General features: G+C 35.5%; 1 long non-coding RNA gene across 2 annotated transcripts; it reads left to right on the top strand.

Moving 5' to 3' along the window:
- Nucleotides 1-47,222: 47,222 nt before the first annotated feature.
- LOC110362874 (uncharacterized) lies at nucleotides 47,223-138,685 on the top strand. 2 transcript variants are annotated; one of them, XR_010475689.1, is made up of 4 exons: nucleotides 47,223-48,152; nucleotides 66,316-66,426; nucleotides 126,812-126,922; nucleotides 138,357-138,685. It is a non-coding gene; the product is annotated as an uncharacterized LOC110362874 (long non-coding RNA). The 2 variants fall into 2 exon arrangements; XR_010475690.1 differs by lacking the exons at nucleotides 126,812-126,922; nucleotides 138,357-138,685 and adding an exon at nucleotides 84,172-85,442.
- Nucleotides 138,686-144,179: the final 5,494 nt, after the last annotated feature.

Raw genomic sequence — 144,179 nt, 5'->3', positions numbered from 1 at the left:
TTAAGTCTTACCAATGATTAGACATATTCTTTTTGTCATTGGTAGGAGCAATCCTGTTGATTACAGCTTCTATTCTTATGCAAACTTGCAAAGTTGGTACCACGTGCATAGTCCTACTAGACATTAATCTTCCTTAGCGCTATATTTTTGCTTGCTACAATGAATTAATTTCTTAACTGTAGAATCTGTTTCTCTGAACAAGATGAAGTAACTTACACAATTGATTTCATAGTAGTGTGGTACCTGCCTATGGAAAATGGAAGATATTCAGGAGCAGGAGCTTTTTCTGTAGTCTTGACATAAACCAACATAAAAAGCCATAGAATGAAGTAGAGAATTAGCATTTAGATTGTTTATTTACTTTTTTATTAGCAGACATATTTACATTTAATGACTGACTAAAAGAACATGAACTTCTTTTGAACATACATCTAACAGGCCAAGAAGACACAGCTTTGGAGTGGATATGCTTGAAGGTACATGGTTTGTACCTTTCATATTTCTTTGTTTAAAAAAAGTTAATATTTTCTTCTTGAACTTTAGCCAAGGGTTACCATCTATATCACAGCAAAAGTGTGATGTCAAGTAGAAAAGCCGACAAAAAGGTAAATTGGTGAACTGGGTGAAACTGGAAACCAGTAAGAGTCCTGCATGTGTTTAACTTTACTGTTCAGGTCTGTAGCTGATCTATTCCTGTGCATTTTATATAAGCTGTTTGTAATAACCTGGCCTCAATTAATCAGTGGAAATTTAGAGAAGCCTTGAAGATAGAGACCTGCTTCTACAAATGGAGCTGCACTAGTGTGGATTGTCCATGGCTTTAGGATTACATTCTCCTTCTCTTTTAGGCAGATGTTTCTCTGAACCAAGCAGGATCATCCTACTGCTGTTTCAAGCTTTCCTTCTCTCTGATGTGGGTTTTTTTGAAGTTTATGTTTTAACAGTGAGTTACAAATTGACTTACACTTATACTGCACCGCAAAAAAAATATTAGCCTTGCATTGTAATGGCACAGTTATGAAAGCTGCTGTTGGAATTAAAATGCATAGTATTCAATGCTTTTGAGCACTAAGAATTTTTTAGATTAATTCTGTTTATCTGATAAATACCTCTGAATTTCAGAGGGAATTATATCTTCATCTAAGTTTGTCTGAAATACTGAAACTTTATGAACGTCACAATAGATAATTAATGTGAAGAGTCAGCAAGCCATTCATTGTTTTCTTACTAGTTGAAAGCTTAGCTTTACTGGTTGCTACTTCAGCACACTTGTGCAAATATTTAAAGTTCTTTCGTTTTTTGTTTCATTTTATTTTTTTCTGAAAGATGCATTTTTTGATTACACTAATCTTGTGGTATGTTATCAAATCCTCTGCTACTTGTGTGATGATTATTAGCAGTAGGATTTCTTCTGTGTATCAGACAGATTCAAATGTGTGACTTTTTAGGTAGCAGACAATGGTTTTCTGGCTGCCTCATGTTGCTATGTATTAACTTCAAGTTTTAAAATCAAGAACCTGAGGAAGGCTGGCCTTACATAAACTAATGGCTGATGAAGCTACCATTGATTAACTGTTGGGCTTTCATTGATTGCAGTGTTCCAATTCCACAGGAAGATTACAAACTTTATTTGCGTAGTGTTTCTAAAATGTAAAAGAGTATTTTGTATATTGTATGCATTATGGCATGATTGCCAGGTATAAATCAGGAAGAGGGAAGAAATTTGTTTCCCTTGAAATGCCAAGAACCTTTATATGGTTTATTACTGATTTGCTAAAATAGAGGTTTCTTATGCTATTCTCTTCAAAAGAAAGGTAGGTTTTCCACCATTATAAACGGAAGTGGATGGTGCTGCTATGATTCTATTCCATAAATAACTCTAAATTCTGCTGTAAGTAACAGTAAACTAATAACATTTTCCATCTGAGGATCTCAAAACAAGTAATCATATACTTATTTAAAGCTTAGAAATAAGAGAATGAATCACAGTGAGGTTTGGCCACAGGAGGAAATGTTTTGCTGTGGAAACGGAAGAGCAGCCCACTTCCCACTGCTGCTACTGATGCATTTAATAGAGCTCCCAGCCAGCTCCCAGCTGCTGTCTGGAAGGCAGCTAAGAGGAGATGCAAATATGTGCAGAGGAGTATCTGAAGATACATCCTTTTTAGGTGAAGTTCTCCTCTCCTCTGCTGTCCCTCCTGCAAAAAGCAGTTTTTCTGAGTCTCTCACTGTCCATGATGATTTATCTCATGGATGCCAGTGCACCTTTTTGAAAACCTTAGCGTTGCAGAACTGCAGTATTGCTGTATTGAGAACAAGCAGGTGACCTTTCATATCATTACTTCTGCAATTATCTAATCAAGATTAAGCTAAGGGTTTGCAAACCTCTTTCTTCTCCCCTTTTCTTTGGCTCATACCTCCCACATCTAGGGTACAGCCTGTTTTATCTGCACTTCTGAGTCCTGGACATTATTTTTCGTGGATATTTGATCCAGCTAATTATTTTGCAGCCTCCTAGCTATATCCTTGGCTCTTTGTGAACTCATGCTCCAACAGAATGCCAAGATTTTTCTTTTCAGATGAGCAAAATGGTGTGTCACTGGTGTATGCAGGATACATGCTAGCTACTAACGTGCCCATAGGGAATGGGGTCTAGTATCCCATCTTCAACTTGCAAAACTGAACTTAGTTCCTGCTGCTTGATTTACTTTTCTTTTTTACTTGCATTACAAAAATTCTACTGGGTTTTTGAGGGGAATATTCCCGTCCTTTGACTTGTGGGATTAAGCAGAACTCTCCAGTATGCATGTTACTTGGAATTAGATGTTACAGACCGCCACATTAGTGCTCTTTCCTAAGGGGACTCAAACATTTCAAGCTCTGTTCTGTTTTAAACACTGTTCTGTTCTGATCCTGTTCTGCTTTGACAAGTGAGCCTTAAAGCTAGTGTAGCCGTACTGACTGCTTGACTTCTAGCCCTTCACTTCCACAGGCTGCAACACCTTCTTTTTCAGTATTAGTTGTGTCAGACCTTTCACGGCTTAGACTGAACTACTATACAAACTGCCCAGAGAACTGCAGCTGAACTGGGATGCAAGGGGTTTGACAGCAGCCTCCTGAAAATACAGGGTGCTCTCTCCCGCTTCTCCAAATTTTTGTGTCATCTTATCCTTGTCCTAATAATGTCTTTAATAAAGTTTCACTAGTGGAGTCTCATGTACCACCGTCTACACATGGTACAGTAAATACATATATATATATATATATATATATATATATATATATATATATTTATGTGCTTTGCCTCTTTGCTTTTGCATTTCAAAAGGTGGCCTATTCTCAGATAGTGCAGCCACAGAGAACCCTCAGCTGGACGCACGCATATTCCTGAATATAATGGAAAAGATAATTTGACAATTTGAATGCGGGGATATACTGCAGATGTATTTCTGAATTTCAGAAAAAGTAGCTTTGATCAATATTCAATCACATTTCTGCTATTTGTAGATTGTATTCCACCATGGAATACTTTGGTGTATGGTTTTTGTTCTTCCTGTCTGGCAGGGACATATAACCAGTTGACATAAAAGCAGTTGATTAAACAAATGAAAACTCTATGTAATAAACAACATCATGGTATGGATATTTGAGATCACATTTAATTTATTTGGGGATTTCAGATATATTATTTCAGTGGTGATAGTTAGACTATTATGTGATGATTACCTGCGTTCATAACTGGTAATGAAATGCAGTAATACAGGCAGATTCATAGCAGCGAATAGTGTAATATACAGGAGTGAGAAGATACAGCTTCTTCTAGGAAAAGAAAGATAAACAGTGAGGTTACAAAGAAACAAATCCAGGTGTTGGTTTGTGGAAGCTAAATAAATAATGAGCAGCTCTCAGCTGCATGGATTTTATTATTGAAATAAGAGATTTACTATTATTGAGTTGACTTAAACCCTTTTATTTCATAATTTATGATAAAACTTCATAGTTAACACTTTTATAAAGAAGAGAGTGGCAGAGGTTTATGGCTTTCAAAAACATTTAAATTATTTTGGCAAATAGTGTGGAGCAACTATCATTTCAAATAATGAAGATACTTAAATAAGATAACAGATTATTCCTGTTATAATTTTAATGCCTATATTTTGCCCAGTAAAGTTGATATGAAATGAAAATTTTACCATAATCTTCTTCACAAAATTTTAGTGCTGTAATTTGTTGCATGGCTATAAACTTGTGACTGAGATAGAAAATAGATGGTAGTATTTTTTGCCTGGAAGAAACTTTTAAAATCAAATAGAAGTGAGCCTGTTTATATGCATATAATTATAATCACATTTTACAATCTTTGCTTCATATGAACATATTGGTTTTGGCAGATTGTTAATTTTGCTTTTAGGGTGTGCAATCAAATTTAAAGAAAATATTTTTATCAAAGCTATTAAAATCTGAATGTGTTATATGGGGCTAGTGGCTTACTTCTTTTCTCCTCAGAGTAGTTAAAGTCCAGATCTGAATTATTAAATAATGCAAGAAATTTCTAAATAGGCTAATCTTTTCATTATTGAAATATATGTGGGAGAAAGCTTAAAATGGAGAGACTACACCTTGCCATATGCACTTACAGAAGACAGACATTAATATCTCTCATGAACTGCCTTTAATTTCTTGGATTTAGCAGCTTTGAAACACAGCTACAACATAAGCAGTTAAAAATTGTTAGACTCTTAAAATATGTGAGTGGGTAAAGGAGAAATTGGACAAAAATATATAGAGAGACCATTGTCTTGAATGACTGAATCCTTTGTTTCACTTATTTCAGCGTGTATTTGTGCTGTAGTCTGCAGTCTGTAACAAGTGTACAGAGAAAGCATATGGAATTAAAGACTATTGTATACTTCATATACATGAAGGAAAATATTTATGCTAAGAAATGAAACCATTAATGTTATATTCTGAATTATGAATGCTTAACCAAGTAACCTGCTTGTATGTAATGATGCAGAAGTATTTAACATATATATTCTTATAACTCAGTCTACATAGATTTCTTAAGCATTCTACAGTACTTAGTGAAGGCAGTTTTGAAGTGATGTCTATTAAAAATAAATGTTAATGTTTCAGGAAAGTGTAGTGGTTTAAAGGTGATTCATGGTTCCTTTCTTTTAAATAATGAGAATTGTGTACTGCAGGACAAGTTCAGGGAGTATGAAAGCACTTTACAAAAGAAAGAGATTGAGTATGGTGTAAAATATTAAAGCTTTATACTGACAGATCTGTTTTTATTTAAATTTTTATTGAATTTTTTCTTTGAAGTAACAACAAGAGACACATACTGTTGGCAGATAAACGATGCTGTGCTGAATGAGTGGCTACTTAACCCTAGAACTGTCAGACACCATTATTTTCAATGTCAAGGATCTGGAGAGCTTTATTCAATGTATTCTGTTCTTCAAATTAAAATGGTCCAATTTCTGTTCTTTTATACATTTCTATGCCACAGCTACTTGTGATATCTAGACTAACTCAGCAGGGAAGGCTGAATTTGGCTCTAGACCTGCATACAACATGAAACTAAATTATGCTTCAGGTTATCTTGAAAGCTCAAGCAGCAGCGCCTGAAGCACTGATGTTGTTCTTCTTTTGCTCTGCGTTTTAAAATATACTAATGTCTGAAGCAGACATGTAATTGTCCTGTTTAATAAATATAACAATTTAAATATCTCTCAAGAGCACACTGTGTAGTTCTATGAAGGCAAGAATTTCCAGTATGTTAAATTCTACTTCCATAGTTGATATTAACCTTTGAGTTGAGGACATATTAGTATTTTAAATTAGGGACAGCCATTACACATATCTCTGATGAACTTGCTATCATGAAAAGCTTTTGCATTTCTCTTGCTACTATTCTCATGTTTGACCAGAGAATGTAGGTTGCCAGATACCTGATGGCTAACCCACAGAAAGCCTGGATGGGACAGTACCTTTGAGTGATTATAGTGTATACTGTTTCTAAAAAAACCACCCATTTTATTTTATTTGATCAAAGTGTGAATCAGCACCTATGATAAAGAGAAGTCAGGACTTTTTATGCATTAGGAGCATGGACTCAGAGGGGCCTCAGGTCACTTGGTTCAACCTCCTGCTCTAAACAGGGTCAGCTATGAGCTCAGGACTTTATCCAGTCTGTTCTTGGAAACCTTCCACAACCTCTCTAAGCAGCCTCAAGCAGCCATTGCTTGAGTGTGCAGTGTGTGTATGGTCTAGAACTTGGTGAGCAATGCCTGCAAAGAAGTTCTGAAGCTGCTGAGTGGAGGGTCCTGCAGGAAGTCAGTCCCTTCCCATTCTCTGTAGCTGATTCACTCTTTCTTAATACACTAACAAAAGTAGTGTGTGTGTGGGGGGGAATAATGAGTAATGGTTGTTTCAGCCATTTTATTAGTTTACTTGAGGTAAGGAAAGGATTTTTTTTGCTATGTTTTTGAAAGATAGCTCTGATTTACTCTGTAAAGTGGTGAAATGCTCTGCCAATACTGCAAACGCAGAGTTGTGGTAGTTGTGTGTTGTGCCTGAACAGCAGGAAAGGAGAAAACAGGTGCTAAACAGCAACAATTAGCATACGTATACCAGCTGATGAGGTGTTAAACATAACCTCATGCAGAGGTGTCAAAACCCCAGCCAAAGGATCTGTTATAACCTGTTATGTGCAATAATACAGATGATATAAACCACAATGGAATGTAAAGGGCTTCAAATACTAACTTCCAATTAATTACATTTCTGAAAATACAGTGAGGTGGGCTAGTTGCACTGTGCTGTATTACATGGAGGCTGTGTGATTTAACCGTTATGTCTCATGTGAAAAAGAAAACTGAAGAAAAAGCAGGAAAGTTATTATGCTACTTTTCTACAATAGCTTATTTCCTTTCTTTTAAAATAAATCAGTCGTTTATTGATTCTGACAGTCCCTGAAGCACTGTAAAGGGAGGGATTTTCAAAAAGCAGATAATAATTTTGTCCTGCACTAAGTTCCTTTTTTTACTTTTCTTTGTCTAGATTGAAAATAAATAATGGGACTACAGATCAGGGTTAACACTTTTCCAACACGGTGTTGAAACCTGTGTTATGAGACAGAGCTGGGTTTTTGGAAAGGGAAAGGCCATGCACCAGATGGCATTCATTAATGTCCACTCAGATAATAGCAGAAGCATTCGTTGCCAGTAGGCCCTGAGACAGGAATAATAACTCTTTCCTGTTACAGTGTAATTAACTGTTAAAATGTTGAGTTTCATTGGATATTTTAGATGAGATTTAGAATATTGGTAAGAGAGATAGTATGTTTTCTATTAGTTACTGCATGAAATCTTCACTGTTGGATGACCGCACAAGCAACAGCAAAGTCAAGATTTGCAGCACCTGACACAGGGTGTTGCAAAGGATTAACTAAAGGTAGTAGCCTCCACTGTGCTATCGGGATTCTTTCCTATAGAGTGAGTAGTTGTGAAGTCCTAAAACCCACTTGTAAGGGAAATTGTCAGTAAGAGCTCCTGTAGCACAGCTTCTTTTCTGTATCAGTACAAGGTTTAATATCTAATTTTTCCAATAATAGGTCATTCTGTTCCTACACATGTTAACCACAAAGTTCATTTTCTCTTTTTTGATTGTGTTAGGGACACAAGGCAAACTTCCTAACAAACGTAACTGACTACTGTTTAAAATCTGGTGTGAGGGCGTTGAATTTTCATAGCTTAATTAGCGTCAGCAGGTTGCCAATTAATTAATGAAATTCTTTTGTGCTATCTCCAGCTGTATTTAATTAGACTGGTTTTAGAAAAGAGAAAGCTATTGTCTAAATGTAACTAGGTGATGAAGCTTTTTTTCAAAAATTGTGCTTTGCACCTTGTTAAAGTATTTTTTTTTCAAATTCTGATTTCTTCACATTCTGCAAATAAGTACAATGTGTTCTGTCAGCGAATAAGTAGTTAGCAAGGTTATTAGCTTTATGATATGACATGGAAATATTTCTGGATTACAGTGTTTTAGATAAACTGTTCATCAGGGAAAAAAAAAGCAGTGTGATTAATTAAAAATGTATTTGTAAAGATCCAAATTAGATGCTGATAAAATCCAACCTAATGATATGGCATTTTAGAAGAGGACTGTATTAAATTACAATTGGGAAGACCAGATCTTTATTTCTTGTACTAATGTAAAAGGCTTCAAAATGTATAATCTAAAAGTGATGAGCTAAGAGTTAAATTTTTGCAGAAGCCAATACTTCTTAGAAACCCTAGAATATTAATGTTGTTGGATTTTTAGTAACAAAACTTGTATCTTACAATAAAGTAAACTTTTAGTATCTCTCCATAGTTCATAGTTGGCTTTCCAGTTACATCACACCCGTATTAAAAACAGTTGTAATAAAAGTAACAGTTGTAGGTGATCAGGATCATATTTTCCTAACTTGGTAACTCACGTACAAGTACAAAAAACTATTATCTGCATTTTACTCTTCCCCTCATACTTAATTATCCTTTATGGTTATTCTATACTAACTGACCATAAATGGAAGGGCCCAGAGCACGTCAACGGAGAAAAGACCTCAAACATTATGAATGTTAATGAGAGGAATTGTGTCCAAATTTAGTACTTTGGAATCATTTGGAAGTGCAAGATTATTATACTCTGCTTTATTGAAAAGCAATAAAGAAAATAGCTGTGAGTAAAAATACAACTATTTACAGGAAGTTAAACTTAAGGTGTATCTTTAATTATTTCCTTTCCCAGGATTGACTGTGTGTCACCACCCTCTAAACTGTGAACTAGGAATGGAGGTATTTATCCAGCTGACTGCCTCCAGAAGCAAAACTGAGCTTTTAATATGACAATCATGACAAACAGTTTCAGACCAGGATTCAGAAATTACATATAGATTGTCTGGGCACAAGTTTGCCTGTGCCTAGTTACATGTGCATGGAGAGATATCAAAATTCTGTTTTCATGAAAACAGAATGGCTCTAAATGGTTTTGCTAAATTGTTTAATTTGTATTTAGGAAGAAACGACATTCCATTGTAGAATGTGCTGTTACATATTTATCTATAGGTGTTAATCTCTTTAGGATTATGTCAAAACATTATTGTTTAAAAAGTATGTGCACAGGTGGGAGCAACTATTTACTTTTTGTGCATTATTTGATAATCTTGTCAGTTCATCATAGTGTTCCTTGGACATCTCCATCCAGGTGCACTCAAATTGCAGTCATTGCCAATTATATACTTACCCTGGCAGAGCCTCCTTCCCTGTGTACCAGTGTAACAGCTCCAGCTAACTAGAAAATTCACTCCACTGATTTTTTTTTATAATTGTACAATACAAGCATTTAAGATATTATTAATATCACTTAGCAGGGAACAGTACTGGAAGGAACAGCCTGCTTGATTGAATCCAGTTTCCCACTAGGGCAGTCAGGCATAGGAAAGGGATTGGAAAATGAATTGATCAAGCTACATCTCAAAAGCAGTTAGAATCTTTATGTTGACTCTGCTGCTTCAGAATGCAGGAATGCTGCTCCAGAACATCACATCCCAAGGAACTTTAATTTCATTTCAATTTATTCATATATCCATTGACCTTCATTTATCTTTCTGCATCCAACAGGATCATTCTAGTTCCTACTTTATGGTATCCCACACACCTGCTTCTCATCTATAAACTTCGTTTTTAAGCCTCTTTAATATTTCTGTCAAGTTATTTCCTTCTGTGTTGAAAAGTGTGACAAAGCAATGTGCATAATGACTGAAATTGAAAGGCATGTTTTAATTCCTCATGCTATAAGCTAACATAATTGCTGTCAGTCACATAGCCCCTAAAATCCACTGTTTTCAATTAGGTAATGAAATAATTACTTTCGGACTTAATTCCAGAGCCATGTATATGTAAAGGAAAAAAACAAACAAAAAAACCGCTTTCAAATAATCATTTTATCTATCTATTTATCTATCACTATTTATACAACAGTTCTTGACAGTTCTTCATTTGCAAATTGTGTTGTGATCACAGGTAAGCTGGTGGTACATCTCTGCTGACTCCAACAGAATTGATTTTGCTTAGCCCAGCATTTAATTTGGCTTATCTGCTGCAACGGTATATGAACAGAGTAGTGTGCTATAATGTATCCACTAAATCTATTCTTTATAGTTCAGTGGGGAGGTAGTTGACTATTTTATTGTGGGAAAGACTTACATTTAAAAGTTAAAGGGGCAGTGATAGCTTTTAGGCCTAACAATAAAGTTGACTTAGTAAAATTCACCTCTTGACATTTATTTTTTTTATGCTATAACTTTGTAAGAAATAGAAATAAAGGCTTTTTAATACCTATCTAGATATACACATACATATATAGAAAGAGAGGGGGTGGTGACTAATCCAGGTACACATTTTGTTTTCATTTTAAGATAGAGTCAAATTAGGAAAGCTGTATGACTTTTTAGAAACCTTGGGTTATTTCAGAAAGTTTTAGAGCAGAACTACTCAGTGTTATCTGTGCCTGACTCTGCCTTTGTTGCAGTCACTGTGAGATTATGTTTTTGGGTCTTGGTAAAGATTATGGTGGTTGCTTTATCTTATTTAATATGTCCTTGAGTGCTATGTAAGTTCCTGTGTCTGGGAATCATGCAGAAAAACTTTGCGAATTGTGGGGAGCCAAAGTAGAGTTTTCTGGTTAAAAAAGACCTTTTTTTTCCAATCTGAAGGAGGAACAGAAAACTGTAAAGGTAAAAACCTGTTCTTTCTACTGTTGTGGAGGGCTGCCTGGATTTACAAGCAGACTGAATGTCTTTCGGGATGATCAGTGCTTTCCTCAGCTATTTGCATGTTTTACTTTAATTTCCCTACCTAGACTGGTGAAATAAGAGTGTGGAAAGGCCCGAGAAAGGTCCGAGACCGACATAATAAGCAACTAGCTAAAGTACTACAGCTCACAAAATCTAAACACCATAGGAATTCACTTATGAGTTATGTATCAGGAGAAGGCTAGCTCTTTGGTTTGAATTTTGATATGTACACCACAGATTATTTTTTTTTCCTTTGCAATGCTGTCTGCTGGCTTAGACAGTATATATAATACATGGTCGTAAACTGAGGGTTGCTTCCCTAGTCACAACACTTGGTGTATCACGACAGATAGCTCAATATCAACTGTCTAAGGCATGATCTGAATTAAACGTATTGGTCTTTACATTCCTACGAGATTAAGCATGTTAATTCAGATTTTTCTTCTCAGTATGAGATTTACTTTTGTGCACAGTCATAATTGAAGTACTAGGGTTCATTATCATATCCCACTTTATATTTCTAAACTTTGGTATTTTATCTTCATCATTACCATTAAATGGCAACGTATACTAATATCAATTCGAACAGGTTATCAATTGTGTTCTTAAAGAGATCTTATGAAATTTTGTCAGACAAACTAATTCAACTCAAAATGCTAATAGGATTAAAGTTGTGTTTAATATATGGAAATGCAAATTCAAGAACTTGCATTTTAAAAATTAATAAAAATCTTCCATTACTGTTAGAAACTGCTCAGAAGTTAGATTAAACTGATGATGCATGTACAAGGTCTACTATGTGTTATAACTATATTACAGGTGGTAGAATTTCAAACTGAAAAAGGAAGCAAATGGTCCTTTTCTTTACAGTTTTCATAGGTATTGGTGACAGCCATGTGATAAATCAGACTTTTTCATGGTAAAGTTTGTTGTTTCCTCCTGAATTCTTCCTCTGCAAGACTATGATATACAAAACTCCTAAGTGCTGCTGAATAACTTCTTCTGATTTTGATTCTTCTTCCGATTGCTTGATTTATGAATCTTTTTCTTCCTCCAAAATATAAAATCCCATTCCCAAATGTCACACAAATAGATTGTTCTGTCTTTCAGGTCCAGACCTTTCATATTTCCATTTTCCTCTAGCTGATGAGATTCAAGCTGTCAGAGCTTGCAAATATACTTAACCAAATGAAAAAATAAACCATGTAGAAAGACTCCCTGTTGTTTCTTCAATCATAATCACGAGAATCACACCTTTAATCTGTTTAAAAAACCCACACAAGAGGCATTTTACAGTAAGGAACTGAACTGTTTAAAACTACAGAATGTTGCAGTTCTATCATCTACATTGTAATAATATGAGAAAAATAACAGTAAATGTGCTCTACCCCATTTCTAAAACGCTGTTTGACAAACAGTGCTATCCCAGCTAGTGGAAGTAAAGCTGCTGAGATATGTCATTTCCCTCATTTTCTTAGCCCAGCTGGTTCACCCATTCTCAGTCCACTGTTCAGTTTCTCTGTGGAGGAGAAATGGGGGATGATGATTCTGTGATTACTCACAGGCAGGAAGAACTCAACAAGAACAGCACCTTTATCTGCTATTCTAGGCTTGTTTCTGGTCAAGGTGTTACCCAACATCTTTCATTTTTTCGCAGTCCCCTATATTGCTTAGATCAGCTTGTCAGCATTACTGCGGTTCTTGTGGCATGTGGGGATTTTCAACGATGTATTTTCATGTGTAGGTGTTTGGAGTGATAGTTCTATTCTTTCAGCGGCTTGTGAATAGAGACTCCTGACTTTCAATGGTTGCTTTAGCAAGTTTTGGCTGGTAATAACGTTAAAAGATGGAAGAATTGCTTCTGAGCTCTAGTAAACAGGTACCTTATACCTTTTTGGCATCTACTCATTCAGCTTGAAGCCACAGTGCTGCAGACCCACCTGTTTGGAAAAAGGGAATATGAAGTGATGTAATAAATAGGACGATGCTCAATGTAACCATAAGTTTTAGGATTTTTATACAGATTAGCACTAACCTGCGTTTCATGAGTCAATAATATCTCACTTCTGAAGACCTGCTCATGGGACTTTATTTACTATATATATGTATATATATGTATGCCCCTGAATCTTGTAAGGAAGAAAAGGTTCATATATTGTAACTAATTTAGAATCATCTGAGGAGGCACAGATATGTTTTTGTGCACAGACTCCAACTTGCAATACTGGAGTGGAGGGGTGAAAAATTCAGGGGCTGCACCTTTGTGAGCATTTGCTTTTGGTTTCTTTAATAAGCCTTTTTGACTTACAAGACAAGTTGCAAAGGTGATTGAAACAAAATGGTGGTCCTTATTTGTGGCTGCTGACTACATAGATTTCCATCTGTGTACTGAAGTTTCCATTAGTGTCAGATTTTTAAATTTAAATTTTATAGCATGCATATTTGCTCCTGGGAATTGCAGTCAGTTCATTGTAACAAATAAAATCACAGCAAAATAACTTTGCTTTTTCACAGATTATTGAATTGATGCTTTAACATGGAAATTTAGCATTTAAGATGTATGTTATTACTGTCATTTTTGCTCTAAAGAAGCTTCTCAAAAAGTATTTTCACTTTAAAACTGCCTAAGTGCCCTACACTACACAGAAAAAGACAAATATAACTTTGCACTATTGAACAGTAGGACAAAAGCTGCCTGTTAATAGACTAAGGATGACTGGGAGAAAAATGGAATAGCTGAGTTTAGAGAAACTTGTGCTTTTTTCTTAATGAGCGGGTTAACTGCCAATTGATCAGTCGTTTAGCATTACAGTAAATGGTCAATGAAATATATAATGATGCAAGACTGCACTTTAACAAGACCGAATCTTGCAGCAATCAGGAATGCTTAAGGACAGAAAAAATAAATACAGAGCAAATTTCTCTCTGTGCTTACTTCTCAAAAAAGGCCAAAAGAGCAATAACAAACATTCAGGCAGCTGATCAATGCCATGCTTCATTGTGTGTGGTGACACACTTGCTCATGAATTTCCATTTTGTGCTTTTGTCTCTTGTTTGTTTGTTTAATGCTACAGGATTTTTTTACTGTTGGATTTCAGCCAAATCTGACTGCTAGAGAATGGTTGCATTATTAAGGTCTTGAGCTCACAAATCTTCATGTACTTGCTTAATTTTATACACGTGAGCTCAAGGCAGTTATCCAAATGGATGAAACTGAGAATATTGATATGTGTTGCGGTACTAATTCCTACATTAACACTTAAGTAGGTTAAGAGTCAATGCAGGGAAGAATTTCTATTTTTATAAATTTAGATTTATAAAGATTTTAGTTTTCAGAAGCAAATCTTAGATTCTATTCAAGTAAAAATCAGAACACATCACTTTCTTGCTTCTCAACAAAAACATGTATCAAACAGTCCTTTGACTAGTGACATTTGCTAGTGTGAATGAGAAATACTGGTAAAACAAACAGGTTTTTTTTCTTCTTTTCTTTACATGGGGTGTGAAATGTGCAGCTGTCAGTGTGAACGGGTTAACATTTACCTAATTTATAATGTGTGAAAATAGACACCTACTAGCAGAACTGGAATGGAAAGAGAACAGTCTCAAAAGAGCACAGTTCACATAACGTTTACCCCTCTTCCCTGACTCAGGTCCTCTGGAACTGAATACACTGTTTGGAGGGTTGTTAAATATTTGACTTTTACACTGTGACCTCCGCTTTCAAGTGTGAAGGGAAATAGAAAGGCTCAGTGTGACATCTCTCAAGAGATCAGGTGGAGTAGTGGGTAGCACTTCCCTTTTTTGATCTCCAAGTTAAAGAAGAAACTTTCCTAATAATGTGTGGTGAATGAAATTGCTATTCTCCACAATGTGACCTAATGATCCTGGGAGGCTAAGAGAAAATCATAGCATACATATAAAAGTAGCTTTTGACAGGACACAGCTGAGTGACTCTGATGCAACTTCCATTGACAATTTCATGTTCAGAAATGCTCAGATTTCTGGGTACGATCTACTCATTTCTGAGCAAACTTCTCTATGGGTTTGGAAGGATTAGAGAATCCTTGTATCTCTATAGCCTCATGTATGTGTACTGTACATGAACAACTCAACTTTGTCTTGCAGCAGGTGCAAATAATGAATTCAATATTCAAGTAGTCTGCAAAAGGTACAGGGGAGTTTGGCAATTGCAGTATTAAACAAACTAATTACGATAGCATTAACAACACACTCCTGCATGCACAGCTTTAATTAAATTTGATTCTGTAACTAGCAGAACTGTCTCTGGGCTTTGGGAAGAGTAGTAGTTCTGTTATTGATTAAGAGTGATAATGATTAATATTAATTATTGATTGAACTTCCCCATATCTTCATATATCATCAAAGAGAAATCTATTGATGAAGTCTGAAAGGTCATCAAACTGCAGTTATGTTGTAATTCCTTCTGACTACATCTTTAGTGGAGCATTCACAAGTCATCTTTATGAACGTGGAAACTGAGCATAAAGTCCATCTCCTAAATGTTACCAGTTCAAGCACTTTAAATATTATTGAAATAATCTGTCTTTAATGAAACATAATTTTGTATTGGAGGGTTTTGTTTGGAATTTTCTTTTTTAGAGGTAAGAGAGGAGGGAAATGAAGCAATGTAGACACTGGATTGGGACACTTACCTGAGATACAGGAAAGGGAGTTCATTCCTGACTATACGTCCAGAAAACAAAATCCTGCAGCATTTCAGGCCATCTTGTGGTTCTCTGTTAGTAACTGGCCTTAAGAATGTCCTCTCTTGTTTCTTTAACACCTTCCTCCAAACATAAAGCACTGGAAAATGCTGTGTCTTTGACAAAACATCACATTGCAGGAAAATCATTTAGAATTACTGAATTAATAAATAACACTTGAGTGAGGAAAACACTATAACATTGATCTTCAGGACCCTTGGGAATTGGAGTGATTGTTACATTGGATTGTTAATTAATGGAAGTCTGTTGCAGAATTCTGTCTTCAAATAAATTGACACCACTTGTAATTTTTCAGGGGAAGTTAAACAGCCATTTAAGACCTTCTTAGATTAATTGATCTTTTTATTTATCAACTATCCCATGTGTCCAGTAAATATTCAAATGATGTCTTGTGAACTAAACAAAGAATAATAGTTCTGTTAAACAAAGGATGATGCAACAGTGAGATAATGTTATTTTAGAACTGCAGACACCTTGCTCCAGATGAGAACTACAAATCCTAAAAAGAGGGTATGGACAATGTTAACACAGTAGCTCAGGGAGAAAGAAACATCAATTTCCTGACTGTGTCCTGCTACCTATACTGGTTAGGTAATTTTGGACTCGTATTCATGAGTCTTCCTATGCTTTGTGTTGGGAACTAATTATCTGAATTGCTGAAACTCCAAAAGGTGAATAGGTACAAAATACAAAATGGGAACAAGCCTACAACAAGGAATTTTTGACTGTTTTCCAAATGTGTTAATTTTTCACCCTTTAGAAGGAGGAAAAAAAAAAAAAAATCTTAGTGATTTTTGAGGTTGGTTGTTTGTTTTTTTTCTTCTGAAAAGCCATAGAGATGGAAAAGAAAAAAACAAAACAACAAAATGATAGCATCATATCAAGCAGGATGGTTATAATTTTTCAAAGTGTCGAGATAATGAAAAACTTATTTGGGAGCAAGTGTACCAGCATGGGCAAAACACTATGTACTTGTTAACACCAAGGAAGGTCACCATACTCTTGGTAATGCTGAGTTTTGGTATTATTTTAGTTGGGCTTTGCCCACTGATCTGCGTGTTCAATTTGCAAAGATGCCAGAGAACATATAGCTTTGACATTAAAACAAACCCCCTACTCAGCATAATTAAAGCTGGGATTGATCCCAGTGTAGATGCAAAATTTTTTAACAGTTCATGGACAAATGCAGTTGGACACTTGGCACGGAATATTTGCAACCAATAATACTTCTGCTTAAAGTACACAGGGAAAAATTAAACGTGCAGGCATGTGTGATTTAGACAAACTGGGTCATTGAGCAAAATGATATAAAAGTACAAAATGGAGGCATTCAGAATGTGAATTATTTGTGCACTGTATTTTCTCCTGTCTTTCGACCCTGTTCCATATAAAGTGATTGATCTGCAGAACTGATGTGAAAGAAGACAAATGTTTGCCTTTTATTGGGATTCATATTTTGGAAATTGAATAACAACCCCAGTTTCACTTCTCCATATCCACATCAGCTGAGGCTGTAGAGGATTCCTTCCTCCAGGTATCTTTCTCTGTAGCACAATTAAATTTCTATCTCGTGCTCTTGATTTTCTGTTTTTTTTGGATCACCTTGAGTTGTTCCCGAAGTAAATGTTAAGCAGGTCAGTTGTAGAGCTTGTTAGAAACAGTCAGGTAAAAAGTTTGTTTATGAATCTGATGTCTGTAACATCAAGGGCAAGATTTGCAGATAGATTTCTTTTTAGCAGAATTTGTGTTGTGTTTTTTGTTGTTGTTGTTTTGTTGTTGTTGTTGTTGTTTTGTGTTTTGTTTTGTTTCTTTTTCTTTAAGTCTTTCACAAGTTGGCAATAAAGAATAATGTTTTTCTTCCAAGCCTTTGTGGCTTTATATTCCACATTGGTATTACAGCATTACCAGTGTTACTGCTGTTGAGTCATTCTCTAATTTATTTTTGAGCATTCTGTAGACTGCAGAAATAGATCCTTCAATAGTAATAGCACCTGTGTATGTATATGTATTTTTCCTGCTGCATTTTCATATACATTTAAACCAAATTTGATAGTCTGAATTGAAGGTGCCTTAACAGGAAAAATATTATTGAATATTCATGAACTCTATTTCTGGTTTCTTTGTTTCCTACAGTTTTTCTTGTTAATGTGGGAGGTAACTTTTGGTTATCTGTGTAATTAATGAATAGATGATGACAAGTCATTTCCTGAGCTGAGACACTCAAAGAGATACAAATGGAGAACTTCTTAATAATAGGAATTTCTTAAATTAAATGGCCACTGAGTATGGCAGATGAGTATATAGAAGATGAAGAGCTCTTTGTTAGAGAATAACTACAAATAATGAGATAAGACTATCTGTCTTGGCTTAAAGGATTACTGTGTTAATCTATGTTCCTCTGAGATATGATTTTTAAGTCCCCTAAGGTAAGCAGTGTTAAATCTGATAGGGACACTTTGCAAGAATACCAGCAATCTTCAGAAGAAAATACTGCATTCAGGAAATAGAATGTTCTCAGTTAACAACGTGCAAAGAGTAAAAGCTCTGGCAGTCTGGGTAGCTGGAAAAAGCACAAGATCAAATGTATGTGTAAGGTAAGGTAATGCATCATTTCAGTCTTCAAGAGCCTCTATCAGGCTTGTGAGCAGTGCTAATGTGCCTACAGATATTCTAGTAGGGAATACTGGCAGTCTGCAAATCCACAAGCAGAGTGTGACTGAGATTTAAACAGAAATGTAGAGTGTTCTCTCTTAAAAAAAAAAAAAAAATCTTAGGTGGAATATCAAAATATCTAATATTTTAACTGTTAAAACCTCTAGGGAGTTGATGTTCATAGGCAGGCTTTTTGTGTATCAATGAACAATTCTGATAAAGGAAAATGAGAAAAATGAGAATGGACAGGTTTAGCTCAGAGACTTGAAAATAATTAAATTCCAGCCAGTCTTAAGAAGGAACATGGAGAGTATATTAACAATGGATCATGACATAGATTCTGGCACTCAGATGTAACTGTTCATGTAAATTACCAGAAGCAGGTTTTGTGATCCTGTACGCTTTGTACAGTCATTCACAGCTCATTAAACCTTCACCAGTCCTGTCATTCACTAAATACAAAGGTAGCATAAGAACAGCATAATTAAAGTGTTTAAGTCAGATTGCTGTAGCTAAATTTCTAAACAGTAACTGTTCTACCTGCAACTCATTGTGGTTCTGAGGAATAAGGGTTAGAGCAGATAATGAACAAGATGTATCCTAGTGGACCCCAGAAGAATTGGCTTTTTATGGAACTACTAGACCTTCCCTATGTTTAAATCTTTGAGGCCAAGATATTCTGGTAACTGAAACAAGCTGTGGTCCTGCTGTCCTGCTAATCCTTAGGTTAATATCATAAGCATAGTATCATAATTTTATGATTTTTTTTTTTTTTTTTAATGGGGTGGTCACTTGGCAATAAACGTAAAAGCAGGTGAGTATAGATGGACCACTTCATGGCATACTGATAACTTTTGTGTGGGCCAGTCCTCAAAACCAATGTTGAATATATATTAGGCAACAATTTTATCTGAATATCAGCTTAGATGTCAGAACAAACAACTAATATTTAGATAATTTATCAAAATCTTAATTAACAGAAAATATCCTTATGTGTGTGATTGTCTGCTCCTATCTACATTGCCTCTCAGCTGCTGACTGGTTTGCTCTGGAGAACCCCACGTATTTGACATATATACTCTACTGCTTCCTCGACCTAAAGGAGCTTCAGCACTCCTGATTTCTTCCTTGATATCTCTGGTACACACCCTTGGGGAAAAACAATGAATTACAGGTCACTGATCCCTAGACTAGCTGAGGACTGAGCATAGCTCCATGTGCTGTAAGTCAGAAGCTTTAGAGCAGTATTAGCATGGCACCTTCCAAACTAAGGGCTTGAGCTTAGTGTCACACTGACAAACCTACATTTATTCTTGACCTGAGAGGGTTCTAACCCAGGTAACTTCAGAATTTTTGGCCTAAATTCTTTTGCTTCTCTCTGACAGAAAATCCAGGTGTCACAGATTTAGTGAAACCCACACAGCAGCTGCCTGTATTGACTTACCCAAGATTGCCTTACCCCCAGCACTCTGAGCACACTATTGCCTATAGTCTCTCATCCAACAAACAGTCTTGATTTGCAATTCATTTTTAAACTAAAAGCAGATGTGCAATTTAACTTAGCCAAGGTTTCTGAACATCAAAGCTATAGTAGAGAAATGTACCCAGGCACCAACGCTAGTCACTACAACTCTGATAAATGTAATAAGAACAGCTATACTGTCAAGTAATTTATCTCCCCATTCAGTCCTATTTCCTAGTCCCCTGATCACCTGTGTTGCATAAATATTAATTCACTGGTGATCTCTCTTTTGGTTTGAACTAATTAGTTCTCTCTCTCTAAGTTCTCTCAAACCACAGGTGTGGTTCTGGGAATCACTTGCTGCCGGGGCTTCTCCTCGTGAGCAGTGTGGACGAGACAGGCCCAGGGTTGGATGTCCCTTCCTTTGGACACCAGTGTGGCAAGCTCCACACTCCCAGGAAGCTCATGTGCTCTGAAGCTATAGCCCCAGCTACATAAAGCATACCTGTCCTTTCAGGACATATGTACCTTTTATTTAGGGGGGCTGCAACACAGTCCTCACATACTAAAAGATAATCCCCCACTGAAAGAAAGGGACACAGCATTATGTGAAGCTCAGGGGAGACCAGGGCCACTTTGCACTAGTTGGTTGAGATATGTGGTTTTTTGCCTTGATAGGGACATAGTTAACACTGCAGATGTAACCACAGTTTCTTACTTAGAAGGTTCAGACTAAAAATACTCTTTCTATATCTAGTTACTAGCTGTGACCATTTTTTGGTCACAGATGAAGTCATGAAGAAGACAGGGTTTTTCAGTTTCTTTGGAAAATATGTCTCTTAGAAAATGTATGTATCTTAGCTTTCTTCCAGTGACCTCCTCTTACCCTAGTTGCAGTAGCTGCTGTGTACAACTGATGTGCAGTTACGTGTCCCCAGAGTGCCTTTATTTTCCAGGTGCTGAGTTTCCTTGATTTTGCATCCATGTTTATCTGATTTAAGCACCTAAATTTGCAGTTTCCCTGTCTGCTTAACTTGTTCTCAGATAATGCTGCCTTTCAAAAGGAAAATTTTGTTCTCCCTTCTGGCACCAGCTCCAGTACACCCACAGCTATAGGATAACCTGGAGCAGCTTGGCAGAATAATAACAATGCCAAATAAAAATAGTTGGCACTATGCATATTTGAGCTCAATGGCCACACCAGCACCAAGGCCCACACAAGAGAAAAGCTGAGAGCATGCAGCAGGAGAAGCAGTACCATGTGCAAGGCTCTGCAAAAAAGGAGTTAGGTGCTTTTGAAAAAGAAATAATCATTCCTAATGTATTCCACATATATTGTGTATTCCTTAGGTCTGCAAATGTTATTTGGGATATATGTATCCCAAAATACTTCATCATGTTTGCAACCAGCATTTGTGAAATTTTTCAGTGCTTAAACAAAACAAGGCATAATACAGTGGTGTTGCTCTGTGCCTTCGTTCCGTATTTTAGGGTTAATGTTTTTTTCCTAGCTGAAACATGTTTTTATATGTGAGAATGCTCTTATTTTTCATTGCTACTTTATACAGCCTATTGTTTGTATAATTAAAGTAATTATTGCTAATTATGTAATTACTGTAAATACATGTAATCAGTTACTCTAATTTGTAATTATAGAATTTTGATGTTTATTTGTGTAAAAGTCCTTACAAAATTTAGTAAGGGAAAGAAAAAATGGTCATGTAGAACAGGTAATTTAAAAAATTTGTAAGACAGAAATTACACCCTTTTTTTGCCAGTTACCAAAAGGAAATTAGTTTTCATTATTTACTAATTGGGTACACTTTTTTTTTAAATAAAATGTAATAATTGCATTACAGAAGCCTTAAGCTAATTTTCTATCCTCTTATATTATAGCTTAAATGAGTTAGTAAAATATTAGATTAGTAGAGCATAGGTGCCAAATTTAACCTGCAATTATAATAGCCACTCTAAGTGAAATTACAGCACAAAAATTCTACCTAAAAAAAGATTAAAAAAAAATTTTTGCAAAAGCCCCTTCCCTCTGCCCCAGTATACACAGCAGGTTACTTGCAGAGAGCTGCCTATTGCTTTCAGTGCAGGCATAAATGTTCTGCTGGGCAGAGTACAATTACCCAGTGGAGAAAAACGTCAGATGTAAATTTAACTCCTTACCATCTGCATATCACAGAAGACTTTTCTTATTACCATCTTCACAGTTCTCCTCCTTCCCCACCCATGGAATCTAAAGGAATTCCTGCCGTCTTAAGACTCTGCTTGGGTCTCTTTAAGCAGAGATCAATAGCTATGACTTTCAGTCCAATTTTTGGACCATGGCTGCTGATATTTATAGCTTCTTATTTTGTAAGAGAGAGTCTATCCTGGTGTTATGCAAAAAATTTGTGGTCCTGATTCGGTAACCCAACTGGAAGTTTGGGATATTACTTTTACATGTGTCCAATACATGTTTTAGCATAATTTTATGTTATAACAATTTTTTTTTTAATGGTAGTTTAAATAATCATAAATAATCTTGAATCTAGTTCACATAGCAGAAGTATCTTTATAAGATACCATAATATAGCTGCACATTATAATGCATTATCCTTTTTACACAGATAATTAGGTAGAGTCTCACTGTAGATTGCCATCTTGTAATCTATACATTTCTACTGTGGATAACATAACATCACAATTTTTTCAGATTGTAGAGAAAAGGTGTTCCTTAAGTATAAATGTGGCAATTTTTTCAAGTCAGATTTCACAAGAATGAAACTGTATATTAAATGTACTTAAGTTATTGTTTTAGAAATTATCACTTCAAGTTGAAATATCAATTTTGAACAATTTTCCTGTTGTAGGCTAAAGTTCAGATTAATTTTTATTATTAGATTGTCTTGGATTAACCATGTCTGTGCAATATTGGCAGTTATTTTGTCTGATCTGTTTCTTCTAGGATAATACTCAAATGACTGTGATAAAACATCATATTCTACATTTCTAAAATTCTGTTTGCTTCTATTTCCATCAATGCAATGTGTCCACTTCAGGCCATAAATATCTAAGGGTAAACAAAACAATTTTAGGAAAACAGGTGAGACCGAAAGCTTAGAGCAACCTATATGCCTGGAGAAGTGGAAAGCACTACGTAACTGCATATTCCAATTGAGATACAGCCCTTATAAGGAAGTTTTAACATGCAGTGCAGTTACATGGAAATATGTGTGTATGGAAAAAGGTCTTTCTCTTAAAAAGCAATATTTTGTTTACTATTATACTATGAATACTTATGCTATAGATTCCAGAAGAGGCTTCTGAAAAGCTTCCTGCAGGAAAAGTTTATTCAGGTTTTTGAAATAGCTAAAATCCTCAGAAAGTCAGGAAACCTGTTGGCTTTGGGCTGATGGATGATAGGAGTGTTTCCATGCAAGTATCACTCTAAACTTGTTCCATTCCTAAATTTCTCCTTAAGAGTCCGCATAGAGACAGATCATTGCCATTGAAGGTTCTTGGATCTGATCCATTTGAGCTCTTCTTAGTGCTTTCTAAGGTGTTGTATTTCAGGCTGCTAAGTTGAGATCTGTCAATGCTGTTTCTAGGTCTTGACACAGGAAGCCTATCTGCTTTCTGGAGTCAGACATAATTTGTTATTTGCTCCCTGCCTAATGTGTAAGTGTTTTTAATACTATGATGAATTCTATAAGTACATCTGTTTGTGACTTCTAATGATACAGTGCACAGTAGAATATTCATGGTTCAGTGGATTATAAACCTGAAACGTTGTACACTCTGTTTTTTGAGTCTTGGCTTTTAAATTATATCCTTGGTCTTTAGCTTGGAGCAGAATATGCCTTCTGGAATATACATGAAATTTCTTATTACCCACACAAAGCTTAAAAACCCCCAACCTCATAAACTTCTTCATTAAATGATGCCTGGAAGCAATAAGCTCCATTGTTAATTATGTATTATCTTAAAAAAAGAGGAAAAAAAAAATATTTTTTTAATAATTATTTCTTAGTTTTCATTAACTCTCAGATGATTTGTGATGAGATGGCGCCTTTTGATTCATATAGTTCATTTGTTTTATATATCTCTGTCATATATTTTCTCAAATCAATATATGTAACATGATCTTTTATAACTATGTAATTAACAACTATATAATTAGCTTAATTGATTAATTTAAAGGTTAGTATTATAATCTAAAAAATTCTACAAAATACGTGGTCTGAACCAGAGCAGCATTGGAGTAGTAAGCATGGATGTGATTTCTAATTTCTTAGCATCTCAGTTTTGTGGTTTGAACAAAATGGTGGAATATTTAATATCTCTATATACCATAGATTTTTATAACAAAGGAGTGGATGTAAGTTGAAAGTGCTGTTAAGACATCTGCAGTTGTTTTTTCAGGCAGATTGATAACACTGGTACCCTTGTTGAGGATCATACCACAATCTACATCTTCATCAGCTGTTGGCAGTTAGATTTCTTTGAAGTGAGAACCTGCTTGTACTCAGCTCCTTATGAATGTGAGTTTGGAACAGTTCAAATGCCAGTGTTTATTGTGCTAAGTATAAATATAATGAACATGAAAACAGTGAATGTCTTTTTTCTGGTGAGAAGTGATATCTCAAGTGACAAAATGACTTCCAGCCTATTTAAAACTACCTACCAGAAGCTGACTGCTGAGAATTCTGGTTTTAAACCAGAGTAATACATGGTAATGTTCCTAAGATCCAGTGTGAATGCAGTTATTCATTGCTGTAACAGTCAAAAATAGAACACTTTACCCTCTGGTGTCAATGGAAAAGAGCATTTGTGCAGGAAAAATTGTGTGGATTAGTAGCCAACTTGAAGAATTCATATAACTTATCCTTGGGTCCCAGAAATGTGCAGGAGTACATTGAGACACAAATATCATCATTGAATCTATACAGACCTGAGAGTTCATATGACTATATACAGAGCTGAGAGTTCATATGACTATGGTACTCTAATATAGTAAGGCTAAATCAGCATATTGTCTAGGTTATTGTTATGAAATGTGAAATCAGGCACCAGATTTTTTTTAAATATAAAACTTCTTCAAGTTTTGCAAAAGATTTCATGATGGTGGATATTCAAAAGCTGTAGATAAATGTCATGTTTTTTTGTTTTTTTTTTTTTTTTTCCCCAGGGAGGACTGGTTATTATAGAATATGTCTTACTCCTAATTTGGGAAAATAAGAATTGATTTAGTACTACAGATGACCTTAAATCTTAATGCATATACTACAAATGGCATAAGTTAATATTTTCCATTATTTAGAACAAACTCCAAACCCAATGCCCTCCTCAAACAAAAGAAACAAATGTGATTACATATTAGAGTTCTTGCAAAATAGGCACCCATACAACAGGTCTGAAATCACAAAATTTATGAAAGAAACATGGATGATGGAGATTCTCTTGATTCAGCTTTGAACCGAAATTGAACATGTTAGCTAGAAACACAATCCGTGCTATTGTTAGACCTATGAGTTGTGCAATATTCTGTTATGGTACTAAATTTTCCATACCTCACTGAGCTTTAAAGTACCAGGAAACTTAGAAAACTATACATACAGTTCCTGTAAATATGTGTTCCATTCTAAAATTTCAGTTTGAAAGATAATAAAGCATTATTTGCAGACAAGAACTGTCACTGATCTGTGGCTTGCACGAGGAAGATGGCTTCACTAGCAAACTCTAGAGCAGTCCTAGGATGCTGCTTTAAAGCAGCAGAGACACTTTTGCTCATGCCCCTGTCCACACCATACTGCCACAAATGTGCTCCTTCTGAAACCAGTATGATTACAGCATTACAAGCACAAGACTTGTATAAAAATCTCATTCTGAGTTGCACCATAAAGGCCACTTCCAAGTCAAATGTTTTTAGCAGCTCACCAGAGCCAGTGAACCATTTCCTGCTCTTAGCCAGAATGCTATCTCCAGTTGTTGCTATGCAGTAAGTTCTATTTCTCATAAAAAGATACTCAATATTTCTTTCTACATTCAAATGAGACAAAAGAAAGAGATGTTATCATGACAAAAAAAAAGTGACAAGGAAAGGGGAAGGTGATTTGTTCCATCTCCAAAATACAGGTAGGACATTATTTGGCATGGCAGGACACGTACTCTACTGACAGACTGAGCCAGTCCTACACAAATCTGCTGCAGTCACCAAGTGTGTCGCACTGGTGATTGCTTCAGGAGCAGTTACTCTTAAGGCCACTTTCAAATCCACCATTAATGTGCTCATGAAGTTGCAAGATTGAGTGACATAATACAGCTGCTCTTTATGTGGCTTTGCTTTATGCCATACTGTGGTATATGCTTCTGCATAGAGTCCTTGGCTACAAAAGGGTTACTCTTCTTAGTTGGATTTTGTGCATAGAAATAGAATTATTTCATTGTTAACAAAATTTTTGTAGTGCTATGCATTTACATAACAGTTTACAAACATTGACATGCTTCCTGCCCTGAAGAAACGAAGGGAGGAAAATAACTTTATTTTTTCTGATTTTTTTTTTAAGTGGGTCAGTGCCTAAGGTACAGTAATTACAGAACAGCCATTGGGTAGAGAGCTGATGTATTATTTTGTAGAAATCTTAGTATCTCACATTTCTTATCTACTATCAATATATTGCAACTGTTTCAGGGTGAGTGGCAAGTCAAAAATAGTTTTCTTGAATATTTTGCCTTCATCCAGCTTTCCCCTATCACAAGCTACTGTCACTTACAGGTTTTTTTATGATTGTGTTTGTATTTCCTCTCTCTGTTACTATACTTCAACAAACCTCTGGAAATAATAAATGTTTTTGAAAAAGATCAAAGCTTATGATTTTTCTTTTTGTAATTCTGGATGGGAGCGTGTTTGTACAATATCAGAATATGGAGTGTAAAGTGTTAAAGGATTTGAAACTAGCAAATGTTCTCAAGCCCAAAAGGACAACATTTGCTATGAGTTACATTTTGATAAATATAAGGGATTCTTCTGCAGTCAGCAGAGCTACATTGTTGCAAATTCACAGTAAATGGGAGAAGGATTTGTAAGGAATTCTATTCTGAGATGCCAGACCAAACCTGCAGAGCTCAGTTTTGCCAGCTGCTTTAGCCAGGTTTTTGTGGACTGCATGTGTGACACCAAAGGTGCTAAAAAATATGAAATTGTAATGAAGCAGACGGTCTATTATTTCAGTATGTTTGTAAACATACTGAAACAACATTGTAAGAATAGATTGAAATCAAGAAAGGTAAGTGAGGCAGTTGCTGGGTATCCCTCAACCATGTGGAACCTACTTATCCATGGACAGCTAAGTCTTGAACTGAAGGGACTGATGCATATACACAGAGTCTGTTAATCAAGTAAGCATGAAAAATACAACCAAAGGTAAACACAAGTGAAAACCAGGATCTAGTGAAGCATGTGTTAATGTTGCTGGAGATTTTGCCTTCAGCAATAGCTTATTACATGTTGCTCCTGAGCAGTATGAACTATATTGCTCTCAACCTACATATAAATGTGTTCAGAGAGTAATACAGTTACAACCTGGGAAAAAAAAGCTGTTAACTTGAAAAGCTTATGAACTGAGACCTGTGATTGCTTTCAAATACTCCAAGGGACCTAGTTAAATGGCATATTAGTAATTTATCAGATAATGTGTAATCCAACAGCTTTCAGACCTGAAAAGAGTCTGGTGGAGGGAAGACGAAGTCAAGTCCAGTCTCTGGACTTCTGCTTTCCCCTGTTCTTTGTGATGGCTGATGAACAATGTTCATTCTTATAAACTAAATCTGCAATGTCATTTGTGTGATTGGCAGGAAAAACTGGGAGGAAGAATTCAGTTTCATCTCTTTGGCCACAGACTGATAAAATTGCAAGAGGCTGGAAACAATAAAGGGAGAATGTGATACACCATTATATTTATGTACTAGGAATGGTAAATGTTAGAGTTTGAAATGCTTAGCTGTTAGTGTGAAATTATGCAACTATTAAATGTGTTAAATTCCATAATTTTCCTTTAATGTAAGTCCAGTTTTGAGTACTTCTGCATTTGTCTATTTACAGATAATGTGGGTTTTGATTAACCTTGACTCTGAAGGGAGGGATAGTCCTCATAGCTTGTAAACTACCTTACAAAATCTGTTCTTCCTGCACAAATATATGAGCAAATAACCAAATGTATTTGTAGGTATAGGTTGTTGCTATCCAGGTGTCTGTGGAAGCTCAAACATCCACAAGTCATGTCATACATAGCAGGGTAAAAGTAAGACTCTGCAGATCAGGGTAGTATTTGGCAAGGTGGAAAGACACCCAAAGGCCACAACTTTCAGGTCAAAATTGTAGTCTTCTGACAGCTTTTTGGATGTGGTATTACTGAGTGAAATCACATACTAGTGATGCTACTTGGATTTTTTGTCTTATGGATATGGGAGAAATATTTCAACTCTTTAATTATTTTTATTTGTTCATCTCAAAGGAAACACCTCCATCACAGCAGTGAAGTGTATCCCAGTCTATGCTGGGGTGTTCCAAGCCTTGCAGAGCAGATATAGAGATTCCAGCCTACCTGCAGCATAGCTGTGCTCAGAGGAGAGAGTGCTTAAGCCGGTAGATCCTAATAAACTCTGACTCTGTAAATGAGCTCATTTATGGTACTGCATGAATGGGATGCTTGCCGGCACGTTGGCACAGCACTGCACTGAGCCACGTCAGTGTAGGAGTACAGGGTAGCACCATTCAGGGAGCTCCACAGCACTATGAGGCGGAACGTATGTGCAGCTATGTCCAACAGCACTCATCAGAAAAATTGTGCTGATACTTAGTAACGTAAATAAAATAAACTTTCAGCTCTGGATAGTAGAAAGTTTGTTTTTAGATAATATATATTAAATGAGAACAATTAGTAGTGCAAAATAAACAGAGAGAAGGAAGGAAAGCACTAGGCCATCTGATATTTTTATGTTAGCTTCATGGTCTGAAAGTGTTTGACACAGATAGGAACACAAGCACACACCTCTGTGAAATAATCCAAGTGCATGTGTATAAACACATTACTTGTTTATTGCTCTTCACTATAGCAAATTTAATCTGAAGGGGTGTTGTGGTTAGAATCACAGATTGAAATAGCCCTTTAAAAAGTCAGTTTCCGCATGGAGATGATTAATAGTATCTTTCACATCGTAACAAGGATAGATTCTTCCCCAGCTTCAGGAAATACCATAGTACCTGAAAGTCTGGTAGATAAAAGACACGTATTAATTAAATAAGGACTCTATTATGGCTGTCTTTAAACTACAAAAGCAGATATAACTGTACACAGAATCCTTGAAGATAGCCTTTGTCTAGTATTTAAGAGTGTTAAAGCCTCTCATACTGAGACCGCAACTTAAGAACCTGTACAAGTCAACAGCTGTGACCTCAGTCAAGCAGGCAACTGAGTTTTCAGATAGCAAGCTGTGCCTCATTCTTCTTTGGCCAGAGCTATGTATATTTAATTAGTGTCCTCTCACCTTCACGCTACGTGTTTTCCCACTTGACAGTTCCTGGCATCAAAAGAATGTCCTTGAGAAAAAGTCAGGCCTATTGACTTCTAAGCATATTATTTGACTTGCTGTTCAAGTAGTCTGAAGAAAGAGCTGGAAATAATGAAAGACGCTGCAATGTGGAGCTGCCTTAACTGACAGTGTCAGGTGGGTCGAAGCTATTGAACAGTTCCGATTAAATTAGCTTACCTTCATCTCAGCTAGTTAAAGCTGGCATGCTGACAAATTAGTTGCTTTCTGTATATAAAAGAGGAGAGGCAGGATGAGATTCCCATTTTGTAGCTTAGTGACAGTAGATATGGCACATCACAAGGTCAATAACAATCTGTCCAAGAAAGAAATGTAAATGTTTGGCTGATGTCAATACATTCTGGATTAGATTGTGAAATATTCATTCCTATAGCAGATGAGCTCATTTGCACTAATAAAGACCACTTTATTCCAACGTAGTTAATTACAACGCTTTATATTGTCTGTTTTAAAATCTGATTACAGCTTTTGTTTAGCTTTTCCAATATTAGCTCTTGCGCATTCTATATGCTATTTCTATCCAAAGAGTGTTAATAGAGAAAGTTAACAGACATGCTTGGAATGTGAAAAGGGTTAGGGCTTTATTTATTTATTTTTGCTCATCAGAACAGATGGATTTTACACTTTTCTTCAGAGGAAGAGACTGAAACTGTCATAGGCTGGGTTTGAAATTCAAACAGAGAAAATGTTATTCTCTTTGGTTGCTGTAGCTATAGATTGTCTCATATAGCCAAACTCAGATTTTAGGAATAAAAAAGGGTAAGAAGGTTAAACTGCTGTTATTTTATCCCACTGCTCTGCATATAATGAGTTTTCATAGCTTCCGTATGTTCTTCACAGTACAGTAAATGTTGGGGATACTTTGTTGCCCCCCTTGACTTATTCATTTCAAAGTCATTTATTGCTAGATTTTGATCCTAAATTACTTGCTGCTTAAAAGACTGCACTTCTTCATCTTTTGGGAGTAATCTCTGGAAGGACATCATGACCTGCGTTTAAGCACTTCTAAAGTACACCGCTTATTACTGCAGAGATACATAGTAATGTTCTCAGTTAAGTCACTGGTTCTTGCATACTGGAGCGAATATTTTAAATGTTTTGAAACCTAAGTATTTTGAAATTTAATTACTGAAATCACCAATTCAAACAAATATATCATTTTTGTAGGGCTGGCAAGATTTCTTCTTTATAGTTGTGTTTTAATATGACTGTTCAATTCAGTGAACAATTTCTGTCTCTTCATAATATTTTTTTAAATTTTTTATGAAACATTTCAGTGCTGTAATTATGTCCTGGAGTGTAATATTGAACTTGCCTCCGCTGTTTTCAGGATGTCTGTAAATTTGTGAGCTTTCTGTTATCACTGAATTTAGCCTTGCCAAGTCATTTGGGCAAAAAACAAAGCTCCAAGTGTACTATTTGTGGTCTGAAAAAGTGTTGTACTGCATAAGACTTAGTATAAGTAGCGGTGAGGAAGTTTGCTACCCCAGTGGCTACCAAACCAAAAATAAAGCTTTGATGTGAAACTTTTAAAGTTATAAAATTATTTTTGACACAGTTTAAGAATTTAACAGAATCACAGAATTTGAAGCTCATTTTCCTATATGGAAGGTTATGCTAACTGCAAGTATACCTTTAAATGTAGGCAGCCATTTTTGTTTGTTTTCCTTTATTTTTATGTTCATTAACCTGACTCATATAACTTGACTCACAGCTATTAAATGCTTATCAGATGATATCTTAGTGTTTTTCACTTTCAGCAACCTGTAAGCAAAAGATTTGTATTCAGTTCTCTAAATAGTTTATAAGGTGAGGTATGATTCTTAATACTGTTTTGTCATTATGTTGATGTAGGCAACCTGAACTGTTGCCATTGCTTTTTACTTTTATTGCAGGGCTCTGATTCTGCCAGGAATCACACAAGGATTTAACTTGCACTTGACAGTGATCATGTTCATGAAAGCAAAGTCTCATATGCAAAGGTGCCCTGCAGTAAGATGCATTCTCTAGTTAACAGTGTCCTTTATTCCATCACATGGCTTAGTCTACTGGTGTAACATCGGGCGTTACCTCATGCCAGAGAACCATTTTATGTGTTATGTTTAATATATGGAATTGACTTGCATTTCTATAAACTCAAGTTCCAACTACATCCTCAGTGTCCATTCTGCAGGACCTGAGGCAGGTAAACAGTGCTCTTCTACACAGTGAAGGACTTCCAGGTAACTTCGGATAGGATAATTAATGTGTAAGAGAAAAGTCTAAAGCTGCCCAGTGGTTCAGACCTTAAATATTGAGGAAATAATGCATTGGGTTGAAAATCATTTGATATGTAATTTATTTCCTAGAATTCATCACTGAAAACCCTCCTTGTATGGCACATTTGCCCTCATGTAAGGTATTATGTTCTATCAATATTTGTATCCATTTAAGAATTATACATCTTTAGAAACTGAAAAGGCAGTCATATTGCATCAATATCTTACTGAGAAAACACATGATTCTCATTATAAATAAATTATCTGGAGTGATAAGAGAGCTGGTGTTATATGAACCAACCTATCAGCCTGATGCCTTGGTGTATACCTGGAGGCAGAAAAGAAATAAAGTAACTGCTATTCCGTGCTTCAGATTCTGATGAACGTATAATAGAATATGGAAATACAAAGATATTAAAATTATAAATTTTTCATCTGGTGTGCTCGGCAAGCTTGTTCCTTTTGCCTTATCCCATCTTTCAAGCCTCTGAGTCTCTTTACTGAGGTTAGCAAGCTGTCTTAATATTTTAAATCAGCAATAGCTGGAATGAGCACACATAAATTATCCACAGGTAGTGTGGTCTCTAAATGAACGAGTTCTCAGAGGATATTCAGAATACTTGTGCCTTCTAGCTTTCAGTTCTTGATGTCCTATTTGTATCTGTCTAACTATTTGTATCAGAAAATATGTAGTATATTTTGGCAAATGCAGTTGAAATTTTTAGTTTGTGGAATTAGCTATAGAAGCTGATTTCAATCTGTGCCTGAGAGAAATCTATTATTGGCAAGCAATTTTAATCAGAAATGATAAGACATCTGCTACAGAGGTATAAAGGTATATAAATATTTTTGTATTCTCAGCAGTAAAATAAACATTCCTGGAATATCTAATCTGTATTTTTCCTTCTAAAATGTCTCCCTACTTTTAGCAACAGTTATTATCAACAGATAACCACTTCTACTTTGTGTCACCCCCTTGAATCCAATTAACTGCACAATCAGGCCCTAAGGTATCTAAAGTAACATAACAACCTACACAAATATCACTTTTATTGGTCTGAAAAAACGTTCATTCTATTGATGTTGGCAAGGAGTTTATTATTTTTCATGGTGTTTCATGTATTGTTTCATATGGAATCTCAGTGTTAGACTTGTCTCTGGAGAGGAAACACAGAAGCATATGGAAAGAAGTGTAGAACAAATTACATACTTCCCAGTTGAGAAAATATTGTTTCATTTGAGCGTGCGTTGAAAAGAACGCAGTTTCTTGAACTCTAGCTGCTTCTCAAAAGCTATTTGATGGATTTGATCCATTATTCCTGGCAAGATCATGCAGATTTTTGCCCGTGATGTAGATTTTCTTGCTCCTTCCTTTCATACTGCATGTTTTGTGATATATTTCTCCTTCTCTGAAAAAGCAAGCAGAAAGAACTAAAAAAGAGGAGATATTTTGTATTCCATCAGGAAAATGACTAGTGTTCTTTTTAAAGACTTTTTTGAGACTTTCGTGTAGAAATAGAAGTATCAAAGTGACATGAAAGTCACATATGGAAGATTTTCTTGTGCCTCTGTTTTTGATATAGTTAGGTGAAGTGAGAATATGGTTTTACAATTTTTTAATTGACAAGAATCCAAATTATTGGGTTATGAAAATATATTTATAGCTTAGGTAAGTCTGAAATTCCCTGTTGTGGGGCATAAAAGAAATGTCAAAGTAAGTTTACTACTCAGCAAAATGTTTGATCACGTGATAATTGATTTTGGTTTACCATAGCTATTTCTATACTACTTGAAAATCTTGAGTTATTAATGTATTATGTTTTTAAAAATAATATTTATCTTAAAAATACTAGTGCCAAGCTCTGTGAAGTTTCACTGGAAACAAATTAAGCTCCTTACTCAGTTACCTTAAGTTAAGCAGCTAACATGCTGACTACTTGCCTTGGCTTAAAATGAGATGGCAGGTAGTTCAAATGAGAGAATAAGCACTGTGCTTACTCCGTAGTCTATAATGAAGTTTGTCTGAAATCACACAATATCACTTGAGGGAATAAAGGTAGGTTGGTAAAGTTGGTAGAGGTAGGGTGACAGTGATAGGAGATTGTCATATGAGTGACAGTTATGATATGACCAAGAGTGGCTGGTAAAATAGATTTCAGCATGACATCCTATTTCTGTTGACAGAAGGTATATTGCATTCATGTTGTGTGATAGAGGAGATGCTGGCCAGAAAGCAATGGTTGTCCCCATCTGTTTTCAAAATGTTTCCTGAGATCTGTAGCAGTGAAGCCGAATCTATAACATCTCATCCAAAGAATAGCACACAGTAGATTGCAGTGTTGGTTTTGGCTAGGTCCCAAAAGCCTGGTGTGGAGGACAGAACCACCACAATCTGGCCAAAGGTTATCTTCATTGCAGCCCCCTGTAAAGTCTTGAAAGTGTTTCTTTACTGCCAATTCAAATGAGTACCTGGATGGTCATATCTGTTTGAAGGACGAGGACACTTATCCTGCTCCCAAACTGTCTTTGACTAAATTCATGCACTTCAGCAGCCACAACTCTTAAATCTAAATTCTATTGCTAAAGTGTGGATTACTCAGATTGTAAAAGTTAGCAGTTGTTTGTAAGACTTTAAGTAACTGTACTGGAGCATGAATGGGTAATATGAAGAAGTTGAGGGAGCTTAAAGTTTAGATTATTACCTTAAATCGTTCAAACTGAAGAATGCAGTTTCTTGAATCATCAAATTGTAAATGTTTAAAAGCTCTCTTTCACTTATCTCCTGCTCTCAGTTTCATGAAGATTTTCTGGTCACAAGTTTCACTAGAATACTTTTACGTATTCAGATGATGTTACTGAAGTGCTGCTGCTGAGCTTACAAGTTTTCTCAGAAAAGCCATGGAGCAGGGGCAAAATATTAATGGATGCTTTGACACCACTCCATCAAATATTTAACCTTTTTCATTTCTTCTTCACACACTAGTTATTCCAGAAGCTCTACTTTAATTGTTTAGGGCTCAATTCTCAGAAAGTGAAGTGGTATACTTGTGACCTACTTTTAGTGCCATCTTATCCTTAAGAGGTGACAGGGGAACTGGCACAACTATAAGCTGCTTCCAGGTGCTTCTCACTGCTCAAAGAAACCACTGCTATTATATTCCTCTGATCCACCTGAAGAATTCATCCATTCATGCAGTCAAATTTCCACACAGTTGTTTCTAATTTTGCCATTAAATAGGTAAAAAGTAAAAGTCTGAGAGTGGATCTCCAATCAGTAAGAAAGAGACATCTCAAGCTTCATATTGGCCCAAAATTTATGATGAGCTGGATTAGTTTGGCATATAGACTTTTGTAACAACCTGTTCAGATTGAAGCTCAGTGAGCCTGGTGACTCAAGCTAGTTTTATCCATGATGTCTGCTGCTCTGGTTGTTTTTTATAAACTTACAGGTTGTATTAACTTATCACACTTAAGACCTACCAAAACTAAAGCTAATTTAACAAATTGCCAACAAATAGCAATTCCTATAGAGAGTTGTTGCTGGAAACTGCTGTACCCAATGCCTTAAAAAAAATTAAGTTACTTTTCCTTGAGAGCTAAGTTAGAGCAGAACAGTATGTACAATAATGAAGCGTCTTAACTCTAGGTAGGGTAGCAACAGGTTGTGCAAAGGTGGCTAGATAATACAGGAAATTCCAAGTCCATTGCTGTAGTTAGCAGCAAGGTAGGTCTCTTCTAACCTAAGTTTTGAATCCAGCCTACTTGACCACGAGGTTATTTGCAGTGGGAGACTGCCACCACTTCATTCTAATTCTAGATGGAAATTACTTGCACCATCTCTGCTATGTGAAATGCAGCTGGTAATAAAGTGCCAGCTTGATCACATTTCCGAATGGCCTTAAAAACTGCAGAAAATGCTTCCTGTGCAGGAACAGTACCACTATATGCCTATCTGAATAGAACTGACGATTATAACAAAATCTGCTGCTCCTTTTTCTATTATATGCTTTGCAAGACAGAGAAGTGCTTATGTATAGAGTTTTATCTGAGTCTGCTGATAGTACTAAAATCTTTGGGATTCTTGATGGAAATTCAATGTGCTTTTCTCAGAGTTTTCTCCCCAGCTTTGTACATACTCTGTCATTGGTACTCTTGTTAAATCTAAAGATATGGGAAGGTTTCATTCAATGGTCTTTCCGGAGTTTTCCCTGTCCCTAAAGACGACCTAATAATTCTTGGAGACAAGAGTGGATTGCAAAAAAGATTTGGTTTTCTTTTGTGTTCTGATATTTATTTTACAATGTGCATTTAATCTACTGATAATTATCCAGTGCTATATGCTAGGATAATGTATTCTGCTGAATATAAACAGTGGTGCAACTTCTAAAGGTATTCAACAATGGCAGCTTCTTTGAAATGAATAGGAGTTGCAGGTATTCTATCTCTGCTTACATGATTATGTATGAATTTTATATTTTATTCTGCTGTCTGTGTGCTACCATCATGGTTCAGCAAAACTAAATCTGTAGGGAAAAGAACTAATCAGATAGGAAACTGAAGCAGGATATAAATGAGTTCACTATGTAGTCAGAAAAGAAATATAAAAATCATATTCATTGCGGAAAGGGAGAGAAGATTAAAAATAGGTAGCGTGAAATGTGTTACAATTGTTCATGTTCAAATTAAAGTTAGAACATGGGCCATTCATGAGAAAAAGTATAGAATGTGATTTCAGTAAAAATTATCTTGACTTATCATACTTTGCAAATTATATAAAGTCTATTCTGCAGATTAATTCTTCAGAATTAATCACACTAAATGTTAGGACTAGAAATAGCAGGTGTCTTGGTTGAGAGTCCAGGCTCCTCTATCATTAGAAATTAAATTATATAATCCTATTTGCAAATGTTGCAGGATTATCTTACAATTAATTAAATTTCATCCCTGACTATTGCTGTTAAATGGCTATTTAAATGCTCTAAAAACTTACTCCTAGTTCAGATGTGACCAGGCAGAAGACTAATTCACAAACACTGAATAATGGCATCTTAAGAATTTTCACAATTCTGTTCTGTTCCATTCCATTCCATTCCATTCCATTCCATTCCATTCCATTCCATTCCATTCCATTCCATTCCATTCCATTCCCAAAATTGCCTCAAAAATATTTTGAAGGTAGTACCATAAATTTAATACTTTAAAATCTTTCAACAGTTAGGTGACTATAATGTGTCCACTGAAAATCACACTGCATTTTAAAAATGCATTAAAAAAAAGAGAAAAAATAAGAAAAAAGCACTAATTAGTTTTCTTGCATACTTCTACTGTGGACTGGGTGTCATAGTTACAGAACAACTACAAATAAGTTTAAATATTTTACTACTTCTAATTCATGATGCTTCATGTTTCATTAATGTCACTTTTTCTGTCCTGGGAATGTACAAAAAAGAGCCATCCCCACATTACGTTTCTATTCAGGTGGAAATATTCATTTCAAATATGTTTCATTCTAGAAGTGAATGAGATACAATTTAATGACAGCAAAATTGACAAGGTATAGAAAAGTGAAATAATTGTGAAATACTTATCAAGGAGGCTTCTTTATATTGCTACATGCACAATAACTCCAAATTCATTTGATAGTTGTCTATTTGAAGATTATAAAATATTTAGCAGGAATTTAGCCTTCTGTGTCTTAGAAGAGGGATGATGGATGTAATGTGACAAGGACTAAAGTCTTGTATAATTGCAAACAGAGATGGTAGTTTGTTGGAAACCATTGCATCAATGACTGCAGGGAATGGGGTTGGATGACCTCAGTGTGCTCACATGTCCCAGTGATGAGGCTGGTATATATATATATATATATATATATGTATATATACACAAATCTGGGTAGATCTCCAGTTATTGCGATATATTTGAGCAGAATTGTCAGCAGTGTCCACTCCTGGTTACTTAAGTCATTGTAAGCAAATAGTTGAACTAACAGGAGGAGTTGCATCTAAGAAAAGGAGAACAGTGATGTCAAATATTGAATGTTTTCCAAAAGACAAAGATTTATGGAATTCAGTGTTTTTCGTCCTGTTAGAAATGGAAGGCTGGTTTTGATTTCACTAGATAGAAGAATGTCGGTTTTGTTTATATGTTTCACAGACATTTTGTTTACGGTAACACAATGTTTTTCATTGGTGGTCATCTTTGGTATCTGTTAGGCACAAAAACGAAAGACTATTGTGTTGTCCAAACATAAATTTTTGAACAATAATGTCTTCTTATGTACAATCTCAGTTTTGCTGTACTAAGTCACAGAGGTTTAACCCTGTTGCCTTTGAATTTAATGACAAAATTAATTATGGCTACTGTTAAAGAAATTGCTGCTGCTCCAATGCTATAGGGCCTATACGCTCAATACAATTTGTGTCAGCACTGCATTTGATATAATATTGAGGAGACATGGCTGTACTTCAATAAATCCATAGTTTCTATGATCAAGAAAGACTGTGAATGTAAAACAAACACATGCAGCTGTGATTTATCCTGTAAAACATTTTTCATGTACATTATAAGGAACACAGTTTTTGAATACTGATATAGATGTTTGTGGGCATGTATACATGGCAGTCAATAGTGCTTAGGAAGGAAAACTAAACTGTGTATGAAAACAGTGTTCCAAGTCATCCATCTGTTGATATAAAGTCAAAGGAATCATTTTTATGCTAAATTTATTCTTGAATATCTCTAATGAAAGTACTATCAAGAGTTATGATATCAATTTGCAACCCAGACTTTGGTTTTGATTGTCATCTTTGGTTCTCATTTTATTATGAGAATAGAAGGAAATAAAATATTCCAGTTATAGAGATATCCACCTACTCAGTGCACTAAAAATAAAGTTTTGAACCTCTTAATTCATATGGCCTAGATTTGGGGTCTTGCTAAAGAGTTTTTCTTGAATTGATGTTCACCCAGTCAGAACATTAAAGCAATATCCTTTTTCATTTGTGGGCTCAGATTTTCAAAAGTACTTCAAATTGATATTTTCACAATGAATCCAGTTCTGTATGTGCAAGCTACTTTTCAGACTCTTTATTTAGTACATAATGTCATGATAATCTTAAGAAGAAATTTCAGGCAAATTTTCTTATTTTAGCAATGGTATATGAGCTTAAAATGTTTTGGAAGCTTTTCCTGATGGCCAAGCTCTTTTCCCAAAAGGACTCCTTTGCCCCTTAGCTAACTTGCCAAGTCAGATGAACTATTAACCAACACATCTGAGTTTTTTCTAACCTGCTGAGCTCTACAGGCTGGTTCAAAGGAAGACAAAATTATCAACCTGCCTGCAATGATCAGGGTTCTTCCTTTCTTTTATTCTTAATGTGGCCCACTGAGTTTGAAAGTGTATTTAATTTCTGGACTACTGACTGGATTCTAGCCAGACAGGTCATTTGAAGGTTTGGGGTAACCTTTTGCCAGGCCCCTTGTTTAGCCCTCCCTAACGATTTGCTAAAACTCCCAGTACAAGTGTCTGCATTGAGACAGAGACAATGCATAAAGCAAGCATGACAGGGGAAGGTCATATAGAAGACATTGCTCTGTGGAACTGTGGGCTGTGAAAGGCAAGGATGTGTGAACTCAAATTTATAGGCTCTCTGTTGAGACATTTCCAGAATATTGCTCATAATACCACCATACTCCATCAATCATCTTTCTATGGGCTTGTTCTAACTCACTTCTTTTAAATGACAAGAAAAAAAAAAATATTTACAACTTTTCATTTGTATTCTTATCATGAGCTGAAGCTTTATAAGCACTACTTATAGGGTTTATATTTTTTTTATTTGATTTATTATTTTGCTACTTTTCTAGTCTGGCTACTCTTCTAAATATGGCTTATGGTTGAGACATACAGATAGTTTTGCAAACAAAATACTATATAAAAACACCAACTTGAATTTAACAAAGACTTGAGGATTTCTGGAATTAGTGCTGTCTGTTCACTCTTAATCGGTCCATTCTTAATATAAATTATGTCTTTTAAAAAAATCATCCTCTTATTTTCATAGGAGCCCACCTCCTTTAAAGCCCGCCTTTAAAACAAGATGGACAGTGATCACGTAATGCTCTTTATTTTTTTAATTTCTTGTCCTAAGTTATGATATGCAAATAGAATCACACTATTTAGATGGAATTAGTTTCAATCTGGCTTTGGTACAGAATCTGAAAAGTCTAAGTACATTAAGAACATTATTTATTGTCAAAACAGTAAATTGAAAATAAATTCTCCATGTAAAGAGGGAATTACAGCTAGGGGATCAGGCATCAAAAAGGAGATGAAAATACTCTTTTACAAGGCAGCCAAAATGTGAAAGCAATGCTGGTATGTTCAGCATGTTCATGTATCATTATATGGAACTTTGTATTTTTATACTATAGCTTTGTTGATATAGTTAGCTGCTGTAGTAGCATATCTGTAAGCAAGATCATTTTTTGAGGGTGTGTGCTAGAGAATTAATGAGGATACCACACTTTTCAGGAGGAAAATTATCACCTATAGAAAAACCTAAACAAAGGGATTACCTAGAATTGTATATGAATTATGCAACAAAAATAATTCTGGTTTCTATTTTAAAATGGCATTCAGAGATTCTGACTATGAGACAATTATTTTTTCCCTTGTAACAACGATACATTTACATTGCAGTTTCTTCAGGAACCAAACGAATAAACAATTGTACAATGTGTTTGTATATCATCCAATTATCAGAGCCACTAAATATGAGACAATCAAATAATTATTTTCAGGCAAGGTATATTATGTTTTAGAAGACGTTTTTTTCAGCCCTGATGCTTTCATATCTCTTTTTGCTCAGTGAAATTTCTTCACTGGGTTTTCATCATATGCCATTTCACTTCTAGAAACAGTTTTGGAGCTTTTCAATGAAGTGCTCAGATTTTACCGCCCAGCTCAGCACAGCACCTTGCTGAGGGTAACTGCTTCCTACCACCATAGCAACCAGCCCTGGATAAGAGGAAACAATTTACCAGTAGATTTCAGATACCTCCTGTAAAAACAACAGTGAAATTGTGTGTCCCACTCCAATGGAGTGCTTCATACTTGCCACTTTTGTCTACCTTTAACTATCTTTTTCTTCATTCTCTTCACATAGTCAGAGGCTTTTTCCTAGGCTCATTTTTAGCTGTCTCAGTCCCTGTCCATCCAGAAAGAGGCTTTCCATCCCAGTGTCCTTGCTCAGTCCTTCCCAACTGTCCTTATCAGTCTGGGTGATAAGCCTGTAGGTGATATTTCATGTCTTTCCATAATGTCAGAGCACTTTCTTCTACTTTTTCTGTTGACTAGCAGCATCCTGTATTCTAGAATAAAATGAATTTCTCTGCTGAATTCAATGATGTGACTATATCGAGCCCTCTTCAGCTGCAGCTTCATTATTGCATAAGTATAATCAAGCTGGGATATATAAAATTTCCTTATAGCAGCCTAGATTTCCTTTAAAATGATCCAGAAAATTATGGCTCTACCTGCAGCTAGTATAAGCAAATAAATAGATGAAGTAAAAAGCTTAAAAATACTCTTTGGTACACAGTTTCTCAAGTAAATTAAGAATTGTTTCAGCATGAAGAACAATTGGTGCAGTAGGCCACAATGGCTCTATAATTCTGGCTATGAGACTTATTTCTCAGTTTTCTTCACACATTGCAGCGACTCATAAAAAAATCCCAAACATTAAATCCAGGTTTGAATGAAGAACAGTATGTTTAGAGAGGCTTTTTTAAGGACTGGAGTGGCAGTCAGGTTGGGTGAGTGGTTAGCAGCCTGTGCTCGATGCCAGCAATGGGGCACTGCCAGCTTCCCCCTCACGTGGCAGCTGTGCCCCTGCTCCCGCCTGCGTGACATTGTGCCTCATTGGCAGGATTCAGACCCCAGCTCTGACATGGCTGCCTGGTGCCCTGGTGGGCATCTCAGGGGCTGTGGAAGGCCCTGGGCTCCATCCCAGAGGTGCTGTGCCTGCACCCCCTCAACAAGGGCATGGCTGCCCTGTGGACCACAGTCCTGCTGCTCCCTGCGAGTGTCACATTTTAAGATGAGCTGAATTTTTTATATTTAATGAGCCACAAATATTATTTTCATCCATTTCGATTCATCTTTCCAAGACTTGGTTTCCATGTGGAGAATGGCAGTCAGTGCCCAACTCTCCAACAGGGTGGGAGGGAGCAGTGAGCTGTGGGGACCCTCATGCAACTGAAAGGCCTCGGATTCTCAGGGTGGAAATGGCACCTAGGATGGGGCTGACTAGCCTGTAAACAGTGAGGGAATGGCTTCCACCTAGGCTCGTCTCTGCCTGCTGCTTATGAAATACAATATAATAAATTTATAAGGCGTAGAGCCATAGTTTCTATTAAATACAATGGAAACAAGGGAAAGTACAATTTCAGTGAAAAATACATCCATAAGTAATTCCCTAGGGACTCGCTGTGGTCTGGGGATTAGGTTTGGGATTACTTTCAGAATTCAGCAGTGACTTATTGTGTAATTTTTGGTAAACCATTTAAGCTTGGCATTTTAAATTTTCTATTGAGAAATGAAGTTGATAGTTTTCTGTCACATACATTAGCATTTGTAAAGCATGCCATCTCTTTTCTTCTCTACATGAAACCAGCTTCACCTGGTGGCTGGCTTTCGGCTTCTTTTTATATTTTTGAAACTACATAATTTCTTTTCTGCTTGAATTGCTCATGAAAAATGCCCTCCTATCTTCTAACCGTACAACAGGATTAACTCATATATATATGTGTGTGTGCATTCAAAGCAAAAAAATAAATATGTCTTTTGATTGAATATATGGAAAATGAACTTGCAGAAAAAATACTTATGAGTCGCCCAGGAAAATTTAGAGAGAGAGGGGTGAGAAAAGAGGAATTCAGTCACTTGGTCTTGATTTATTATACTAGTTACTGATACTACTTCTGTCTAGAAACATCTAGTATGTGTGCCATCAGACAGGACTTTCTGAATGCTGTGGAGGTTTTGTTCATTTTTTTTTTGTGATTGCTTCTTAGTTCTTTGTTTCTTGGTCATATATTAACTAAGTACATGACCTTCCAGTAATCTTCATCCTATTCTAACATAAGAACAGGACATATGCACAAAGCCTGAGTTGTCTTGCCTTCCTAGTTGTCAATTTCCAGAATAGCAGGAGCACTTCTGGTGTTACCTACCACTCTCAATCTCAGATAATGTGTACTAGATACCCATTCAGAAACCTGTTTATTTGTTTGATGTAGCTGTAAAGCCTTTCGCAAAACCTCCACTAGGTGCACAGCTTTCTAAGATGTGCAGCCTTCTGTAAAATAAAGTACAGAAGCAAAGTCTGTTGTTATATTTGTTCATATCGAATCACCGGATGGTCCTCTTGGGTGCAGAAAATGAAATAGTTTCTTGTTTACCTAAGCTAAGTGAATAATTCATTACTATTTTACATGTCTTGTCATTGTAAGTCTACAAATGTCATGGTGGGCGAACTTAGCCATGTTTGTGTTGTACTACTTACTACTAAGTTAACTTCTGTGTAACAGGTGTTAGTGTTTACTTCATGCTCACATCTCACCTATATAGCAGGAAAAGCTTTAATTTATTTCTTGAGCTGAGTGAATAATTCATCAGTATTTTTGCATGTCTTCTTGCTGTCAGTCTACAAACATCATGCTGGAGGAGCTTAACATTTGTCTTATGCTATTTACTACTACATTACCCTCCACGTATCAGATGTCACTGTTCACCTCTGTCGAGTATCAGCTGTCTACCAGGAAATACTTTCAATTTACTGTAGCAGTATTGCTGAGCAGCTGGAAAATAATTTTTCTAACATGTGGCAGAACAAATTATTGCACAGGAGGGGGTTAATGGAATTGTCTGCCAGAGGAATAAATAATTGAAGGGACATGGATCTACTTATTAGCTTGAATAGAGGCTTGATGTCCTAAATTATACATTGTTAGAGGTAGGGAGCCTATGCTTTGTTTCAACAGAATCAGACTTAAGGAAACAGTGTCAGTATATCTGATATTTTTGTCTGTCACATATATCCTAAGAAGTTGAAAACCAGGAAGTTGTAGCATTTCCCACATCCAATTAAGATACTATTAATTTTCACTATGAAAGTTTTCTCTGTTACAGTGACACAACAGAGTCAGAAGGGCTGAGCATAAATTGCCATCTTTAAAAGCAAAGCTAAAGATGTTTTATCTTGGTCTGGCTGATACTACTATTAATGACAGGACACTGAAATTTAAAGTGCTTGCTGCATTCATGATTTTTTTTCCATGCATTAATTTTTTAATGAAGCTATTTAAGTGATATAGCACATTTGGTTGCTGTTTTCATATTAGAAGCATAAGATAAAATACATCTTGCAGTATGGAGTTGTACCATTTTTTCTGGAGTCTTTTGTCATGATGACATGGTTGCTTAAAATTTTATTTCTACTGACTCTTTTTTTACATAGAAACAACTTAGGCTGACTGCTTCAAAGAATACCTCTTACTCTCTGAATTTATTGCATACATTTGATAGCAGCAGTTCTTATAAAGATTACCATATGTGCTTTCAATGAGGAAGAAGAAAATATTTTCTTAAAATGATAGTTAAAAAAATTTGAACATATTATTTTGCAATCTAGCGGAGCAGATACACGGCAGGGCACAGAAATTGCTGAACATATTTAGAGATTGATTGGGTTACAAAACTTTTATAGGCTAGCCTACAGGCAAGAGGGCTGGATATTTAACAGTAAATGAAACAGCTATTTTAGAATATTAGTATATACCTCTGTGCACTTTCAGGCATTGAAAAAATTTCAACAATCTGCCTGTAAGTAAATTAAAATACAGGTTACAGACTTCCAAAATCTGCTTATGTAAAAACTGACTTCAGCTACTGATGTTTTTACCGAAGCCTTGTGTTCTTCATTCAATCACCTTGGAGTGCCAGCCTAAAGTTAATCCTGGGATTCTGATGCAGGACTTCTCTACAACAGAATTACCCATAATTGCCTGAATTCCTGCTGACTGGTTATTTTTGCACCAGTGACTCAAATTAGGCACAGCTGGCCCTAGCAAGTTGGAGTTTAATAACAGCCAATTGTCAGAAACTAGCTGACGGTCAATGTTTTTGTCTCAAACAGGTGAAAGGAGCAGTGACAGTTCTCCCGGCCTTCCCTCCTCTGCCCTCAAAGAAGTAGGTATCTACTTTCTGAAGCTAAAGAAACAATAAGTTGAGTAAGTTCCTTCCTGTGCGGAAATGTTCTTTTCCTGCTTTTGAACAGTTGCTGTAATATTGAGATGTCTGTGTTAACCACATGAATATTTGATGAGTGTTGAGAACAAAATACAAAAAATATCTCTATTCATTTTTGTACATAGGCATTATACATTGATCCAATGAAATCCAAAAATTGATATAAGTTTTAATTTAAGAGACCTCTTCCTGGAGGGGTTGGTCACCCAGACAGCAGCAAAAGCTTCGCTTTTGAAATGAGTCTGAAAGTCATTATCTGGGTGCTGTGCTAGCCCTTTCATGCAGCGGTTGGCTGATTTTACCGAAAAATGGCATTGAAATTCAGAATAATGAAATAGCAGTCCACAAATCAGCCAGGGGGAAGCCTTAATGCTGAATAGGCAGCTGTCTGTGGGTCTTGCTGTCGTTTCTGGTTGCTGCTTCTGGCAGCAATGCTATGATTTTCATTTTTCATAAAAAGGTGTCTGATGCTTTTTTCTTGGTAGAGATGGGAATGTCTTTTGTAGAAAACTTGACAGGACCACTTTTTTTAAGAACTTACAGTGAAATCACAGCTCTGTCAGTAACAGACTGAAAATATTTTGAGAAATCAGCTGCCAAGTAAATCCATGGATTTATGGTGTGTAGTTGCAAAGCAGTACTTCAGCTGCATTTGTTCTAATGAAATGTACAAGCATTTTCAAAATTCCCTATTTAAATTCTTGCTGGCTATATTGTAACAGAGCATGCATACTTGTTCCTGCATATGAGAAGCTTAGATCCATTGCTGTGTTTGCTTCAGTGCTTACCTGTCCAATTACTTATGAAAGAATCCCTTGAAGTTAATTAATGTTGCATCAAACAAGATCACTGATGACAAAAGCTAAATGCCATAGTTAGCCAACATGGAAATGCTGGTTTTAATTCACTGTCTTAAAACCATATTTGAACAGTAACAGTCTGCATTCAAAAGCAACGTGCAATGCAAACAGACATATTTTACATCGTGTTAAGTATTTGCTACCAGAGTATTTATTGAATTCAAAGCTATTTGCTGTTTACACCTTTGTTCATTATTTTGTGAGACCTTTAAAAAGCACAAATGCCAACACAGAGACATTATATCAAGACATCCCCAAGGGTAAGTTGAATAAAAATTCCCTAGAGCCTATAAATCTATTTAAAGGTGATAACCTAATCACTAGTATGCCTGTCAAATCTCAAGGAAAGTGATAAGTAAAACAGTAATTCTATGAAATATGGACTTTTACTTATCTGGCTTGACCTTTTTTCCTGCTCTTTAACCTTTCTGCCCTTCAAGTCTCAAAAAATGGTTGCGTACAAAGAATAATATAATACAGACATCTACTTGGTAAGCTGGAGATGTTGAGCACTTCAATACTGCATTGAATCTTTCACCTACTGAGGGTCTGTTTGGAAGCCAACGTAATAAAATGAGCATAATGCGGTTGTATTCAATTGACCATTTGTCCTTTCATGAGAAGAAAGATTCCATGGGACAACAGGCTCTATACGATACTTTGAAGCTGAATTTTGGAAATAGTGTGGCCAAAAAGGATGTTAGGTGTGCTGAGCTCTGTACTGCCCTAGTTAGCTTCTTTCAACATTGAAAGTGGGTCATTCCTCTGCATTAGTCAAGTATTTCTGCGTTGCAATACAGACAGCAATACAGAGAATCACCAAGAACTGAAAAACAAACAATTGAATGAAGGTCAGAACAGCAAGTTAGTTTGTGTCACCTTTCTTTAATCAGTGTTGGTCCACAACCTCTGCTGACCTGAGTGGGTACCAGCTATCAGCAAAAAAGCCTGACCAGTTTCCCTTAATGAGAACCTGTGCTTTTCACAGATATGCTTAATAAACATTCCCATTAAATTAATGGGCCAATCAAGTTTCCTAAATGATGGAAAGGATGGTTAAATTTTAAAATTACCAAAGTGACTGAAGGATTGAAAAATACTTAGTCTTAAATGTTATGACAGATTTATACAAAACTGACAACAAAAATCAAGAAATTGCACACCAAATTCAACCCAAATTGATTAATTTGGAGTAAAACAAAAACAAACAAACAAAAAACCTAGATTTTTTCTTTTCCATTAATTCATTTCTACTTGTGTTTTTCTTTATTTGGCAAGGCAAAAATGAACAGGGATGTATATGTGTACACATGTGTCCAAATTAGGGAATGATTAATATCCATATTAAAATAGCACCTAAGTTATTTAATAAAATGTATTTGTAGATAGCTTTGTCATTTCTGCCTCAGACTTTAATAAGCTGTATTCTAAATAATTTGCCATTGTTAGGATTCCTGTTGGATTATGAAGATACTGGGGAATAGAATAAGATATAATAGTGCATTTCAGTTTCTAGATGCTTACCTGAACTTGAACTTCCAGTCATGTATTTTAATGTGTTATTATTTACAAGCTTAAAATGACATAATTGGTCTATGAAAGGTGTGTTTCCTATTCGGTGCATTATATGAGGCAATGCAGTGTGTACCTGTTAAAATGGGTTATTGAGGGATATCACTGGGCCAAGTTTAGAAAAAGATGGGTTTTAACCTTATCCTAGGCTTATTTCTCCCTCTTCCTATAGCTATTCTTTTTGTAGCTTGAGAGTGCCTCTACTCACAAGACAAATTTCAGTGTTTATCTTATTTTGATTGGTTTTGTATGCTTCATTCTATAAGTGGTGAAACAAACTGTGCTGTTTGTATCACAATTTTATTATCAGTAGTTTTCAGTGTATTCAGTACTCTGCTTCGTTTGTGGTACCAAGCTTTGGAATACTAAAGGAAGGTGTATTGTTCACTGGCAGTTCTCCTTTTTTTCCTATTGTCTATCTTTTTTTTTTTTTTTTTTTCTTAATGAACATAATACTTAGGAAATTTAAGGGTAGAAAAAAGCATCCATGGTTTTACAGTCTGAATTCCCATTTTACCTGATTTTAGAATTTCACTCACATCAAATCCCAAACTTTCCTGGCTAAGCCCAGCCAGCTCTATGAAAGTCATTGAAAGTAAGCTTTAAGGTAAGTCATAGCTGATAGGTATTGTATAGGACACAAAAATAACAGGGCCTTCAGATTGCCAGCTTAGGTTGTAATCAACTGGATAGGAAGCACCTGTGAGGCTAGGAGGGGCCTCAGGGCACTTCAGCTGTAGTTTCCCTTTGTTTGCCTCCTGAGGGTCAGCCTGCTGGAGCTTTCCCTGACCATCTGAGGACTTACTTCTGAGTCTGAGTGGCGTTCCTAACTCTCCCAGGTAAGAAAAGGAGTCTCGTCTCTGGCTTTTAGCTTCTCAGCGTGCTTCAGTTATGGCTGCTTTCCCTCTTCTCCTTGTTCCTGTCCAGCTAATTCTGTATACTGCCCATTTAGCCCAGCTATAGCCCTTGGTGGAAAAATTCCATGTGTTGTCTAATACATGCCTCCGTTGTAGGATCACCTTGAGCTGGAGTAAGGTACTGGCTGTATCTTTAACTTTGTTAATTACTTTAGAGGTCTTGAATCATAAGACTAAGCTTTTGTTAAAGTGTGTCTCTGGCCTTGGAAATTCTTTATGTGCAATTTCTTCTGTTATACTACATACTCATTGATAGGTGATTATTCTAGCCCTTCTTATTCATGTCATCTACTCATACTACGTATAATTATAATTACAGTAAAGTTGGGATTATTTGTTTTATATATTTTAACTGTTAGTGAAAATTCCCAGAAGGTAAACTTAGTTGAGAAGACCAGATCCTAAAGGAGGTTCCTTTCAGGAGGTTCCAGACTTGCCTCAAAATGTCAAATGGTGTTCTATTTCACAGAAAAAGAGCAAGCTTTTTTTTTTTTTTTTTTTTTTTAAACAAAGTGGAAATTATGTACTTGATATTTTCTCTGAAAGGTAATGTAGGTGAATAGATCAGCAGTTGTGTTAAAAGACCTCATCAGGCAAGCTAATTAAATGTGGCTGGAGCAGAGTTCTTTATTTCTGGTGCAGAAGCTGGCTTCTAGTTGACTTGAAAATTTATCTTTATGCTGTTTTACATGCCAGAAACTTTCTGTAGCCACCAAAGGAACTACAGCGTCGTTATGGGAGCATACCTATTTTACAAGTATGCTGGTTTGTTTTTAAAATGTTGTCTCATATTTTATTTTGGTCTTCTGCTGCAACTTCACTGAGTGTCATCTGCTCTTCAGCTTGATTTTCTCTATTTTGTTTCTGTCTTTAGGCTGCACTAGCAAGAGCCTAAGTTTTTACATGTTTCTGAGAGACCAGATCCACCTGTTGTAATGCATATTACAAATAAATGACATTTGTTTGGTCTGATAGTGTTAATACAGACAGGAACATCCATTGATACTCATACAGAAATGAAGTATTTCTCCAGACACCACCTTTGGACAGTTCAGATACTTTAATCTAGTGTTTCAGCAAGAGACATTTTTACCAAAATTTATACAGAAGTACCAAAGCTTAAGCAACATGTTTCTAAGGAACTCTCCCAGATTTTATTAAGTTAGTTACAGAAAATCCAAATGACATGTAATTATTATACTCTTTGGAGTTATAGATTGGAAAATGCATTTATCAAGTACTTAAGGCCATCTGAGCCATCCAGATGGAGGATATTCTTTGTTGCCAGAGGTATAATCTAATAACAGGATTATTGCACTAGCAGGTTTTGCTTTCTTAAGTGCAAGCTTTTTTCCTTTTAGCTTTGATTTCTGTTTGCTGAAGTTTTTCATCAGCGGAGAGGCATCCCCTTAACACTGTATTGCTTTATCTATTTAATTATTTTTAGGTTTGTAAAGACAAACCAGATTGTAATTCACTTTCGGGAATAAAAGTTGTTTTATGATTCCTAGTAGCTGAATAGGGGCAGGTGCTAACATGGTACGTGTAGCAAGGAGCCTGAAGTCCTTGAGCCCATAGTTGCACCTCTGGTCTCCTAGAGTAAGTAACATCCTGGGGACTCCCTTTGTCTCCCCAAATACCTCATGGATTTGGAAATGTAGTGAAGTTTAACTGTTTCTTCAAATCTGCAACCAAAAAAAACTTGAAATGTTTATCTTATGACAAGGGAATGTTTCTACATTCTACATAAGAGAACCAGTTTCCAGAGTGAATGAATCTTCTGTGCTTTTTAATTTTTATTTTATTTATTTTTAACTGGAAAAAAATAGAAAATGATATTATTTATAAAAGTACTGTCCTAAAATAATTTTTTTCTACTCTAGAATTCTGTACTTCCAAATTTGAAGTCTGTCTCATATGACACAGTAAAAAAAGTACAAATAAAATTGAAGTAAAAATACAATATTTCAATTGATTTGGCATTATGGATTATTTCCAGATACTTACAAAGCTGTTTGTATGCTATAACTATGCGATCAAGTTTTTGAAGATTTTAAAAGCATAAAAGCACAACACTTGATCATTTTAGTTTATGGAATTAGGATGTTATCCTCTCTATGATACTTTTTTTTTTTAACCGGTGAGGTGATACAAGAGATGCAAAATTTTGCTCAGTATTTTACAGTTAACAGTAACTCATTAACATTAATATTCTGGATCTTGAAAGCATATCAAGGTCACTTATTGCTCTGGCTTTTTCTAGGATTTATCTCTCTGCCAGCAGGGTGTGGGAGTTGTGCTGGAAGACTTTTTGAATGAGTCAAGTTTGGTTTTTTATCACATCTGAAAGAAAAAAAATTGAGTCGTTCATGAAATTGATTGCAAACTATTTTATTGCCGTAACTTTTAGGATAAGGGAGGACTTTAAACTGTAATGTCCTTAATAGAAGGCAATTAATAAGTAGATAAATTTTGAAGGAAAAAATTAGTTCAGTTTTTAACTGATTCACTTTTAGTCATTTTCTATCAGTGTTCTGGAAAAAGCATCAAGAAGGTGAAACCATTTCCTGTAATGCAGGAGAGGATGGGAAGGTTCTTAGTAAAAAAATAAGCAGTTATCAATGTTTAACTTTTCAGCAATTTTATTAATGCGCTGAAGATTTTTAAAAGTGCTATAGCCAGCATATCCATTAAAAGGATGAGTTGCATCATCATATTTATGTGGTGCTCTTTTTTTTTTTTTTTTTCTCCTAACATTTGTTACAATTAACCAATGCCATGAAATAAACTAGTCATATTTGGTTAGTTTGGATCAGTTAGTGTTCCTCCAGATCAACAAGCTCCTGAACTGTACCACACAGTACAGGCAATAAGCTTTAGCGTAAGACAAGTGAATGGCTGGAAAGAGGAGGGAGACAAGACGTCCATTTTCAGCAGGATGAGTTGGAATGGACAAAGGTCGGGGGAAGCGGTGATCCTAAAAACTGCATCCTCCTTGACTCTCACAGTTGCATCCCCATTCCATGAACTGGCTGCTCAACCTCACAGCTTGTTTTCTGCCATGTTATATCCACATGGCAAACTGAACTGGGCCACCTATACTGGTATTTCTGCAACCTGCATGTGAGATAAGGCAAGGTGTAGCTGGAGCATGATGGCACAGTCATTGACTGTAGCTTCTGTATCCAGTTAACGTGTACTGGAAGCAGAACAACATGTATAATAAAATTGTTAAAAATCCATGCATTTATCTCTTAGCTATTGCAGGAGGCATTAATCTTGGTATAAATCCTTCAGACTTGCTCCCCTAAGTCATATAATGTTACCAAATGGAAGAAGCTAAAAGCTTCACATGGGAGTATAGAAACAATGCCAAGAACCTTCTGAACAATTGAACGAAAACCACTTGCTTGAGGCCTGGATATTTTCAGCCTCTGCACCTTCATATATTATATTGTCTGTTGTGGTGCTTGAGGGAAAACGTTGTTGTCATTATTGAAGGCCCTGGCATCATTAATAAGTTCCTCACTACCTGCTTTGGTGCAGGAAAAATATACTGTACTATGCAACCTGCAGAGAGGATGACTTTCAGATGCTGGGAGTTACTTTAAGTTTGCTGGGGACCTTTTCACCATCTTTATTACCTGGCAATGGCCTTAGTGCTTCATAATACTTTTTACGTTTTCTATTTGTGTAAATACAAACAATATGTGAAAATATGTATTCACTCTTCAAAGTCTTCCTTCTTAATTAAAACTTTTATCTTTAACAGCTGTAGCATCTCGAATAGGTTCCACAGAGAAGTATCGATCACTTTCTGTCTTTACAGACTGAGTTGTTGAGGTCCCATTCTCTCCAGAGTTTATAGACTAAAGATAGTCTGGAATAAAATAATCTTTTCCTCTTATTCAAGATTAGACCCTTCCGTTAAGACTTCTGCTTTACTTTTTTTTTTTTTTCTGTAGAAGCTGAACACTAAACATGTGTCTTTCTTACTATTTGATTATTTATTATTTTTAATGTTCTTGGGAATGTCTAATTTTATCTTAAAAGGAAATGTATGTGGAAAAGTTCTCTGAATTACTGGTGATTTTCTGAACAAGAAAACTTGCTACTTCTACATACTCCTACCCCTCCATCTTTTAACTGCCTAGGGGATTAAACATCCAAACTTCCTATAGTCCAGTCTTCCAACTTATTATCCTTATGATCTTAAACTCCTGAACAGTTAATCTTACTGAACAGTATTTCCACATACCAAGAAACCTCATTCATATTTGCCAAGTCTTGAGGATGGTACCTATTTCTCATGTAAAATTTTTTACATTAGGTGCTCCTTAGAAAAATCTACTTGGCTTCTATTTATTAGAACACCTGCAATTTTATCAGCGGGAGGAAAAGAAATACATAGAATTAATCGAGATAATTAATGTCAGTACTAGTTCTATATATATGTCATTGCCTTTCCTGGCAGTTCTTTTTAAATTGTCTGATAGAGTTATCTGAATGTGACCTATTTCTATAATCCTATTTCTATAAGAATGAGCATGTGTTATTACACACAACAATGGAAAGCGTGTTTAAAAACCTGTGGTTTTTGACCAAGTTTTGACCAAGTTAGTCTTCTTTAAGCTACTTCAGAAGTGACAGCTTTCTGTAGAGAATGCAAAATCCAATATAGGGTCTCAAAAGTTTTACTTGAGTCATTCAAATACCTATTTTTTTTTTTTTTAGTAAACTTAAAGGTTGTACATTCTTTGATAAGCATCTTTTTTTTACAGTGCAGACAATGATAAAGAAAGCAAAAGCTGGAATAAATCCAACTATATTACATAAAAATGTCATGGTAGCAAAAAAAGTTCCGAACTCTCAGAAACTCTAGTGCTAATTTGATTTCTTTGTCAAGAACACTTTAATAGGAAGCTTCAGACTGTGACAAATCAAGTGACTGTGAGCTAAACTTTTTCTTTTTTTGAAGTACTTCATCAAGTGTAACTAGGCATAGGTATGGTATCTTTTGAACTGTCATTTATAGAACTAAAATGAAAACACTTTGTTATCATAGAGTTCTACTCAAAATTCTAGTTGTTATTACTGGATACACAGGGCATCCACTTGGGGTAGGGAAGTCTTAACCCCTTTTCTTGATATAATAAATTGTATCTAAACTGAATCTCGATTGCAGAATGTGGCCAGTTTGCTTAAAGAACAAAATAGTTTCCTGTCTTTGCTGTTTTGGTGTGCTGTAGAACAAATACAGATACAATAATGTACAAAGCAGAATATTTCAGGCTGGTTTGTTTGTTTTCCAATATGCTTACAGTACTTTTTTTGTTCTTCTGTTTTACTTTTTTGTTCTTTAATACAACTGTATCTATAATGGCTTTTCACAGAAGGCTGGTTTAGTTTTTGCTTCAAGCTTGGAAATATTTTCTCAATTTATTTTTTGATGTACTCTTTCTTCAGTGAAAGTAAAAAACAAACAAACAAAACAGAGAAAAACAAACTGGCTATTTTCTGTTTAGAAGCTCTTTTTGAAGAATAAGCTGCTTGACTTAAATTGAAATGAAAATATCTGTTGAACAGTTTTTAACAAAGGAATTTGGAACAAAAATGATGTTGGTAGATCATAAATGAAAACAAGACAACGCAAACTGTTCCTGATTGTTTATAGATTCAGTAGCACTTAGCAGTTACATATATTTTGTCTTTAATTACATATCTCAGTAAGCATGACATGTTTACCCAAGACAAGGATTTATTTTAACATGTTTACATGTTTTAGGGTGCCCACTCTTTTAAAATGCTTTCTGGACAAAAAGCTTTTATTAATGCTTTAGTCTAGTCTAGAAAAACAATTGAAGATTAATGGGAGGTAGAAACTAAAATATTTCTGATTGTTTAGTCCTTTACTTTATATGGCTATCATCAGAAGTTACCCCACTAACAATAATTACCTTTTCAATTGAAACCAGAAGAAATTAGGAGCTTGTAATCAAGGCAAGCCTAACGGCATAGGTGGGATTGCTGATTTTAGTTCAGTAAGCCTCAATAAAATGCTTCAGCTGGTTTTGTGTGATCCAAGTGGGAAAAAAACTCATTTAATAGATAGCAATAGATTTGTGAAAAGAGAATAACTGACAAATAATCAAACGTGTGCATGCTAATTGAAGTATGGCAGGAATTTTACACCCACAAAACACAGGTCTCTGTTCTTAAGAATTCTTCATATGTTATAGATTAGAACAAACCCTGTCGTTCATTGATTCCTTGATTGATTTAAAATCTTTGGCTTAAGGCTTGTGTCTTTAGCAGTGCACAGTATAGTAGGGCATGATCAGAGTAAATCTGCATAATGATAAAGAAAAATAATGTTAGAAAATCAAGACCTGAAGAATGAACAAAGCTTCTTCCCTGAGACTGCCTCTGTGAAGAGGGAAGAGGGGAGACAGTAAAAAATATAAAAGAAATAAAAAGCAAACTTCGTACTTTGCACAAACATCATTGCATAAATTTCATGAAAATTTCAGGAATGTTGTATGGATTTTCTTCTCCCACTCATACATATGTTAAAGCTTGGCTATTATTCCGTAGCTTTGATTTTATAACCTCCAGAAAAGCTATAGTATTTGTCTCTATGGTGGTGGCAATGTCTATTAATGTTATCTTTTGTGATTTCATCTGCTCATAATGTCTGAGAGCTCTGCTTTAAACTAGCAGCCTGTGATTGTGACTAGTGAGATAAAAATTTCAGTGAGATAGAGAAAGCTCATGCTACTATGTGTGACAAATTGCAATGACAAGGCTGTGTTGATAGCAGCTTATGATGTGAAATGAAATCACAACCACAATACCATAAAGATGTGTGCTTAGGGCATCTTTACAGAGCTCAAAGTGAAAGAAGATATGGTCAAAATGTCTAGTAGACACTGTTCCTTCCCTGCACTTCTTTTTGTTGCTAGAGTTGGCCAGTACTGTTCAATAAAAACATTCCATGCATTTCAGATTTTTTTTTAACTTGGCTTTGCCAGGTCCTGTGTAATAGATGCAATTAGCCTCTAAAAATTAGCTAAATTCTCTGTATCAATATAATATTTGTTGGAGTGTGCAATTCAGCTATTTAAGTTGATTCATTCCATTGGCCGAATGATCCATTTGAAGAAGAGACAGCAGGAAGGGATAAATAATTGAGCAGTTACAGAAACTCCATGAAACTTCAGGGCTTTACATCAATTTCTTTATTAGCTATTCACATGGCTGACAGTACAAGATGACACTAGAAGCAACTATGTAACTCTGTCCTGGACATTAAGTGTGAAATTCAGTTGTCTATATATTGAAATCTGAAGTCGATTTTTTAATATTATAAGCATTTAGGACAGCTTTGTGAGGCTTGCAGGTGTGAGACAGGATGGATGGGACACCAGTGGCTTTCTGGAGCAGCAGCTGGAGGCTACATTTAAGCATGTAAAATGGCACAAGAAGGCTCTAGTTAAGCAACTAAATTGACTATTGACCTTTATGGCAGTTGAAATTTGGGGTCGTAGAGACAAAAATTAAGTCTCCAGGAAAAACAGGAAACAGCTATTGCAAAACTGAAAAGTAGTAGGATTCAAAACTTATGTGTTTTTTAATAATCTCAAATATTATTAAGCCCCTAGAGGAAAAAGAGCATCTCCAAACAAGGACACAGATTCAGAGGTGATGTGCTTTCAGTACAGGGAGATGTGCATTCAGAGCACGGTTGCAGAGATCCTTGAAATCATTTTAATTTCCTGATAAGATCTGCTAAATAAATTGCCATTGAAGAGCTGAGTTTTCACCCTTCTAAATAAATAATTGGATCCATAATCAAATAATGAGAAAAAAAGAAAACTAGAAAACCATTTCCACGTCAGTCTCATTCAGAAATAGTTGTCATAATAATTATTTCATTATTTTATTTTATTGTTTGTCAATTTTCTTTGTTTATTCTATTTAGCATTACTTTTCTAGTTAATTACCATTGAAAGGATAATTGTCAATTATCTCTGCTACAGTTGCTGTAGATGGTTTGCTTGCGAAGATTTAGGCATGCTACGCTTCCATTTAAAACCTTTCCGTTTTTCATTGATTTCTGTCCCATCTCACTGAGTGTACTCTGCAGGTATTCTGAGCACAAGCACAAATTAGTTAAGAAACTTCTTAGAATACTTTATTTTTAAAAAGACAACCCCCCAAAACTACCCTTTTATATTAATTACAGCAGGTTTCCCCCTTATTATTCTCAGTATAAAATTACTGTTAGGACAATTAGAGCAGTGGAAAACACTCCTGATGAAGAGGGAAAGGTGCAAACCAAAAATTCCTGATTAAAGAGAAAGCAATAATTGATAATGGAACATGCAAATATTATTTTCTACCAATAGGTGTCAGTATAAGCTAATTAAGCTAAAGTATTTAATTACTTGTTTAAAGCAGCCATTAGAAAAACATCTTTAAAATAATAACATATTTTTTGCTGTTGTTTTAAATTATTTTAGTGGTTTTTAAAAAATATCTATCTGCTTGCTTTATTTTTATCTTCGAGAAAGGTAGTCTAATAACATGGTCTTGGGGCAGAAGTGAAGAATCATTTTCTTGCCGTCATTTGTAAAGTGCTTTTCTACCTTCAAAGGGAATGCTGAAATCAAAGTAGGATCCAACATGGACTGATTTGCATTGGTCCTGTTTCTGTGTGACTTCCCAGAGACAAGAGTGACTTGAGTAATCCGGATGCTAATTGTATCTCCTCATATTTTATCGTTTCAGGTAGGGCATATAACCATCTTTGTGAGGGTTTTTGGTACTGATGTCAAAGTTTCTGTTCTGTCCCTTTCCCGCTTTTCCTCCCTTTTGCCCAGTATAGCTGAATACGCACACCCCTTGCTTCTATGTTTAGCTTGTAGATTTTGTAATTGGTCTCCTTCTTTAAACCAGAAATTCAATAAAGCATTTAACAAGAAAAAAAATGCAGGGAAGCAAAAGGGCAGAAAATTATCCACTACCGCTGAATCTTGCCATTGCAGGTTTCATCAGCTGGACCTAAATTATAGATAAATGTTTATTGTTTAAGAATAGAATGAGCTATCATTACAGTACTTCTTTAGTCAGATATTCCCATTTAACCACCAAGGTTCTTTTCAAACTTGGCCTCACTAAAATATCACTAGCCAGCTTCATGAGCAAAGCCATGGAGTATCACTCTGCAATTTTTATGCAACTCAGCTCCTAATCTTCTTCTTATTTGGTGCCCTGTTGTAGACGTCTGTAGCCAACCATGTAATTTAATCTCATTCCTATTCAGTCTTAATGGAAAGATGACCTTTCAGCAGATTAGAATTGATTTGTTTATGAATCTGCTAGTCTTGTCAAAGCTTTGTTCTTACACACAATAATTTTGCTATCATCTCGCTAGTGCTGATACTTATCAGTGTATCATAGCAGCTGTAATATAGGGCTTTTTGTTAATGCTCCTCTTTTTTGTGGGATCTGCAAGGTGCCTTGCCAGGCACCTCCTCATCCATATTCTGTCATTCTCCAAAGCTTGCACAGTGTCACCTGTGAAGCATCCCTCCGTCTATTGCATGAAATGCCAGAGATAGCGCCCTCTCTTTTTCTTTCTCTGCTCCTCTCTCCATGGTAAGCGAACACATATATGCCAAGCAAGGCCATATCAACAGGACAATATGAAAAGGAAGAGCCCCTTGTCTACATCAGTAATGCTTTTCATCCCAAAATTTGCTTTCTTTCCAATCATTTTATGCTAAACATGGTTGTATCACAGCTGTATTATCTGTATATAGGCCACTGTAAAAACTTCAGATAGTGTCATTGCTACTTTTTATGGTGCTCACCAGATTGAACCCTTCATCCGCTTTACAGGCTCTCTTACTTTTTCTGTGTTGTCTGGGTGATGAGTTTTGTTGCAGTATTTTAGAACAATTGACTTGAACCTGTGACAGTAGGCTGTTTGTTTTTTTTAGGCTGTTTTCATAAGGAGAAAAAATAATGCATTTCTCAGGTTTACTAGGGAATGTGGAATTATTTTCTGTACAGCTTTTTCATTGTTGATTGTGAATTTCATATCAGTAGTAGCCTTTACATCTGAATGCAAGCATACAGATGTTTGTATGGAAGGGCAAATTTTAAGAAATATTAAGATAAAATGTACTTAGCAACATCCTGTTGGTGGCAGCAATAACTTATATTTAACTTGTTAGAAGTTGGGAAGATATACAGCTACTATGCAGTCTGCAGTGACTGCATGTAATACTGGGCTTGCTGCACATTTAAGCACTCTACATTCATTCTTATATCTTAATACCTATTTAAAATCACACATTGAGTGTAATGTACAGCTAATATTCTACATAAGTTTGCGAATAAGTATATGCCACAGATGTTTAAATTTCCAGACAAATGGCCCTGGTTCTGGTGTGGTTTTGGGGTGTGGGCTGATGTTGGGGGAGGTTGCTTGTTTGGTTTTTGTTTATTCACTTTCTCGTTTGGTTTGGGGATGGGGGGGGGGGGAGGTGTGTCTTTGTCTTTTTAAAAATTTTCTTTTAATAAGAAACACTCTACAGTACTTGTGAATTGTTGAGGGTTCATTAGTAGAACTTTTACAGCTTCTCTGCTCATAGTTATTACATTTTTGATACTGATTATAGAGTTGTTTTTCCAATAAAATAATCAATCGGAATAATTCCTTGCAACATTGTCTCATATGGTATGCCTTGCATAGTACCATACAGTGAAATGCATGGAGACACATATTTGAACACTAATTTGGGTTGGTAACAGTAATTGATCATAAAGTCAAGTTTGAGTAGAATACTTGCTAAACAGTTATTTGAAGTGGAAATAAGGTGTTTTAGTGTTAAAACTTCCTTAGACTTCAGGTTTTGTGTTAAGCTGTATGTTTTTATAAAGCTTAATCAGAATTTCTCACCACAAAATGTTTAAATAAAAATATCAAACAAAAAGAAACAAGAAATTATGGCTCCTCAAACAGGCTTATTTGTTCTCAGTATGTTTAAAAATAGGTACACCTAGAAGGATCTTCTGAAACCTGAAATCTTTTTTTCCAGCTATGAGAAAATGGTTCCCTTTTTAAAATTAAAAGAAACTTATTCTACCAGCCAGTATTGTTTTTTCTGCACTTATAACATGAAAATATTTTTTTTCACATGCTCTACTCTGATAGCAAGCCTTATGTCAACACTGAGAGCTGTATCACCTGAAACATAACTGCCAACTTTCACAGTAAATGTTACTAAATATAATTTGTCTATGTGGAGCTGTTCTGACCTCACTCTTTGTTTTCCCTTTGCTGTCTTTCCAATGCAGCCCTTTGTAAGTGTTTTCCTTGGACAGTGGATGTGACAGTTTTTAGATTACGTACTATAATTTCTCACTTTATGTCCCTCTGAGAGAAGGGACCTGGAAGGCTCCTTCTCTTTACAGATCATGCAAGTGTCATTTAAAAAAAAAATGCTGTCCTTTCTCAACTAAAGCAAACAGTCATTTTCTTGTTCCATTATTTCATTAAAATATTTTAATACGTCCTCAGAAATTTATAGTTATATATAAATCTCATTACGTTTTATACTATAGTGTAGCATTACCCTATAGTACAGTAACAATTTCTGAGGTTGTTTTCCATAAGCACTTTGATACGCATCTTTTGAAGACACACGGTCATGTGCATGTTTTTCACTGAATGTTTCTGTGCTGCAGCTCCTGATCTGAGCCAGGCAATGCGGAGGGTGATGCATAACTTAGGAATGCCTTGGTACAGCAATGACTCCCAGTAGCAACCAGTTGCCAAGTGTGTCTGTCAGGGTTAAGTGAGGTACAGATCTGTATTTGGCAAAGGACAAAATCAGTCCAGACAGAAAGGACAGACAGAAAGCAGCTGTCCCCAAAATGTTAATGAACTGTCAGAGCTATTTTAGTTTCAACCATCTGTACTCAAAGGGAAGACAGTCTGTCCAGAACTCTGTCTGTTAGAGAAAATCTAGATAAGATGAGAACACCTGGGTTCTCATCGAGTTCTGACTGCTGGTGGCTTTATCACAATTATTACTTCTTGGGTAGTAATGCAAGAGCTTAACTTCACTGTCAGGTCTTTGAGAAAACTGCAGCCATTCCTGTGGAGCGCAGTGTGCTCTGCACAATAGTATGCGTAGGTGTAACTTTATCTTAGTACTTACGGTCTTTTCACTTCTAGAAGAAATTCTTCTATTTCTGGTCCTCCCCTTTCTGGGAGCAGACTAGCCTGCCTCTTCTGTCTCTTTTTCAGCACTACCGCAGATTGTACAAGGTTAGTCCAGAGATGAAGCTGTACTTCCAGAGAATGTGCTTTGTTGCTTCATTATTTGTCTGACTGGAGATTTTGTTCGTTTATTTGCTCTCCCCTCTACCACCTCCCATTTCAGATTGAGAGATTAAGTTTGGAAAAACACTTCAGATCAGTTTGCAATGATGGGGGTTGCTTTTCTTCCTGGTTACAAAGAAAAAAAAAGTTACTGAGCTATGCATTTACAGCATCTCTAGGCTTTAAAAAATGAAACAGTTCCTATTTAGTAGAGTAATTGTGACATCAGTAAATTGAACCAGAAATTATATGCCGCCCTTAAGGATAAATATTATGAATACTTAATGCCATGTAAGGTTTGTACAGAATCTCCTGTATTACTACTTTTCTGAACAAAAGCGTAGCTTTCAAGACTTTTTTGGACAGTTGCTGAATATGTGTATGTAATCATTAACTTTCATCTAACATATCCAACACACTGTGTGTTGTTACCTCATAAATGCAAGTTGCTTTGCATCCGGAGGTCCAATACAATCTAATGAATAACATACATATGTTAGTTTTTATCTGAAGTCACTCTTCCAGGCTTGTAGATGTTTTCTTATCTCAAGATGAAATGTCAAGATGTGAATGTCTGTTATTTCCTTGTTCTTATTTTGCTTCGTTAAATATGAATTTGTCTCAATAAGAAACTATTTCTCATTATGTTGTTATACTATATCATATTCTTCACTGAAGATAGGATACTCATGGAATTACTATTAATTTGGTTTGTTTGGTTTGTGTTACTGCACATTGCAAATGTATTTCTTTGTAAAGGAAGTCTTCCAATATTTTGCGGTTGTAGAACTAGAAAATATATATATGTATATATATATATATACACACACATATATATATATATATATATATATATATTTTTTTTTTTTGTCCTGAATGAGTAGTTGAAGGATTTCCCCACCCAATCTTTAGTTACTGTTTTTCCCTTGATGCTTATTTTTAAGCAGGAGCATATTTGGCTGCAATGAGAATGGCAAATACAAAGCACACACAGGCTGATTTTCTGCATTGTCTATACTCTAAGCCAATTGTGTTAGCCAAGATCCATGCCTAAAATAAATACAGTTATTTTTATTGTTCTGGATATATTTTCCAATATATACACTGAATTGTGATAAAATTGTTTACTTTGCTGTCACCGCTTATAGCGTCTCACATCCTCTACAACAGACATGTGAGAGCAGGGTAGGCAGGGACATTCTGATTGCTGGCTTAAAAGCATTCACTATTTGAGGAACCAACTAAACACCAACTCTTTTGTGAGTGCTTAGGTGGGTAACCTAGGCAGTGTGATTTTTTTTTTTTTTTTTTTTTTTTTTTTTTTTAATCCGTCTTTCTGAACAATCTTTATCTAAAAAATAATCCAGAAGTCAAAGGCTCCTTGATATGTGGCCAATAGGGCTTCTTTTTCTAGGAAAAACTCGTGTCATGGTGCAGAGCTGAGGAGCTGCCTGGTGTGCTGAGGCAACAGGCTCATTCATCCTCAGATCATGGTGACATCAAGATTATTTAACTTGCTTATTTTTTGCCATGCCTGTTTAACTATATAAAGTTTAAGGGAAAAGTACTTGTTACCAGGCTTGAGCAGCAAGCTTTTAGACCTTCAGAGAAGTTACAGGTGCTTATTGTCATCAGTTTTGTTTAATATTTTGCTTTGAATTGTGTCTCCATCATCTTTCTTCAACATTTGAGACTGTTCTTTCTGAAAGAGAGCTGGTTGTGTTGAGTTATGGTCTCCATACTGACTGATTTGAGGTTGCATATATGAATGATAATTGAGATCATCATTTAGATTTAACTGAAATAAATTGTCTTAAGATATCAAAAACGTAACTGACTTGACAGACATTGGAAACTTTGTGGGAAGTTGGAAGGTGCTAAGCAACTGGGAAGGAAATGTGAGTGGCTGTTTTGTGATTTTAAGCTGGAGTTTGGCATTATTTAAATTCTTAGAGTGTTAAATGTGCCACAATATATTGTGGAAGAATTCTTTAACAATTCACTGACACTTAATGTTAGAGAATTTAAGTTGGTTGCTCTTCAGTGTCAGACCTGGTTTTCCTCTTCAGCTTACAAAGCACTTTCTTAATTAGATTAGTCTGCCATGGGCTCTTGGCAATTTCAAATGTTAGTGGCAATAAGAACAAATACAATTAATTAATCCATACATGAAAAAGGAAGGGATAAATGGTCCAGTTACCCTGACAGGAAAAACTCTGCTATAACCTGAGTTATGCATGGGTTATGCAAATATGTCTACTGGAAGACATGGAAAACTTATTATGGCATATACTTTGAAATTTACTCTTATGTATAAAATTGCAATCCAATTGCCTATTTTGTGCTTACAAGGGGTACAAATTTTTCCAATTAAGAAAAGTGAAAATGACCTCAGGAGAACCTTACGTCCTTATTACAAACATTTAAAGTTGGCATTAATATTTATTTCAGTAATGTTGCTTCAAAGTATAGTCTGATGTTTTAATTTTGCATGACATTTGAAAAGCAGCATAGTCTAAGTGATTTTTCTATAAATACGTTGACTGTATAATATTAAAGACTTTATTCTTTGGTAGAAGTTAATAGCACTGTTACCATGGAACACTTATTCCTTTAATTTCATGTAAATTTAAGTTTTATGATGTTTGCTTCTCCAAGATTATATAATCCCTTTTTATTGAAAAGAATCACAATTATGCAAATGATGATAGCCAAGGAGACAAGCAGCAATTCACTGCAACGGACAGGCTGTTACTGTAAGAGTTTATTCTCAGTGAACATAGCAGGACCCCCTTTAAAATAAACTTTTGTTTAAAGAAACCAATTTGGCATAGTTTCTAAAAGAAAATAATTCATTCAGACAGAAGTTTCTAGTCTTAGGAGTATGTTCAGTAGCATCTTTGAGTCTTTTTCTTGACAAATGCTTTATTTCTGTACATGGAAGATGGAAAAAGGAAAACTTCAGCATGGGCTCTCCTGGCTTTGCTTTGAATAAAGCCTGTAAAAGATTTGCCTTTCTACAGAAGGCTATTAATGGAGCTCAATAATTATCTGTAAGCATGGAGTTATGCAGTCTGATAGTCACCAGTGACAGCTCTGGGAAGGTAAAATAATGCTCAAAAGAATGGTCTGGATTACTACTAACCTCCCTCCAGAAGGGATTTATTTGGATCCAGCCATGTGCTATGCATTTTGCTTACACTCCAAATGATGCCATAGTCTCCTGTATGCTTTGGAATGCACTTTAAAATGTTCACAGATGGCTTGAGAACATACTTAAGAGCTATCTCTCCTTGGATATCTTCCCTATGCTTGATGGGAGAGTTATGCTGTTCCAGCTATGGGCAGACTTGCAACTGCAGGCACTGTATGTGCTGTTCTATTGTGGAATTCCTTTTGCTTTCCTGGTTTCCTGTACAGTGAACTAAGAAGTGTTGGAGGAAGAAGAAATAGCAGCTGGTTTCTGAGGGGAAAAGGTTTCTTCCTCACACCCTTGAGCTGTTAAGGAGCCCCAAGGGAGATTGTGGAAGAGAACATAGGAGTTGAAAGTGGGATTTGAGCTGGTTGGAGAGTAAGCAGTGTGTCACAAGTCCCAATGTAGCACAGCTACAAGAGCAGGTCTTGTGCGTGAGCTGCCAAAATCCTCTCTGCCACTCCATGCTAGGTAAAACATGTAACACCAAACATATGTTCTTTCACCTATTTAAAGGTAGTTGATAGATGTGAATAAAATCTGGGACTAGGGCTATATTCTTCATGAAGAAAACCAGATGCACTTTTTCTTCTCCACTTTCTCTTCCAGTGAATCAGCCAAGGGAGCAGCCTGGGCAGGGATCCATCTGACTTTAAGGAGGCTGTTGTTTCAAACACAGTTGTTACAGTTGTGCACAAGCTCAGGAAAGTCTGATGGCTGCCAAAAGTATGAAGAGTGTTGATAGATTCTGTGTACTTTAAATCACAAGAACCGTCAGAAAGCTTCATAGATACAGATAATGGTGATCAGTACACTCTGGAAAATATTTTTTCATAGTGGCTTTCCCTCAATGAAAATCAAAGATTAAGTAAAAAGCTTCCCCCACCTCAAAAAGGAAAACAAGCTTCAGAATTTGTTTGATAAGTGTAAAATAAAGAAAAACTCAGGAGTTTAATTTGCACTTCTCAAAGCATTTTATAAATGTGTTAGATAATAGGTATGATAAGCTATATCATTTCATAGGTAGGTCAACACATATTGACACCCTTCTTGCTTTGTGACCAAGAATTATTTTTACATTTGTTTACAGAACCTATAGGAGGTTTGTAAACTGAAATCTTTCTGAAGATCTTGGTTTAGGAATAATGAGTTACCCTTGGGTAAAAAAGTTAAATACTGTGTCATACTCATATGACACAGACTTGAATGAACAGAAGAGAGAGATATCGAACATGCAGACATCCCTTTGGAAGAAGCAAAAAGCACAGAGAATCTGCTGGACTAGCACAGCTGTGTTTTTGTTCTGTTTGTGCAACAGGAGATTGTGGGGGCTTAGTGGGAAAGACTGAGAAGATTGTACAGAGAGTTACTGGTGAACTTGCTCCAAAATACCTACAGATGAAAAATCCAAAGCTTTACACATATGAGCTAGGATGAAATCTCTATTCTTAGATTTCTCAACTATTCTTCCTTGAAGTAAAAAGATTATTTTTTTTTTTTTTTTTTTTTTTTTCCCCTTTTGGAACTACTAATGCCAAGTTTTAGCCCCGAAACCCGGAAAACAGGCACCAAAACCTACAGGCGTTAAGTATGTCCCTGTATAAAAGCCTTCTTGATATTTACTGTAACAAAGTTTTGAAGGAATGAGTCTGTGTAAATAAATGGTAATGAAATAAAATCTCCCTTTCTCCCTGTCCCCACCTTCCTTTCCCTGGAGTGTTGTTAGAGTTAGGCACAATGAACTACTTTTATTGTGTGCAGCAGTTCACTCAGATCTATTTACTGTTAAGAGAAACTTTACTCTTTAGAAAACACAACAAAACATATATTTGTGTTTCATTAAGTATCTTATCTAGATGAATATTTTAGTTTCAAAAAAACAGTTTCAAATATTACAGCTATGTACTTTTAAAAAATTGTTCTTAAAAAAGGAGTATGAAATAGCAGACATTCACTATTCCCTCCATTTAACTTATCTGACTCTCCTGTTGGTACAGCTGTGAAGGGAGACCACAACGTTATATGTAGCCTAAAATTGCTCAAGATTTGAGAAATCCCTCCCTAAATTTGTCGGGCTGGGATTTCTTTCTCAAATCCAATATTCTTAGGTGTTTATACTTAGTAGATTATAAAGCATTCCTAATAAATTCAACGAGGCAAAAACACGCCCATGCTGAAGGCAGAAAAGTACTCCAAAAAGCAAAAAGCCTGAATTTAAGAATATGTGTTAGATATAAAGCTGTATGAAGTGAAGAGGTAGGAAAGGGAAAGTCAGAGAGGAGTGATGAAATAGAAAATAAATAAATACTAAGTATAACCTGAAAATGTTTCAAAATAAAAAAGAAAAAATAATTTTAAAAAAGTAAAAGTTATCTATGATTTTTGTACCAGTGTCTAAAAGAGGAAATAGGAACTTCTAAATTCTGTGCATTGCCAGTAATTTCTTTTAGACTTTTGATCACGGTCTAGAAATTTTTCTTGTACTGTCTTTGCAGGATCACTTGGAGATGGCTGGCTGAGTTTCAAGTCCTTTTTCTCTTGGGAAGTCAAGTCTTTTCCAGCTTCCTAGTAATTAAAAAGAAAAAAAGACGACTCCCGCTGTGAAGGTATGACATATCAGCAGAATTTTTATAATGCTGCAACAGAATGATTTCATAAGCTTGGTAGTATAAAAAAAAATTATAATCAAGCTAGTGCTTTTGTTCTTCATTACATCATAGTCTCTAGATACTGCTTGCATTCTTGCATGGTTTTCCTTTTGCGACTTTGAGTTCAAGCATTTGTATGAGAATGTGTGTGTTTATACTTTAAAGTTCACCTCTCGGAGAACAGGTTGTTTTCTGTATTTCTGCTGCATTTGACTTGAAAATATTTTTTTATGTTTTTAAGCTTCTCAGTTTTGTTGTCTAGTTTATAAGTCTGTGTTCTTCAGTCTTCCTTAAAAATATACAAACTAGTTATTCTGAATTCAGTAACCAAGTACTTGACTACAGGTGTGGCCATTTGATCTTTTGTTTATATAAAGTAATAAAAAAGGAGGCAAAAGTGTTCTCTGGACAGCAGAAAAACCCTGGTAATTATGATAATTCAGAAAATACATGCTGTGGGTTAATCCTATTGTCACAAATTACTGAACAGAGTTGTTAGCCTGGAAATAAAATACAAGCAATCTTGTATGTGATTGAAGTCTCCAAAGAGAATCTCACTGTAGGGCTTTATATGTTGTATGAAATCCAAAATATACAGGTGGTGGTGGGTTATAAATATAGCTAGAAAGATGTGCAGCTAAGTCTCTACTGCAATGCCATTTTACACTACTGTCTGTAGTAATCACAATTCACAATTTGGCCCAGAACAGGAAAAAAAAGTATTTTTGAAAGAAGCAATAAGTAATCCCAGGAGAATGAATATTCCATCAGGAGAATATAATGAGATGAAGTATTCTATTTATATTTGTATTGAATTCCTGCTGTGAAAGGAATTGCTACAAGTTTATGGCATGATGTAGAACTTCATGTTTCTTTAGCTGAGGTGTTCAGGTGTTTAGGCAGGCTTTTGTTCTCAGTTAGCTTTGTTTCTGTAACATTAGTTAACTTTGGCTGTGGTTTACCAAGAAGTGTGACTCACAGCTGTTATAGCTACAGGAATAATTCAAACCACAGACAAAAATTTAGGGAGCTTGGAACCATTTCTGTTTGTAATGTTTTTACATCATGTATCCTTCTCTCTGAAATGTTCTTTTCTCCATGCCACAGTCCTCAGTGTAAGCTGCTGCTTAAAAGAAAGGACTTTTTCCATGGCTTAGTTTTGATCCTTGAAGCTATGGGTCTTATGGGTATCAGGTGCTCTATATACTATTTTTGAGACATGGTCTGAAATCAAATGATCTTATTGTGCAATGATCTTTTATGAAGATTGAGAAACTCTGTTATCATCTACTCCGGTATGCTGGGATAAGCAGAACTAGTACAGTAACTTATTTCATCTTCTTAGCTGTAAGATTTGGACCTTGGTATTTAAAAAAAACACCTCTACTAGAACTCATTTAGAAACAAAATTAATAAATTAATAAGTACAATAACTGTTACAGCAATAGATATGCTGGGTAGGGTAACACATACACATAAACACATTCAAAGCCTATGATTGTCTTTTTCGTTTTCCTAATTGTGTATGATGCGTGTGACATATAAATAATTATCAAACAAAAATGAAAAAATATCCATTTAAGTAGGAAAGATGTGCCTGTTTGGAGATGACAGAAATGCTAAAGTAAAGGAATTCGTAGTCTGAGTTGCCTGAGGTCTAAGTTTCCCAGTTAAAATATTGCCTTCATTTCCCCCTCCTTCAGAAATAGAGGCAGGTGCTTTATTTTTGCTATATCTATTTATGAAGAGGCAAAATTTAGGAATTTCAGGATGGCTTCCATTCTCTCTATTCGTTTATACCTTTTCTCATGCTAATACGACTTTTGAGACTTCTGAACAAAGCTGGGAGAAAGACTCTCTTTTCTGTTTTGAACATACACAATTAATTCAACAGTATCCAAAAGGGGGATTATTTTTTGGGTGTTCTTTTTTTGTTTGTTTTGTTTGGTTGAGTTGGTTTTGTTTGGTTGTGTTTTTTAAATCACATCAGTATCAAAATCACTGTCTGTGTCATTTGGGTTTGGTGTTTTTGTTGTGTTTTTTTTTTTGTTGTTGTTTGTTTTTTTTTTTGTTTGTTTGTTTGTTTTTAGAAGACCTTTTCTTCTTTTTATGCTCATAAAATATTTTCCAAACTTTGTGAGAAACAAAGCCTTTGGGTTATTTTTGCTTTTGTTAAACCACTGTCAGTTAGCCTTTGATAATTGGGGATTCTTTTAGTACTGCTCCCATTTTTTCATTTTAGTGGGTTTCTAATGTAAGAACATATTCACTAGAAAGGATCATGGGAAGATCTAAACTACAGAAAAAAAAATACATGCAGAAAAGATTGCAAAGTTACTGAAGAACTCCCTCTCCTACTGCTTGGAAATCTTCTAATGTCTTATAAGACTTATTTATTGCTTGCTTATATCTACTTGCTCTTCTTCCACCATGATAATTCTTCTGATATTTACTTCTCTGGTGTCTATCACCCTCCTGAACTTGTAGAAGCCTACTTCTTGTGAAGCCTTTGTTTTTCTGGGATGAGCAAGCCAAGAATTTCTAATCCTCATTAATTTAGCGGAACTCTGTTTTCCTGACCCCCCCCCCCCCGTTGCAGAACAACTTCATTTTCCAATGTTTTGCAGTAGTATTAATATTTCTTCATTTGTACTTCTTTGAGGTGTCTATATCTATCTATATCTATTTGAAATGTCCTCAGATGCATCCTGCCATTCTTTCTGGTTTCAGCTACAGAAACAGAACCTTATCCTTTTCAGTTATTTACATACAGCTGAAATTCTCTTTTGTCTCTTAAGTGAACATGTTGAAACATTTTATTGAGCTTTTGTATTCATTGAGCTGTTTGTAGCAATTGTCTCTTGCATTTATAGGTACAGAATATTGAGATATTTAAATTATTTCAAATGGTCATAAAATATTTTCTTGTAGTATGAAGACATAGTGTACACAAAGATGCCATATGAAAGGTTTTACTAGCGCTCATTTAGGATGCTTGCCAGAGCTGACTCATAAGTTTTGCTGTTTGTGAGTAATGCTCCAATCTCATACACCTGCTGCTGTAGCTTTTGTGTTGTTCCACATCATTGTGCATGGTTTATGGCAGTAGTCTGAGCACAAGATTATGTGCTAGAAACCCCAGAATCCTGATGCATGTCATAGATATTGCTCTGACTGGTTTGGATACAAATCCACATACTTGGAGCCCTTCTAATGAAAGACCAGCACACACTTTTTTTTTTAAATAAGGAACAGATTTATTGGTTAATAAGCATTCAAACCCACATGCTAGCTATCATAAATGATAGCAAGAATCCAGTATCAGAAACTGCAATGACAAAGTCAATACGATAACCACATTATGAAAGATGTATGGTGCCATGCATTCAATCTTTATTCAAAGAGCTGAGCCAGGAAAGGTCCAAAGATGGTTGGAGGTCAAATAAAAAGTGTGACTTTAATAAAATCATGGTAGGAAAAAAAAAATTCTTGCTTGCTGAATAAAACATCTGCCTTTTATTTTATGTCTGTATGGCCATAGAACACTGTTGTCGGAAGAAATTTAGTCCTTTAAAAAATTATTAATCCCTTCATCCTTCCAGGACTTGAGAACTCAGTTTTCCTAGGGGACACTTTTAGACCACTAAGATTTTTGAGATGTTACTCAGTGGTTGTTATTAGGTTTGCTTTTATCTGTTTATTTAAACTTATTTTTTTAAAACCCTAACACAAAAGGCTTGAAAGTTCAAATATGAACAAATACTAGCTTTCAGCTTTATATGCTCTTGCATACATTCATTCTGGAGCAAATAAGAGTTAAAGACAGTCATTTCATTCACCACCAGGTAATCCATGTTTAAAAGTTTTAGTAAGGCCAAGTATCCTTATGCTCTTCCAGCTGCAAAAAAAATCTTGTGAACTGAATGTGAATGACTTAATATTGGTTTTGCTCAGTATCCTTGTGATCGTGCGGGTCATGTTCTAACAACAGTCTAAAGTTAATTCAGAAAGTCTTATATTGAGAGAAATGAAGTGTTACTACAGGACTATCTGATTTTACCAAAACAGGTTGACTGTCACCATCTGAGGAGCTTCATTGTAATGTCAAGCTAAATAAACATAAAGCTTTTTCCTTTCCTCATGTCTCCAGGTTTTCAATCACTAGAGTAGAAGTGAGAGGAGTATATGATTATGTTGATTGGCATATATAGGAGAAAATTAATTCATTTAATGTGGAGGAGAAAGAGACTTAAAGTAGATTAATGGCAGAGGGGCAGTATGATCTTAATAAATGATTTGGAAAGTCTTAGAAATATCTACTTGGAAGTATCTAGTATTTTGGTTTTGGTTTGTTTTTTTTGTTTTTTTGGTGTGTTTTTTTTTTTTTTTTTGAGAAATAATCTTTTTCAATTGTCTTGAATGACAGGTACGAAATTGCAAAATCTGATACTTTGTGAGAGGAGGATGGTGAAGGATAACAAAGCAAGTGCAATAACAGAAAATAAGAAAAAGATGTGGATTTTATTTCCTATCTATTATCTGACAGCTTCTGTTTTATTGTCATACTACATTTTTCTTATAATAAAACAAGCTACTTTTATTCATAAAAGCTGCACTTTTACAGTGATAGGAAAAGGAGAATTTGTGGTTTTACATCCCTCAGTGAGAGAGAGAACACCACAGAGGGAGAGTGGCAGTCATCTTCTTTCTCTAAAGAGACAATTTATTTGTTGTCTTGCAATGACAAACATTCATCTCGTTCTGACCCTTTCTCTCCCTCTCTGTACCTCCTTTCCTCTGTCACTTTCTCTCTTTCTCCCTCTTCCCCCTCTTTTCTGTAAAGCTTCTGACATCTAATCCAATTACTTTGCAGTTTGTCTTCACCATGCCTCAATTTTCCTTAGAGAATATTTGAAAGTGTTGGGTTGCGTGTTCTCCTTTTGTGGACTGCCTGAAGAGTACCTCCGCTCTCTCTCTTGAGGAGAGTTTTGTGTCAGACACCCACAATGAATAGCAAAAGCCTGTCTTTGACAGGAATACATATACTGACCTTCAATTAAGCTGCAGGTTAAGACAATACTGGAAAATCAATAGCTCATTTTCTGTCTTTTGTGCTGAGATTTTGATGTTTACTAAGATAAAGGATGACAACGCTAAAGGCAGGAATCTTTGCAGAACATCCATTGATGTTGCCACAGGCTCAAGGGCCAGGTACGGCCTAATCTTTGCAAAGCTTCCAAACACCAATATGTCAATAGATATCAACTGTAGCTTTATATGACATCCACTATCTCTGAATTTTCATCAAGTAGCATTTTCTTGAGTCTTCTGACCCAGAGATTCCCAGAAAAGGTCATGAATAATCAAAACTCAGTTCATTGGAAGTTACAGTTACTGTGATGAAAATCTGTAGCATGAAGGCTTAAGCTGCTTGTATCTAATTTTTAGGTTCAAGCCCTAACTTGCAGGTTCTGGTGTCTACAGGATTGTTTTTCTTTTTCTGTGTGTGGGAAGGGTGAGTTTTGTTTACCTGCACAATATAAATCTACACTGATAGCTGCTTCCTTGTCTCGGTTCTCTCAGTCATCTACGCACCCAGAATGGAGAGGGGACACTGAACTCCACTTTTTCACACACACCTATCTGGTGAGATAACCTCCAACTAACATTTGCCTAATTGTACATATGACATCAATGGATTAATTAACTTGTGAGACCAAAGTCAGCCGTTCAAGGCAGGACATTTCTTACAATGGCAAAAAAGAAATAATAAGGCAAAAGATGGATAATTTTGTGTACAATAGGAGTAAATGTATCTTAATGGACCTTCTTTCTTATTTTGACAAATTTTGAAATTAACAATACTTTCTAATACAAATATGTTTTCTGCCAAATGAAAAATATTTACAGGAAACACTATTTAAATATTATGAGCATCTGTTAAAAATGCTTGTAACAGGGAAAGGGAAGGACATGACCCCAATGTGGACACATTTAGTCCTGGAGTTTCTCCCTGTGCCATGTCAGGAGAACTCACATGGTGAGGCTGTCTGCCAGGGAGAGGCGCAGCGGGGGAGACCAAAGGAAGAAAAAGATGCAAATTGGAAGGGCAGAATAGGAGGGGAGAAAGGCTAATTATCTGTCTTCCTCCAACTCCCTTTCCCCATCTACTGCTGTAATGACAAACTGTTTGACCTTAACTGTAGCTGGAAGTTATTATAAGTAATACACTGGATTTAGCATAGATGCATTCATGTGGGCAAAATAATAGACCAGGCAAGTCAAACTTCAATCACAGGACATAAAGTATTTGCAAAATATCAAAATGAAAATATAAATATATATATCCTAAATATATTTAGATTTTGACCTGAAAGATACTGTCATCTGTTCTTATTAAACTTCCATGAACTGATAACTTGTAATAAATTTTATTCAAATACAAAAATCGGATGTAAACTTGAACTTAGGAGAACATTTTGATATGTTGTGCAATGTTGTATTGAAAACAGTCTATAGCTTTGTCCTGATGTCTGTGTTAGGCCTGTGAATTACACATTTGTTAGTCTTCCACGCTGACCCAGCTGGATGGAATAGTATTAACCAGCTCTGACTGGCAGCCTCCAGTCCTTGACTAAAGATCTGGTAATTGCAATGTGAGACCCTGAAGGAGAGAAGTGTAAAGGTCAGAAAAATTATAATGTCCCTTACAAGCTACTGGGGGGAGGATTCCCAGGAGTCAGTCTGCCTGTTAAGCAGAGAGAAGTGGAATAGTCATGTGCGATGGAAGTGAAATGTAGACATGTTCATGTATATGAATAAGAAATCTTCTGCTCTTTCTGTGTTTTGTACTGGCTCCCAGAGCACCTTTTATTTTCTTTCACATTTTTACAGGTTAGCATCTCTCCTTTCTTCAGGTCTATTTTTTTGTGAGCCCTGCACATCACATTCTAAAAAGAATAAAAAAGGGTACAATTCTCCCCAGGCGAGGTTTCTGCCTACCCAATAATCCCACTGACATGCTGCTTTCTGAGGCACTTGCTGTGCGGGAGTGCCAGATTTTACAGAGGCAGAGCGTGCAGGAGTGCTGGAGGCATTCTTCTAACGAGCTGTCCAGGTTACTTTCACATTCTGTATTTTATATGCCTCCTTGATTCAAGAGAAGCCAAATACTGGGATCTCCCTACCATTTCTTTCCAAGCACATTTTAAAGAGAGAAGAGCCTAGTTATTTCCTGAACTTTTTCAGTCTTCAATTTTCAGTAGTAAAGGTAATAGTAGCATGTCATAATTTATGGGCAATGAGTGTTCATATCTTTTAATATTTGACATGATGATTCCATTCCAAATAATGCACACAAGTTTGTATCTTATGTGACCATTTTATTATAATTTTAAAAACTGAAAATAAACTCATTTTTTCCATTGATCACAGAAAAGCAAAGAAGCAGAACTTAATAAGCTGTTTTCTTCCTTTGCTACAAATCCCACAGTTCAGCATCTCCATGTAGGGATATGAAGCCTCACTAAAACTTTGTTTTGAGCTATCTAACTTAGTTTTTTTGTTCTTACTTTGCATGTTTCCTGACAATATCCACAGCTGGTAAAATGCAAATATATTTCTGAAGTGGAAATATAAACAAGGATCTGTTTCCAATGTTTAGCAACTGCAACTCTGAAAGCTAAGTCCTATAAGGACAACTATTTTGAGCCTCTATTCTTTCCTCAGTTCAACGTGATTTTATGAGAGGTTCTTGAAAATGTGATTACAGCATTATACAGTGAATTTTGTATAAAGCTATCATCACGTCCCTTAGAAGATGGTTGCATAGATTAATGCTTTAATTCATCTTTCATATTGAAAGTAGATGAGCAACACAACAGGAATGTGTGCTTGAAAATGAAGAAAAATGTATACGAATTAGAATTTTCTTACCAAGAAGTTTAATGAACCAGAGAAAAAATGAATCACTCAATAAATTGAATAAAATCATATTTGCCATAGATATCACCTGTTTTTCAACTCTTCTGGAGGGGAAAAATGAATCTGTTCTTAAGGGGGCTAATATGGAAGGAAAAGAAAGTTAAAGTGTGTGCAAAGCTGGCATTGAAACTAACATTGGATTTATATTGTTCCCATGCAAAAAGTAAGCAGGAGAAAATCCTGTGTAATAGACTTCTATAGAGATGATTCTTCATGAAACCTATGTCCACTAAAATTATAACTGTAGTTCAATGGAGCTAAATAGTTGATATGTTTACTATAAAATCTTAAATATTTTTTGCGTGTTTTTTTATAAGCAGGGTTTTTTGTTCATTTGTGGTTTGGGTTTTTGTGTGTGAGTGTTTGTGATTTGGGGTTTTGTGTGTGTGTTGTTTTTTTTTTTGTTTTTTTTTTTTTTTTTTAAAAACAAATTATAATAGTTTGAAAAAATCAGGATTTTGACATAATTTTGAACTCCAGAGATCACAAGCAGTTCAGTACTGACTGCAGGAGGTTGGGATTTTGTGGTAAATCAGATAGATCCCACAGCCGTAAGCCCTTCCAGCATGCTTTTGTGCATGGATTTTACTTTCCTTTTGTGAACACTGGTGCATAGTACTTTGAAATTAACTTTGCACAAATATGCATGCCAATAAGTTAGTCACTCAGTGTTCATGAAAATCAAACACCCCAAAGGGTGTGAGCATGGCCTAGGAGAACTGATTTAATAAAATGAGCTGAGTATTCAGATATACTGTTTTCCTTAAGGAAATTGTTATATCATGGACAGAACCTTAATACTGACAATTCTGATGAGTACCTCTGTAACTCTAAAGTGCTGGCTTTGCCTAGGGGACCTCATACGTTCAATCACAGCCAGCTTATTGTGAGATTTTTTTATTTTCTTAAAAAAAGATGGTTGAGAATGGTAGAGTTTACACAAAGTAAAAATATTTTACATGCTTAGAGCTTGAGTGCATGCAATTTCACTCACTTCTGGGCCACACCAAAGCCTTTGGAGTCCATCAAATGTAGCTTTCTCTGTGGGTTAAGTAGCAGTGATACATTTGCATATCTAGTCTCCAGCCCATGCTCTGCACTGAGTGAGGATGTGAGAGTTTTTCCTTTGTTCTGCTCATATCAACTTGGAAAACCTTACTTTGGCATAGTAACCATTTTGAAGTCCTCTTATGTTGCAGTTATTGTGAAGAAGTGAATGGCTACCTTAGCTAAATTTGTGATAATGTGTTCATGTGCTCATGCTTCTACTCCACCTGTGTTTTGCAGTCTGTGCATCTCATGCATCTTTCAGCTGTAAGGCTTCCAAGAAAAGTCTCACTGAAGACTCTTTCCCTAAGGATGAAAAGGACTCATCACTGAAGAATACTTATTTTGTTCCCCCATTCTATTGCTATTTTTCTATAGATAAGACATTTACAAAAAATTGTTTTTAAAAAAAGTTAAGAATTCGATTTTTGAAAGTTTCCTTAAAATTTGAGGTTTGTGGTGGTGAAATCTCAGACTTAGCTTCATGATTGAAAATAGTAGTCTTTGACCAGGTCCATGATCCCAGACCTAATTTAATATTTATATCTCAGCTTATGATGTCCAATAAAACATAAAGATTATGTTTTAATGACACGCTGATATAATTTGGCAGCTGATCTGACAGATCCCTGTAGTGTTTTCACTAAATAGGATCCCTTGATATGTCCAAATTACAGCTTGCAATGACAAAAGCATGGAATTTGCCAGGACCACTCTGGGCACAAAAAATAATCCTTAGGTATGAAATGGCAGGACATAGACAGCTTATTCCAAAAGTGTGCATTAGATTTTTCTTCATAGATGTCCAGCATTTACAAAACAGCTTTGGAAATCTGGAAATCTGAAAGTGAAGAAAGAATTCAGATGCCTGCTATACACATATTTGGTCTTTAAATATAAGCATAGCTTTGCATTACGGTTTAACAGGATTTAGAAGTACAGCTTGAAGGTGCCATTCAAATGTCTACGTAATTATTAAGTTTAAATTTAGATAAAAATGCATTAAAATTTGGAAGTATTATCAACAACTTTGTATTTAAGGTCTGGATATAAAACCAGTTCTTCATCTCCACTGAAAGTAACCTCAAGAGCTCTAAACTATGCTGGTATATTTTACTGGAGCCTACTTTGACATCCAAGTTCTGGAAACTCCTTCCAAACCATTGCTGTGTTTCCTGTACAGAGCTGAAAGGAATGGCAAAAATTCAGAAGTGTTGTTTTGTTGGGGTTTTTTTACCCATTTTCTGTATTACTTTTTCTTTGTCCCAAGTGGTTTTATGTGAATAAGGACAAAGGTGTGAACCCTCTGTGCAGAACTGGACAATTATTTTTAAGGCTTCTATGAAATTTTAAAATAGAAAATTTGTACAGAGCTTCCATTGTTCAGCCCATGTGCCAACTGCTTTTTAACGTTGCTGTGAAATAGTTGCACAGATCAATGAAAACAGGGTTAAAATCAAATCAAATACATTGTAGATACAATTTGTTCAAAAATCTTTCTAAGTGATACTCAAGATCGTGTCCTTTCACAGGAAAACTGTTCTTCAGTGTTTGTCACACAAACTGACACTTAACATTTTCAAGAGTGGCCAACCAATTTGTTCTGGTACAGAAGGTTTTAGCCATGATTTTAATTCATGTGTTGCCATCTAAACTGAGACCAAATTAATGCTGATGTTCTCTGACCTCTTCAGTTGCAGTGCCAATTTTATGCCGCTCCAATTAGAATGCAACTGCCACATCTGGAGCAATGCGGCTGTAAACAGCTTAGGGTAGCTGGGCAGGGCATGATGTGTCACCATCAAAATAGAAACATTTCCAACAGCTAGAGAAGTGTCTTCAAAACTCTACTTGTACAACAGATTGTTTCATTTTCCTTTATTAAATCTCTTCTGCTTTATTTATTTTATTTATCCTTTTATTGAGCTTTCCTCACATACTATTAGATATTTTAGTGTTTGGATGCTGGGTTACTTTGCTAATTTACTTGGATAAACTCTCATGCCATATTCATTAACTGCATCATTTGAGAAACATGTGTATTCCATCAGTGTCATGTATATACTAGTTTAGTGGTTGTCCTTCTTTTAGCCTTTTATTTTCACGTTTCCCCAGAACACAATTGGTGTACTTTCTGTGTGAGCTCACCATACTGAGCTTATCCTCCCCATTTGAGCTTCCTTTCTACTGTCTTTCTGAAAAGAAGAATATAATTATTAATAAATTCACCTGTAAGATAGGGTATATTAGTTGGTTACTGACAGTACTATTGGTTATTACGAGAACTAGCTGTAAGATATCAGTATATCTTCAGTCAGAAGACAAACTGTCACTGAACAGTAACTGAGTCAGGTTTTTATTAACAGTACATCTGTATAGATACATTGGACATGTACACATGCATCTTATTTTTTAACTATATGAGTACCACTTTGAATAAGAAAAAAAAATAAATAACAGCTTTACAAAAATAGTGGGAAGCAGTTATCAAGATGTGCAATGTACAAGAAATACACGATGATGATTAAATATTCTGATTTTTTATTCTCCAGAAAAATTTGTAATTTGTGAAAAAATACAGCACAATTACTGTATTTTATGTCACTACTGTATATTGCCTTACCTTATTGGCCTTAAATATACAGTAGTGATTTTGTGTGTGTATTAGGAAGTCAATGGTTTGCCTCCAGAAGTCAAAGCTGTCTGTAGAGATACCTTATCAGCTGATATAAAGTATCTGTCACACCTTTATCCAAGAACTGCATATACTGGGAAATTTACAGCCATCATATTTGAATTATTAGAAAACTTTCTATAGCTAAAACAGCTTGTTTGTTTGTTTTCTCAGCAGAGGTAGATCATTGTTAATTATAAAATGTACTCTTTTTTTTTTTCATTTAAGATATGTTATTTTCAAGCTGAGAACTGTCTTTTTCAGAATAGGAATTTTACCACTTTTTAAAAAATTATTATCATATTTAGAAAAATTATTTCTTTAGATTTACTTAGACTCAGTGGATTATTCTGGTTGCCAGGATAACCTTTAAGTCACTGATTCTGAAATTCATCATATTGTAGCCCATTATCTACCATCAATATTTCCCTGACCATCCTGGAACATTATCATAAAACTTTTAATTGAAAATGTTCCAACAGGGATAAGATTTGGAGGCCACCTGTGGAATACTCGGTAAGGTATTGAAAACATGATTTGGTAACTAGACCCCTAAACTAAGAATCTTACAAATAAGAAGCTATTTGGCTAACAATGGATCCACTTGTAGCTTTGGGGCATTTCTGAAGTGATATGTTAAACTGACTCTCTAAAGCAATTAAATTCACTTCTAAAAAAATTAAGACTCACTCTCCAGCTGTCACAGTATAACCAGAAGGAAATTACTATCATGGGAAAACTAAACTCTTACCTCTCCTGGGCTTTTCTTCAATTAGATGTTGGCTTGTCACAGGAAAGACACTTATTGAAATTTATTAAGTTTTATTCAAATTTATCTTGTTTTTTAATAACACTTTGAAAAAATTACAGTTTATTTGTAGAACTAGATTCCAAGCCCCACTGTAAATCATGTACCTTGTCTAATTCTTGTATGTGTATGAATTTATCGTGTTGCAATGTGATAGACATTTGGTAGAGTTCTTTGTTCTAAATTTTCTTCTTATTTCTTTTATGAAGGAGTGATCAGGCAAGGTGACACCGTCTGGAGGGAGGGGAGATGGTGCTTTTCCCTGGCAAACACTGAGCATTGTCTGGGGGGATTATGCCAGGCAGAAGAGAGGGAGACAGGGTCATCACAGCAAGCTGGGCACTCACAAAAGGGTCTGTAGACTAAGCAGTACAGGGAACAGATTTCCAGGACTTCACAACCTTCTAAATAACCTTCTTCAATCAGCAGGGATTATTAAGATTTTGCCACTATTCAGAAAGGTGCGTAATAGACTGAAACCCACCTGGAAGCAGAGATATACCAGGACACTTGTTTTTAAATTGCTTTTGTATTTCTCTCTGGGCTTACTTAGGTATTTTATATTTTTTCTATTAAAAATACTAATTTATATTCTGATATAAACTAATTTTTGAGTTAAATGTATTTTAATCTTTTTAAGAAGAACATGAGGATAAAACTATCCTGGAGGACCGAGCAATTTAGAGTTAAGTTGTCATGATCTTTTTTTCTTCCTGAGTAAATATCTGCTGATAACATTGATCAAAAAGTGAGAAAAACTAATTTAAAATAGATTTAATAATTTGCAATATAATATTTTATGAAGTCATTAATATAGAAAAATGTGTAAAGCTGAAATTTTTCAGTTATGTCCACATTCACAGTTTTGGTCAGTTTGTCCATTTTGTTTGTTTAAACAGTGCTAGCCTTCACAGTACTTCATTGAAAAGTGTGGTTGTTCTTCTGTTTTGATTCTGTTTGACTGGATCAATAGGAATAATCAGGTTTCAAAATTTCCAGTCAGTGGTACTCACACAGAAGCAGAGCTGAAGTTTTTGGTGTGTGACGTATAATTGATCTACTTTATCAGTTTCTCTTCTTCTAAAATTGAGCTCAAAACCTCAGATTTAGTAAATTTTCACTTTATCTACCTCTAATATGATTGGTGCTTCTAGTTGTCATTTTGCTAATTTTGTCCTTCAGTTTCCTCTTATCACCTTGGTACTGTAATAGAAGAACAGCACTTTTATAATAGAATCATAGCCTTCTGTAAAGATATTAGACATTGGTTGTATGTAGGTACACATCTCAACAATTAGCTGTTTTTATACAAGATGGTAGAAAAAAAATTAACTTGATGAGGGTCCACTCACCAATATTAATTAAAGAGCATATCATTTCCTTGTTTTCCTTAGTTTGCACGGGAAGATATGCTGTTAGCTTGACCACGCTTTGCTCTTTGGAAGACTCTCTTGAATTGCCATCAGTAAGTGAAAGTTGCTCATTCACTACATCAGAATTAATATAATTAGATTTTTAAACTTCTTCTTTGGACTCTTGTTTCTCCCCTTCCTACTTAAGAAATATGAAGGTCTCTATGGTACAATGAGGTGAAAGTTAATTATGAGCAATCCAGTGCTTACTGTGAAAAAGCTTTCTCCTTCCCTCCCAGGTCTAACCCTAATATTTCACACTGCAATTTAAACCCAAAAACATGAAAATAAAAAAATATCAGGTTTCCAATGGCCTCTTAAATTCATAAAGAACTCAGTCTTTCAGCTAAATTGTACCTAACTCTTTCTTTTCTTGCACGTGTTTCTCTTGACCTTTCATCCATTTCATTGTTCTCTTCCATGTATTTCTTGGAACACAACATCTGAAGCTCCTAGTTCAACAGAAATTCTATCCACGCTATGTAAACAGAGACCATTTCATATATCTTGCAAGTATTAACTCCTTGTTTTAGATCCCAGTATTATATTTGCTTTCAACAGTATCGTGACATTGACTCACACTTGGGTTGCAATCTAAAACACAATGCCCTGTCTATTCTTTGATTCTTTATTGTGTGTGTGCAAAGCTGATTAGCCCTACTTCACTTATTTCCTCTTACACTGAAAGATGCTTTTAGAAATTTCTCTGTAGATGGCCTGTAAGTTTACAAAAGTATGTAAGTAGGTTCAATGCATATTAGCAATAGCTCCTGATTAAGACTAATGCTATTTAAAAATTTGAGGAGTTGCTGAGTTTGGGTGTCTCGCTTTTAGTCCAGCAAAATGTTTAAAAAGCCCTTAGAAGTAAGACTTTGAAGTTGCATTGTTAAGCCAAATTATGCAAGTAAAGACAGAAACAGACCCCAGGCTCCTGCACAAGAATATGACTTTTGGTCTCAAACTCCATGCAAGAAATTGTCGGGTTTGGGGTTTTTGTTTGTTTGTTTGGATTTGTCTGTTTGTTTTGTTTTGGTTTTGTTTTTTTTTTTAGCCCACACAGCATGGGAGGAAGATAGTGGTTAGGTTTGTATTTAATTGTGTAGGTTCAGTGCACATTAAAAAGCTTTATTCCATTGGTGCAAGGTAGATTTCAAGTTAGCTATTAACTACTGTGAGCAGGGAATATGCATAAGGTATTGTCACCATTTAATGCAGGGCAACAATAAACGGAGTGACAGATGCTCTCTATTAACTCTCGCCCTTCCTGCCAGGGAACAGAAAAGGAGGAAAAGAAAGAGAGACTTACGGTTTGGAAAATTAAAACAGCTTTGGTAATAATGCTAATAAGAAGAGAAATCATGCAAAATAAAAATAATTTTTTAAAAAATACGACAACAACAACAACATACCAATATCGAGGCTCCTAGATAATCATGGAATTGCCTGTTGCGGTAACACGTGCTGTGCCAGTGGCTGGAGGGCCATCACCAGGAAATCCTGGAGTGGACTCGCCAGTAGGTGGGAACTGGATTCAGGACTACATGGTCTGGAATCATAATCACAGGCAGGACAACAGGCAGGGTCCTCTTCAGGTGCGGGACATGAACAAAGAGAGCAAGGCCCTCATGAATCCTCAGTTTTAGACTGAGTATGATGTGTATGGCATGGAATACCTGCTTGGTCTGCCCCTTCCTGCAGGAGTGACCCTTTTGTGGCCTGTCACTTGTGGAACAGAAGAGGTCTATCAGCAGCCTTGGCTGCTATAGAAATAAGGATAAGCAAGGACCTGTCTGCATTCCATTGCTACCATTAGCTCAGTAAAACTGTAAACATCAGGCACTATCAGCTATGAAAGCAGACACTGCCTGAAAAACATGTGGACAACTTCAGAAAACTGCAGGCACTTAGAAGAAACTTAACTGAAAGGAAAATTCACTAAAAGAGAATGGGTCCTGTTTTAGTTAAAACCAGGACAAGTATAAATTGCAAAGAGAGAACCCTTGTGTAAGGAAGATGGGCTGGAGTCATTTAAATGGGTCTGCCTGGTCATTTCAGCTTCTGACTTCTGCATAGGAGTTCTCTGTCTTACACTAACAAGCTGAAATCTTTGACTGGGAGTGAACACATCAACTTATGCAGCTATTCACTATGTAAATTGGGGGAAGTTGCTATGGCAACCTGCTGCATGAAACAACTATCCTTGCAAGCTGTCTGATGTCGAACCCCATGGTGTTCAGGATCTGCTTTGATCCTAAGGAGCCAGTGTCAGAGATGTGGTGAAGAGGACAACACTGCACAACCATCCCATTCTGTGTGTAATCAGTGAGCATTTTTTCTTGGTGCTATGAAACCCACAACTGTTCTTCCTCTACATGAAAAACACTAGCCAAACATTTATTTTTTTAAAGATTTTTTTTATTTTACATTGATATTAAGGTAAATTATAATTTGTGACAATTTACTGTGACTTTCCGTGTTTTCTAAGGAGAGAACTTTTCTTGTTTTTGTTTTTGTGTTTTTTTCTTTCCTAGTGAAGAATTTTTTTTTTTTTTTTTTTATTACATCAATATCTCCATTATAGTTCTTTCATATTTGTTCAGAATTTAGCCTACCTGTCATCATCTATTTTTTTTTTTGGGGGGCGGGGAGGATTTGTCTTGGTCTTTCACTGCAATAACAGATGTCAGTTTTATTTGATTTCACTAGAAAATGCATTTTGGCATATTTGAGGCAGCGAGCAGACTATATTAGTAATCAAATATAATGCAAAAGGTTCTGGAATGGTTAAAAGCACAGCAATACTGTGTCATTCACACCTTACTCTCTAAGAGGAGCAGTGTTTATAAAAAAGGCTTGAGGCGTAGAGCTAGAGTAGTACAAAATATGAAATAAAGCATGCAGCCAAACCACCTGATGAACTACAGGGATTATCTTCATGATACTAACTTTTCCTTCCAGTTTGTATGCTTACATTCTTTACTGTGGAGACAGAACATTCTCATGTTTTTTGTTGAATTTGCAACACAATCTAGGGGTTGTTTCATTTTCAACCGAACTACAAAATTTTCTTGGTAACTCATATAGAGACAAGCCTGACCTCGTTGCAGAGTCCTCCTGACAATCATGTGCCTTTTCTGAAGTGTGCTCATCTCTTTAAAGTCTCAGTGGACAGCACCTCAGCCGGCTTGAAGTGATTTCAACAATCCCTTTAATCTTATTGGTTATAAAGGCTTCGAAAGGCCTTCCTCTGCTGAGGCTGGTTCTTTAAATTTATCCAGCTTCATTTTAAAATGAATGTATTCTTCCCTTTGTTATGTTTTTCCCCTCTCACTCTTCCTTTACCCTATGAGAAGGCTGTTTCAGAGTCTCACCCTTCGGGGAGTTATAAACCAGTTTCTTTTTTCCAGCCTGAATTTCTTCTTTGCTTTAATGCTGATATGACAATGCTATCAGGAGCTTCAAGAACTTTTTTTTCTCCCTCCCAGTTGTTGCTATCAGTAATATATTTGTAAATAACAGTTGTTCAGTTAATAAATGTTATTGTGTATTTAAACTGATGCTTTAAGTAATTCTGGAACCTAGAATGCCAACAAATTTTAGCTTGATTTCCCAGCAACAATTTAGCTTGAGTCCTGCAGCTCTGGTGAAAGAATGAATGTACTTGGAGACTTGTGTGCAGGCTCATTCCCTTAAGACAGTAGGAGCTACATTGCTCATTAGGGGTCCTGAACATAGCACCACCATTTCTTCTTCTTTCCTTTCCTACTTCTCCATCCCAGGTCTATCGTCAGCCTTTAGAAACAATCCAAGAGTCCAAACAGAGTAAATACAGAGGACTGAAACATATAATATGAGAAACATCACAAGAAGATTCCTATGAACTGTTACTCTTGTGATTTGAACAAGACAAGGGTGACCGTCAGGGTTGACTGTAGATCTCAGTATTGATGCTAATTATGCTTTTCTTATTATGTGTGTATAATTATCCTTATTGGACAGAAGTTGACAATCTGGTATATATTAATGTATCCTAAATACAGAAGTTTTGAGAGAAAATGTGATTGAATGTTACTATTTTTCTGTTGAATTGATGCAAACAAGCGTGTAAAAAGAATTTACTCATTTAATTCATAACAGCATGCTGAACCTTAAAATAAATAGACTTGAAGACAATGAGCTATTGTACATGTTTCTGGTCTTAAAAGGCTCTCTGAAAAAATATTTCAGACCATACAATTCAATGTAACATTTAGTAGAAGGTGAGTGTTCCCTTAGTTGCCGTTGCATGTACTGTTTTTCTAATTCCTGGAAGAGACTGGCATATTATGATTCACAGCATTAAGTTGAACATGGTTAAAGGTTGAATGAGTGACAAATGCCTCTGGAAACTTTAGAGACACATCATTTTCACAAGGACACTTAGAAGAAAACAGCTTTGAAAAGAAAAAGAAAAAAAGAAAAAAAAAGAAAAGCTTTAGAATATTCCCTTTTTATCAGAAGAATTAAAGAAAAATTTTATCTAGTAAAAGAAACAAAAAATAATGTTTAACTGTTCCAGGACATTGTGTTAGTAATTAGTTTAATTTAACTATATGTAACAGTTCATTTGTACACTATCATATGGCTTTTTCTTTTAAGTTAATACATCTGATGTCCGAAGAGATCTATTTCTTGTTCAGCGAGGCTAGAACTTAGATTCATCTAAAACAAGGGATATTTTGTCATTGTTTTCAATCCGCTAAATTCAAAACTAGCTCGATTTTTCCCTTTCAGTGAGATGTAATCTTCTATAGTCATAAATCAAAGCAAGTTAGCATCTCTCAGGACCTGGATTTTGAATGATAACTGAGTATGTGACTGTTCAGGGGCTATAGATAGATAGAGATACGGAGACAACTGTAGCTATATAGTTATGTAATCAGGTAAGGGTATGGTGTGAAAATACATTTTTAAATACCTGTTCACTGCAATATTTTTTTCTGGACTGATTTATGTATAGTGTGAGGCACACAGTGGTATGCGTCAGTTTGTTGGTTTGCTACTGATTAATTATTTTCCTTTGAAAGAGTTTGCCTTAAGTCTCAGCTTAAGGAAAATAGAGAAGACCTGGTTTGGCAGTGAGGGATTGCAATAGCTTGGAAACCTTGCTGAAGAATTTTATGTGTATTTTAATTCCTAACTATTGTTCTTCTTTATATTTTAGTAATGAATAAGAACAGTCTTTAGTTGGATACATTCAGAAGACAAAAATAGAACTTACCTATTTTCATTACATTTTTATTAAAGTTCAGTAAGTAATTTGCTTTTGGAAAATTCTTTTTATCATTTCAATTTTTAATAGAAAACAGAAAGGGACTACTAGGTCCAATTCTTATTAGTAATTAATGCTTTACTCAATAAGGTTTTTGACGCTGTTGACATTAAAAGCAATAGGATGCCTCCTTTAACTCAGGAATTCAGTCTTCCTCTGCAGACAAGAAGTTGTTTAGAAGGAATATTTCTATAGACCCCCATAAATAACCAACTTTTTTCAGCTATACGTACAAAAATAGTTTTCTGATCTGCTTCATTCTATAACCAAGAGTACTTTTAAATTAAAACCAAATTATGCCATCTCTAGGTAGGCATCATTCAGATTATGATAGATAGGACTAGATTGTTTATTTGGCACAGCAGGGAAGAAACAGGAGAGGCCAGCATTTCACCCTTATGGGATTGTCTTCATCAAGGACAGCAGAGACAAGAAAGCGCACCGATACATTTGCATTAGAAATACATTTAACAAACCATAGGAAAGAAACAGGTAAAGAATATTTGAATACTTTCCCAACCTGATATTCATTATTTCCAACTTAAATCTTCAGCATCTGATTAAATAGCACCACTGATTCCATTAAATACGTGTGTGGAATGAACACACATTTTTAACATTAGGTTCCAGAAGTAATTTTAATTAGAAAGAAGGCAAACTTTTCTATAGCATATAAAACTTTATTTTTCTTTCTTTTGTTCTCAGTTTTAATTGGACATGGTTTCTGTGAAAGTTATTGGCTCTCATGATATGTGCAAGTTTGGACAAGGAAAATATATCTTCCCACAGTAAAGACACCTCCTCTAAAAGCATGAGGCTTGTAACTTTTGAATGCACTTCATCATAAAGATTCTGCTTGGGTTCTGGTTCTCCCCTTTGTAAAAAGTATGGTTTACAATATCATTGATAGCCTACCTTTATTATTGCTTGTTCACAATATAGTAGAAGATAGCACTTAAGTACTATTTATTTACATCAAATACCACTGCACTCAAAGTCGACGTTTTCTTATTTGTTACTTATACATCTGAATTTGTTTTATTAATAACAAAATAAACATCAGACACTGCTTTTTTTCCTTACTGAAAAATCTGTATAAAAATATATATAAAAAACTGTGTGTAACAAACTTTACTCAAAACTTGAACAATACACCCTAAGGGGCTAGATTGTACAAAAATGGGACTACGCTTTTGTTAGCTTACTTTCCCCAATGGAATTTGCAGTTAAGCATTGAAGTGAGTATAAAGAAGAAAAAAGGGAGGCATAAGAGTGTTCAGAGAGAAAAACTAAAAGAGAAAAAACAAAATAGATATAGGAGGTAAATGCTGAAATGTGTATTCTTTCCTCCTGTCCATGCTTAATTATATTAACAGTAAGGTTTTAACTGTAATCTTCATTTTCTTGCCTTAGAAAAATAATGGGCTTTATTGTGTACTCTGCTATATTAGTTTTATGTGTGGGTGACTTTAATGCAACTCTTGAAGTCAGAAACCTCAACTCAGTATGGATATCACAATACACAGTCTGTATCCACCTTGCCTGAAATCCTGACCCAGTGAAATCGATGGAAAAATTCCCATTGACTTCAAAGGGGGTTGGATTTCACACCCGATCTCCTCTTTCTTTTTTCTTCAGCCTCTCTGCTTTTGCTAAATGGGATCTCTTTTCCCCGATGGACCTCTTAATTCTATGCACAATGATCATTTCAACTTTCTTTTATAAAATGGTGAGTCTTCTAAGAAAAATTCTGTCTTCTGTGGTTTCTTTTTAGCAGAGTACTCACTTCCATAGTAAGGCCAAAGTGCCATCTGTTGTCTTAACAGTTTTTTGTCTCTTTTTTTTTTTACTCACAATTTAACAAGGCATGTGCTTTAGAATTTCACATTTTAAATATCATTTGGCTGTATATCAAGGGAGCACAAGTTTTAGATATGAACTATGTTCTACAATGAATGTTTATATCCACATATAGTCAATGACACAAACAGCTAAACTGCAATGTGTTTTAAAACCAATTTCCACCTTACTCATAACTCTACTGCATTTTAATCACGTCATGTTACATTTAAATGCTTCTTTGAGAAATAAACTTAAATTCTTTGTTTGTATTCTTTAAAGCATCTAACCACTAGTATTACTTTTGACATTCTACTTAGAAGCTGAATTCTCTGTTGTTGGTTCATTTAAGTTTTTTTCCATGAAGACCACCACTGTATTTGCAGGCATAGTTGTTCCTTAATTAACAGACTTCATCTACTGCATAACTAATGTTTTGTCTAAATGTTACACCTTGTGCATAAAATTGTAAATGCATTACTATTTTTTTGAGGATTACCCCCTTCATAAAAAATAGCTACTGAATAAGGTTAAGCCATTTATTAGGAAGTATTGGACCTGATGTGAAACTATTTTCTTTGCAGTGGTTGCTGTGTGGTTATAGCTTTTATGTTCCATAAAGAAGGGAAAGTATTATAACTTGTTACATTATGGACTATATTTGAGATTATAGTACTAATAACAGAGAAATGAAGCATAGACTAAAACCTCAAGTGTCTGGAAGTTTTTAATGTCATTCAAAATAAGAAATTTTCCACAGGTTTAAATGGCTTACTCTTGCCTGTTCATCCAAAGCTAGTAAGTCTAAAACTTTCTCTTTGTACTGAGTTCTTTTGCATCAGAAGTGCATTTACTAAATAGCTTAAGAAAATATGTGGATAACTCAGATAGTAATTTGGATGCATTTATGGAAGACTGATTTTAACTATAATGGGAGTAGATGCTGAATCCTATTATGTAAAACATGCTGGCTACTGTATGGACATGAAGCTCTTCATCACACTGCTGACAATAGTCCCAAGCTCATCTTTCTGAAAGGGTTCCATTCTCCTAGCTTTTAAACTTCCTTGAGTTATAGAAAAAAACTCTCAAATAATATACCTTTAATAGAGGCATCTTGTTTTGTCTTTTGGCACTACTTGACCCCAATTTGTGTTTTTTTTCATCAGTAATTTGTCTCCTTTTTTTCTTGTCACTTACTAGTTGTATATGAAGATCACAGTATCACAGTATGTTTGGGATTGGAAGGGACCTCAAAAGATCATCTAGTCCAATCCCCCTACTGGAGCAGGAATGCTTAAGTGAGGTCTCACAGGAACATGTCCAGTTGGGTTTTGAATGTCTCCAGAGAAGGAGACTCCACAACCTCCCTGGGCAGCCTGTTTCAGTGTCTGTCACCCTTACTGAGAAGAAGTTTTTTCTCAAATTTAGGTTGAACCTCTTGTGTTCCAGCTTGATCCCATTACCCCTTGTCCTATCATTGTTTGCCACCGAGAAGAGCCTGGCTCCATCCTCGTGGCACTCACCCTTTATATATTTATAAACATTAATAAGGTCCCCCCTTAGTCTCATTTAGTATTATTTTCTACATTCCTTTTTGTGCTCCCTTCACTCATTTTCAGGCATCTGTATGTCCTTGCCTCTTCATTTATTATTGTTTCCTGTTACTGCAATGAAAGCAATCTGCCAAATGTTTTTCAACATCAGTTCTCCCAGATGTTAACAATGACAATTTATACCTTTTGCAGCTATCCAAATTAAAAACCTGTGCTACAGGCCTGATTGTTAAAAATTCAAATACTCTGATGAAATCAAGAGTGTAGCCAGACTATAGATAAACCAGTAAGATTCTTAAAACATCACAGATAAAACAATACAGTTCTTTAAAATTATAATTTATGTTTAAATTATAAGGTATAAATATGTTCCTGTGGTTATAATATCTACCTAATTTGCAGTTATATTCTGTCTGATATGCTTTTACCATCTAAATATGTAATTTGACATTTCAGAACTTATTTTTATGGTTCATGCCCTAAGTACTTAATTTTCCCATAACCTTGTTTCATGTTCAACATCTTTGAATAATCATACGTAGTTTTTCATGGAAGGTCTACAACAGATCACACACAGAAGCACACAATTACCACGCAAAAAGAATTCAACTTGTTGAAGGCAATTCATACATTAGGCTGGTTAGCAAAGGAATTCTTATGGCATAATTTGTACAACTTTTTAAATACAGGACAATGTTTGAAAATTCTTTTTGTGTTGTTTGGTAGTTTTGCTTTTAGCTCTGTTACTTAACTTTCAGGTTATTTTCCAGTTTACATACCTGAAAAACAAAACCAGGTTGAAATGGACTAACCTCACTTTTCTGCCTATTACCAACAGTATCCTTGAAGTTCAACAGCATCCCTTTCTGTGAAAAGATTCAATTCTGTGCCAGGTTGTTAAATAAGGACTTGGATTGTCTGGTACTATTTGGATATTATTAAGCTGTGATGACCTTCTTGTCTGAAGGCTGGACATGCTCAGCTTCCCTGGTGCTCCAGCCCCCTGACCAGCTGGTGATGTATGCTGGACTCGCTCAAGTATGTCTATGTCTGATCTCTAGTCAGGAGCCCAAACTACCAAATAAAAGAGAGCTACCAAATAAGAGGCAATATTCATGCACCTCAACCTGTAGGCTGTACTCTTGGTAAGACTGCCCAGGATGTGTTTAGCTGTCACTAACACAAATTCCTGTCTCATGTTTGACTTGTTTACCAGGTCTTTTTCTGCGAAGCTGCTTTCTGTCCTGCTGGCCCTGGTCAGTGCTGTTCTGTGGGGTTATTCTGTTCCAGGTGCTGAACTTGCATTTGCCTTTGAACTTCCTGGGATTTTGTCAGCCCATTTCTCCAGCCTGCAGAGATTACTCTGAATAGCACTTCAGCCATCTGGCATATCAGCTACTCCCCCTAGTCTGGTATTGTGCAAATTTTCTTAGTGTGCACTCTGTCTGCTATTCCAGGTCATTAATCAAAACATTTACCTCTACCGATCACAGTATTTGATACCCATGGAATGATAGTGGTGACCAGCCACCAACTGGACTTTGATCTTGCAGTCGCGACCTAACAATTGAGCCAGTTGTTTTCCATCCAGCCTATCATCCACTTACACAGTTTATATATTACCAATTTGGCTATAAAAATACTGCGAGTAGCAGTGTCAAAAGGCCTCGCTAAAAATGCAAATAATATTAATATCAACTGATCCCCCTTTCCTACAGAGCCTTTCATCTTTTCATGGCAAACAATCAAATTATTAACAATAACCTGGCTTTGGAAAGGCTTCCAGAAAGATTTGCTCCATAGCCTTTCTATGGTCAAAGGTAAAGTTCAGCAGCTTCAGATGAAAGCTTCATTTATATTGATTTTTTTGATCAGTTCTTCTGTAACAAATGCCTACCACAGCATCATCTGTGCTGATCGCTTATCTTCTCTCACAAGTTCTCCCCTGGACATCAGCTGCCCCAGAATGAAGCTGCGTGCATTCCAGCCACTCCTCTGCAGAAAACAGAACTTGTTCTCCACACCCTCCCTACTCTTTTCTGAAGACCCTCTATCTCTCTATTTTTTTCACATTTGGTTTATGTAGGTAAGGTATGATTTTGACTGTTGCACAAGAAAAAACATGGTCTTTGCACTTCACATTGAGTATGGGAATGGGAAATACAGGAATCTTTGTTTTAATAACATTGTCTCACACCATGTTTGTGTCATCTGCAACAACAAAGAACTACTCCACAAGAGATATTTTCACTTAAAATTTGGAAGTGAGTAGGAAATGGAAGAAATAAATCTGGGGCTTACAAACAAAGGTGTTTATAATAGTCCTAATATTGCCTGTGACAGATAAACAGAGTTTGAAGAATGCTTGAATTAGTACAAACTACCTATACTTTCTACTTATATTTTCTTTTTAGCTTTGAAACCATATGCTCCTCTAAAATTGTCACAGACACATGCAGAATCATACCTAGAGCTTAGAAAAAACTTTCCAAAATATTAACCTGTTTGTCATTTTAACACTTCTCTCTGATTAAAAAAATGTTATCCTCTGGTAAGATAATGCTGAAGTGCTCTGAATTCCTTCAGCAAGATTTTCATCTCTTTTCTCATTTTGGTCTTAAAAGCTACCTAGTTTATGGGATAGGACCTGTATACCTACCACAGTCTGAGTAGTAATTATGATATCACTGTAATAATTTATTAAGTAATGAATGGAATAACTTACAAGTTTTTGCAATGACATTTTAAAGTTCTCTATGAAAGTTTTATTTCAGGAAAGGATTTGTGAGTATTTTGTCCAACCACTTTCAGTTTTCTAGCAATATGAATCATTGGACATATTCACTCATTTCTGCTCTTCTTGAAACATCTGCTCTGTGCAAAGGGAATAGTTTTTGTAGTCAAAAGAAGTTATGTGGGACTCACAGCCTGAATGGGACTGTTCAGAATTACTACTGAACTGCAGTCAGTAATAATAGTAGAAAAGGAGTCTGAAATATTCTCAGTAATAATAGTAGAAAAGGAGTCTGAAATGTTCTATCTTAAATACATTTTGACTGTCATTTAAAGCAAACTAAATAGAAATCACACTACTTAATATTTAACATACATACCATATTTACTATTTTGGGATTATTTTTAATATATTTTGAGCCTAGTTGTGCAAAGTTACTAGTAGTTGTGTTAAAAGTATATGACTTAAATACTTTCATAATAAATTCAATCAAAGGTTGCTTTCTAAAACAATTGTATATGTAGTGTGATGGTATGGAAATCACAGCTGTCACTCTTTAAAACAAGATTATGTTTTCTTATCTGTAAGAACTCGCATCCTCTAGAAAAATTCTTAGGAAAGAACAAAAATTTCCAGATTTGTGATCTCACAAGGAACACTTCTAAAGGGTATCTGGCATGAATGATTAAAGCTAATGCATTTGTACTTCGTAAAAATTCAGTATTAAACAATAAAAGATTCTAAAATTCTATACAAGATTTTCTAGGAATTCAGACTAGCTACATTTAACTAGAATGTTATTGGCTTCTATTATGCATGTAGGGAAAAGTTAAAGAAGCTGACCTTCCACTTCCTAGCATGAAAGCATTTGAAGCTCCATTAAATTGAGGATCTATGTTTCAGCTTGTCTGTGTCTTCATGTGAGACATTTAATTTTGCCAGCATTTACTTTAGTTGGAAAGAAAAGGAATTATATCAGTAAACTGGAAACACGAGTTAATGTGTCAGGATTACAAAACATCATGTTTTCTGATTTTTGAATTTTTAATGTGTGAGACTCTGCTGTAGCTCTGAAGCATGGCACAGAGCAAGGATTGCAGATAGAAAATATCCTTATAGATACTGTCCTTACTCACTGATCCTATGGATATGTGTATCCATTTTGAAAATGCTCATATTTTTATTTTTGAAGATTTGCTAGTAGTAAGTGGAAGTTGGCCAATATTTTATCAGCTTATCAGTGTTCTGAATTTTTATTTTCTTTTTTTCAAACTACACAAAATATGCCATTATGAAACATTTACCCTTTAGGCTTCTATTAGCTTATAAGCAGTAAAAAAAGACGTTCCAGTTGACAGATGTCGTGACATAAGAGTACTAGAATAAACTCAATGGAAAATACTAGTTCCATGGAAAAATTTTCATAGTAAAACATTGGGATAGATTAAGAATTAAACTGTATCATCAAATTCAGGTAGTTTCACATTCTGGTGCACTGCTGTTAGATGAGAAAATAGGATAGGATGATATAATATAAAATCAAAGTACTGTCAAACACATTTGCTTACAATATGATAGAGAAATTGCAATTGTCACAACATCTGACAAAAACTCTTTGATGTTTTGTAGAAAACTATTTCAATATTAAAAGTTTGTAGTGATTTCTCAAATTCATATTAACATTTCAGTTTGAAGTCTGTCATGGTGTGAAAATTATGCATAAAACCAACAATGGCTGGAAGGATTAGCAGAGTCAAGTGTAGAGAGGCTTTTAATGTGTTACATGGACAGGCCTGATAGGCTTCCACAACATTTCCCTTTTGACCAAGTGTATAATCCTCTTCCAGCATTTGACTCAAGTGAAACGCAAGGGGCTTCAAGTCTTCATCTCCTGTCCTCAGGGAAGGTATTTTTCCTGTTTCATTGTTTCCTTCAAAAGAGAAAGATGAAGTGAGGAATGAGGAGAAATAGGGAAAGAAAAAAAAAAACAGGCCAAGTGATTTTAAAGGTCAAAGGAAAAAAAAATAGTCAAGGATCCTCTTGTGAAGCTTTTTGAAGTTGATCAGAGAATTGGTTTGACATCTGCAACAGTTTCTTTGACATTTAGATAAGCTTTTCACTTATATTTTAAGTGAGTAAGTTCTGGCTTATTTTATAACATTCCATATGTTTGTAGTCTGAACACATTTTGAACAGTGTCATTAATGTCAATTTTTCTCTTAGTCTTTCAGTGGTTAGTCAAATGATTTTTTTTTTTTTTAAAGGGTTAAAAATGACTTTTCAAATACTTAAAAATAACATCTACTTAACACTCTGTATTAGATAGTTTAAAATTATTTGATAATACATAGGTTATAAGCTTTTGTACCAAATCAAGTAGGTACATTTCTCATAGCTAAATAACATCAGTCAGATGTGCCGCAGGCTGTAGCGTGTATAGAGTACAACATAAACTAGATAAAATTTGTCTGTGTTATTTTGATATCATTTTGAAATACAACAAACCTTAAGGCTTTTATTAATGTAGATTACCCTACTGACTGTCGTGAACGAACAGATATGTTCTGATGCTATTTGTATAGTTTAAGTGAAATATACTTACAGGACTTCCAGTTTTAGTGTCTGGAATACTGATTTCTACTGAATAGACTGATCTTACTACAAAACATAAGTTCCAAAGTAACTTTTAATTTAAAAATATTTGCTTATAATTTTGTTCCATTCACTCTTTCCCACTTTTGCAATAAAAGACAGGTAATGTGCAGACAAACTGAGCTGCAGTGGGTCAACCTGCAGTAGATCATGGTGATACTGAATGACCAAGATGCATGATATAAAGACAACACTTTCTGTATGTAATGAGTTCCTTAGGTTTGAATCTGGAATTTGCTAGGAAAGATTAAAATAATGAAGATGACAGAGAAATCATTGTTATGCAGGTAAAAAGTTGGTGCTCTCAAAGAGGAAACACTGAAGTGGACCATATATTTCCACAGAGAAAGCAGCCTGGTTTTCTGATTACCTTTGATTTTCTGATTTTTCCTATCTCTGTTCCTCTCTAAGTTACCAGAAATCTTGGGCTTCTGAAAAGATGCACATTTCCTACCGTTAGTTTAGTCTGGTTGTTTTTCATTGTTACCTTCCAAGAGCTGATTATTAAATCTCCCTGAAGTTTTGTTTCAGAAAAGCCAAATGTATTCTAAGTTATCTGGTGATAACCTGGTGAAGATAACACATTATTCTTACATAAATTGACCTTCAGGTATTCTTAATGTGCTTAATCTTTTGCAAAAATGTTATTTTACTAAAACCGTTGATATTTATTTTCTTAAATTTAGTTTAATTACTACATATATTTTTCAGTTAACAGAGGAAACCATTTCCATTTATCTGTATACATTACTCTCTGTAGCCAATTAACATCCTGACGTTGGGGGCCTAGTTAAGCAAGGGCATTCTGTAGGGTCATCCCTTCACATCATACCAAGGTCATCTGCCCAGATACATCTTCAACAAAAACACACAACAATGTTGTTAAACAAAAGCTAATTATGAAAGGTGAAAAATTAGTTCCCTACAGCACACTATGTGCTGAAGTAGTCATTTAACAAAAGGAAATTATGCGGATTTTCAGTGACTATGAAAATATCGTTCCACCAGCATTATATGCTCTCAGAGCCCCCCAAAATCTTATGGCAATGCAAATACATGAGTGAGAAATCAGGAAATTTTCCAAGAGTGTCTCCTGTAGACCTCACACAGTATAAATTTCAGTTGATAAATCTACATATGATTGAATAATACAGTTCTAAACTAAGGAAAAGCAAATGTATTTGCATTTACGTTTTTTCCTTTCCCTTCCTTTCTTTACCGTGGGGTGTCAAAATTATTTATTCTGTGTTTTGCTCCACTCCAACTTATTCTCAGCAATATTTCCTAAATGGAACACAAAACAACATTTAAATTAACCCTTCTAAGAGCATAATTCTGCAGATGCTTTTGAGCTAAACTTGATATAGCTACATGCTTCTCATTTTGGAGGTCATTTATCCCTCAAAGAAGTGTTTGTTCAAGCTATGTGCTGTCTCTCATCTTACAAAATGTTAATGATTTTCAGATAATTGGAGTTGGTAGGTAAAAGAAAATAGAAACCTTGTTATTTTCAGAAGGCAGGACTTAGTAGCAGACCAAAAGTAATTTCACAGTGATGATGATAAAGCTGAATATTTGAGATGGAAAATACCAGGAGGCAAAAAGTTTTCAAATGTGTTTCAATTTAATATATCTTTTCACCAGTGTATATCCTTATTATGCTCAATTAAGGAAAGGAAAGTATCTTTTTTTAAATGTTCTGTAACCTAACTGTTAAATGCAAGCAGAATTTCATTTTCTCTATGTATAAACTTAGTATATTTCTTGCAAAAATTTGTACCAAAATCTTCATAGCCTGAAGTAACTTCAACATTTTTAATGGAAGTGCTATTCATGACCAAAGGTAATTTTGAGTAGCTCACAATTTTCTGTGGGAATATGTTTATTTTGATGAAATTTCATTCTGGAAAGAAGCATTTAAAACCTTTAAAATAAAAATATTTATTCTTTTACTATTAAGAGATTATTAGATAAAAACATAATTTCTAAAATTAACACCACTCAGTTTCTTGACTGTTTTTTCTCTCAAAAATGAATGTATGGTAATGATAAATATGTATATATTTTCATGAAGTAGGTGAGTAAAACTGTGTGAATTTACATAGTCCACTCAAAACAAACAAACTTGCCTTAAAATATAAGTAGCTTCTGTGAAGTGTTCACCAGAATGTACCCCTGGAAGATATTTTTTTAATGCAGTTTGAAGTTTTATGAAACTATATAAACAAAATTATGATGAAGCCCTACTAATATAAGTCTCCATGTTATTATTTATTTATTAAAATGAATACTCTTTGGCCTTGTCCTGTCAGAATATTAAATTATGCAGCACCTTACACATTTGCAATAGGCTTACAATCTTGCCTTGTGTTTCCCTTGTTCGTTCCCTTCAATTTGTTGGTGTTCAGTGCAGGAAATATAAAAGAAAGTTGTATTTGAAGTTACAAAAAAACAAAAGTATTTTCTTTTTTTTTTTTAAAAAAAAAAGCTGCTGGCTAGGTATAAAGAATCATCTGGGATCAAGATTAAAGATAGAAGTGGAAAAATTGCATAGAACTATTCTAAACCTCTAGGCATTGTGAAAGGTAGAACATGAAATGTTTATATAGATAAGAGACCCCTAATGAAAGAATAGAAATTTGATCACAGCCAAATTTTATCATGGTATTGTCTGGAATAAGAACTGAGGATCAAGAAATATGACAGTCAGATAGGTTTTCTTACAGAGCTGTCTCCTTTATGAATTAGCAAAAAAATACACTGGAAAGAGGTAAAAAGGAATTGTCATAGGTGAACCAGATATGGTAAATTGGATAGAAGTTTGGGAGGGTCTTTGGAGTGATTAAACTAGGGAAAAAGCTGGCAAACTCTGGAAGTATACTTCAGTAGATAAGATCATAAAAATGCTTTAACATTACAGGCTTTTGAACACATATAAATTCGGTAGAAAGATTGTTTGTTCTTTAAACATACAAAGGAGGTAATAGTAAAATAGCATGCATTTCATGTAAATCAATATCATTAGAATAAAGCAATAATAAAAGCCGTAATAAGATTAATAAGATAATATAATCTTTTAAGAAACTGTAAGTATCTAACTTTGGTGCTTGCCTTATGCCTTTTAAATAGAATTTTTTCCATGTTGTGGTTAAGTCTGGTCTTCCATGACTCAGTGGTAGCCAAAAACATCAGATTTTTTTTTTTTTTTTGGGATCTATGCAGAATTCTGGAATCTACTGTTTGGATTGAAGACTCTACAGGAAATTGCCTAAGATGGCACTAGAATACATGCGCACGGTTTATAGGTCAAAGTTCTACAGTTTAAAAAAATGTATAAAAAGAGAAGTTGCTGCAAGGAGGAAGCATCTTAGTAATTGAAGCTGCAGTAACTGAATCATTTCAAGATCATGGCTATATTTGTGCTGAAGAAATATTTCTGTTTTAGAGATGAGACACAAAAATACGTGGAAGTCTATGAACTGCACATTTATGACAAAAGTTTTGACTGGGTCACCTAATTATTTAAATAAAGAATGAAAAATACATGGTTTCTTGTATTCAGTGTATATATATATATAAACCAGTCATTACAAATAATTTTTGTAATCCCATCCAAATTGAAAGTCTTGCAAATTGAGATTTTCTACTACGTTATGGTATAGTCTATCCGTCAAGAAAAGTGGATCTGCTATGTAGCATATTACGCTGGATTTTGGCAAGAAAACATTTAAATCCTTACTGTAGTTTCAAAATAATTATTAGAATTGCACATATCCTCCCAACGTTCCAATTAAAAGTTTCTATTATTCATTACTATAAGTATATAACCTTTTTTTAATGATCTCTAACTAAAAGGGCAGCAGTCCTCAGAACACTTCTAGCTGTAGAGTGCAATATTTGCTTTTCATTGTCTGCATCTTTGGCAGGCTACTAAAGACTTTTTTTTTCCTTAATAAGGCAAATTGAGCTCCTCTAAGCTTTGAATTGCAAGAAAAAAATATGCTGAAGTGTAATCTTAGCCGTATCCACGGAAACCAGTTGCTTCACTGGAGTGTACTCTGTATTCTATTCAATAGACTTGTGCACCATAGAAGGAAAAAACCAACCAACCAAACAGAACTGTTTTAGACTGATTCATTGTCTGTTGTTAAAAAGTATTCAGCCCGATAGTCTTTCATGAGTTCACTCTGGATGTTTTATCAGGGTGTCTGTCCTCTTGCCCATCTAGACTGAACAGTTTTATTATGGGTCTAAACCAAATTCTAATAGAGATGCTGGGACTCCAAATCACACTTGTGTGGTATTGAGGAAATATTCTTTAAGACTTCTTCAGTGCTTCTGTTGGAAACTGCTGGATGAAAGCTCTAATCCAAATGAATTAATAATTGATAATATTAAGAAGTTTTGTTGTTTGGGTGGGTGTTGATGCCCTAGTTTTAGAGAGTATTATTCAGTGAGAGAACTCAGTTTTCTGGAAAGCCTTAGTATATATTCTTCTGCTGTATGTGGAACAGCAAGGAAAGTGAAAACTATTTTCCATAAATTTCTTCGCACTCTGAAAAACCGAAATGCCTTGTTAAAAACTGTCTAACATTGTTGTCCTCCTTTTTCTGCCTATGTTAGAAAGCACTTGCAAAGTATAATGAAAACTTTCTCAAAGTGTGAAGTGCATTTGTGTAAAGAGAATGGAAAAAAGTCTCTGAAGAAGCTGAAATGGGAAGTTTCAGAAGGAAACTTGTTAAACTTGTTGTTTAACAACTGGACAACTAAAACTGGCAAACTCAGAACAGGGGCTGAAAAAAATCACCCTCAGATTCCTTCAGAATCTTTGGAATTATCCAGCTCTGCCTGACTTTCTCTGATATCTTTGTAAAATGAAAAGCAAGAAAAAGAAAAACACATTCTCTATACAACTGGAACAATTTTATTCAATGGTTCCTCTTTGTCTTTGTGAAAGAGGTAGCATTGAAGAAAAGCAATTACAATCCTGAATAGTTTATAATATTATAAAAACACAAGGCATAGAACAAGTAGGAGGATATTATAGGACAATTGCCATAAGTACTTTGTTAAGAACATCATGCCCTTCTGTGATTAGATAGTGGTCCTGACATAAATGTCAAATGGAGCCCAAGGTTTTGGGTGGGACGAGGCAAATTAGAAAATTAGGTGTTAAGAGATTGAGGTTAGGTTTTGGGTTGTTGTTTTTCAAGTGACAGAAAAAAGAATGATGCAGTGTCATTCCTGCTGATGAACTGATATCTAATTGGTATAACCTGATGCAGATTAATGGTGACTAGAAATAGATGAAATTAAATCCTGTACTGCTTAATACCTTCAAAATTTTATACTGGTATCAACTTAATACCTCATGCATGTGTAGTTGTAATAGCAAACTACATTTCTATAATTTTGCTCCTCTGAATGTATCACTGAAATGTGGACACCCATCTTTGTAAAACCTTACAGTGCTCTACTGCTTTGACTTTCTGAAGCAGTCTCTGCAGACAGCTCTCAAAGGAGCTGATAACATTTTAAAGTGTGGCTTTTTGGCGCATGAGTTCAGAAAGACCTGACTGTACTGTGAAATGGGATTTCACAACTCCTTGACCAAGTCTGTCAGTGAATGGTAGTTAAACTGAAACTCTTATGATTCATTTTCAGAGGCTGAACGGTGAATAAGCTTGACTAACAAAAGCTTTTAGTTTCTAGAACTTTGAAGAACTGAGGTTATATGACCTTGTACTGAGCATCTTACAATCAACAGTCACTTCAGAAAACAGAAATTTTGATTATGTCTCAATTTCTGTTTATGTAAGTTGCTGCTACCATCTAGAATAAGGACTTATTTTGTGTGTTTTAACAAACCTCAAGATATTCCTATAGCAGAATGTTAGTTTCAATAATTTATTTTTAAAAATATATATAATTGAGAAGGATTTCCAAATAATGTTTTAAATAATATTCTTTTTTTGTTAATTGATTGTGTTTTTCAAAAAGGAAAGGATTTGGGCATGATTTTCTTTTGATGCTTGGTCCATTTTCAGTTTCAACAGATCAATCAATGCTTCTATTTCAGGCCCCTATTAATGCTCTTATGCTGATGTAGTTTAACTTCAGGTTTCTGATGTGTCTATATGTGATGTCTATAAAGGATTCCTTTTGAACATTTTTGTGCCTATTCATTTCAAAGGGAAACAGCAATAACATTTATTTCATCAATTAGATGTTAATATTGACTAAAATCAAGAAAGGTGTTTTTTGAAAAATACATCAAACATTTGATGTCTTTTAAAACAGTATTACAATTCTCACAGAACTCTTTAACCATGTTATCACTCCAATGGCTTTTATTATTAACTAAATACTTTTGATTAGTGCCTCTCTGATTTTTATACAGAAATAGAATAATTGTTTGATCAGTGTAAGAATTAAATAGCTAAAGGGGTATTTCTTATAGGAAATGTACAAAGCACTCAAATTTACAGTCTACTTTTCATACAGTAATCAAACAATTTGGGCAGAATTCAAAGATATGTGTGTCCTGATTAGTTTCTGAAATCAAATAAGTCAATCTGTTAGCTGTGTTATTCAGTATATTTCAGTATCTGAATGCTGTGTGACATCTTTACATTATGTAGGGAGTTCTTACAACTTAGAAAAGTTTTTCCTAACTAAAGTCCTTTATAAAAACAAACAAACTCACAAACAATAAAACATAAATTCTTCCAAGTGTCTACTTTGGGATTTGGAGTAAGGAGTGGTTTCAGAAGACTTTAATAATAGAAACTAGGTGACAGCAGCTGCTTTTTAAGTATTAATGGGTAGATTTGCAGACATAATAAACCTAAAATAGGGAGCAAAATGAAACTAAACTTTTTTATTGCATTTCTTCTATTACTGAAGGAATGGAATGCACTATCATTGTTTGTTCCATTTCACTCCAATTCACTCTGCAGTTCAAGTCAGATAGGGACCCCTGAGGATGGTAAGCTTACATAAAGCAACACTCCAAGTTTTCTATAACTAATAAAAAGCTGTTTTGAATGTTAAAGAAAACCCACAGTATTTCAGCACTTTTTCCAATTAGGCATCTGTTTAATACCAGCTGACCACGTTTACATACTCTGCTGTTACATTTCTACCCCCCAGAATCGAAGAATCATCCAGCTCTTGCTATGAGATCTGTGACCACACTTGCTCCTTACTTCTTTCCTTTTGTAGCACTGAGTCAGCACAATATTGGTGAGAGAGAGACTCACAAAAGCCAACAGTGTAATACTGTAAAAGGGTGAATTATACTTTATTACCTTACACCTGGCTGCAGGAGCAATGCATTTTCTACTCATAGAAAGACATGTGGAATGCTTACAGAAATAAAAATAATTGTGTATAGATTGAGAAAAGCAGAGACCGGAGCTCTGTTGGTTCAGCCAGATTCTTGCTAATGCTACAGAACTGCAAGGGAAGCTGCAGGTGGCATTGCTTGCTGAAGCAGTCAGCACTGCATCTCCAGTGAAAGGCATGATGCTTTAAACATCAAAGTTAAGAGTAACTGCAAAGTACTGAAGTCATCGCACTTGGGGGTAGCTCCCTGTCTTCAATTCACATGTTTCTGACAATGTGTCTTGGACCAGTAACGATTGTAGTTAGACCAGTATAGAGACACTTTTTGATTTTTAAGAACTAAAATGAGAAATGGTTCCAAGTATGAGTTTAGTTGCTACAGGCTATTGTCATGGAAATTTCTTACTGTGTGCTCCTTTTGTAAAATCTGTGCAGTTTATATAGGGAAGCAGACCCAATACCAATGCTGAATGCACCATTCCGACTCTGTTCCTGAGAGTGCCTGGGGTTCCAGTCAGGAGGGAAGGACAAACAGAAGAGGTAACCTGCAGCGATGGTTCTATCAGCTCACATTTGTGTGGTTTGCGCTGTCATTGTCAAGTTTTTGGACATTACTGTTGTAGGAAGGGATGTGACCTTAAGAAAAACTCTCTTTAGCTGCAGGTGCTTCTTCAATACACTACATGGGACAGTGGCTTTTGGTACTGGAGTGGTGGAGTGACCTCTGCAACTTTTTGGCACTGATTGATTTTCATTCCCATTGCTCCAGTACTTTACCTGAATGTACCAATTGATCTGTGACTATACAGTGCTAAAGAGCATTTCAGTATGAAAGTTAATAAACTTGGCATTTAAAAGACAAAAATGAAAGAAAAAAAAAATCAAGCTTAAGATATTTCTGAAATAACATTAGTGATGGTAGAAAGAAAATGGTTGCTATTATTTTGCTGACATTAATGTGTATTGATATCTGTGTATTTTTTCTGTTGAGGTACCCGAAATGTTTTTGATTAAGTCTTTCCCTTTTGAATCATGACAGAAGCTTAATAAAAGCATGAAACTCTCTAAGTCTTGGAGATACAGATTCTCAGGGTTGCAAGTACAAAATAAGATACTTAATGTAGCCATTTTGAAAAGCCAAAGTTTTTATTACTTCATTTAGCTGAGTATCATAAAAGAGAATATCTCACCATAAAACAGAACATGTCATCCTCAAACAGTCATGAAGAATAACTTAACCACAACTTTCAGCCAAGTAGGGTTTGGGTTTTTTCTTGTCTTGTTTTCTCAGGGAGATTAGGTTTGGGTCTTTTTTGGAGAAAAATGGGTTTCTCCTCATTGCCACTTGGTTTGTCCAAAGCAAGCTGACATCTGAATATCAGTCCTTCCTCTTACATTCTTTATAAGTCTACCATTAATTTATTTCTTTTATTTGGTAAATTGTTTGAGAAAGCTTGCATAAGTTCAAGCCAATTAAAACATTTTCAATATGGAGGTAAGTGAACATTTATAACAAAGAAAGACTGACACAGTTAATAATCTCTAAATTTAGGTCAGTTTCTGAAAACTAAAATATCCTTCACGTCACTTAAATTGCCTTACTCAAAGACAATTTGAAAAAGGGAAACATGCCTTTCCTTATGTTACCTTACTTTTGTTTTCAGAAATGTTCATCTTTACTTCAAGTTTCCTTTATAACTTTATGCATGAATATGAAAGTTACCATTAAAGTTCTGAATTCCCACTCCTAAGGAATAATTATTGAAAGCAATGAAGGATGTGTTCTTAAATTATACCCTGAAATATTGAAGGAGTCTGAGGGAGAAGTTAAATTTATTTTTTCATGCCATTTCAAAAAAACGCACTCTGTTTATCATGAGTCATTTTCTAGTAAGCCCCAAGTATGGATATTATATTTTAATATCATTTTCCATAACATTAAATTTGCAATGGAGGAAGGCACTAGGTCTGATTCATCATTTCATTACACTGCTCAGATTCCCTTGACTTCAACAGAGTGAATTGGACTAAGACAAAGGACAGTCTGGTTTCTCTTCTTTTATAATTTTTCTGGTTAGCTTTTTTTTTTTTTCCCCCCCAGAATTTATTATGTTTTAATTTAAGTGAAATAATCAATGTACCAATTTAAAATTTTGGGGATATTTTTTTTCCCATTAAAAAACACTCTAAATCGTCTAGTTTCAATGGGAGCAAACTGTAACTGAAAAGCTTCTGATATAGCTTTAGAAAACATTGTAAAGAAATAAGATTTTCTGATAACTTAGTTGTGATTCAAGAAGCACTGAATACTTAGATGAGAGAAAGAAAGCCCAGAGGCATAAATGTAAAGAATAAAAGCATATTTACCTACTGTTGTCCAATGATTTTCTCAGACTGCTAGTTAAGTTTCACTTACGGAACATTCATCTGACTCATTTAGATGCCTGTCCTTTCAGTGAAAATGGGGCTTGTCAGATTCTGACTCCTGTTTTTAAGTATATTTTGGGTGATAGTTCTAGGATCACTCTACTTAAAGATGAGTTGCCAATACTAAGAGACTAGTGCCAAAATTAACAGCCTATCCAAATGCTAAATACATCCTTTTCTTGTTCTATCTATTATGCACTTCTTCAGCAAAAGCTGATGGCTAAAAAAAGTATATACAGTTTCAAAGTAACTATTTTAGATCACATAAGAAATGCATGATCTAAAACAAGCAAATAAAAACCCAACACTCTGATAATTCTTTGCTGCCTGCTGTCTTCCTTGTTATCCTGGATGGAAAACCTTGTAACACGTCCAGACTTTTATTCTTGAAGCTTACTGAGATCTACAAGAGTCATGGGTCACTGCCAGACTTGTAGCTCCTTGATTTTTATTTCTTGGTTTCTAGAGTGGAATCCAAACACGGTTCAGCTTCTGTCGATGTGTGGAAAGATTACAAACCTCAGAGCAGCAATTTCTACATAGAAAATAGGGAGCTGCCTAGTCCCAAGGATATACCTTTAAATCTTGCCCTTGGGAGCTTAAGCATGGTTGATTCAGTGTCCTCCCTGCTTTGAAGCTCTTCCTGTCAACAAGGTTGCTGAGTAGGATTGTTCCCATGTTTTTTTCTTCCAGAAAGGGATGAAAGAAGATTCAGAGACTACCAAGCAGTAGAAAGAGGGGTTAAAAAACAAACAAAACCAGCCAAACATACAGGAACAGTGCAGGAGACGTAAGTCTGTAGATGGTTATTAAATCTGGAGTTCATATTAAAGCTGGAGCTCATAAATTACGTAAAAGCTCCCCAGATTATCACAGCTCAATCCTCAGAAAAGAATATGAACCAGAGTGTCATGATACTTCCTGTATCTTGGAATCCAAATCCCTGTCTGAGTAAAGCATAAACAAAGATAACTAGAAGTATAACCCAGTTTTTTATAGCAGCAGTGCCTCACTAGGAATAAAGGTTTTTAGAAACATTTTTTTTCTTTATCTAAGAAATATGAATAAATAGAAACTAAATACAATCATAAGAATACCAGCCAAATTCAAGAGTGTTCTCAGAAAAGAACTCAGAAAAAAGCAAATTGTGGTGCTAAGAAACCTTCTTGGTTTCCTTCTTGGCCCAGAGAAGTGATGACTATATGAGCAATTCCCACTGTTCTCACCCACATGGCATCTTTTTCACTGAAGCAGTAACAGATGAGAGCGTCATGCTGAGAGAAAGTACTGGCAATACCTATGATATTTATTATATACAATGCATTTGCACAAAGTGTACCACAATATTATGCATGCTGTCTCAGGTGCAGCATTGAGACCTGAATATATATTCTACTCCTTGCTCTCAGTGTCGCTTCACTGAAAACTAATGTTCTATGAGTTGTTTAGAGAGGACAACAAGACTGGAGGTATATGATATTTGCAACAGAGAGATCTTTGGACGGGGATGTGTAAAGGTGGAAATATTTTCTATATAAATATTCAAGAACATCAGAGAATTTGCTGCAGGTCCAACATAAGTGCATGGCCTTCAAGGCACTGTAGTCTATGTTTTTTCACTGTGGTTTGCTGCATAGCATGTTTGGCTGATAGTTTCAGAGTTTTTTTCTAAATGTATGGCCTTATACAGATGATTGTTATTTTGGCTATACTGTTCATTGAGCTTTTCTGACCGTTTCTTTGTATGAACTTCATCATTATAGATTGTGCTTTCCTTTATAAATATCTGCATGGGAACATATTCAGAGCAGTGCCTTGAAATTGTCCAGTATATTGATTTACAGATCTTTCTTGTGAAATAATAATGGACACATTTAGCTATATGCAATAGATAGGAGGTTCTTTGATGTTTGAGGCTGGCATTGAGGTATTGTCAGTGGTTGGTCAAAACTTTAAAAACGGCCTTGACACCAGTACAGAAGGAGTCTTACTGCTTGAGACTACCCATGGCTAACTGCCTTCTTTCTTGGAAAGACTTATTTTGTGTGTATATTCTAGACTTTAAAGCTGTAATCTTCCAGATTCCATACATAAAAAATGCTGTACGATAATAGCTACCATCATTTCTCTGTAAAGAACACATTTTTGCTTGCAGAAGCTACCAGAGTTCTTTCAGGCATCTAAAGGCAGAAACTATTTTTATTTAGAAAGACAACCTTATGGAGTGAAGCTGCTGTTCGCGGACTGTACTCGTCTCCTGGGAATGATTTGCTATTTTGAAGTAGAACTGGTTATTGCAGGACAGTAGCTGCAAAGTACTGCATGCCACAACCTGCATTTTTATCAGCTGGTCTGCTTATGCATCCTACATTCATTTTTTCCCTTTTCTTTCATAATAGAAGTTTAAGCAGTAAAAACTTTTTATGGGAGCAGCTGAGGTCATAAAATCTGCCTGATGAGTAGGCTGGTAATAGTCCTCATCTTAGAGAAGGAAAACTAATGCACCAAGGTCAAATGATGGGGAAGAAGATACAAAGAAAAATAAGAATAGATGGAACATGAGTATTTCTCAATCATATTTCATCTTCTTTGTCTGATATATTAAGGATCTCTTTGCCTCACCTACTTGGTGCAAGAGAAGGCTGCCTTTGGCATTGTGGAACTGGCTGTACCAGCTATTTTAAGAGCTGTGTTCCAAAGCTGTGAACTGACTCTTCTGTGTTGGATGCAGTCCTCTAGATGCCATTTGGACAGGATAGTGTTTTATGCCAAACAGTCACTCAACAGGTCAGCATTCATTGGATGCCTATGTATAATTTTTCAAGCACTTGAATAATGGAATCTCTTAAGAGTTGATTGGGAACCCAAATACATGACCTATGCATTTAACAGTATGAAAGTATCACATTGTTGAAATCACCCAACAGGACAAATAATGCAAAGGTTACCCTTAGTACAGACTGATTATAATTTCCTGAGGCTTGCTCGTTACTCAACAATGACTGTGACTTTATGAGAGGACCAAACTATTGAATTAAATGAAGCTTAAGTACCTTAATTTTGATGCAATCTTCATGTATATTAGTAAATTCAGCCCAGTAATCAATCCGACAAAAAAGCACGCATGCTTGCTGTTTAAAAAGAGAACCAGAGAAACAAATCAGTATCTTGTGCAGCAGAATTGCCCATAATCAGAAGCTTTTTGAAAAATTTCTGTGAGGAATCAGCAGAATATCTGATTGTGTGTTAGAGGAGCACTTCAGTACACCTAGTTAAAACAGCCACTGATTATCCATAAGCAAACGCATTCTTTTATTTTCTTCTTTCTTCCTATACATTTTTTGGTCTTTCTGCTGTTACTTTTTTATTTTTTTTAAATCACAAATTGCTTTTTTTTATTGTAGTGGAAGAAAAATAAGGTTTTAAATAAGATCTTTCCTTCTTATACCCTTTCTGTAACATGCCGTTTAAAGAAACTTTTTGAAAAAATTAAGTAGGTAGGAAAACGTGACTATTGACATAGTTTGGAGGAGGTTGGTAAGAATATTTTTTTCTCTTCTGTATGAGTAGGAGATTAAATTTCAGTAGGCACTTCAGATTTTCAAAACATAAGTCATAGCTGATTCAAAGCTTCCCACTTATAATTTGAAATCTGGGGGTAAACTAAGTGTGCCTGGTAGGTACACATTTTCATTAGATGCCTAGTAATTTTTCAATATTAATTTTGCATGTAACTAATTGTAATAGCCAAAGTTAGGCATCTGATTCACCATAACTAATTATGTTAGATTTGTAGTTTAGGATTATATATTGGAGGAATTTAAAACTGAATTTTTTCTTCTCATTTCAGTAAATATTAAATCAGACTCCAGCTGAAAACTTGCCTTTGATTTTTAGGCAAAACTTACACATATTGTCTGGAGATCAGCAAATACTGAAACTCTTTATACAGGCTTCATTGATTCAACATGTGCTCACGAGTTGTTATTCAAGCTCATCCTGCTGTGCTGATGAATTAACAAACTATTGGAGTTATGGTTAGTCCAATTCTCTCCTCTTAGAAATTTAATTTCCTGCCAGTGAATATGTACTGATACACCCACTGTTTTTTTTCCAAAGATGGAAATAACAGCCAGTCACTCTTAATGTATTAATTAATGGCCATGTTTTTCAATATTCAGGAATTACATCTTGTTCTTTATTATTTTCACACATAAAATTTTCAGTGAAAATATCAGTCCAATGCCAAATTTAACAAACTAATATTGACGATTTTCTTGCAGTCCTGGAATCTAACTTATTTGAGTGCAGGCAAATTGACAATGTATGGGACATTCACCACTGAACAACAGAAGAACACACTTTTCTCCTCCAGTCACATTAACTGAGCTCTAAGAAGTGAAATAAGTATGTCATAATAACTTTACTAATAAAGTTAGAATAGCCTTAAGTTATTTAAAACATTTTTATTTCCTTTTCTGTCTACAACGTAATTATCTGTGTTTTCTGTTGGAGTAAAAAATTGGATATTAAACACATTTACATTGGATATTAAATGCATTTACAAGTGGATGGGGAATAGCCTTGTGTTGGCTTTCAGTTACGGTTTACAAGACTCAGGTGATTGTGTTTGAAAGAAAGGTTATTCATATACTTCAACTGACTTGAAATAGCATTTTTCTTTCAAAACCACCCCATTAAAACAATTGATGCTATTTTCTTGTATCTGTGCTCTGCAAAGCAAAAAGGACTAGCAAAATTTGGCTAAAGAGCAGTGAGATTATTGCTAATATATGATTCTTGCACTATGTAGTATTTAGAACACCAAGTTTTCCCCAAAACTTAAGGGACTAAGCAGGAGGGACTTCTCTTAGCAACCAACATAAGTTCTACAAATGCTCATGGATGTTTGGCATGCTGTAAAGTCACAGTGCAAACACAATCCTCCTGGCAATATTTTTTAACAGGTGCTGAACATCTGCACCTTTTATACAAGTTATTTGGAGCTGTGGATGCTAAGAGACAGCTTTAAAATGAAGCTGTTAATCTCTCATTCCACACCTATTTTTTTTCCCAGGCTTAGAGCTACTCTGCTTAAAAGGAATATTAGAAAATATTCTCAGACAAGAGAGAGATGAGAATAATGAAAAGTCATTACTGTTTAAATTAGGAGTCATAAGTACACTTACATGATAAATTTATGGGCAGAACACTGACAATTTAATCACCTACCTGCATCTTTATATTTGGATTTGGGGGGCTTTTTCATAAAGATTTTCAGGGCACGAGCCAGAGAAGTTGGTGGTTTAAATAACTCAAAAAACATATATACTTTTAACCATTTAACCAGACTCTGATGCAGGATTAGCTAGCAAGAATCTTGTACCACAAAATGATGCTAGTCTGGCTGTATTTCTAAAATATTTGTTTTCCCATTGTCATGAGGATAGGTCTCCTCACTCAGAGTTCTTTCCTGATGGGAACTTTAAAGTAGAAGAGTGAAAATTGCTGTTAGAAAAAATTACTGTACTGTTTAAAACAATAGCTGCCTTTTAAGTAGTCTAGAGATGAAAACTTAAAACTTGTTCCTTATTTTCTCAGGACACATTCACCTGCTCAATAAAAAATAGAATATAGAAAACTGCTATATTCAGTTCACAAAAGCATACTCATCAATATCTCTACTAGCAACATAATCTGAAAAGTAATTCACATATTGGCATATTTAACACTCCTTATTTTATACATCACTCTGTCAAGCCTGATTGGAATGAAAGCAGTGAAACAGTCAAATTTACTAATTCTAACAAGCAATAGCCTCTGGTTACTCAGTTATCAGAATGGTGCCCTTACTGAGCCCACTGCAAGGTGGATCAATGCAATTATCATCCACTGACATATGGCAAGGAGCTATGAGTATTTTCACATGAGCTAAATTGAACGGGACACAAATCATTGACTTATGTCAAGGAAACCAGAGACAGCACCTGAAATACAGCAAATTTCAGAGGAGGCTGACAGGCGGTGAGTGAGGAAAACAGAATTGGGTGTTGTTGATACTATTCTGGACAAAAATCAGTCAACCACAGTGCAGCTTGATATTTGCTCTGTCACCCAGAGCAAGTTGAGTAGTGCAGTGTGATCTGCTTCCTGAATATCTTTTTTATTTATGCAAGTGTTTGTTTGCTCATTTTCATATTCTTTCCAGAGGGTAAATGCCCTTATTCTGTTTAACAAGTAAGTATGGTTAAATATAATCAGGAATGCTATAAATGTCGTTGGCAATCTGTATGGAAAAATAGCAAGGGTTTCAACAGTCAAAATGCCTTCCACACTCTTGCCAGCCTCAGCAAAGAATAGTTTAAAAGGACTGGAAATGTCACTTTTTTTTTTTTTTTTTTTTTAAATGCAAACATATTTTATGGGAGAAAAAAAAAAAAAGTAATGGCAACTTAATTTAATTTGAATACTGGAAACTTATTACAGCTCATTAAGTCCACATTTGTAGACAAAGTGTAGTTCAATGTATTTAGTTCAGCCTGTTTGGTATATAAAGAGATAGTTGCACCATCTAATTTCAAGAGCTTTTGGTGCCTAAACCAGAAACTAATCTCCTTAAGCCTCCAATGAAATTCATGATGAGAGAGACACATTTCTCCAGAGGGCAATTCAGAGTAAGAATTCAACTTAGGTGCTTTGAATTGGCAGAGAACGTTCTCCTTCTACTTTCAGGTATGTAGTGTGTGACTGGCTTTCTAACTTAGGCAGCTTATTTAGGTGAATGAATGACCATTTGAGTTTCTCCTATAGTTCCATCAAGATTTGGAATGGGACAAACATTTTCTTGCTAAACAGTGAATTCCTTGTAAAACACAATTTACCTGTCTCAAAACAGTTTGTGGATGTGGGTAAAACTCACAAAATAAATGTAATCTGCAGCTGGGTTGAGTGTAGGAAATTACAATTTCCTGGCAAGTGGTTGTGCTTTTTATGCCTAGTATATTTAAATGTTATTTAATTTTCCTCATACTTCAGAAAATATCAGTTGAATAGGCTGTGAATGTGCAAAGATTAAATATTCACAAGAAAGAAAGGCAACAATGATAAATAGATATATTTGTATGCTGTTAAATGTATTTGTCACCTTGTTTAAATAAATGTTTGAAATAGATTTGCAAGTTGCCTTGAGCGTTACAGATTTGTTCAGATGCTGAGTTTCATAATATGTATTATTTCTTTTTTTTTTTAAACTTAATTTCAGTAGCTAGTTAAAAAAGCTTGCAGGATTAAACTTTATTAGTTTGACCAACATGCTTTTAATGTGTAAACCATTGACTGTTTTGAGATAGACACTGAAGTAGGGAAGTTAGCATATACAGAGCATACAATGAAAGAAATGTCAGCTTACAGAGAGTTCAAATAAACATGATCCAGGTTTTAAGCAGTTGGAATCAGTGTACTGGGAAGGGTAGAGAGAAAAACATCCAGTAAAGCTCAGAGGTTCATTTCTTAACTTTTAGCCTAGCAGGACCTCCTGACTGCTTTCTGCCAGCCCAGTTCTTCAAGAAAAATGGAAAACAACAACAAAAAAACCCAGCTGCCTAAGGATTCACTTTATTGCTTTTTGAGTTTTCTGCCTTTTGCTTCTCTCGTGGTTGTCAAAACCACCTTAGTCTTTCAATTACCCCAGGCCTGGGCACCCTCCTTCCATAGACCATTTCCTTCTAAACGCCTTTTGGCTTTTACTCAAGTCTCCATCCATCATGGCCTCATTCTGAAAAGCTTTAAAGAGAGCTGCTCTGACAAAAACTAGAGAAACAAGACAGCTTTCAGGCTTTTCATATACTGACTGGACAAGCAAAGACTGAAGAAATAGACTTATGAGAGTACACAATGATTTTATATTCAGTAGAAAACCACAAATACTCAACAGTCATTCTCATGCAGTCTGTGCTGTAGCTGACAGTAAAAAGATGACTCAAAACCATTTTTTACTTCTGTTTTTGGCGTGTTTCAGAGGCCATTGTGGCCTTTGGTAAGAAAGCATCCTCAAAAAACTGCAGCATCCAAATTAATCTCTAACTAACCATACTCTCCCACCATTCTCCTTTCTTCTTTACGTGTGTTTTTTAGCCAATTAAAAAAAAAAAAAGCTCTAGTGAAACAGAGATTATATGAACAGAAAATTTGGGCAGAAAACACTTTCAAGAGCTCTTAAGAATTAATGAATTCCAGTTATACCTCTGTGCATTTTGCCTCTCCTTCCTCCACCTGGATTTGGTTTTGTTGATTATGATTCAGTTGCATTTTTTCCATAAATGTGTTTTAAGAAATGTGCAACACAAAAAGCTTCTTAACCTATACTGTACAAGAGATACTTATTCTGTTTAGATGAATAACACAGTGTGTCTGTGGACAGTTTAACTATATCCATCTCTTAAAGAGTCCTAACGTTGTTAGTGATAGCTAATAAATCAGCCAAGAGTTTTCTTCTGTTGAGTTCTTTTTAATTACTAAGGTCTTTGTTTCAAGTAAGTTTACAATATCATGGTGGAGTTTTATTATATCTGCTATGACTGAATAGACCTGCTATAGTTTCTGGCTATTAAAAAGCCTATGCATTTTTTGTGCTCTCAGACATAGAATAAATTACTGAATTTAGTAAATTGTAAAATTTCTTGGCCACTGACTCTGAGATCAGAATGGAGATCTTTCAATTTCACATTAACACAGGCTTCGATAGAACTCTGTTGATAACTCCTTGAGGATGAAATTTAAAAATATGTTATTGAGAATATTTCTGTGATTCATTAATCTGTACACATATACAAAAAGTTATATAAAGGTTATAACATTTCTCAGAGTGGAAGAGCCTTTTCTGAGTTTAAGCCTGCTATGCATAGTTTTACCGGTAAGAAGTAAGGTTAGAACGATTTTGGATATTGTTATATTGCACAGCAGTCACTGGAGCACAATTAACTCTCAGCAAGCTAGTCTTTTAGGAGCAGATTCTTTTTGCCTTCTTATGTATAAGAAGCTGTTACCTAATCATTACTGTATGATCAATTTATTTCAAGATTTGTATCATACTTAAATATCTTCTAAATTAACAAGGCAAAGAAAGTATCAAGTAGGATCATATTCATATTCAGTATTCATGTGTATCAGATAACTACTATTAAGAGATTTTATTGTTTAAATTCAAATACTTTCAAAAGTAACTTTATTAAAGATTATACAACATTAAGTATTAGAAGGACAGAAAATTTATGCAGGTCAAATCCAAAGAAGAATTAGAAATGCCTGATACTCTGCTTTCTAAAGAACTGAATTTCGAAGTATGTTTACAGTATGGGAATCCCTGGCTAGAGATTCTCTATAATAAAGGACTTTCTTACTACTTCCTTTCTACTCTCTTCCCAAGAAAAATAAATTGTAGGGCTTGTGAAAATGAACTCTTTTAAACTGAGTAAAGAAGGAGAGAGATGTGTGCAAAGTTAATATTGTCATACATGCTTTATCTTTATTTTGGGGGTGATGATTTTGGCTGAGCATAGATGAAGATGTCTTCATGTCTGGTACAAAGCTTTGCAATGAAATATGAATGAAATTATGATACATACTTTAAAGAAACTCAAGCCTATGTTCAGTGAAGGAAAAAACATGCATAACATGGAAACTTGGTTGGTAAGTTACCTGTATGCAGGTGAACCTTGGATTCATTGTAAGGTCAATGCACTGTAAAGCTCACGGTAACTATATGGTAGAACAATGAAGGGTAAATTCTGCCCTTACATAATATTTCGTAGCTTTTCTGAAGCCATTCGTGTCTTAAATGGCAGAAAGTTCCTAATATTCTTTAAGTATCTGCCTTCAAAGCTGTGTAAAGGTATTGTAAGGACAGCGAGGGGAAAAACAATTGGTCCAGAGAGCATTCAGATAAAACTAAGTCTTATCTCTTCTGTTGTACAGAGAAAAACAATTTAACAATTGTGAAGCTTCTCTTCCCTCAAGGATCCTGCAGCCTACTCACTTCGATCCTGCCCTCAGCTGCTGTTCTGCTATCCATTTGTTCTCTCTAGCACCACTTCAAAACCAGGTGAACATGGACCAGGAAGCAGTAGTCACTGAGAACACGAACCTTTGCTAGAAACTGCAGCTGAAAAAGAAGAGACAAAAGGGAGTTCAGGAACTCAGCTGAAATGCTCTTGTGGCCTTTCCTTCCACTCACACATATCTAGATCTTGCACAGACAGTAATAAAAAGGAGATTAATGGACAGATCCTATTCTAGTGATTTTTCTTTCTAAGAGACTGGTTTGCAACTGGCAAAATATAATTTTTTCCCCCTAGTATTTTTATATTTAGTTTTATTTATTTTTGCAGCATACTGACTAGTCACTGAAATGGGAGGCATTTTTTTTTTCCATAAAAATTACTCTTTCCAATATGTTAAATCTCTCTTATTTTCTCAAGTAAGCCATTTTTTAAAAAATAAATTAAAAACTGAAGTAAAATATTATTTGCAGACCCATACTTAAGCAAATTCATAGATACTGCAATGCAAGTCCTGCAGCTATGAAGCTATACATGATATAAAATCATTTCACTCATACAGAAGAGCCTGAGTCTGGTTAGCCACCAAACTGGGTGTTGTGAGCAAAGTTGTATTGATTGTGTGCTGGCCAGGCCACTGAGGACTGCATTACCTTAATCATCAAAAGTATTAGTAATTCTGAGTTTTGAAAGCAGTAGGAATGTTTGGTCAAATAGATATAAAGATATATATAACCAACTACATTGTAAACCAGATAGATTGGAAATAATTAAATTTAGCATAAATGTTTTGTTCCCTACATTATTCCCTAAATAAAGCTACAGTGTGTAAGGCAGTCATCTAGGTCAAATGGAGACAGGAGAGCAGCAATAAAACAGAATAAGGGATATAAAAACAGGAAAAACATAGTAAATACAAATTACTATTTTAAAGGTTCATGCAATTACTAAGGAGGAGAAAAACTAGAACAGGGATATCAACAGTGAACAGCGTACCTAAAAAGGAAAGTTTTCCAAAAGTAGTGTTTGGGTTTAAAAGAGCGTTATAAAACCTGAGGAAGGAATAAAAGCTATGCTAGGGTTTGGAAAAAAAAAAAAAAAAGGGAGCCGTTTCAAGCCCTTATGAAATAAAAAGCTTGTCAGCTATAACTGGAGAGGATAAGAGGAAACATTTACTAAAAGTATATGATGTGTGATCATCTAGCTGAAGTGACATAAACCATGGAGTCATAGATGAACTGTGTTGTCCTGAACCACAATTAGTATCAACACTAACAAGAAAACAAGGTTTGCATGAATGAGGTTATAAAATTGCCCTAATACTGGAAAAGGTGAAAATCATGACCTATGAATTATTGTCAACTACATTGATATTCATTCTAAGTAAAATAATGGAACACCTGAGTTGGGACATTAAAGACAAGTGATGTTTATAATACTGATTCTTACATTACTTATCTGTTTTTCTGGAATTGGTCTTTTTAAACTTTCCTTTCTGTATATATCTGTTCTGGCAGGTTTGCAGACCTGGTCAAAATACACAGTCGGTATCATAATATCTGGATTTCTTCAGCTTCTTTATGATTGAAAGCTCTAATTTCACAGAATAACAGGGCATTTTGCAGATTGATTGAGTTTAAAAGAGACTCCCTCATGGAGGCTGAATTTAAGTTGCTAATGGGATGAAAAGAAAGTACTGGGCTGTTACTGAGCAATTAATATTTGCTGGAGACATACAGAGAATCAGAGGAGTCATATATGTGAAGCTTGCAAATGATACAACACTTCTGTGGTAGAAATCTTGAGAAGGGTGGGATACTAACGCAGAGCAAGGTATGGATTCAGCTGATGTCTTGATTGAAGGGGCTGTTCAACAGCAGTCATGGAAATGGAGCATATTCACTGCATCAACCCATCCTCCCTCAGGGCAGAAGCTACAACTCCATTAATCTCTTCCTCCTTTCTTCCAGTACGTCTGGTCTTAAGAATGACCTGAAGCACTTAATTAAATGGTCACAATTGAATACTGATATGCATAATGATATGCATTTCAAAATGACGACCACACGCTGAGCTTATGAAGTTGAAGTTTTTGTGTAGAAATACAGTAAGTTAAAAAGGGTTTTAATGGTCATTATGAGTAGATATATTATTGAAATTCATTTCAGAGTTAACTCAATAAATACATCCCAAAAATGAACTATAAAAAATTACATACTGAAAAGATGCCATTTTTTTTTCTCCCTGCCTGTGCTAAAACCGTTCAAAAGGAATATTAAAATCATCAAGTGGGAATAAAGGAAAATCACAAAATGTATCCAGAATTTGGAATATCAAGCCTTATGTCTCAAAGAAAGGCCTTATCCAAGAGGAAGTTGGGAGAATACTTGCTCTCTCTTCAGAAGTGGGTGTATTTGAGTGATGTATTGCTTATGAGTGGATGTATTTTGAATAGTGCGAGGCACAAAGATCCTTCTATCCAAAGTCTGTTAACTAAGGTTAGAGAAATTCATTGCCTAATTAGAATATGATTTCCTTGCATTCTGACAGATGATGCAAAGATGCAACTTCTTATCATTCAGAATCTTGGACGTGTGTTGGAATATTTTTCTAAGATGTGTATGATTTAATTCAGCTTTACAGAACAAATCCTCAGCCTGTGTGTACTGAGGAATCATCCTAAATCTTTCAATCAGAAACTCGTATTTGCTTCCCCTTCCATAGGAATATTACTTTACTATGATTTGCTACATCCTTTTCTCCTTTCTGAAACATCAGGGTTTTTTTTCCAAATGAAGATAGGATGATAAACTGTGGGTGCTGCAGGGAGGTATAAGAATTGCTGCTCAGCTTGACTGATATTCTTGTCCCTCCTGCTAAAGGTAAAGGGAACCTTTCTTCAGCCTTCTCTTTGGTAAGATAAACATATAAAGCTCCTTAAATTCTGCAACACAAGGCTGATTTTCCAATTTTGGGATTATTCCTTTCTTTTTTCAGTGTGTGGTACAGCTCATAGGCTGAATGACCTATGTATCTCAACAAATTTTGTGCCATTGGGAGGTATTGGGTGTCAATGGTCTGACAGGCTTTTGCTTTTTTAATTGTGTCAGTGTGTTTTGGAGGGTTTACTGAGAATTCAGAATTTTTGAGCAACTGAAATTGTTGTTAATTAGAGGTAAGTCAAATGATACAGAATAATATATGAGGTACAGGTGGTTGACTTCAAAGTCTAAAAGCTTATCTGAGAACATTTAGCAAATATGTGGGTTTCAGTTAGGTGCCTATTCTAAAAAACTCATCTAGAAGTGATCTGTAGTCAGTGAATGTGTTCTTCAGAGGGCAATTCAGCCTGCCTGTTTTAAGAAGGAATTAATTATCTTCTGGTAATTGATGTTGTAATAAACTAGTATTTTAGAATTAGGCTATACTCCTTATATTCTGGTGGCTAAAAGCAGGTGAACTGGAGGCCACCTACTGTGGTACAAAACCTCATAATGTATTTTTTCTAAATGAAATATTACTAAATTAACATATGGCTACAAACAGGTGTTACACAGCATTTTTAATTTAGACTCTCTGATTCACTTTTCAGGAATTACAGTTACCATAGCCATGCCATTATATTAGCAATTGCCACGTAATTTTGGCCACACACACACCACAACCATTGCAGTAGCTCTGTAGTTATTAAATGGGAAAATGAAAATGGGTTCGTTGAGCAACATCATTACTCATAAATGCTTCCTTTGTTACATGGTATTATCTACTGAGTTTTTCTCTTAGAATGAATAACATTTAAGATCAAAACAATTATGCCAAATGTAGAAAGTAATTGTACAATATCTATACTCAGTCACAAGATTTATAGTAGATAATAAGAATATTATTAAATTACAATTACACATGCAATTTGTTTTGATGTAAATGCTTTTCTGTGATAAAGATGCTTCAATTCAAGCCTTCTCTTTTTGTTGTTGGTTTTGTTAGGGTTTTTTAAATGTCTATTACTATAAGGACAGGGTAAATTAAAGAAATGGCATTTATGAATTGCAGTCCACCTTTTGATCAGAATTATTTCATCCCCATAATAAGCGAAGCGTGAAGCATTATATGTCTGCTGCTGTAACTTGGAAGACCTAATCCTCGGGTTTGGCTAATACTTTTACATATTTGGGGTTTTATTATAAAATATTCATCCTGTGAAATCAAACCATTGTTAAGAGGGAATTCCCTTTCCAGCACTGTGGTATTGTGATAATGGGTGAGAAACTGTGGAAAAGATACAGTCCAAGCTATGAAGGGTTAGGATTAAGGACTTGAATATTTGTTTTCTATATTGCTATATATGGAATTATCTGCAAATTAATGCTTAAAAACATCATGGTTCTGAGATAAATTTCACCATGAGATAAACCTATGTAGCATATGCAGCGTTCCCTCCTTTGCCGTATTGTCCTGTTACAGCTTTCATCTTGAGTTCTTTGGCACAGATTTTCAAGCAGTGTTAGAGGGAGGGTCATGGAAGTTTAATGTTCAGATCCTGTGCTCAGTGTGGTCATCTACAGAAACAAACAAAGATCTTAGGAGGAAACTGTATTTATTATAATATCCCCAAGATTAAGTTGCTCTTTTGCTGCACACATCTATGCATATTTAGGGGTGGAAGAGTTACCCTTTAATGGAAGTTAACACAATTTCTTTTTCTAACTAACCTGTACTATTATATTTGTCATTAAAACCTGGAGAATTTTCCTGTATTTTATTTTAAAATATTAAAAAACTGTTCTAATTAAGAATTTTGAACAAAAGGATGCATGTAAAAATCTACATTCCAAAATGGATTAGTGTAGCTTTAACTATCATAGCTGACTTCCTGACAGTGGTGTCATTTCTGTGAGCTCCTGGAATAGGATGTAAGACTTCTGTCCAAGAAGAAATTAACTCCATCATCCCATTATGTAAAAAGTCTCTATGCATTCCACAACATGATTTTACTCTACCTGCCCAATACTGTGTCATTATTCTCTATTTTGAGTTTTTGAACTAACCATTTACTGCTTAATTTTAATGGGATATCACAAACCAGGGATAAACTGTGAGTGTGTAACTCTGCCAGCTTGTTTTTGTGCACAGCAGAGGTATAGGTTGAGTATGCACTCGAGCTTGTCCATTTTTTTCAGCTCTCTCCTGCTATCAGAGTTAAAATAGCTGTACTCCAACTCTAAGCTTGAACTTCCTGTTAAAAAAGTTAAAGTAACTGCAAGGAAGGAAGAACTAACTTACTGGATGTCAGAGGTCCCTTGACAGTGCTAAACTTTAATGGAGGATGAGCTGCCTCTATTTTTCTGTGCTGAGATGCCTACCTATTTTGTCTGCTCAGACTGACAGGTCTGAAAATGAATGATTTCTCCTCAGTCATGATGGATACCATTTCTAGACATATTGTAGCATAATGGACAAATAACTTCTCTTAAAGACTTGTCATATAATTTAAAGGAAAAAAAAAAATTGTACCCCTGAGACAGACATTTCTATCTATATCCTCTGGGAATAATGAGACCTTAGAGTAGAGTCTAAGGCTAAGAGTTGGTTCAAAATGCTATGATGTGATGTGCCCTTATCTTCTTTTACAGATAAGACAGGCAGACTGTTTCTTGCACAGAAAATCAAAGAGCAGGCTGTAAAATCATAGGAAATAAAAAACGACAACTGGAATATCTCCTTTCCTTTGAAAAATATTTCTTCCAGAATATTTTTTTTTTCTCTCCTCTCCTTATTCCTTCGTGACCCTCAGTTACCCAAACTGTAGTGACCATGGCTGAATCCCAAATGATTTATCTGAATATGAAAAATATAAGCCTCCATATTTAATTTCAAATATTTGCATTAGTTAGCCCCCTTGGGGGAAAACAATACCAACAACAACAACAAAAAAACACCACTTGCTGGTTAACAGTAAGAACATAGAACTGGAGATCACTAAGTCCCCTACACTTCCAAGCATAGCAGAGAGAGATATTCGGGACAATGAGGGCTTTGCAAATTGGTATATTGATCTACCCCCTTCCCTCAAGCTCCTATAAATCTTTTGATTGTCTTGGAAGCAGCTAGTACAGATGTTAGGATCCTTACGTAGCATTAAAAGCTTGTAAAGCAGAAGGTGGTGGGAGGTCTGGGAACGCTAAAAGACATGGTCAGACAGTGATTTACTTGTATGTTTGTATAATTTCATTTGTACAATGTGGCCACTGCTACCCACCACCCCACTTCTTCCCTCACCTCCAATGGGCCTGTCCCCTATGGACCTTCTGAGTTCCATACGTGCACTCATGTTGCAGCGACCCTACAGCCAAAAGGTCATAACCTCATGCCTACAAAAAGCATCACGCACATACTGTGATCCTGACATGTGTGAAATAAATAGCAGTAAAGTCATGATTGCATTTTAGAGGTCATAGAATCATAGAATGTTGGAAGGGACCCACAAGGATTGTTGAGTCCAGCTCCTGTCCCTGCATGTGACAACCCCACAGTTTATACGATGTGTCTGAGAGCATTGACCAGTCTCTTCTTGAACACTGTCAGGCTTGGAGCCGTGACACCTCCCTGGGGAGACTGTTCAAGTGCTCCACCATCCTCTGGGTGAAGTACCTTTTCCTAATGTTTAGCCTAAACCTACCCTGACACATCTTCCTGCCATTCCCTCAGTTTCTGTCATTGGTCACTAAAGAGAAGAGTTCAGTGCCTGCCTTCCCTCCTCCCTTTGTGAGGAAGCTGTAGACCACGATGAGGTCTCCTCTCAGTCTCCTCGAAGCTGAACAAACCAAGTGACTTTATCTGCTCCTCACATGGCTTCCTCTCCAAACCCTTCACCAGCTTTGTAGTCCTTTGTAGCCCTGTGTTCACCTTAGCTCAGAGGATGTAATCATCAGTGTGTAAAGGAGCAATGCCTTTAATTTCCTCCAGCCAGCAGCTGATTAGGTTCCTATTAACACCACAAGAAGTCAGATGGTTGCTGTAGAACTTTCTGTGTTGGTATCAAAACCTGTTTTTCCTTCTTGGATCATAAAGTCAATCAGTGCCCAAGAGGAATAGCTGATTGACGAGTGTGCATATCTGTAGATTCAAATGGTAAAGGTGCTCATGATGAGCTCTGAAACGCTGTTCTTTTTCCAAGCTGTTCTCATCTCTAGTGAAGGATCTTTCATTGCGCTGAAAGCCCTACTGGCAGAGGATGTCAGGGGCCGTGACTATGGGATGACTGGGATGTGTCCAAAATACCGCAGTCTGTAACATTTTGATACTTTTCATAGAAAAAGGGATAGCTCAGCAGATAGTTCAAAGAAGGCTAAAAATAGATTCAGGAAAGACATGATGTAAAAAAAAAAAAAAAAAAAAAATTAAATTTTTTTTTTAAAAAAAGTTTGACATCTGTCAAATATCATTAAGTACATCAAATATTAATCATAACAAAGGATGCAATTTATTTCAGATCTGCACACAAAGAACACTATACTATAAAGCATGTAATCAGTATTTGGGCGTGTGATGCTTGTGCATGACAATACATCACTCTACCTATTTGTTTTACAAATTGCTGTGTGGAACTGATTAATTGCTTTTTGTTCATTAACAAGGGAGTCCTGGTTATTTCTAAGTCTCTCAAGGTTTCAGAATTTCATATTACTACAGCCTTGTCTTTTTGAGAATATAGAAAGATTGCTGCTGAATGTGCTTCATTTATTGGTAGTGAGTAGCAGTCATCTTCTGTGGGCAATGAAACAGAGGTATCTGCAGCTGGGTGAAATGTCTAGGGTGACCTGGGTCTGCAGATCCATGTAGATCTATTGCATTATCCACACACAAAAGTCAGCTAAAATTCCAGAGAGACATTTTAAAATTTGAAAAGGAACATACATAAATGTGCTCTTTTCAAAAATTTTGAAATAACATTTCATAAAGTTGCCTAAAATTAAATTTGCAGATTTTAAAGTTAACATATATAGGTAAAACATTTTTATTTGATTCAAAACATCTGTTGTTTGTTCTAAGCAAAACAGAAAAATACCGACCCAGAATTGATTAAAAATTGTAGTCTCTCATCAAGCCTGAAACTAATAACACTTTTTTTCACAGATCTAGTAAAGTACTTATTAACATTCTCTATTAAAATATCTGAGTTGTATGTGAAATCATATTCCAAAATCCCTGTTGGCATTTATGATGAAAAATACTGTTTGCAGCCCCTAACCACTTCATATATGTCATTTCTCTAGAGAAAATATAGGTTTTATTTACTATAAAAGTGTCTCTGATGAACAGACTGTAATTAATAAAGCGCATTAATCTGTTTCATTTAAAGTATAGACTGGACATACAGGATGGCCCTGTTTCTTGTATAGAAGATGTAAGTGGTCCTATCACAGAATTCTGTGCTCTCTTTTTCACTTGACTCACAAGGTTTACACCTTTTCATAGCGGGGCGGGGCTGGGGGGGAATCAATACAATTGTAGCTTTTGCTTCATTTGCTCACTTTTTTATCAAAATACCCCTTCATGTCAATGAGCTTTTTTCCTGATAGGAAAAAGGAATTGTGAGTGAATTATAGACTACATCTTTCAGTCAAGAACCATAATTATCTAGGATGTCTAAATTTTTGTATGCCTAGATTTTCCTAAAGTATGTTTTCTACAGTGTTTAACTAGGATGCAGAAAAGGTAAGGCTGCAACTTTCAAATTTTGCTTCCTAATTGCAGAAAATTCAACTGTGGCTGGGTACCTGGAGTGTTGCAAGTGTGTGGTAATTCGAGTACTTCATTTAAAGGCTATTTGCAGGCTTTTAAAACTTAGTACTAAGTGTTGTTAGAAATGCATACACTGAGAATTAAAGCTCCTAAATTTCAACTTTTGTTGTTGCTTCTTAACTTACAGTGGAATTGAAGTCCACAAATTAAATCATTGACCACAACCCTCATTAAAAGTCAATTTTTATGGAAATTGCTACATTCTGGTATCTGAGAAACTGAAGCATTTCTCTGTACACAGAAAAGGCAATGACTATTTCTATGGTATGCACATCAATATTTTAATAGCACCACTGAGGCGAAGTACCTCAATTATAATGTCAGTGTTTTACAATGAGCTGTTTGTAAATTTCTGAAAAATATTTTGATTTTCTTCTTTTTTTCATCATATTCCTGGAAAAGACATTCTTACAAATGTAAACATAAGTACTGAGTTTAAATATATCTGTTTAGATGATAAATTCTTCTGAGCTTCTAGCAGCTAAAATAAGTTAACAAAAATGCAAACCAATTCTGATGGAGGACAAAAAACCAGCTGACCGTGGTTGCTCTGGTAACAAATTGCCTTTCTCTGTGAGTGTGTGTAGGCATGAATGAATATGAGACAGATATCTGTATATAGCTTATAGCTAGTTGCATATTTGTACACGTCCATCTATGTGTGCATTGTTCCCTCTCTCAGATTCCTTCACATGTTATATTACCCATGGATCTATTTTTTTCCCCCCTACATTTCATTAATCATCCCTGTAAATGGAATACTTCCCTTGAGTGACATTTTTATGTTAAAATTATATTATATTTGATTTGAAAAGCAACCTAATTAAGGTAGGCTTCCTGTAAGCTATTTAAGTCTCACCTCCCAGTGGAATCATGGAACATTTAGAAAAATAATGAATTACATCTTATATAATCTTTATTGCTACTTTTTAGAATGAATAATATATTCAGTTTGGGTTGAAATAACATATCCCTAAGGTATAATTCGTTTCCACAAATTAGATTGGTCCCTCACATACAAGATTATTAAGCATGAAGAAGAAAGTTATTGGGTTCCGTGTGCCCCCTAGGAATAGGATTTTTTCCTTCACATCTAAGCTTTAAGTGCAGCCTGATTCAAGGCAAAGTTAGTAAATATTTAAAAGAATGATGCAGTTGCTTGGGCTTACATATTAACCTTATTTTTTAAAAAATTCCTTCTTTTTTGTTTTGAATATGATTGATACGTACAGCTCAAACTGAAGAACAAAGAACAGAGGTGTTACCATGATTCTCTGTTTTTATAGGTTCTAGATGTACTTTTAGTTATCTCTCTAGCTTTACTCATCTTTCAGTTGTTTAAAAACTCAGGATGATTCACTTCGATTGTCAAAGAAGTGTTGAGTTATTATTTCTAGACAAAAATGGGATTATACCAGTAGTATGAAGTGGGGTTAAGCATGATCAACAGTTACCATTAAATAATTTATGAGTCTGGTAGTTCCTCTGGAAAAGGCTGGAATAACAAATTATGTCATGAATCATAGAATTGTTTTTTGCAAATAATGCAACAAAAACATTGTTTAAATCATTGTCTAAGACGGTCATGTGGCTCTCAGTATGTTCTCTTTATAATTATATGAAGTAATCATTTGGGTTTATTTGCAGGAAGATAGAGGTAAGTATTTCTTCCAAGTCACTTTAATAGCTTGAGAAAAACAAATAGTACTGCTCAGAGCTAAAAACTCCACTCCAAGTTACGTTTTAAAAACATGGCTGTATTTGGTGTTTATAACGAATAAGGAAAACAGTAAAATGAAAATTAGATCATGCAGTATTTCCTGTCATATCTGTTGATTCTGTTAAAGCATTTTAGTTGATGCAGTGAAAAGACAATACAGCTATTTTTTAACTGGGCTGGTAAGTATATCTAAAAGCCCTGTTGAACTGTAACCTTAAAATTAAGTAGCTTTGAAACTAAAATGAATGTGAAAATAAGGCTTCTTTAACTTTTTTTTTTTTTTTTTTCCTGAGAATTTTCCACCTTTCTTACTGTTAAATGTCTATTAAGACTAGCTTCCACAAGTTATTTTAGCTTGTGCTCTGCTAATACCTGAACTGAATTCAGGTACTGAGTTGAATTTCTATTCATCCAGTCTGTTCAATGCTACAAGTAGGTTGTCCCAGTCTGTTTTTCACCAACATCCAAAATGCATGTAGATAAATCTTAGATAGATCTCTGCTCTTACGGTTAAGATTATCCAGATGAGCACTCCATACAATAACATAATGATCAGAATACCAAACGTTCCAGAAATCTCCAACTGTTCTTGTCACTGGTAATGTTTGGACAAAGCTGATGGAGAGGATGGGTAGAATTTTAAACCCCATTTTCATCTAGCCTTATTTATACCTAGTTTAAATGATACAACTGCTAAGATCTAGCATATGTAACATCTTATATAGTTGCGGCCACTTAAGCTAGGAAAAAGAGATTTTAATAGGCAAATCAGGTAAAGCTGCTGCTATAAGTTTAGTAGAATTTTTAGCATCTTTAGAAAACAACAGTAATAGACAATCATCTTAGTCTTGGAATGTTTTTTTCCTTTTTTTTTTTTCTTGGAACGAATTGTGTTCCCATAAGGGAAAATATGAACTTGCTGGGCTTTCTTCAAATAAAAGATACTCTGATGGTTAGAGAGCTAAAAATGAATGGGGACTCCATGGATCAACCTCTTGCCTCTTTATCTGCACTGTAGGCTTCGGAAGAGTCAGCTGGAAGGTAGTGGTAGGGATACCTCTCACAGAAGTGAAGGTGTAAGGAGGTCAAGCTCCCAAAGCTGCCCTGGGAAAGAGATGGACTTCTCTAGCTAGTATTTTGGAGAAGAAAACTTATCATAGTATCACACTTCTTCAACTGAAAAATAGCTGAAATGAAAAGGGGAAATAAAAAAGATAAGAAATAAGGTTTTGAGGAAAAGTAGCCCACATCATCCTGTAGTTGGATTTTATGACTTGTGTGTCCAGGAACCACATTTCTGTTCCTCAGTAGACGAAAGTATTTTTACTCAGTGGTCAGACTCTAGGTATTTGCCTATTTAATGCAGAAACATATTAAACTCAGCCTGTATGCGTGCACACATATAGTACAGAACAACAGCTGAATCACACCTCCTTTCTGTGCTTGAACATGGATTTACTTTTCCTTCACCTTCTAAGGAGAAATGTTGATAGCTTTTTACCATAATTGAGGGGCTGTTTTGTTTGATTTAAGAAAAGGCTGGATTGTTTTAAGAAAAACTCTGTGTGTGAAACAGTGAAACATTCCCAGGAAACTGCTGCTGTTCAACCCAGCCACAGCTGGAACTAATTTCATGTATCTCAGGTGTGCAAGGGAAGTGGAGGTAGGGGGGATTGCTGCTGCTAGGGAGAGATGAGGTTGGCTGCAGTGGTCTTTGTGGTTCCACCTGGCTGCAAGGAAACCTCTCCAGGGGCCATAGAACTGCCATGTTTCTGCACAAAGCATGTTTTGAAACTTTATCACAAGGCTGTTATGAACTCTGCTGTTCTGACTTGGTGAGAAACAGAAAGTACCTCAGTGACAGAATATGTGTATTTCTTCCTGTGTTTCTGGACAGATGTTTTTTCATGTGCTGCAAGTGGGCAAAATGTGAAAGCTTTGTGCATTGCTAACGTAAATTCGTACTTCAACAGGTGGCATCAGGTCCTGGTGCCTCTCCTCTAAATTCATCCATGTCTGAGGTCACTTGATCCAGCACTCCGGTCCTAATAGTACTGGAAATTGCTCTGCTCCAGATGAGACAGGTGAGGTGCTCTGCCTTGTGAACTGATGGGGTGGTAAGTCAGAGTTCCAATCAGGGATCTGGAATGCTTGGTACTTGTTGTTCAACATGCATGCATATACCTATCTCTCTCTCTCTCTGCTTGGATTGCTTTTGATAAGAAGGCTGTTGGCATAATCTTACTGGCTTGTTTGAATTTTCATGACTTGGACATTGCTTCCAGGCAGACTCTTTGCAAGGTCATTCTGTTTGGATTTTTTCTGGTTTAGATTATGGGCCATGAGTTAGGCAAGGAGTATTTTTCCTAAACTTCTTGTGATGGTATAAAGTAATTCGTAATTTTGGTTTATTGTTTAGTTCATTGGTCTCATAATGTTTTCCCTCCCCAGGATGATTCATCTATAGCAGGTGTCTCTTTTCTTTGTTACCAGCTGTGAATTCAATTTCTGTACTTCTGCGTAGTGCCAAAATCTATTTTATTTCAAAAGTGTCAGTGCTGTCACCACAGGTTTGGGAAACTAAGATGTGCAAAGATGGTTGGACTTGGTGATCCTGAGAGTCTCTTCCAACCAAAATGATTCTATAAATCAAAGACTAGAAGTTATCATTTACAGTATCAGATGTCACCATTCAAGAAATGCCAATAGGATCATATGACACTTATGAGAATAGAGCACGCAAGAGGGTTACCTGGAATAATGTTTATTCAAGTAGATACTATAAGTATTAAAGCTTTCTGAAGTTTCTCATTTGGTTTGTGTGTTGACTTCTAATCTAATACTCCCACTATTTCAGTCTTGGTCTCCTTTAAAGAGATGTTAATGGTTGTACTTTTTAATATAAACCTTAAATGGCAAGGAGACTGAATTTTTTCTTGTGTCTGAAATAGTTTATGAATTTTTCACAGTAAATCCTGTTCCCACTGAGGCCAATGGAACTTTTGCATTCACTTCAATGGCATTATCTTTTTCACTCTTATTCTGTGTAGGTGACAAATAGACCATAGCTTGTACATCTTATGACACTATTCCAAAGTCATCAGAATGCCTCTGAATCATCATAACCAGAATTTCATGCACTGTATTGTATCCTGGCCTTCTAGGAACTTGAATTAATGCTCACAAAGACTCAGCAGTAAAAAAAAAAGTTACCTGCTGTAATGAATATTTGTTATCTGACCCTCTTTCTGCACTGAATTCATAGAAATTCCAGGGTCCTGTTCTAATATATATGTCATTTACAAATCCAAGGCTTGTTTTTTCTTTCCTTAATGAGATCCACAAATAATAAAGTTAACCGATTATTTGAAATCAGTATTTTAGAGGGGAAAAAACATAATTCAAAAATTGTTTTGAGTTAATAATATTCTTTTTATTTGTCTTAAAGAACAGAGTTAACAGTACATTTTAGGATTAAAAGTAGATTTTATCTGAAAAAAAGTTAGAACTTTTGTATTTTGGAGGAGTTGTATTTACTTCTGCTTCTACAACTTAGTAATTACAAAATGGGGAAGGAATTCCAAATTTTTTTACAGCTCTCCAATTTTTTAAATATTCCAGAGCACAAACAAAAATAAAATAAAAAATATATGTATTACAGAAAAGTAGAGCTGAAGCCCAGTTCTTTCTTTTGTGTTCTGGGCATGTGCCAACTATGCTGAAATAACATGTATTGCTTTCCTGGCATATTCCAGATGCATTAATTCTTTATCTTTACTCTGTCTTTGAGTCCTTCACCCACTACTGTTCAATAATGATTTCTGAGAAAAGCAGGAATGGGCTATAACCTATTAAAGGGGAGAGGTAATAGAACAGTAGTAAAAACCAAAGTCTTAAGTAAGGACATGTTTAGAAATCTGAGAAACTCTTTCAGAGGAAATCATATACATATTAAGAAGGAAAACTTTATTTTAGATAAAATCCTCTGCTGCACACTCCACCACGTAATACTTGAAAACACGTGGTTATTAGAAAGGATGTATCATAAGCTCGGTGTCATTAGAGTGAATGTACTTGAGCCCCTGTTTGCTGTCACTCAAAGCAACTTACCATACTTGACTCTCTGAAAATTTTTTTTTATATGTCACCCTCAATGCTTTTCTTTCCATTCCTTTCCCCAATGATTTCTTCAAGCAAGCTGGCAGACCAATGTGAAGGCTTCTTTCTGTGATTTTTATGCATGTGTCTCACACGGTCCTTTCCCACATTGGGTGAGCAGCTCATTGCTGCTGCTGCCACAGAAGCCAAATAGCTCTTTCTACTTTAGAGATGTCTCTGGCCTTAAAAATTCATTCTGGCCATTCAGTACAAGTTATTCATAATATGCAGAACTGTTGAAGTAGCACAGTAACTTCTTAAATAGTAGTCCAAATCTATTCCAATTCCAGCATCTGGGTAATGTTTCCTGGCTTTATCACTACCCAAAATTCAAACAGGTTGTATGTTGTTGCTGAAGGTAGGATTTTGCATGAAATGTCATCTGTGAACCTACTCTATAACAGTGTCTCACTAAGATGAATAAATGCCAAAGCCTGGCTTTCATTGAAGACAGTGTGATGGCTGGGGTGGTAGGTTGTTTTTCTTCCCTTCTGTGTGATGTCCATGATTCCAGTAGCTTTGCATTTTAATGACAGTGCCTAATGTTTTTCTTTTAGTCAGTAAATATACTGAACAAATTGCATAGAGCAACAAGGGATGTACTGGTTAAAACATGGCATCACCTCTCAGAAATGACTCAGAGTTAAATGGCAAAATATCTATCACCATGTCTGAAGAATGAGGAAAGGATTAACTTTGGCTTGTTTTTTTGTGTGAAAGGATGTATGTGATATTGATGCAGTTATGTGCTTACAAGGTTTTTTGCTTATTTGACCATTTTTATATTGAAAAGTGAGTGATTATGTTCAAATCAGTTTGTAAAACAAAAGCTTTATATCAGAAGTGCACAGTAAGAAAGTCTGTCTTCTTCGCATGGCAATTTGTATTTTGTTTGTTATCAAGCAGCAGGAATACCACAAAGCTAATGCAGAGTGACCAATTGAGCAATACTAACTGTAAGGACTTGTCATTTTTATTATAAGGATGGTCATTGGACAAACAGTTGTGTGATAATGGCCTCATGTGGCAATAAACAGCCTTATTCATCATTAGCTTAACAACTTAAAAATTATGCTGACTAAATCGAAATATGCAAATTTATGTTATAGCTAAATAAAGTTTGGCAGAAAATCGGTTGGTGTTGAATGTTCATGTGATTTCTAGAATTATCACATGAATTATCATTCTGATATGCAATAATACAACCATATAAATGAGTTCACCAAGATTTATAGCAAGCTTAATTCGTATTCCACTTGTAATTCATGAAGAACAATCACATTCACTCTGCCTGAGAATAAGAAATCTGCATCTGCAAATTTTCACTGACTCTGCCTTTTAAAGTTTATTACTCCCTTTCATGTATTCTTTGCGCCTGTAATATTAAGCTGTAGAAGGATAAAATTTAGCAAAAAGAATACTTAAAATAGAACTGTGCTATCTGTTTTGTTTAGAGGGTGTTTCTAAATTAAAAAAGAATATACAGGCTTGGAATACAATTACTATACTTACAAGATCAGAAATCTGTATAGATTCCAAACCCAAGTCTATGTAATGCCTATAATTCCTATATGGCATGTTATATAAAGACATTAAAGGCAGTCTGTAGTCTTCTTCCATTTCAGAAGTAAATTGTACAATATAAATTGCATAACCAGCTGCCTAGACGAATGTTCCAGGCTCTCTTAAGTCTGTAAATAAACGGTGTGTTTCTAGAAGATATGCAAAGTGCTGCTGTCACTTTTCTTACGTAATGTTCTGAGTGGTTCAAGGAAATTTGTTCATAATGGACCGCCTGAATACCTGAGGCAGAGTCAGTGCTTGAAAACTATGTCGTGTTGTTTAAGGTTGTTTCAAATGCTATCACTTGTAGTCCTCTTGTGCTTGAGATACAGCTTATGTCTGGATTTAAATCAAGTTATACTTAGTGTATACTCAGACTCTATTTAATTGATTTCTTCTCCACTGGGAAAAGTTCTTGCAAGACCTTGTCCCTCTGCAAGGTGGCAGAAAATATTGTGTTGCTTTCTGACAATTTAAAAACAGCTAAATTGATAGTGAAGTGTTAGATAATTTCACAAGAGTTAGATAATTTCACAGCAACTGTAATTAGACCTATTTGCAGAAAACTCTACTCTTGTTGTGCTTTTAGAAAATTTAGGTTGAAATCTGCAACTTCACAGCCCTGTAATTAAACTGTTAGGTTTTTGGAGTTATTGTTGTTGGAAAGAAAACTGCCGTATTTTATGTCATTATTTGTTTGAAAGAATCTGTATATAATTCAGAGTCTAGAATAACAAGGTAACTACCTGTTCTCAAAAAGCCCATATGATTGTAGGAGAGGTTACTATACTTCCTGTGCATGAAATGTGAGAGGAGATTTTTTTTTTTTTTTTTTTTTTTTTTTTTTTTTTTAGTGGTAGAAAAAAGTAATGTAGTGCTTCTTCCACTTAAAGGTTGAGATATGACCCTGTCAGCTTTATGAGAGACAAGACTACGCACCATCTGTCAAGGCAGAGAATTCTTTAATATCTCATTTATTAGGTATGGAGAAATAATACCCAAAGGGTTATTTTATTGATCAGTCTGATGCCCAGACTGTCACTGGGTGACTCCTGAGATTCTCTGCTTGCATACTCTTCCTTTCAGTAGATAGTGCTAACATGAAGATTTAGCTTGCAGCTTTTAGTTTATAGCAGTTAGGGCACTGTTTTATCCCTTGGCTGTCTACTTATGTACTGATCATATTTTTAATTTTATTAGGTAGCTGACTTCTCTGTAACTGCTGGACCATACTTACAAAACTTAAGCAATACAAAGGAACACTCACTATTCAATAAGATATTTCAGAATTCTCCTGCAAGTTGTTCCCACTTGAGAAATTCAATAGCTAAACCTGTCACTAACAACACTAAGCCCAAAGTCTAGACTGGCAGTGGGTATTTTTGCCATGAAGTTCACCTATTCACCATTACTGTTATTTTCAATTTTCATGAATGCCAGCCTTATGATGTTTCCAGAATTTGAGTTTCATACACGCAACTCTCAGATGTGAACTTCACCAACATGGCACATGCACTAAACCAGATATAGATGGTCTCAGTCATACTTTCAGTCCCAGACCATCAGAGATGTCAGAGTAGGGCTCTCAGTTTCACACACAAAGATTGGCATCACATCAGAACTTTTCAGAGAGGTTTTTGACACTGTTGTGGCTTTTGCTTCAGCTTTCGTTTTGGGTATTTTCATATTTATGCAATGGTGACTGAAAATAAAGTCTTTTCTTCAGAGCATATGATTCAAGTGTGTCATTTTGTAGGATGTAAACACCTATAGCTGGAAAGGTGCCAGTTTTACATCAAGTCTTTTACAATATATTTGAGCACTGAAAGAGCATGAAGTGGTTATAATTGGTCTTTTGTGAACAATTTTTATTATATTTAAAAGGCAAAACCCGTTAAAATGATAGAAAAAAAAATCAAAACGTAGGGATCTGAAAATGGGAAACAAATTCTAACATCACTAGAAAAGTAAGAGGCACCAGCAAGGACTCATGTTTTCTAAAATCCTGCTAGACATATTTATGGAGTCTCACATTCAGCATCATCAAACTTCCAGCACCCACAGAAGAAGAAGTAGAAAGAGAGGTAATAATTTACAATGCCCTGGTGACCTGCATGCCTTCATGTCATACTGCCATTCCTGCCCATCCAGTTGATTCACTCCAAAATAGTCATCAGAACTGATTTTTTTTTTCTTTTCCTGCAGTAGTTCAGCTTTCATACCCAAGCTCTTGTACCAAGGCCAGTTAATCTTTTAGATATTATTCCTCCTTGACTACATTAAAATATACTGAGTATGAGGCAAACCTGGACTATAAAGTTGCATGACCTGTTCCTGATAATGTTTCTCTCCAGATGTCCTAATTTCCAGGGTGATCTGTCCATGCATGCTGCCTCCCAGTGTAAGTTCAGACAGTCAAAAAATGCTTTCTGCCTCCACAATAAATGACGTCTTGATGTCCTTCTAGGAAGGACATGAAACCAGTGCAAGAACAAAATCAAGGTCATCTATTTTATCTAACATTAATGCTACAAGATGATGTGTGATAGCTGACATAGAACTGGATGATGCAGAAAGCGCAAAACTAGCCCAGAAAGCAAGTAGGTGCATCCTAAAGGTTTCTTCAGGATTTTTCTCAAATTGACCCTGAGTATTTTCCATCAGGAAGTCAGCTAATTTTCTTTCAGGGCTTCTCTGTATAACATCTTCTTACAGTTTCTGATGGAGAAGTGTGAACCCAAAATTGCATTATGTATGTCTGGTACATATGGAGATGCATGCATTTCTGTGGTGTTATAACAGTAGGCTGGGTGACTCATTCTATGGAAAACACAAAAGACAGTTAAAAAAAAAAAGTCAAGCTTGACCACCATGAATTTTGTTCTCCTTTTCTTTTATGTGCTCTTTTATTCTCTAGTTTCATTTAATTGTTTCATTGACTTTAATTAGGCTCTTGCTAGATTTCTGAATTTGCTTGCCACAGAACAGGGCTTGCAAATTCTCTGCAGCTTTAATTTCAACCCTTCAGAAGAAAACAGTGCTTTCAAAATGAGACTCACAATGACTAGACTTAACTGATTGGTTATAGTGTCTGAAATGCTTTATATTACTTTTTTTTTCCAAGTTCCAAGGCCATTTTCCCCCTCTGTCTTGGGGCCCAATAACATTTTTCGGTACTTTCAGTATTTCCTGGGTTGAATGAAAGAAAATTGTTTTAAAACCTGTTTAGAAAGCTCAGCACTCTGCATTGCTCGCCATGGACTGAAACATTTTGGTGCTGAAAAGGTGCAAGCAGCAGATAGGCAGAACTCTTGTTCAGGGGAATGTGAACAAGGATGTTTCTCTAGGCAGGTATAATGCTACTCCCTCCCCCAGCTCTAACCTATAGCCAGCTACTCGATATACCAGACAGGTGAATAAACACTGGTTATGTCTTCTGAAACAATGCCCCTTCCTGTCATGATTCCCAACAAATTGTTTCATTATGAAAATTTAATGATTGTGTAGTATAGGGTTCTTAGATTCCTACAAAAAAAAATATGCAGGATGTAACTTCTCGCCTCAATCTTCCTTTCTCATATATATTTTTCATTGTATGGGTATTGTTTGTACAGGTAATTGGAATATTACTGAATGTTTGTAATAAAATGAAAAAATTGCCTAGAGCATGCAGGCACATTTTAGCACAAGAGATTTGATTTGCTTCCTGCAGGAGGCAAAAGAGGGTAAAGGTGGTCAATCATTAGTCCTAATTGTCATCAGCACTTAGACAGTTGGGCCACTTTGACCAGTTCCTTGTGGTCCAACAACTCTGGTGCTTTGAAACAGTTGGTGACCATAGCACACAAAAAATTCCAGAGGTGACTGAGATTGTCACAGTCACTGTAAGACAGTGACATATTTATTTTGTTAATCCGTGCCACTTCATATCTAATGGAAAGCTTCTAGAAAATGGGAGTTATGCTTACATTATCTACAAAGTACAACTTCGGCTATTCTGTCTGTGGATTGTCATATTCATTGCATTCAGGAAGAATGTACTTTTTCTTCTTTTCATGTTTCTTTCCACCCAGGAGTAAAACCATCATACATTAATGATCCATAGACAGTACAAACACCAAATGATTAAAATCCAAAACACTCCTTGTTTCATTAAATAAACAGTGAAACCTAAAATAAGCTCAATGGGCAATTGCATTTTTTTTTCTTTTTGAAGTTCAGATGTGAAAGGGAAACTGCAAAATGCAAATTGTCTGTTTTTAGAACCACTTATCTGAGACTGAACTATTGAAATTAGCATATGATTAACTTCCTGAAGAACCTGGTGTCTCCCTGCATCCCGTTGCAAGTACATGTCTATAAGGCAGCTTCATAACATGATATGGCCACACTCGGATAATTTTCACCTCTCCTCTGTTTTTTAAGTTTATTGAAGGCCCCTTTCTGCCTCTTTGAACTAAATGTCCAAAAGCAATGCACTTAGGATAAAGGCTTAGAACTTACCTTAGGTAAAGGTGCAGAGCACTACTGAGCTCCATGTATCACAGTGGTGTTCATTGTGTCTGAGTATGCATGACTGCTGCTCTGTACAATGCACAATAAAAAATGCAATCACATAGAATCCATTTTTGTAGGTAATAACACTGCATAGGTTACAGGAACTGCATAACAGTGGACAGTCGACTGTGTGCTGAGGGATGAAGTAATCCTAGCATATAAAAACATTTATGGTTTTGTGATTTGCACTTTTTTTCAACCAGCTGTGTCAATTATCCTCACCATTTTATTTTTTTAAATCGTTTTCAACTTAAGAATAATTTGGGAATTTAACTTCAATTCTCTACAATATTTTATACTTATTGTGTTGTATTTCAGCTTTTTGAAAACCTGAATGTAGTGGTGAGCCGTTGGTCTTATATATTCACGTGATTCGACATTACAGTATTTAGCCTATATAAAATCAAGTTGTGTGTATATGTATGAATCTCTTTGGCATCTATATAAACAACTGTCCATAATTCCAGCCTTTTGTAGGCCTTGTTGGACAGAGTGCAAAGATGAGGGATGTGCGTAGCCATGAGGCACCACGCAGACTTGATGCAGCCATCCACACACTTCAAACAGTTGACTGCATGCATGGCAAGTCTGATTTTTGGAGGGTGCTCATGAAGTAACACTTAAGTTGTCATGGGTATAATTTCAGACACACAGATGCAAACCTGTGCAGATCTCATACAGAGGGAGGATGAAAGGTACCCACTGATAGCCCAGGGGAGCTTACTTTATGCATTTGTAATGACACAAATAAGCTCTGCCTCATCTAATGTTGTAGGAAAATAGGAATGGCATATCATCCATCGAGGAAAGTGTTGGAAGTGATCTGTGACTGCCTTTTGTCAAACAAAAATGAGTGGGATCCTGATTTACTTCCTCCTGTGCTTATTAGCAATGAAAGCTGTATATTGACCCTCATTAATCCTGATTGTGAGGTACTGGTGTAAGTTGCAGTGTGCTAATAGCATTACACCTGCCATTCTGCTGCTGATTCCCACTTTTTTTGTTCAAGTCTTTTAGGAAGATGGTATATTCACGTATCTGGAAACACCAACATTTTTCTTACTGCAGCTTTTGCTTCAACTCACCATATTCATATGGTGAAATGGCTGTAACTTGATCAACAGACACCAGCAGGGAACAGACATAAGAGGGAGAAGATGACATATGAAAAATGTCATTAAGAGCAGATTCTCTTGACTTTCTTATGAAAAGAAAAAAACCTTCCACAACATTATTGTGATGGTAAATTATTTAGATAGTGTATTATCTTCATTCATTACAGCCTGAAAGTCCTGCAGTGGAAGCGGCAAAATCCAAACAACTTAAAATGAAAATCAAAATGTTATTGCAAATCATAAGACTGTGAAGGGAAAAAATTACTACAGAGGCAATAAACTCTGTTATTGTTTGTGCTGTAAGAGCTTTCCCTAATTTCTTGGGCTAACAAACAATCCCATCTAATTACAGAAACATTCTTCCTGATTAGGGTTGGCTAGTCCTTGCTTGCATCTGACTGTATTTCATGAACAGATAAACTAAAAGTTCTTAATCGTGTGACAGATTTGAAAAACTCTTGCTACAAATTTGCATGTAAAAAAAAAATCTGCACTTCAGCAATCTCTGTTTGTATACTTTCAGGCAATATTCTGCCATATGCCTTTAGGAAAAGACTTGCACAGCAAAGAGGATAACGAAAAAGAACAGTGTTTCCCTTGTAATGGTCTCATTCCTCTCAGAACTCTGCCTGCAGACATGAGTCGGTCTTCAAAGCCTGGAGCATTGCCTTGCTGTACTGGGTGCTCCAAACTGGGATGGCTGCCATCAGTTCTCAAAGAATCATAGAAACATTTAGATTGGAAGAGACCCTCAAGATCATCAAGTCTAACCATAACCTAGCTCTAGCACTAAACCGTATCCCTAAGAATCTCATCTCTATGAACCAAGAGAAGACCTTTGGCCACGCTGCAGTACTCTGGGCAGAAAAGTGCAGTGATGGTTCAGATAACATTGCCTTGGTGCTGGCCATAGAGTGCCTTACAAACAAGTCAGCAGTTTCTAGCATCCTTTGAAGGCGATATATCACGTCATTTGTAACTCTAAGACAGTGGCAAATGCATCATGTGCCTGTAACCTCCCCTCTGCGCAATGCCAAGTGCTGAAATGCAGGTCTGCAACCTAATGGAGTTATTTGGTAATTTCAGGTAACAAACAGAATCTAATATTCTTAAGCAACTGAGTTGAAATTCTCAGTGTATACTTCCCATTTAGAAAGAAAGCAAAATGAAAAACAAAAACCCACAAACAACAGGTATTATAGGGGATCCACTTCAGTTTCACTGTTGTGGGGTTTTTTTACCTCTCTAAAAATTTCCTCTAAAAAAAAAAAAAAATCCCGATTGTCCTGAAACCTAAGTTTAAACTGTTGGAATATGCCAGTTTCACAACTAATATGCCGCTTTAATGACTTGGCTGGTTCTTTTTTCTTTTTCCTTCAAAATTAAAAGAGAAAGCATCACTTCTTTAACTGACTATCACTCAGAGGGAAAGTCTCAAAACAAGATTTCAATTAACGTGGAAGGAATGAGAGCTGACTCTTGGTTACAATAAAACTTCTGTTTTCCTCAGACATTAAATAGTGTAACAGCTGCTGATATGTGAACCGTACTGTTGTGTTTACTTAAATATTATAGTCTCCACACTAATATGATAGTTGAACTGAATAGAAAAATAAAATTTTCTGTACTTTAAAATAAAAAGAAAAATATGAGACATCAAAAGATGATCTTCTCATTTCAGAGAACACATTCCTCTTGAAAAAAAAAAAAAAAAAGAAAATTAGGCAAGAGTGCTAAAGAAACATTCCATAAAGAAGCTGAACATTTCACCTGAAAATCCCAATTGCAGTGCTAATAGTGAGATACGTTTACAGGTGAAGGCAGGAAAAGAGTCATTTATTGGTATTTCAGCTTTCTACCTCTGCTTATCAGGATTATCTTGAATTAAACTAATTCACCATTTATTAATAACTTTTTTCTTTTTTAATTTAAAAACTGTTTGATGCAAATATTTGGATTGTTTATGTAAGATCTGTGACAGCCTGAGCTCTATGCATTATCATAGTGACACGTGAAAATACTTGTAAATGACGTTTCTATTGGTGTTTTTCATTCTAAATTCAATTTTTAAGTCAAAATTATTATTTTATTTTTCCTCCCCTGTCATTTCTGAACTGTGATCCAGCATGTCAAACTACAGACCATGTGAACTTCTGCAGCACAAACAATAGTATGCCTGCACCTACAAGGACAAATTAATGCCAAAATTATAAATTGCTTCCCAAGTATGAAGATAACATGGATATCAGCCTTGGATGAAATAAACACTAATCTTGTTCATGTTACTCATGCTGCCTGCCATGGTAAGAGCAATCACCTAATGGAAAAAGCACAGCAGTAATAGCTGGGCTATTTGACTTCAATTTTCAGTTCAGCTAACAACTTCTAGTATGGGTTTAGGTAAGTAACTGTGTGTCAGCTTTCCCAGGATAAAAATGTGTATGCCTCTTCTTATTGAAAATACTGCTAAGACAGTATATTTGAGTTCTGAGTCAAGATGACAGATAACGTTTTTTGTTCAGCTTAGAAATGTAGCTGGCAATAAAGAATGGGTAAAAGTCTTAATCTCCTATGCTACTGAAATACGCTGTTTGCAGCATATTGCTCTTCTGCTAATGCAGAATTTTGTATTTGTCAATAAGTTTTATTCAATGTAAGTGCATGTAACTGGTATTAGCTTTGTATGCATATATACACACATATTTAGTGTCAGTTTAGTAGTTAGTGTAAGCACGTTTTTCCTACTTATATAGTAAACAACATACTGAGGGTAAGTGCTTCAAGTGTGCAGATGCATCTGAACATTGTTGAGAAATTAGTAATCATCAATACTTGACTTTCCCAGAACCTTCTCTCAAGAGAGAGCACAAGTCACTTAAATGGGTTATCCTAGTACCAGATTTAAGTTTGTAGACTTAGAACAAATTTCAGCATGTCCACTTAGGAGCAGCTGGTCTCTTTGTAATGTAGCTGATCAGAGTTTCCCTCTGGCAGCACTCACCCTCCCCTGAGCATTTTGGGAGCTTGTATTTCTAAGATGTTTTCTAGATACCATTAAGGTTAAGAGCATTTTTTCCATATAATACAACGTTGTCTTGATTATGTGATCACTTCTGTGATTTCCCATTTGTAACAAGCAAGTAGTATTTAGTGCAAGGGAAAATTTTGAGGCTAGGTACCTGGGTGCATAAAAAATTATGAAGTTATGAAGCCAGTATGAATGTCCAGCTTGGAGGGAAATTTTTCTCCTTTCCTGTTTTACTAGTCAATTAGAGGCACCTGTAAGTACTCATAAACACATGAGAAATACAAAATGTAACAAGATAATAATGGGGAGAAGTGGTGCGATAAGCAAGCTAGCCCAAACTAATAAGAAATACTGGTACTCTATTTTTCAATTTTGAGTAAGGGATGAGAGGCATTCTCCATGCCTGTGAGTGGGGCAGGACAGAATCAATCAGGACCTGCAGCAGGGTGCATTTGTGCTTCAGGTAGTGTTCTAATGGTGGGAATGAATGGCAAGTGCTTCCTATAGAAGGGAAAAATGGGTGCTAGTATGCAGAAAGAATTAATAAGATATAGCCTGAATAAGTGGGATCAATGTTTAATTTGCCTCCTGTATTACAATCATATGTGCCAGGCAAGAAGCTGGTGGTCTGTCTGGTGGTCAGAAATGAAGTTCTGGTGAAGCATTAAGAGCTTCGTTAAAACAGGTTGAGCTGCAGCTCAAAACTAGGTGCATGTGATTAGATTATCAAACAGCCAAAATAGAAGAAAAGCAGTCTTGAGTAGAGAAAGCAGGTAATAAGGATAATTGAGTTGAAAAATGAAAATGGTTGCAGACAAAGCAGAGAGGAGAATGGGAACCAAGGACAGAGTCTTCTGGAAGCCCTTAGGGAAGTACGGAGATGTAATGAACAATGAAAAAGAGGAAAAGGAAAAAAAAAATCACAGGAAGACAAAAACCTTAAGAAAAAAAAAGAGACAATGAAGATACTGAAGGCATCTTACAGGTTGTGACAAGATACTGAGTCAGCCTTTGTCCTGAAGAGAAGCTGTTGGCAACAGTTTTAAATTGAGAAAACAAAAAGGTTTCAATCTCCATATAATTATAACTTAGAATATTAGTTACAAGACAGTTAAGAACTTTACATTAGAATTCAGATTTGCTAGCTGAAACATAATGCAATCTCAGTCAAATTCCTTCTCCCTGTTGGATTGTATTTCCTGAAAACAGACAGTAAAGACATTATTCTTAATATGAAAAGACTCAGTGCTATGCTAGATTAAACGGAGGGAATCTTCTTGATTCCATAGTTCAAGCATTGAGCAGAGGGGATTTTTCTGCATTTGGCTCAGAACACAAAAATCTCAAAATTTAAACACCTTGGTGAATATCTATTAGAAAATTGCTGTGGGAACTGCCTTTCCCCCCCCCCCAAATAATAGCTCAATGTGGAAAAAAATATTAAAATAAAATAAACCAAGGACCTTTCAGCTATTTCCTTGCTTTACCTCATTGTTGTAGGGTATTTTTTTTAGAGATTCTAGAGCGTCCTCCATGGACAAGCTATGGGGAGTTTACTTTCTTTGGCATAATTATTTATTGGTAACTCGGTTTATAAAACGTACATGAAAACCATCAGCAGTCTGTCATTTTGCATCTGTAGCAAAGTCCCTCATCCTCCCTAAAGAATAAGGGTCCAAATTCATTGTAAGGCCATTTTATTTGCTTACACATCACTGAGGCATGATGCACTAGACAACAGCACAGATTTAGCCTTCGTAATTTTTTATGGTATTCCTGCAAAACATTCAGTAACTTCATTGAAGGTGATGATACAACACCAAAAATTTGGTGCCTGGGAGAGAAAAACAAAATCAGGCAATTTGAATCGCACTAGAAAACACGTTAGTGGATCCTTCCTCTTTCCAGTTGCCCATCTTTTGCTGGCACTGAACTACTCAACAGATGTTCATCTTACAGCTCACCATGAATCAGGATCTTGATGTCACTTCTTTCTTCTGGAAACATTTGTTCCAATTTTGCCTGTCTGAGAGTAGTTTAAGTTGACAGTAGGGATATTGCACAGAAGCTGAGCAATGTAAGTAAAGAGCTGGGCTAAACAGGTCAGTGAACTTCAGATACTGCTGGGAACAACTGTTTGGAGCATTGCAAGTATCAATGGAAATGGTATTACTGCCTTGTAACCTTAGCAAATTAGCCTCCAGATTTTGAATAGGTCGGTGACTGCTATTAGTACAAAAGGGGTTTACAGCCTTCAGATTTTTTTCTTAAGTTTTTTTACTGCTTTTCTTAAGATCAAAAAGCACACCAAGAGGTGTATTGTAACAAGAGTGAACAGACTGACTATGTATTAACTTCATGCTTTTATTTCTAGGCTTGAACAGAAAAGAAAATGGTACTTGAGGCCATGGGAATTTGAGTCGGGTGGCATGTTAGTGTCTAGAGAAAGGAAAATATTTTGTTCCCTCAGTCATTTGAAAAAAAAAAAATAAAATCTAAAGAAAGTGCCTGCAGGCTAAAACATCGTGTTTTCTTCTGTTCAGTCTCAAACAAGGGAAAAATGGGAAAGAGCAGGTAGCAAAGAAAATGTTAGAATATAAATAGTCCACCAAGCTCTTATTTTAATTACAGATGTATTCTCCATGAAAGCTACAGCAGAACCACACAGCACAGAGATCCAAAAGTGATACAGATGGGTTTTGTCATTATCTGTACCATGGCTGGTTCATAAGATCCCCGCTACAAAGGCACTTGTACAATAATTTTTGTTAAATTACATTTATCTACCTCTGTCACAATCTGAGAGTTTCCAGGGTACTTCTATACACTTTCCAAGATATCATCTTGCTAATTTAAGTATTTTAATGACAGGTGGCAACCACCGTTTTGGTTTTCTTTTTTCAGGTGAGGAACCGAGGGAACAGTGATACAGGTTTGTAACTAGCTAAACTGCCTTAGCTGCCTCTTAGGGAGTACTGATTCTCACTTGCTAAATATAGTAGTTTTTCCATATTATTTATAAAATTATTATGTCGTACAATAGTCTTCTTTCTAAAAGTGCTTCCTCTTTATAAGTGATGCCGGTGAGGTTTTAAGAACTTTGATGAACTTTTTAAGCAGGCCTAAAGTTTGGTTCCTAATTGTACTATTTCATGTTTGCAAAGCAGGGTAGATATCAGGATAGCAAGAAAAACTAATTCTCCAATAATATAAAAAGCAATAAACTCAGTTATGAATATTTTTCCTAATAATCCTAATGGATTTAAGGCAAGAAATAGTTTTTTATTTATTCATCTCCCAAGCAACTTGAACCATGCAGCTAAAAATTATTGCTTTATCTCAGCCATTCCCAAAGTTGAACTATTTTGGTGCTTCTGTTCATTTTCTTGAGGCTTTTGATCTGAATCTGACTTTTATCTCTGGGCTTAGAATTCCAGTTCAACATGGCTTTATGAACACTTCATAAACGCTTCTCTTTTTTTATATTTTACAACATCCAAAATGTTACTCTCTTTTTGCTTTTATTTATCCTACTGGTCTTACATAAGTACACAAATTCACTTACAAGTAAAATATGATGATCATATGTACTAATCTGATAGATCTCTCACTACATTTTACTGCTTTTTCAGCTGTATGGCTGCAATTGTTTGGGGGATCATGTAATCAGCGATAAGACCTCTGAAAAAGAAGAGACAGGAAATCATTAGTCTAGATTATTTCAATGTAAAGAGCCCAAAGACTGATTATTTCTTTCAAAGTAAATAAGCATAGCAATGCCAAGCTATGATAAAAACCCACAGTACTTTCTAGTAGTCAGGCTTTGCCTTTGTTTTTGTTTTTTCAGTGATGATACCTGGTCCCATTTCATTCTCCTCTCTCATTCTCTTCTGAGACGGTACTTCATTTGTTTTCAGTCCACCTGCTAACTATTGCTTTTACAGAATTTCTTTCTGAATATTTTTAATACAAATCTGCCTTGAACAAACAATATAAATGAAAATGTTCATTTTATCCTAGGTTAGGATTTTTTCTCTGTTGGATGCTTTCATTTGACTTACCGCCCCCTGAAGTTTTAACACACTTTGACAATGGCTCTAATTCCAATCTCTCAAAAAAAAGAAACATTATTTCACTGTGACTGACAGCGGAAACTCTGCAGTTCGTTTCAGAGTTGCAGGTAATTAGTCAGTCATTACAGTGTGCTCCAGTTAGATGGCAGAACTTAGTACTGTTTTCTGAGCTGCGCAGTCATAAGGGCATGACAACAATGTGTCATTTGCCAAGGACTGCAAAATGAAAGCTTTTGGTTTAGCACGGTATAAGAAAAAATGAAACTTTACAATAAGCTCTGTGTTTTCATGCTGGATCACCTCTGAAACTGCTATCAAACTGTGCTTTGACCACAGCAGGGAAGCATTTGATTAACTACCAACAAGAAAGAATGAAGCGAACAATGAGACATCAAAGACGACAGCTTTCTGACAGCATTTATTGAACAGTGATTAATGAATGACATAAATGAAGAAAGTATGAACTCCAGTATATTTAAAAGAGCTAATCAAGTATCATGAGATGAAATTCAAACAAGTCATTAATTGGTAAAAATAAAGAGCAGCAACTTTAAAAATATTATTAAAATTTCACAATTGCTCTGATTTAAAAATCAATTGTATAGGGTGACATAACTAATATTCATATTGCAACTTTCTTTTGTAATGAAAAGATCTTCTCAGATCAGTTTAATCTGGGGGGAAGACTGACGTTTATTTCGACAAAACATCCCCGTCCTTATTTTTTATCAGAAATAGTTACTGTTGAATTTCCAGTGGCAAAACTGTGGATTTCAAAGAAGAGCAAAAATATTAGAAACATGAATATTATTACCACTTAAGCAATTGTTTTGTGCCCTTGGCTTAC

This window comes from Columba livia, chromosome 12, assembly GCF_036013475.1.
Source record: "Columba livia isolate bColLiv1 breed racing homer chromosome 12, bColLiv1.pat.W.v2, whole genome shotgun sequence".
NCBI lineage: Eukaryota > Metazoa > Chordata > Aves > Columbiformes > Columbidae > Columba > Columba livia.
This window is presented reverse-complemented; position numbering and strand designations above follow the sequence as displayed.